Source organism: Lacerta agilis, chromosome 4 (assembly GCF_009819535.1).
Source record: "Lacerta agilis isolate rLacAgi1 chromosome 4, rLacAgi1.pri, whole genome shotgun sequence".
In the NCBI taxonomy this organism is placed as follows: Eukaryota; Metazoa; Chordata; class Lepidosauria; order Squamata; family Lacertidae; genus Lacerta; species Lacerta agilis.
The window spans coordinates 56,137,370-56,281,548 of NC_046315.1; the positions used below are offsets into that span (position 1 = coordinate 56,137,370).

Here is a 144,179-nt window from a genome sequence, read left to right on the forward strand (position 1 = left end):
AAAATTGAGCTCTGAGTGAACCCGGAAACTTGGAACCTTTTGTCAGTCTAATAATGGGTGTCTAAAAAAGCTTCTTGCAGAGATGGGGAGAAGTCTATGATCCCGTGCAGGCTACCGGAAGGGGTTTCTTTCCGGTCCGCCGCTGTCCTCGGATTGCTTCCGGTGCGGTGTCCGCCCCCAGCAATGGTGGCGGCAGTCCCAGCAGCGGCAGCGCTTGGCGGCCGAAGAGGCGCGTTGTGATCGCGACTGCTTCTCGTTGCCCGCGAGGGAGAGCGGAGCCGGGCGTGGAAAGGACGCCGAAGACCCGCTCTCGTCTCGGCCGGCCGGCTTGTTTCGGTTCCTGGCACAGCAACGATGGCGCCGGTGCAACTGGAAAGCCACCAGCTGGTCCCGGCGGGAGGAGGGCCCACCTCGGCCCCAGCTCCGCAGCCTCCGGGAACGGCGGCGGCGGCGGCCAGCGCCGGCTTCCGACTCAGCACCCTCATCGATTTCCTGTTGCATCGCACTTACGCGGAGCTCACCGTTCTGGCCGACCTGTGAGTGCTCAGGGGGCCCCACCTGCCTACCTTTCCCACCTGCCTGCCTTGCCCACTTGCCTCCCCCCGCGGGACGGTTCACTCTCCGACGGGCCCGTGTTAGGCGACCTTGGCTTATGTAACGCCCGTGACCCATTCGCCCAGGAGGTCCTCCTCCTTTGTGGCTTGTTCTACGTGATGGAGAAGAAGGGTGGTGGTTTGGGGAAGCCTGATCTTCTGGTTCAGTTAGATGAATCTTAAGATTCTCTTAGCACGCTGTGACTCTTAGGTTACCTGGCTAAGATTCATATGTACACCCCAAAATGTAAAGGGTGAATAGAGTTAAACAGTCGTTCAAAAACTTGAGAGTCATACATACAAGTGCATTTGTTAAAGAGCTGGAATTGATTCCTGGTTGAGTTTATGTTTGCTGGCAAACCTAATAAGGAGATCAAGAAGATAAGGGCTAAGTCTTAAATAAAAACTTGTGTTTGCTTGATTGGAAATACTGAATAAAAAAAATACCTTCCAGTAGCACCTTAGAGACCAACTAAGTTTGTTATTGGTATGAGCTGTCGTGTGCATGCACACTAGGGTGTAGGTGACAAGGGTGCTGTGCTCCCAGTTGGATGCTGTATTTTAGTTTGAAGGGTAGCCTCCTTTCACTGTAAGTCATCTGGATGGTACAGACCATTTTGGTCCAGTGCAAGCTGTCTGTGTGTAGACTCTTGAGGGACAGGTGCCATTGGAAGCATCCTATGTGTCTAGATTGCAGCAAGGCCTTTGCTGTCTTTGTATTAAACAGGTTTTCTTAAAAAGAAATTGTATTTATACTTTTCACAAAGTTTCTATTGAGACCTCATTACAATCTCCTGTCACACAGCTGGAACTTCTGTGACAACAAACAGGTGGTTGCTTTATTGTGGCCTTTTAAAATCACTTTCCATTGTGGCTACATCTTTGCAACAAGCTATTTATAGAACCATAGAATTGTAGAGTTGGAAGGGACCCCCAGGGTCTTCTAGTCCAAACCCCTGCAATGCTGGAATCTCAAATACTGTAAATGATTGACAAAGCAGCAGACCCTCTGTGTGGTCTCTGGAGTATTTCTTGTAAGTACCAGTAACAGCCCAGGTAATGAATAGAAGGTTGGTTGGGTGAGATTTTTAAATAATAGATAAATAGCCTTATTGAAGTTAATAGCTTTAATATATTCACATCAACTACTTACTTACCGTAGTTTCTTTCAGGAATATGCTGAATTAGGTTGTTGGCTGTGAAAGTCAGGATAAACCAATTCATTTTTTTTACATATGCATTCACATATAAATTAGACCTATAGTCATATCTGCAAACCTTTTCAAAAGTATTTGCATTTTAGTTAAGCTGCATTACTTTAAATGGGGCTAAAGGGGTTCAAAATATGTTTACTCCACCTTAACTTGTTTGTGATTCATAGCACTAGCAATATAGGGCCCTCTACAAAAATATATTTCAATCTACTTTAAGTGGGATATTGTTATCTTTTTTCTGTTAATGCTTTTGCGGAAATATAACAGACCCATTTATTTACCTTAAGGTGGTGTGAATAAATGCTCCCAGAATTAAAAAATAGTCAGTGTTGTAACTCAGCTTCTATAAGCATCACAATAACAGAGTGCTGTTCGTAATAGTAAAGACACAAGACATGGAGATCTGAAATTAAATGACTGCAAGTTCACACTTTATGATGTCAGGTCACATGTATTTGCACTGGTGTTGGAAAAAGTTTTGGGGAAATCATCATCTGTTTTCCGTTATTTGGACACATGGTAGACATTTGTTTATTATCTGTGTGAAGAAGTTTGCAGTCACATACTGTAGGTATCTGCCTAAGATTTAAATGTACACCCCAAAATGTAAAATGTAAATGAATTACATTGTTAAAGATTGTTAAAAAACTTAAGAATTGTACAAGAACTATTGTCAGAGAGCTGGAATTAACTCATGCTTCCTGTTTAATGTTTTTGTAGTATTTGTCAAAACATAATAATTTGATCTTTTTTTTTACCACTCCAACTCCCCTTCCCAACAGATTACCAAGAAAAACAGATATGGAAAGGTGAGTAATGACAATTGAGGAGGATTTGTAATGAATTTTAATGAAATTTAGGTATTGAATCACTGGGTCAAATATTTCCTTCCTTTAACTTTACCTGAGTTAAAAAAGAATAATAGAGTGTTTCAGTTTTATTAAGTGCCTAGTTTGAAATTCAAAACATTTTGGGATGGTTTACGTGTAATGGCAACCATGATTTGATGCTACAAGAATGAGCCTTGTGGTTTTATTTTCCACCCCTGCCCAGCACTCTAGCTGGATTTCCTCTGTAGTACAGATCCAAATTTGCCACCGCATTCAAATCAGAAAACTATGGTTTGTGCTTTCCTCTCGATCAGGATTACTGGATTATGAAATGTCGTATGAGACTTCACACTACTGCAGAGGAAAAGTCTATGCCAATAAAGGATTAACATTTGTGTAATGTGGGTTTTTAAAAAATACTATGTAACATTAGGGTAATTTGCACTGTAGTTTTCTGATGCCATAGAAACTTATCTAATTTAGCAGCATTATTATTTTTTGTTACTTTTAGTTAGTAAACAAAGGTAAAAACTTTGAAACTGCCAAGCTTGCCCAATACTGTATTTGCAATTGGCATCCATTAATTTTTACTGGAATTGTAGAGTTGGAAGGGACCACGAAGGTCATCTTGTCCAACCCCCTGTAATGCAGGTAAATTTTGCCCAATGTGGGGCTCAAACCCATGACCCTGAAATTAAGAATCTCATGCTCTACCGACTGAGCTATCCCAGTTTGTGAGGTGGACATGTTTCCTTATCATTGAATATCTGGAAGATCCATACAATAATAGAACCATTTGCTTGGTAGCAAATCAGATTTTCAAATAGGGAACCCATCAGTTTTATCCACTTCAGATAGAGTAAGCAATTGATAGGAGATAGACTTGTCTGAATATTGGTGGAATTGCGGCCTTATGCAGATCCTGCTTCAGAATAATTTCTGAATACTAAATGTTGGTCATGATTTGAAACTGTGGGGTTGCAAACCATGGTTAGTATTAACTGTATGTCAATGATATATCTGCAGAAAGTATTGTTAGGAAAATTAATCCACCTCTCCAGCCTCTCTTCTTATAAGATAAGAAATAGGTATTGTTGGTGTCCCACTATACACACCAGCTGAGGTGAGGGCAGAACTAACTTTGCCAAACTAAACTGTAATCACTTGTACGTCTGGCATGTTAACCATAGTTAAGTTTAGGTCAGCATTGGTCCATGAGGCTCTCTGTGCCCATATTCACTTGTATTCTTTGAGGATTTCTTCTAAAACTGAGAGATTTGTAATGCATAGATATTTTTCACACAGTTAAACCTTGTAGCAGTGTTCAGGCATTTGCCTGAAGGTGTAAAGGGTTAAACTGGGTCAGGACACAAAGTTGTCACTCCAAAATCTCCAGGCTGTCACTGCTGATACTTGTCAGTGATTGTAACTCAGCTCTGAAGAGTTTTTCCTGCTTTTTTTTTTAGTGCGGCTGCTTTAGGGAATGTTTTAATTAACTAGCGTGCTGTCCTTCATTGAAAATGAATGCTTGCAGCAGTGCTCTGGTAAAACTGACCAGCAAGCGAGTCCATAAATCTCCTGCATGTACTATTTTATTTGAGAAAATTAGTTAATTGGCCTCCAGTTGTTGTTGTTGTTGTTGTTGTTGTTTTTAAAGCTTGGCAATCTATAATCAATACAATTAGATAGATCAAACATTACAAAAGCAGTGTCAACAAAATGGAAGGCAACTGCACACAATTAAACTACTTAAAAGACAACAGAAAAGAGGGGGAAATAATTTATTTTCTAATAAAATACTGTACCAATATTGAAGTGGTCTGGGAGACCTCCTGAGAAGCTGGTTCAAGAGCTGTGAGAAAGCCTTGCTGTAAGTCCCATGCATGAATCTGATAGGCCACTGGTCTCATCCAGCAGGGCTCTTATGTTTGCAAGTTCAATCATGAGTTTGACATGCTTCTTGCAGCCAAAACCTTCTTCTTTTTTTGCATAATAAATAATGACCTGTCCTGAAACTCTACAAATCAAAGCCAGCAGAAAGCCAGCAGTTTAGATGTCATGTTTTCCACGTACAGGACATAAAACTTAGTAGGCAGATTATTAATATTTAAAACTTAAAGTGTCATGTTGTGCATTCATACTGAACAATAAGTGGGCTAAAACTAAATATATATATATATACTAGTAATGTGTAGCATCCGTATGCAACTAACTATGGGTCTAGTGCCAATAACCAGCTGCATATGATGGCTTTATTACTGGGTGTGCAATACCCAGTTGGATCGCATGCAAAACAGATAATTGCTTTGGAACTAGTTTGATAATCTATGAGAGTTCCTGCAACAAAGTTGAGCATATATACATACTTGAGATGGTCAAGTTAAAATCATTTTGGAGCTTCCTGCATTTTTATGCCTACATATAGGATCAGATCACCTCACTGCTCCTGTTTATCAGTAAAGAGAGCATTAGCATTTTGTTACTATGGGGCATAGAAATCTTTCTGTCGGGGCCTCACACTAACTGCAGCTGTACATGTATTTAAGACAGTTTAGGTTGCAGTTCTGAAGCAGGCTAAAGTGTAGTTGAGGGACGATTGGATGCAGCGTAAGTGCTTCTCTGTCAGAGAAGGAGGCCTATCAGCAGAATAGCACTTAACACTGCTGGAGGCCCCCAGTACAGCTGCAGGGAGCTCCATGAGTCTATCTGTACTACCAGCAGTAAGCAAGGGAAACAGGGCATGTTGGGGGCAGTAGAATCCTAAGTACCCTTGTTCCCCTGAACCCCTTCCCCCCCGCTAAATAAAATGGAGCCCTAGCTATGCCAGCATTGGCATAATGAGGTGCAGTGTGCTGCATTGTGAGGTGGGAGCAGGGGGAAGTATAGCCCCCCACCCCCCCAAAAAAGGAAAGGAAAGGGGGAAAACGTAGCGCACAGCATAGAAGTACAATAAATCAAATCAATCAATTAAAAACTTGGAAGCGGTAATAACTCAACCATAAAATTTCCTGTCCCCACGAGTGCTTCAACAGTCCTACTACAACTACATCATTTTTTGCCTTAGATATTGAATATTTGCATTGTGGTATCTCAGGGATAGCTAATCTCCTGTTCGGATGCCTGACATACTTCATGAAGCAATTTTTCTGTCCCCCAAGACCTCCCCAATTTTGGCAGCCAAACAAAACAAGAAAGGAGATAATAAAATAAAGTAAGAGGGGGTTGTGTGCATGTGAAAGTGTGTATAAGAGTGTGCGGGCAGCCCCTGGAGGGTTCACCAAGAGTGAATGCAGACTTTGGGCCAAAAAGAGTTATCTAATGTATCCGATTGCAATGTTAGTCTAGTATCCCATTCTGCATTTGGAATAACTATTGGCATATCATTCCCCCTTTCATGTGCTGCTTTTTTTCAAAATAATTGAGCTACAGATTTTCTAATGCAATTTGCTTCTTTACAGAAAAATAGAAATAGTGCAGTTTGCAAGTCGCACACGGCAGCTGTTTGTCCGATTGTTAGCTTTGGTAAAGTGGGCAAATAACGCTGGAAAGGTGGAAAAATGTGCGGTAAGTTTGATACTATTCATTAGCTCTCAGCTGAAATTTACAGAGGCAAGGGATGGCTTCTGTATTTCACCCAGCTGAGAAAATTGAGAAAATACGTCATTCATTCATTCAGCCTTTATTGGCATAATTTAGACAATAAAATCATAAAAGCGGGGGAGGAACCATCCATAAAGCATTGAGAGAATAGTTACTGACATTCCACATGTTCAAATATAGTGGTCATAAATTTTAAAAATATTTTTAGTAAAAATGTTACGATATTTTTTTTTTTAAGATACAGTGAATGATTGCCTCTTGGAAAACTTGCCTACAGCTGGGTGGACTAGAAACATCTGAAAAATAGCCTGTTCATGGTTTTATTCCTGATCTTTGGTATAGCATAATCTTCTGTTTTCAGAATGTATTTCTGCAGTTAGTTACAAACTAATGTAGAATAACAAATGACAGCTAAACAAAATTCTGTATCATGATGCAGATTTATATTAAATGTTGACATGTCCCCATTATTGGCAAATGTTTCAATGTGGTGCATGTAATACTAGTGGCATCATATTTGCAGAAATGGTTCCTGTCCAAGATCTTTGCTTAATCTTATGTATCTTCAATGTGTTACTGTAACAATAAAGAGAAATAAGTCATTTAAAGTGAGTATGTGCTCCTAAGTGCCGTTCGGAGCTCTGCCATGATTTCTTAGGCTTTTCTACTTTTAGATTAGCAGTTTATATATTGTGCAAAGATTTTGGCCTGGTCAGGCTTTTCTTCCTGACTGACCTCAGCTTCTGTCTATTCTACTGCCTGGATATCATACTCTGCCCCCACCCCAGCTTCTTCTCCCAACACCTTGCTCAGCTGAGCTGTCACTGGCTTTTAGTAATCAGAAAGCACTTCAGGTAGGTAAACTGGATTTTTGCCTGTAGTTAGTCTGTTTCATTTGGACGCAGGTCAGGGTGGTCTCAGTGTTACATTTCCTGTCATTCTGACTGTCTTGAACAGTGGGCTTGTTATCTTTCCCACTGTATGACACTGCTATATGTATTTCTTGGATAAATCAATCTACAGTGGTACCTCCGGTTGCGCACGGGATCTGTTCTGGAGCTCCGGTCAGATCCCGAGGAATTCGCAACTGGAGGTGCTGCTTCTACGCAAACGCGCAGCACGGTAGTGTAGAGCGCTTCTGGGCATGCGTGTTCGGCGAAACCCTAAGAAATACTTCTGGGTTTGCCACATTCACATCCTGAAGGATACGCACCAGAGGTGTGCATATCCAGAGGTACCACTGTATATGTATAAGGGTGTTCTTTAGGCCATATAACAAGAGCACCACACACATGTTGATCTATTGGGTATGTATTCTTTTTTTTCTTCTTTTTGGTCTTCTCTTCCCTTGATTTTCTTTTAGGGCACTTCCAGAGCTATAATTTTCAAATTGCCTCTTAAAAGGCATGCTCTTGTCCTCCTGGCAGCTTTAGGTCTTTAAAAGGGTCTATAATATGATAATATATTTTTGAAAAGTTTACTTTACCTTTTATTATTTATTTATTATATTTGTATACTGCCCTTCATCTGAAGATCACAGGGCAGTTCACATCACAATTTATTTCATAGATCAGCTGCAATGTTTATTCCACCAAAGGCTTTGACATTTTGAACAGGAGGCGTATAGTTGGCTTTTATGGAGGAGTTTAGATGCGGGTAAATAATTTTAAATGGATTTATGTATAACTTTATATTATATATATATATATTACAGATGATATCAAGCTTTCTTGATCAACAAGCTATCCTGTTCGTGGACACTGCTGATCGTTTAGCATCACTAGCCAGAGATGCTTTGGTCCATGCTCGTCTGCCCAGCTTTGCTATTCCATATGCTATTGATGTACTGACAACTGGGTCATATCCACGGCTGCCAACATGTATACGGGTAAATTGCTGTATAATGTAAAAACAACAAAAGGCTTCTGTTGAGATAACTGATGCCAAATACTTCTGATTGGCCTAAGACACCTTCATTGGCTGAATCATTACCAAATAAGATTATTTTACTCGCTGGTGTACAGTGGTACCCCGTGTTACGCACGCAATCCATTCCGAATTGTGCTACATAACACAGGCGTGCTTAACACGAACGCCCCCCCCCCCCAAACAAAAAACCCGGAGTTAACTTACCCATTATGAGATCCCCTCTTTTTTCTCTATCTAATCCTTTTCTGTCAGTGGCTCAATACATTTCCACTGTTGTTTGTGTTAACAACAGCAAAGGCCAAACTACCTTGTATGTTGCACTGTGAAGGCCACAAAATTTGTACCTTCAATTATAAAAGCAGATGATATTTTGTGAGACTCAACTTTTAAAAGAAAAGAGTAAAAATAATAATAATAATCCATGAAACCGTAGTAAGTCTTTTGCATGAGCCCAGGCTGTTGTGGATCTATAACATGGATGATGAGGTTTGTCCTTGCAGTTTATTCATGTTTACAAAATGGTTGTATGAATTCAGGATAACTTAAATTAGTATGTAAAAATGCACATTTGTAACTTCACAGGACAAAATAATTCCTCCTGATCCGATAACAAAAGTTGAGAAACAAACAACGCTCCATCAGTTAAACCAGATTCTTCGCCACCGACTGGTGACAACAGATCTTCCTCCACAGCTGGCAAATCTTACTGTTGGTAAGCCATTGCACTGATCCCTTCACTCTTTAGTTCATAGAATCGTAGAATCTTAGAGTTGGAAGGGACCCAAGGGTCATGTAGTCCAACCCTCTACAATGCAGGAATCTCAGCTAAAGCATCCATGACAGATGGATTACTCTCAGCTAATTAAAATGTGTAATAAAGATTTATTGATAGAGACTTAAAAGGAATGTCTGAAACTCAAAACTACCAGAAAGAGGAGTCGTTATTGCTAGAGGAAAGGGAATATTTTCCATATCTCCCCCTTCATTATTATTTTTTAAAAAACACAAACAAACCTGAGCTTCTGGAGTTTTATTTTGCTTATGCTTTGTTTTGCACTATATGTGGTTTCTGTTTCTAGCTAATGGCCGTGTGAAGTTTCGTGTTGAAGGTGAATTTGAGGCTACTTTGACAGTGATGGGAGATGATCCTGATGTCCCGTGGCGTCTTCTCAAACTGGAAATTCTGGTTGAAGACAAAGAGACTGGAGGTAATGCCCATAGACATTATGATAGATCTAATGCTTACTGACTTGGGGCACTCACCTAAACTGATGCATTCCATTAACCTCTTCTATTAAAGTAAATTGAGCTGTTTTTGACCATCCCCTCTTAAATGTTGATGGTGTCTGCTCTTCAGCATGTTACTCTGTATCCCCAGCTGCATGTTCTCAAAGGAACACTGCATCAGAAGCCACTCTCCAAGCATTAATACTTTATACTTTCCACTATTGTTTGAGGCTTTTAATAAACCTTTTAAGTAGTGTTACATCATCTTAAAGATTCATAAAAAGCCACAAAAGATTCATTTTCTTTTCTTTTAATGGAAGATGGTCGAGCTTTAGTTCACAGTATGCAGATCAGCTTCATCCATCAGTTGGTCCAGTCCCGGCTCTTTGCTGATGAGAAACCTCTGCAGGACATGTACAACTGCCTACGTATCCTTTTCAATGACTTTTTGTGAACCCATAGAACTAGCTCCCAATCTGAGATGTGAAATGCAGGGTAAGTATATGTGTAGATGGCAAGGATTGTTTGGGTAGTTGACTCAGTAGTTTGTAGATACACTTATGTGTTTGAAAAGCACCCTAGGGGGTGCCTGCAAGCCCTCGGAACTCTGAGCGTCCTCTGGTACACGCAGCTCTGGAAAAGGCATCTGCCTTCTCTTCCAGTGCGCTTCTAGCGACATACATCATAATGATATGTGCACACTAAGCTTCTGGCATAACACAGCAAGAAGCATGAGACATCGTAGAGCTAATCTATTTATTTACACACTATGTACAGACAAAAGCATAATGGCGTCTGTTCTCTCCAGCTCTGAAAGAACAAAACAGAAAAAAATAAAAGCGAAAGTACAGTGTAATAGTACCTGTAGCGGAAGACATAAGACTTGTCTTCCTTTCCCAGACTTGTCCCAGACAGGCATGTGATTTAGAACAATTTCATCTGCAGCATCGGAGGAGTGAAATTGCTGTGACATTATGAAGCTGCAGCTGTTCCTTAGGCCCTGATCTGCTACTGCTTGTTAGTCTCTTTCTCCCTCTTTCCTCGCACAGAAAGATCTGGAACACCTTCAGTTAGAGCAGGGCCACAAATGAGTTACAAAACACAATGACAGCTGCACATGTTGGTAGGATTCCTATTGCATTTCAAAGTATTCTTTAGTAAGGGATTTTTAAAAACTCCCTCCATGATAAAAAATGGCTTTGCATGATCCCCCCCAGCAGTTTTTATTAAGGAATATGATTATTTCCCCCTTCATTGGGAAGAATTGTTTGAAGTGCCTTTGGAATCATACCAATTTGTGCTGCCTGGTTTTGCTGCTTGGTGTCCTTTTCTATGTAGCAGATTTTGTGTTTTTTGGATCTAAACCCAGTCAAAACACTTTTTCTTCACCTGGGTGCTAGAATCCTCCTATCTGCCAATGTTGAGAACATTGATGGTGCCTTTTGACTTGATAGTGGGAAAGGGAAGCAAACATTAGTCTGTTTCTTTCCTTAGTCCTGGGGAACAGGGAAAGTAGGGTGGGAAGGAACAGTCACCACTATCCTTTCTCCCTGCTTGAACTTTTAGATTTTGGTTATATTCTGTACTAAATACAAGAGATTATTACTTGGTGTTCCTGGTAACCTGAGTAGCCATTGAGCTGGGGTAGGGAGGTTGGCATTGGGTGTCCTCAGTATGGTGTAATGTTCACTGTATGCTTATTAACAACATAAAAGGCTAGGCTAGGGAGAAAACTTCAACTTATGGAAACCACATGTTTCCACATGTGCCAGACACAGTTGGGAAAGCATATATATAACTGTCACATGAATAATGTGTTAATACTTTTTAGATATGTTTGGGAGGTAAAATAAGTAAGTAATTTGGAAAAGAAGGCCTAGATTGAACACCTTTATTCTAAGCATAGCATCTCATCTTAATATGTAAGTCACTTGGTGTGGATGGAACATACATATTACAGAATGATAGCATTTTGTCATTGAACCCAAGACACCATACATATAGTTCCCAAGTAATCACTATCCAGGCACTAACCAGAGCTGCTTAGCTTTAGCATGCTGGTGGCGTACAGACCTAAACACTGGGATATTATACAGTAGATCCTGTTAGATTATATACTGTATATACTTGAATATAAGCCTAGTTTTTCAGCACATTTTTTGTGCTGAAAAAGCTGCCCTCGGCTTATACTTGAGTGAGGCGGGCAGTGGGGGCGGTGAGAAAGAAGCCCTTTCTCTCCGCTCGTGCCGCCACCCGCTCTCCCCAGTCAACCATTCCTTAAGAAGCGTACAAGAACGGTGGTTCTTTACTCTCCCCAGGCAGCTTGTTCCATTCCTGAACTGCTTGCATAAATGCGAACTTGGCAAAGGAGGAACAGGAAGGAGCAGCCCAAAGGGCTGCTCGTTCCTCCTCCTCCTCCACAGCGGCAAAGGTGAACCGGCTTATACTCGGGTCAATAAGCTTTCCCAGGTTTTTGTAGGAAAATTAGGTGCCTCGGTTTATATTCGGGTCGGCTTATACTCGGGTATATACGGTATATAGAGAGAATGGGGGCTTGGAGGGAGAGAGATTCCACACAAGAAACCGTTTCCTGGTGTGACTGTCAATAATTGCTTTAAAATCTGCTTAACAAGACCAGGGTTGACTTAGCACGTATATGTTTGTGTACTAAGACCAGCAAGTCTTAGGTTTAGTGTAAGCTGAGAACTATCAAAAGTTGCTCCAATATTTTACTGCATTTACTTAACCTGAATTCTTTAGACTCCTTCTGCTTGTCACTGCAGTTGGAAGTTTTGCATTCACAGACTTTAATGCTGGTTCGAGAGCGCTGGGGTGATCTTGTGCAAGTGGAGCGATACCATGCAGGCAAATGCCTCTCTCTCTCTGTCTGGAAGTAAGTGAAAAAATTCATGAGATCTGTAAATGTTGGATTGACATATTAAATCTCAAGTAAAGCTTGGGAACGTCTATACTATACTAGCATATTTAGATGCCATATTATATTAATTGCCTTTCACTGAAGCATAGGAATTGCTGATCTTTTGGATTTAGAGGGGTTATATTAGTGTCAGCCAAATAATGCACAATTGGTTTTTGGAATATAGAAATTTATTACGATCATTTCTGGCCTTTGATAAGGCTATTGGTCCAATAATGTTTTCCACTTATCATAACATATGTTACAGCCAAAATATTTGCAGTTAAAATTAACGTCTTGTTTATATTTAGTGGTACCTTAAAACAACGTGTCTAGGCTGTTTTTGCATGCTCACTCAGTCAAGTTTTGCTTTATAGAGAAAGCCATCACAGTATTTCAAGCACTATCCATCTGAAACACATAGTCAAAACAGTAAATATTCCCAGGATGTATTCCAAATTAAAATTTAAAAATGCACAAGGATGAGACACAGATAAAACATAGCATTAACATAGTCTCAACAAAATTTAAGAGGCATGGGAAAATAATAAGGTGCCGGGTTTGTGCTGGAAGTCAAAGTTGGCATCAGCTGATCCTCCCCAAAGAACATTTTCAGGTGCATCAGAAGAAAGAAGTGGACAATGGTGATTGTCCAGATTGAGATGGCATCTTAAGTTAGGCTTTATATTGGATCCCACATGAAAAACAAAGTTCTCAAGAATTTGAAACAGCAAATTGTAGTGACTCGTAGGCTGCTATAGGTGATGGTTGTGTATCTGTGAGAGGAGTTGGATAGTGGTTCTTTAGAGACTTGATACAGGAATAGGGCGCTAAACTTCTTGGCACAACACAATTGTATGGTATTGCTTCATAGTATGAAACTGTAAATATTATTCATGTGTTTCAGTATTCTACAGAGGGTGTCTTTTGGCATCTTTATCAGCTAACACAACATTTCTATATTAAGCCAACAGGTGGTTGGAAGAAAAACAGGGACTGCATCTCTTCATAAGGTCACCATTAAGATAGATGAGAATGATGTATCAAAACCGTTGCAAATTTCCCATGAACCTCCCCTTCCAGCCTGTGATTCCAAACTAATTGAAAGGGCTATGAAGGTAAATATTGCCAGGTGAAGTTGGCATATAATTTTAATCAATCATTGTTTTTAAAGTTAATCTCTCTTAAGCAATGTATTGTGTTTGGGTTCATTTGATGTTCATAATGATATGTGATTGACAGGTGGGTGGGCCATCCATTTGCCCCCAGTGCCATTTCTGACTTGGGTCCATCCCATGGAGTCCAAACAGTTCTCCATCCCTGTGCTTAAACCTTCCTTTTACAATCTTGCCACCACCTCCTAAGTGACTGAAACCCAAAAGGTATGTTGGGTGGGAGGCATATGTTACAAATCAATTGTCTGAATCCAGGAAGGCTGACTTGAGACAAAGGCCAGAGTACCTTTCTTCATTAAAAAAAACCCCACCAACCGCAAGTTAGATGAGCTTTGGGCCATTGCTGTGAACAGTGAAGACTGTGGACTCTCTGAGGGGATCATGGAGAGGAGCAGAAGCAGGAGCAGGGGTTTGCAGGCTAATTGCCACTTGGCTGGGCTGCACATGAATCAACTTTGCACTTTCCCCCATCTCAGCCCATTTTTTTCAAAACCTGATTGCAATAAAGATTGCAGTAGTTTGGTAAGCCTGTGGGTAAAGTAAATTATAAATAGCTGATCAGTTTTGAAGAGCCTTATTACTTTGATATTTGTCATGTTGGAAACTGTGGGATGGCAGGCTAGGGCTCCAAATCGCAAAGTTCATTTCCTGTTTGGAGATTCAGAAAAGGACTCTAGTTACCTGTAATGGAAAGACATTGTCGCTTCACTAACCAGGCTGCAGAGATACTTCCTTCCTGTGGTCTTGTTGTATAGAAATCAACATGCTGGATTTAAGAAGAACTTTCTAAAGTCTAACCTTTTTTAAAGTTCTTCTTAAATCCAACATATTGATTTTAGTGAAACAAGGCCAGTATGGGAAGTTTGCCTGAGCAGCTCAAAACACATAGTTTTAAACTGTGAACCCTTTTAGAGTACTTATAAAATACAGAATAACTGCTCTAATTTTTCTTTTTATAGATAGACCACCTATCAGTAGAGAAGCTTCTGATAGACAGTGTCCATGCAAGAGCTCACCAGAAACTCCAGGAATTGAAAGCCATTCTTAAGAATTATAATGTCAATGACAATTGTATGTGATGGTATCTGAACTACATTAATTGGGGGGAGGGGATGTTGTTCTACATTTTTATTTGCCCTTTTTAAACTTCCTTCAAAACCAGAAATTCCTCTGCTAGCCTGCCTCTGGCTAACCTAACCAAAGTTGTTTAATGCACTTTGAACTGAATGCTTCCTTTGGTCCTTCATTGCCTTGAGCATCCCCTAGGAGAGTGACAAAACTTGAGGAAGAAATGAATGGCAAACATTTTCTTATTTCTGTGAGACAAATGTAATGATATGCATAACTAGTGCTTTTCTTAGGAATTGATTTTAGCGCTTTTAAACTCTACTTCCGGGGTCCCCAAACTAAGGCCCAGGGGCCGGATGCGGCCCAGTCGCCTTCTAAATCCGGCCCGCGTACGGTCCGGGAATCAGCATGTTTTTACATGAGCAGAATGTGTGCTTTTATTTAAAATGCATCTCTGGGTTATTTGTGGGGCATAGGAATTCGTTCATATTTTTTTTCAAAATATAGTCCGGCCCCCCACAAGGTCTGAGGGACAGTGGACCGGCCCCCTGCTGAAAAAGTTTGCTGACTGCTGCTCTACTTAAATGATCAGTGAAGATGGGGTTTGGAAATTTTCGTATTTCATTTGACTTGCATTTTAGCTTCTTAAACACAACTTGCTTGTGCCTGATATTGAAAAACTCTTCCTGTCTCATTGTCTGCCCTGTTCAGAAGGGTTCCTGACATTCATGAAAGGCTTTTCAGGGGGCTTGGGTGGGTATAGGTAAGAGGGGGTGAGAAAGTCTTTTTCAAGCAACTGTCTTCCATGAAGGGGAATTCCATTTCATACTTTGATATAGCAAACTCTCTCCTCCCCATCCCTCATCCAGGTCCTGAAATCTCAAAATCAGAGCTGCAGAATGCTGATTTTGGGGTTGGTGGGAGTGGGTATATGGTGCCTTATATGGAAAAAAGCAGCTGGCTTTAGTACACAGATTGATATCTTTGAAATTTGTTAATTAGTGTACATTGAAGTTAGTGAACAAGGATATTCTGTATCCAAACAAGCTGCCAAGGAAAAGGGCAAAGTTAGCAAGAACAGCATACCTTTAAACAAATTGTAATTTTTTTGTGCTCAACAAAATCTTGATTGAATAAAATAGCTTTGATTCAAAAGTACTTAATTTATTATGGGGCTGTGAAGGCTTTTCAAGTTCCGTTTTATTACTGTGAAGTCTCCATATTGCTTAATCAAGTAAAACTTTGTACCTTGATTTATGAATTCTTGATTCTTTAATTTTAGCTTTTATAGAAACGGCTCTCCCCACACTTGTCATCCCTATTCTGGAGCCATGTGGTCGATCCGAATGTCTACACATTTTTGTAGACCTTCATTCTGGAATGTTTCAACTAATGCTTTATGGGATTGGTATGTAAATAAAACTTTCAGGCGCTTCCTTCTAATACCTTCCTTAGTAGAATTCAACTCTCTATTTTTGGCCTTGACGCAAAAAATGAAAATTGAATCTTCTGGTTGGCTGGCTGGTTGGTAAGGATGCAGGAGTAGAAGGTGAATATAGATTAGCATTGTATTCAGTGAATTAACATGCAGCTTACTTGAAGCACAGTGCAGGGTGATGTGTAAAGCTGCCCAACAAAGGAAGTAGTTATGGCTAGCAGCTTAACTGAAGCTGAAAAGAGTATGGTGAATTTGTAGAATGTATTTTACAAGTGACCTGATTTCAATGAGCTGAGAAATGCATAAGCCTTTTGCTCCTTCCTTCATTGCACAGTTTGATAAGCCATTAAGTCCCTAATAAACTGTAGTTTACTGCTTCAGGTGCAAAACAAAACTGACTCGCTCTGAAGCTTTTAATCATGGTTTCCTGGTTAGGACAAAACAGGAAACTGGTTAACTAGGAATGTCTTGGCTGATAGAGGTCTGCAAAGGGACTATGTGCATTAACGAAAAAGTTATTTGTATCTTGGCTTAGTAAGGTGAGACACAACTGCCTGAATGGGGCCTGTGTGTCTGTCTGTGTGTGTGTGTGTGTGTGTGTGTGTGTGCTGAAATTGCATGTTGAACTGTCTTTTATGGCACTTCTTGCAGAGGGTGGTTTGATTTTTAAAGCACCATAAACCTATGAGTGTGCTTTTACTTACAACCCTGGATTTCATTTTTCTGGATAAATGCACAAAATGCCACATTTGAGTAGTAACTAATCCTGTTTCCCTGCAGACCAGCAAACACTGGATGACATAGAGAAGTCAGTCAATGATGACATGAAGCGCATCATTACGTGGCTCCAGCAGCTCAAGTGAGTAATATGTAACTATTCCTGTTGGTGCTGCGCCTATTCTTTGCCTCCAGAACTGTGAAAATAACACTCAATCCCAGAAACTATTTTTGAAAGCTAAACTCCTTCCCCTTCCCTTACTCAGGGTAAGATATTTATGCAGAAGGTTGTTGTCCTTCAAACTCTATGCCAGTTCCCCCTCTTTTTATTGTTCGTAGCAAAAGACATTGTTACAAACTTGCTGATCTTACAAGAAACTGGTAAACCATTCAATGTGATTACACTCTAGTTATAGTCCTCTCGACTCCACTGACTTAACTTGCCTTTACTGTGACTTTATCTCCCTTCCCGTCTCCCTTCCCCTCAAATCAGTCTGCTTTCTTGCTCTGAGTTAGTAGCTCATCATAATAAAAAAAATTATTATTATTACCCCACCCATCCAGCTGGGTTTCCCCAGCCACTCTGGGCGGCTTCCAACAAAAGATTAAAAATACATTAAAACATCAGTCATTAAAAACTTCCCATTAAAAAGTTTGGGAAATGCTCTCTTTAGGGTATGGTCAAGGGGGCAAATAAAATCACTTTGTAAGCTGTGTATCACTAAGATAACATTAACATCACCAAAGTGATAAGTAAAATGGGTAAAAAAGGTCAAATATGATTTACTGTGAAGTGATGCACACACTAGAGCAAAAGACTAACTTGTATTTGCTACCACAGAATGTGGCAATGAGCCACCAACTTGGGCTTTGAAAGAGAAATAGGCAAATTCGTAGAGGTTAAGGCTGTCAATGGTTATTAGTCATGATGGGTATATGCTTCCTCCAGGGATACCTTTGAATATCGGTCACTGGGGAACCGCAGCAGGAGAGAACAGCAGTTCTCAAGTTCTGCTTGTGGCCTTCACAGAGGCATCTGTTTAGCCATTGGTTGGGAAACAGGAAGCTGTGTTAGATAAAACTTTAGATCTGACCCAGTAAGATTGTTACAGACTTAGGAACCTAGTTGCCATTTTGGCAAAGCTGTTAAAATTTAAAATACTGCAGCAATGTGGCTTTGAAAGTGGAAGGCTCTCTAAAAATGTCCTTATTTCCTTCCAGTAACTTTATTTACAGATGCAACAGAGCAAAAGAAAACTGTTCATGCTAGAATTCCTTATTTAAAATTTTTAGGTTTGCTTGTGAACATATTAGTTAATAATTTTATTACCGACTGGTGCCCACAGATGATAAATAACTCAGTTACTATGTGGTATTTTATACCAAGGAGAGAAGCAATTGCACATTTAAGAGCAAAAACAAAAGCAGATTGCAAGCTACTTTTGGTAGGGACTAACTTATCCCTACTATATATTAGGCACCATATAAATTATCCCAAATAAGAATTGTATTTGTGTAACTTGCAAGTTCCCAAATGTGACAGTCCTATATACAAGCAAAATCTCATAAGACTTGCTAATGTTGGGTTTGTGTTGTGAATACACATGTAAAAGCCTCCATTCCTATAGTTATGAGCCAGTAAACATGGGTTTACTACCATATGTACAGTTGCCAGGCAGCTGCAACTAATCTTATTCAAATGTCAAGTGTGTGTGTGTATAAGGTACATAAACATGTCTCCTACCTTCACATCTTCCTTTTGAAGTACACATGTAAAGTATTTTAGATGTTCACCCCCCCCCCAAAATCAGAATTTGTATAGTAGCCCTGTGAGAACAATTTTTTTTAATGCAAGTCCTGTTCTGTTCTGCATGATTGCAAAGAGGTCAAAAGCAGTCTAGAAGGCAAATTAGCAATGTTACACTCTATCTAATGCAGGAGTGCCAATGTTTTTGTATGTTCTTTTTTTCCAATTAAGGTTTTGGCTTGGACAGCAGCGTTGCAAACAATCAATAAAACATTTGCCTACAGTCAGCAGCGAAACACTACAGCTAGCTAATTACGCTGTGCACCCTGTGGGAAATCTCTCCAGTCACAAACTCTTCATCAAGCTCACCCGACTTCCACAGTACTACATTGTAAGTGAATGTGGAATCTTCCTATGAACTGGGCCCTTAGAATGAAGGAAGCAAAATGTAATAGGCTAGCCGTGACTACTGCTTTGAATTTTTTACCACTTTGAATTGCAAGGAACATTGCAAACCAGCATTTGGGAGTTGTTTCATCACCACCCCTCCCACTTTGCCCCAGTGGCTGCAATTTTTTCTTTTTATTTCCTAAAAGCATTCTGTACCCAGTGGCTGCGTGAGTGGAAAGCAACTCGTGTAACTGCTCTTTCTCCTCCCCTCCTCCCCATGTACCCTCTGGGGAAAAAACCCTCCAGGGAGTCTGAATAGTGGAGGTTGTCATGTGGCGTTGAAGTGGGAGATTGATGGAATTCTGGCAAAAGGATCTTGCCCAGTGGACCTCCTGCTGGAGCAAGCTTCCTGCACTCCGTTTAAGGCGATTCTCTGCTCACTGCAGCCGCCCATAACACAGCCCTTGGATTTGGGGAAGAGAAATATAGGCTATGCAGACTGCTTTCCAGTTGCACAATCATTGGGTGCAGTTTATTTCTGACTAGGGGAAAAAGTTAGGGGGGGGAATCATGTTGAGAGGCCACTCAGTCCTCCAGAGAGTGTGATTGGAGGCTGCAGAGAGGATGAGAAGAGAGATTGGTGGCTAACCACTTATTGCACAATTATTGGGTACAATCCAATTTAGTTTAACACTGGCAATGGCAAACTTCTATATTCTAATTGGGGGACACTGTTTTTGACAGAATTACATATTGCACATATTGTTGAGTCCAGCAACATAGTAAGGAAGTACACAAATTTTAAAATGAAACTATCTTTTATAAAAATGCTTCATGCGAATTAAAAAAGGTGAAAGTGTAGAATCTATTTTTTACAACTAACAAAAATGTTCTTTGAGTAAAACTACAGGCATGTATTGATTAAAATTTGGTAGAGTTACTAGTGAGTAGGCTGCTTTGGGGCTGGATCAGGGCATGGATCAAAGAGGTGGGAAGCTAGGCAAATTTAAAAAGTTGTAATTGGTGGCAATACATAGAGGGCTTTTTTTGGTCATACGAGTGCTTGTGTATTTGAAGTAGGTTTCTTCTGTTTGTATTTATTTATGAGCAGCAAATCTCTCAGCTCCCCTCATGTCACAATTAGCTTTTGAAATGCACCTCCATTTCAAAAGCACTTCATTATGAAGTATTTGTGGTGGGTAGTTCTTAACTACTGTTTGATATGCAGAACTAGTTGTGTATAATTTACCCAAGTCATTCATTTGAAATGATGTCTGCTTCAATTCCCCACCCCATCCCCATTTGATTGGAATTTTTTTTCTAAAAGTCATTGTTGAGTCGTTTACAAACCATTCTATAAACTGTAGTTTGATCATGGCTGTGTTCATGCAAATACCCAAATTGTGTTAGCTAGAATGTTTAAACGTGTGAACTGTGTGCTCATTATGAGAGTTCAGGTTTTCCTGTTGCAAACTTTTTTTAGTGCTTTCTGCAATGACAGAGTTCTTAAATCTGTGAAAATTATCAAGCTCCCAATGTAATTTTTTAAAAAACGATTTAGGTAGTAGAGATGATTGACGTTCCCAGCAACCCCACACAACTGGAATACAAGTACTACTTTCTTTCTGTGAGCTATGCTGAAGGAGATGACAGCCCTGCCACTGCAGTTCTGCTGCAGCAATTTAAACCAAATATTGAAGAGCTGGTTTTGGACACAAAAAGTGGGAAGCAAGCAAAAGGTGGCACAAAGCGCAAGGTATGGCTTTGAGAACAGGCACAGTTTTTTAAATTGGCATTTCCAGAGAAGTACCAGTCTGTTAGGGACTGGTTAAACCACAGAGCCTAGGGCTTGCTGATCAGAAGGTTGGCAGTTCGAATCCCCGTGACGGGGTGAGCTCCCGTTGCTCGGTCCCTGCTCCTGCCAACCTAGCAGTTCGAAAGCACATCAAAGTGCAAGTAGATAAATAGGTACTGCTCCGGCGGGAAGCTAAACAGTGTTTCCGTGCACTGCTCTAGTTTGCCAGAAGCGGCTTTGTCATGCTGGCCACATGACCCGGAAGCTGTACACCGGCTCCCTCGGCCAGTAACACAAGATGAGCGCCGCAACCCCAGAGTCAGACATGACTGGACTTAATGGTCAGGGGTCCCTTTACCTTTACCTTTACCAGTCTGTTACAGCAAAAAAACAGCAGAGAGTCTAGTGACACATTAAAGGCTAACAATTTTATTAAGGCAAAATAAATAACCAGCTTTATTATGGCATAAGCTTTATGCCATTATAAAATTGTTAATCTTTAACGTGCTACATGACCAGTTGTTGTTTATTTAGCTTGTTTCCTACATAAAAAGTCTTGAAGTGGAATGCCAAAATACAATGTATTGCCATTTTCAGAAAACCTCTCAATTGCAAAACATCACCACCACACCAGATACGTTAATCTACAAAAATCATTTACCACATATGCAATCTTTCCCCTGCACAACACAAGCATCAACACTCAGATTATCCTAGCTGAAGGTAAGCAGATAATTAACTGAGGTACATCTTGGCTTCTGGCTGAGTGAATCATGGTCAAGAATAAGCCTGCGCAACTAGATTTCTTTGGTTACAAGGCAGAAATGGAAGAAATTGGGTTTGAGGAGCATTCCAGTATCCTGCCACTCTAGCCATCATTCTCCATATTTAAATAATGGTACTCAAATTACCTGAAGTATTTAATGACCTAGTCCTCTATGCTTCAGTAACTTGCATATAGTTTTAGAGAAATTTTCAGTGTTTATGTAAGTAATGCTTACTTACATCTTTGGAGGCAATTTCTAAAAGTACATTATAGGAGCATGCTGTTGTTTGGCACAGCCACCTAGGAACCTGAGTATTTAGTTTGCTTACCTGACATGGAAACATTAAATCATGAGGATAGATGCACCATCCTTTACTAGTATGTGTGTTTTCTTGAGTAGTAACTTTTAGGGCTGTAGAACTGATTCAGAAAATGAATCAATCCTTTAGCTTTTAAACTGCAAGATTTCATGGGAATAAAACTATAGTTTTGAAGTGAAAATATGTTTATAGAAGCATGTATATGTCTCAGCAAGCCCTGTCTGAGGAAAAGTAGTTGTCCAGCCTCTGTGGGCCCCTATGATAGAGGGCAGGGCTAACCAACTGACATGACCATGATGTCGTGTGAAGTATTTTCACACCATCTTAAATTCAAGCTGGTCTGCAAAGTACAAATGTTTTTTTTTACCTGCAGAGTTTCAAACTGTGAAGGCAAAGGAAGCATTTCTCTTTCTGCTTTATTTGCCCACATGATTTGAAATCTGACCACTTGACAAAGAAAGCAGAGTTTTCAGCCATTGGCAATCTGCGTTTGGCAGGGATGGGTTCCACTTGGGAATTCCTGAGTGGAACCTATCCTATTGAGGCTTGCCAGAATTTTGGAGCCAGAAATTTAAAAGACACCGAACACAAAACCCTCTTGCCAAGCATAATGGAAGGCTCCAGATAGTTCCTTTGCAGCTGCCCCACATTGTCAGAGGCATCCCTGCTATTGCTTTACATGAAAAAGGCGAGTTCGGTGCTGTGACCCGTATGCCTGTAATTAGAACTTTGAACCCAGCTTTTAATTGCACCTGGCTAAAAGAGGTTTCCTGCTATTCTCTAGTTGTCTGGTGATCCGTGTCCTACTGAACCCAAGAAACCAAAGCGGTCTGGAGAAATGTGTGCCTTCAATAAAGTTCTAGCTCACATTGTAGCAATGTGTGATACAAATATGCCATTTATAGGACTTCGTATGGAGGTAAGTAGCCAATAATTTTTGTTGTGCGAGAGACGGTCGTGTTGACAAGTCTTTTTAAACGGGGACTTTTTTATGGAAAAGAGTCTAGACCTCAGCTCAATATTAGGGAGGAACAATTAGACTTTATAGCCATTGGAGATGAAAGAGACTCTTGCTTTGACTTTCCTGTTCAGCTATGCTAACTTAGGCACAAAGCCCAGGACTTGCCAGAATGTGAAGAATTTAGTCATAGACCAGAAAGCATTGTGCTCAGCTTGGTAAAACATTTTTCTAACTGCCATAAATATCCCTTGGTGTGCTGGGTTTAATTGGTTTTAGGGATGACTTGCGTGACGAACCTTGGGACTTGCAAATAATTTATTTGTGTGATAATTTGGGGAAACCATTATGTAGAAGAAGTTGGATGCATTATGTCAGGGGTAAGGAACCTGTGGCTGTTCAGATGGTGCTGGTTTACAACTGCCATTTTTATTATTGACCATGCTGGCTACAGGTTCTCCAACACTCTGTTAAGCTGGAAAGGAGGAGGTGTAGCCATTGTTGGGAGTGCAGTTTCTAATAATCTAATGGGTGAAAGGTTTAGAAAGTAGATTGAAGCAGAGTTCCCAGCAATAATCTGCAATGAGGTAGGAGCACAGATCCATCACTTAATGCTGCAGATACATGCCAGGTACAAGGAAGTTCAACTTTCTCTTAAACCCTTGTGAAGGGCTTCTCAGCCGGTCATTGCCTCTGGTACCATCTGAATCACTACCTGTGTGATATATAGCTCATACTGTAGATGCTAAGGATCACGTAGGGCATTTAATACCCTGTATTAGGACTGAACATGTTGTGGAAGTTTCACTTGGCTGAATGGGCCAGTTGTGGTGGCAGGGGGTATGCTCTTTAGCCTGGACTTTTCTCTTGCTATGAAAATATAAAAAATGTGATTTGATTTGTTTTGTTTCAGTTATCCAATATGGAGATCCCACATCAAGGAGTCCAGGTTGAAGGAGATGGCTTCAGTCATGCTATTCGTTTATTAAAGTAAAGAGATTATGCCACACTTTCATTAATGTGTACAATATTCCATGAGTGATGGAAGGGGAGGAAAGTATTTAATATACAACATGTTGTAGAATTAAAACTCATCTTATATTATACATTTATTCATTTATAAAACGGAAAGTTTTACAACAATAGTTGTAGAGTAAAAAAAACACCCACCCATCTTCAGACTGTTTTTTAATGCATACATAGTGCAGAAAAGTGGCTTGACACTAATTTTGGCACAGTAATTTTACTTCCTGCCGCCCCTTACTCATCCTTAATTTTTCTTACCTTTATTTTATGTAGCAGCATCCTTGAGAAGTATCAAAGCCGAACAACAAAATTTCACTACTTCCTCGTTGCTATGAATTATGCAAATTTTCTTTTTTCTCCTTTTTTTAATTGATTAAAAATTGCATAAATTGCTGAAAGATGATACCTCAGTATGCTGTTACTATTTTACACTTTTCTAGTAACTACAGAGTTTCCTTGCAGGGACATGTTTTATTGTACAAGTTGTGTCCTCCAGAAAACATTGAGCAGCTTACGTTGAATTTTTTGGCTGTGAGACTAAAATAAGTACATGGTCTTACCTTATCCTTTTCAACAGAATTCCTCCATGTAAGGGTACAAGTGAAGAAACCCAGAAGGCTCTAGACCGTTCCCTTCTTGATTGCACTTTTCGATTGCAAGGTAGAAATAACCGCACATGGGTTGCTGAACTGGTGTTTGCAAATTGCCCACTTAGTAATAGCACTTCCTCCAGGGAGCAAGGTTAGTGTTCCAACTTGCACTTGTTCTGTCTTGCACTTCCCTACTTTCTGCTTATGTTTTCTGTGTGGCAATGTGATTTGACCATTTTGGACCATTTCTTTCACTTTGTAGGACCTACCCGTCATGTGTACCTGACATATGAAAGTCAATTATCTGAACCAGTTGGTGGACGAAAAGTAGTTGAGATGTTCCTCAATGACTGGAATAGCATTGCTCGCTTATATGAATGTGTGTTGGAATATTTCAGATCCTTACCAGGTACATAAATACATTCTTCTTCGTTCTTATGTTGCTGTATGAGGTCTACCGAAACAATTCATATATCTATTTTTGTATCTTTCCCCATCCACTTTCTTTCACCTTATGAAGAAATACCCAGTCATCTGAAAGTTTTCTCGGAGGTCCGAATCTACAATTATCGGAAGCTAATTCTTTGTTATGGAACTACTAAAGGAAGTTCAGTAAGTATTTTTTTTGGAGCAGGGATAAACCCGGATTTAGTTTCACTTTGCCTGATTTCTAGCTTGTCTTTATGTACCAACCCGGAATTGTGGTTTAAAATAAATGCTAGTCATTTTCTAAATAAGATGAGTTGTGAAACAGTTGCTTGCTTAAATGTTGTTGGATTATTTTCCATTAATACTCCTACTTGTTTTTTATAGATCAGCATTCAGTGGAACTCTGTGCACCAGAAATTCCACATATCATTAGGAACAGTTGGACCAAACTCAGGTTGCAGTAACTGTCATAATACGATTCTGCATCAGCTCCAAGAGATGTTCAATAAATCACCAAATGTAGTCCAACTTTTACAGGTAACTAACCCTTCTCCCCAACCTGCCCTTGGAAGAGAAATGTTTGATTTAAAATGCAAAAAGCACCAAAGGACAAATTCTATTCCCAGTTCTCAGGAGTATCATTTAGCACAAGAGGCCAATAATGACTTGTGTGTAGGGCTGCAGGGGAGAATAAGCTCATTCATTACATATTTAACCTGCTGTTAAGAGTTTGCTTCTGAATTTTAAAAAAAAATATGAGTGGGAAAGGGTGATATGAACATTTAAATACCCAATAAATAAGCCAGCAGGTTCTTACCCCTGGTAAAAACAACTTTAAAGCTGCATTTATGTTGATTGTTTCTAAAGGCTAAGTATATTTAGTTAACTATTGTGAAACTAAACAGGTTTTGTTTTTTCTTGCAGGTTTTGTATGATACTCAGGCTCCATTAAATGCTATCAATAAGCTCCCAACTGTGCCAATGCTGGGATTGACACAACGCACCAACACTGCCTACCAATGTTTTTCAATTCTGCCTCAGTCACCCACACACATCAGGCTGGCCTTTCGGAACATGTACTGCATTGACATTTACTGTCAAAGCCGTGGGGTGGTGGCAATTCGCGATGGAGCATACAGCCTTTTTGACAACAGTAAAATTGTGGAAGGCTTTTACCCTGCACCAGGACTAAAGGTTTTTTTTATCTTTATTTTACAGTGTAATTAAATAAGGCTGAGTTCCCATTAATATTTCAGAAAGTTTTGCTTAAGAGGAAGTAAGGGGCTGGCAACTGCAGCTCTTCCAAATAAATGTTATTTTTAGGACTCTAGGTTGTCCAGTGCTAAGGGGATTAAATAGCCTGCCCTACATTTTTAAAGGATATAATGACAGTGTTGGGTGTGGGATTTGGACAGTAACATCCTTCAGATCACTTTTGGGTGTTTTCACAACTGCTACTCAATACTTTTTGGCTACTGAAAGCCAAATTCAGGTAGCAAGATGGAATAGACTCCTGCCTGAGATCTTGGAGAGCTTCTGCCATTCAGAGTTCTTGCTGCTGGGCTGAATGGACCATTCTGTGACTTAATATGTCATATCCATCATTTTATGGCGTTTTAAAAAACTTGAGTTTTCTATGAGTTGCTTCAAGTGAGGTGCAGCTGATCTTATCAAAGTAACTTTCAGCTTGCTTCTGTCCTGGATGCCATTTTTTAATGGTACAGAAAAATCTTTAAAAGGAGTACTTTTAGAAGGCAGCCCTGTATCAGGAAGTTTTTAATGTTTGATGTTTTACTATGTTTTATATATGCTGTAAGTTGCCCAGAATGGCTGGGGAAACCCTGCCAGATGGACAGGGTATAAATAATACAATTATTTGTGATTTATGATGCCTTTCATGGAACAGAATTCAGCTGCTTCTACGGACACTGACTAGCTGAAATAGTTATAAAATCCTTGAATATTGCTGTTAAGATTGATCTAGATGTCTGGTAGATACAATAGGAAGACATGTTGACTCATAAATCTGAATACTCTATATCCACAGACATTCCTGAACATGTTTGTTGACAGCAATCAGGATGCACGAAGACGATCTGTCAATGAAGATGATAACCCACCATCTCCTATTGGAGGGGACATGATGGATTCGTTGATATCACAGCTTCAGCCACAGCCGCAGGTTGTATGTGTGCATGCGTAGATTGAACTCCCAGTATAAGGCTAAGCCCCTACGATTTGACAAATGTGTATGTCCACAAGATAACAACAGCAAGTGAGGTCATATCCTCCTTATTGTACTTGCATAGCAATATTTGTAGCTCTTCCTGGCCAACAGTAAGTGAAAACTAATACATAATAACATATTTTAAAATGTAGTGGTGATTTATGAAGGCCTGCCCCGGGGGGGGGGGGAGATGAGGATGGCAACTGACATCTCCCCAGGCCTTAGAAATTGCTAGAGCATATTCATGGAATGCCAGAAGTTCTAAGTATTCTGTCAGAAACCCCAGTGAACCACTGTCAAGTCAGTGTAGACAGGTACTGAACTGGATGGAGTAATGGTCTGAATTTGTGTAAGATACGTGCCTAACACATCAACGTGTGTAAGTTAGAGTGGATGTTGATGTCCAGTGTGTAAGCTGCTGGCTAGAAGCAGTAAAGTACAGACCACATAATAGACTTGGAGATATAATAGAAAGGAAAAATGGCTCTTGGAATCAATGGCTTATGTTGGTAATTTGTGGAAAGATAGTGTAAAGAAGTGAAATGCTAGTCTTGAAAATCAGCTTTAAAGTCCAATGCAAAACTTCTAAGTAATAGATATTTAAAGCATGTAGAATTCTTGGGATCTATATTTTACTATATCTAATAGAGGCCTTATTTCAACAGTCTTCAAAACAGACAGGAGCACCAGGGGCTTACCCATTGACATCACCCCCTACATCTTATCACAGTACAGTCACCCCATCACCTTCCATGATGCACACACAGTCCCCAGGTAAGATGGCTGCCTTTTATGCATTGCCAGTAGCAGTTCATGGCATTTATTGTTCCTAAGGTGTTTCATAAATGAAATGTGGTGCGTCCTGTGTTTTTATAAATGACTGTACCTTCAAATAACCTCAACAACTTACTAAGAAGAGAGTTCTCTTTAAACCTGGAGAGGAATAGTTGGGCAGTATGTAACGTAGTTGCTGTTCTGAATGTCCCCTTTAGGAACGCTGCATCCTGCAAACTCTCCGAGCGGCGCATTAAGAGCACCGTCACCAGCATCATTTGGTCCAACTCCTTCTCCTTCATCTCTTGGAATCACAATGGGACAAAATACGAACTATGCTAGCCCTCATGGTAAGCCCATGACTTGTACAGCTAGATACTGATAGAAAACGGACACTTCAGATACTGTAAAACAAACAACCCCTTTTCCTGACTGGGAAAGTGCACTGCTCCATTACCCGTTGGGATGCAGGCTCTGAAATGACAGCAACTGTTTCTTCACACACCTGAACTGTTGCTCCTACTTAATCAGGAGCCGCTGTTGCTGACAAATCACTGACTTTTTCAGCAGGTAGGAAAAATTGGAGCAAATAGTCTTGAACTCCTTCTAGTGGAATGGTTTCTAAAATCTCTTGAGTCAGCAGACATTGTTCTGCAGCCTTCTGTGGTAAGCAGAGCAAGCAAGCCCCTTATCAATGAATGGACTGAGCAATAAAGCATTCATTTTTTAAGATTCACCACTTAAACAATGTACGTAATCAAGGCATGTTTTATGTATTAGGCTTTAGATAGGCAGGGTCTAGGAAGGCTATGGATCCCGGTGTACAGACAGTACACCCAGAGAAAGCTGCCTACAATTTTCTTGCAATTTCTATAGGTCCTATAGATCCTACTTCACCGTACACAATGATGTCTCCAAGCCAGCGTGCAGGGAATTGGCCAGGGTCACCCCAGGTCTCTGGTCCCTCTCCAGGAGCACGTATGCCTGGAATGTCACCAGCGAACCCTTCTTTACATTCTCCCGTACCAGATGCTTCTCATTCCCCAAGAGCAGGAACAAGTAAGTAATACCAACAAGCGGTTGCAAAGCCAATAAAGGGGATGTTCAAACTTAGTATTCCACTACAAAATGCTGTTGACATGGTTATGGCAACCCAGTTAGTCAAAGGCAGGCAGACAGGCAGGGATAGCTTAATTGGTAGAGCATGAGACACTTAATCTCAGGGTTGTAGGTTCGAGCAAAAAAATTCTGCACTGCAGGGAGTTGGACTAGATTACCCTCGTGGTTCCTTTCAACTGTACAGTTCTGTGATTCTATGACTGAGTTATTTGTTAATACAAAATAAACAAAGTACATTAATCAAACATTATTGTGATTTGAAGCTAAGGTGACTATGCAGTCACCTTAACTCTGGAATAGTGGTCTGAGTAGTTAACCCTCTCCATTTGCACGAGGGAAATAGAGGGAATTGGACACAGCCATTAACTGTTTCTTAGTCTTGGGAATTGTTGGGAAAATCCTGGGGTGCTGAGTTTGGGAAGGTGTCATTATGCCAAGTCTTACTGGGAACTGCCTAGCATTTTAAATGTATGTAAATAGTGATGCATCCCTAGACAGGAAGAGTGAGGTGTGCTTTTTCTTATTTCTACTAGGTTCCCAAGTAATGCCAACAAATATGCCGCCACCTCGTAAACTACCTCATCGCTCTTGGGCTGCATCCATACCCACAATTCTCACTCACAGTGCCTTGAACATTCTTCTGCTGCCCTCTCCCACCCCCGGGCTTATGCCAGGGCTGGCCGGAAGCTATCTCTGCTCTCCACTTGAACGTTTCCTTGGATCAGTTATCATGAGAAGACATCTCCAAAGGATTATCCAGCAGGAGCCGGTACTTAAGGAATCAAAATGTTTAGTTCCTTACACAATCGCTTTAAATTTAGACTTCTCCTAGCTTCTATGCAATAAGAGAAGGAAGTAAATTTCTGTTGTGCAGTCACAAGGCCTTGTGCTAATGGAACTGCTATGTTGGGTTCTGCCCATTGAAATTAATGAACTTATATGAGTCACGGCCATTACTTTTAGTAGCTCTACTATGACTTTGTTGGATACAGCCTAATAGGTGTTAACCATTCTGCATTTTAAGAGGTGTGAAATGGGATGTGCTTTGTGATGTTTTAACCACATTGAGTTGGTATACTGCATTGCTGAAGGACAGTGGTTTTTTAATTTTTCTGCCCATAGGGACTACTTTCTACAAGTCTGCCAGAGAACTCTTACATGTTCACTGTGGAGTCCTGAGCAGAAAATTCTGGGGTGCACACTCAGTTTGTGTAAGTGGTGGTGGGGCTCCCATGCAATCTAAGACTGCATCCTTGAATCATTTGGAATAGTGCTCAAGTGGGCTTTCAGATAGCTTTTCCGCCATTATCAGTTTCCTCAGCAGGTAGCTCCTGGATTCCTAGCAATGCAAGTGGAAAATTGCTTATTTAACACTTAAATTTGGAAAAACATGGTCCAAACTTTGGCTAAGCCATAAACTCTATTATTTGCATACGACCATCCAGTATTTGCGTATTTGCTAGGATTAGTGAAATAGGAATTAGTATTGACATATCTCAGGGCTTGTAGGGGAAGGGTTGAATAATAACAATATAAGGACTGGTTGTTGTTGTTGTTTGGGGAAGGCAGGTGGAGATGTACCTGGCAAGCTACATGCAGCCAACCTTAAAATGCTTAGAACTTGGGTTTGTGAAAGGTTTGCTCCTGCTGCTTAGAGTATAGGCAGGAGCTTATTTCTTGCATTCTAATCAACTGTCTTGGCTTTTAAACAGCTACAGCTTATGAACTCCAATGAACCAGGTGTAATAATGTTCAAGACAGATGCCCTGAAATGTAGAGTTGCCCTCAACCCTAAAACTAACCAGACCTTGCAGCTAAAAGTAGCACCTGAAACTGCAGGGCAGTGGAAACAAGAAGAACTGCAGGTTTTGGAGAAATTCTTTGAAACCAGAGTATGTACCCCATCTTACTTTATTCGTAATTTGATGTTTGATAAGATGTTTGAAAACAACATTCATAAAATAAGTTCATAATGCATCACACATATGTGATTCATGTCCAGTGAGCTTATCATGCAGAACTTACTCATGCCAGTTTAGCACCTCCCTAAAAGCTGCCAGGCTGACATTGATGTTCCATGTGATTTTTCTCCTTTATATGTTCCTGGTCTGATGCTTGTGTTGATCATGAACTGGGCCACTTCATATTCTTACCGTTTTCACCTAACTTTCTAGCATTTATTGTAGAGAATTCCAATTTGTGAGGTTGCCATAATGGGAATTTCGCATCCTTGTGCTGTTATTTTGATTTTAGTAGGATTTGTGATATGGATTAAGAGCAGGATTGAAGAATCATTGAGCTGCCTAAAGAAATTCTAATAACACATTGCATTCACTGTAGGTTGCAGGACCACCCTTCAAATCCAATACTCTAATAGCCTTTACAAAGCTGTTAGGGGCACCTCCACACATTCTCCGGGACTGTGTACACATTATGAAACTAGAGCTGGTAAGTTGGTTTTAACGTCTTCGCAACATTCTGTATTATTTCTCATAACCCAGTCTGGATTGTTCATTGTCTTTTTCTGTGGCATGTTTTATTGAAACAGTTTCCTGATCAGGCCAGCCAGCTGAAATGGAATGTACAGTTTTGTTTGACAATTCCTCCAAGTGCTCCACCAATTGCTCCTCCAGGAACACCGGCCGTTGTGCTGAAATCCAAAATGTTGTTCTTTGTAAGTAGAGCAACTAAGTCAGTTCCATGTTTGGTGCAGTCTTTGACAGTGTCCAGTTGTAAGGAGTAGTCTAAATATGACTTCCGTCAGCCACTGTGTAAGTAGCAAATGAGATACCTAATTACAGAATATATTATCCTATTTTCATCGCCTTGAAGTCTAGGAACTGAATTGTTCTGGTTATACAGGAAAGTGAGGGGCAGATGGGGCTCATCAACCTAGGAATCTAGCCCATCAAGGAGAAGGAAAACACTATTCCTAAAGCTCTGCTGCCTTGTGGGATATCCTCAGAAGGACAGGCTAAGGAGTAAACCCTACACAAATCTGGAGTGGAGTCCATAAGACGGTTGGATGACATCCTGTATGCCTTCCTTCTGGCAACTCCTGCAGCCAAGCTGGTTCTAAACAAATTGCTCTGCTTCCCTTTGGACCACATCAGTATGCCAAGAGGAGGGGTCTTGTCATCTGGCCAGCCTAGGACCTACCTACCTACCTACCTACCTACACACACACACACACACACACACTCTACCCAGGCTTGTGCCCCAGGGTAATACTAACACAGTGGTTTGACTTCACCCCCGGAGGCGCACTCCATTATCTCTCAAGACAGATGGATGCCAACAACGATATATGAAACCAAAATATAACATTTCAACATGTTCCATTGCTTCAGTTGGGGTTAAGGATGACTAACTTAAATGCTGAAGTTGCTGCTTCTGCTATAAGAGGCCGTGACTAACACAACTCTCTGCAGTTAGTCCCATAGTCAATTTTTTTTACAAATAGGGCACTATATTTGATTTGTGCTAGTTTTTCTTTTCACATAATGCTATGTAGAAGGCACCTACTTTTTCCATAATACGTAGCTTTGAAAGTTTGCATGTGTGGAATGGATTCAAACTGGCACAGTAATAAACACCATGCTTGAACTCTCATGATGTTGCCATATCTATATCAAAGGTATATTGCAAGATTTGCTGTGATTACTTTTTGCATATTCTATTCTGTTCACAGCTTCAGCTAACACAGAAGACTACAGTTTCACAGGAAGCCATGAGCATAATAGTCCCCATCATTTATGATATGGCTTCAGGTACAACACAACAGGCAGACATCCCCAGACAGCAGAACTCTTCAGTTGCTGCTCCCTTGATGGTTAGCAATATTCTAAAGAGGTTTGCAGAACTGAATTCGCCACGACCAGGTACTGTACATGTCCAGTAGGTCAAAACTTCTGCATGCTTGAATGGACAGAGTCCAACCTTTTAAAGTTTTTAAATTTCACTTTACCACCAGTGTTGCTTTACCCCTTTTTTTGGTTTTGTTTTGTTTCCTGAAAACTGACCTCGTAAGACCTGGCTTTGGATTACTGCATGTTAGTGATAAATTGTTGAATATATACCTCTCTGTGGTGCCAGAAGGGTTGCATTATTGACACAACATGGACTTTATGACACTGACCAAGGAAGTGTAATGCACTTAATGACTTGGCTCTTACTATTGTAGTCACAGCGACACGATTTTAACTTTTGTCATGTGAGCACTGTGTATATATTTCTGTGAAAACTAGTGCTTGTTAAGTCATCTTGCACTGTAGGAATGTCTTCCCATTTCTTGTAATTTTACTGTTACAAGGTTTTACTACCTGTCTTGTTCTCAATTGTACTCCTCTGAGGAAAGCCTGGGGTCCAGGAAGATGGAACTACTTATAAATTATTCCATAAAGTATCACCTTACAGCTCTGGCTTATACTTTCTGTATCTCATGACTAACATCTCGCCTTGACTGTATCTTCTCTCTTATTTATGCTGCCTGCTTTGTTTCTGTGAGAAACTTTTGTATTCAGTTTCACTTTTCCTTTAATAAAAGTGTTAGAAACTTTTGAAAAGTGATTTTTTTTTAACAGTTTTATTCTTGGGTATGATATTTTTACCCAAGACACTAACTTCTTTAATGGAAGATTTTCTCCCCTCAAAGGATATCTTTGTTGCTTACTTATTCTTGGTTTAACAGTAAAAAAAATCATTATAATAGTTTAGGGTTGTTTTTTTTTAAAAAGTGCCAGCATATTCTTAGTGTAGTGTTATAGCGTAGGCATGAACACTGATTCTGAGACTGCACTGTGTGGATACGCATACCATTTGACTACACTGAAGCAGCTTATAGGATTGATGTGGTATGTGTGTCTGCCTCTTCAAATGCTTGCCTTTACTTTTGGCAACACTCCATCCTGAACCCCTGATCGTCACTGAGGTAACTGCGATGTTGGGAGGGGTTAGCCTTGTGTTTCTACCTGGGCAGTAAGGTTCAAGGTGAGTTATTCAACATCCATGCTGCGTGTCACTAGCAGTTGGAATATCGTGCATGCCACCCATAATTCATGCATGCTCCAAAGAGCAACTTTCAGCTACCTTGGCACTGATGATTGTGGGAGGGAAATGCAGGTATAGCTTCTATACATAACTAAACAAGCATCATCTTTACCAGTGAGGCATTTTGTCATCAGGCTTTACTACACAGGGCCATGGGGCTTTATTGAAAGGGAGGGGGGAGTTATTGGAATTGGCAGTTGCCGTTTTGTTCCATTACTCCAAAATATAATGGCATAATAATAATAAAATGTAAGCCATCTAAACTGAAGTTTAGAGACAACTTCATGGCTACTTTTCACTGCTTTGTCATTCTGAAATTGTAAGTGGAAGCACAATGCACATGTAAGTAACCTATTGTCTATTAGTGCATTCTTGTAAAATCAAATCCTCATCAAGATTCCTAATCCTTAGAAGTGTCCACAGCAGCACCAACAAACCAGCTCCAACACCAGCTGTATAGCTTAGTTTGCTGTGATTGTTTTTGCCTATCAGGAGATACTGGCTGAGCTGTTACTTTTGAACTGGACGCTTATCTTTGTCTCTGAGTCTTTATTGACAAGGAAGTTTGGTTATCAGTCAGCTTTGCACCCCTCATTTCCTCCAAGGAGCTGAGGGTAGCACATGTTGGGGGGTGTTGTATGAACTCTGCTGGGCTGAGAAAAATGCACTCGCCCAATGCTATATGAGGCAGGGTTTTGAATCCAGGTCTCCTTGGCCCAAGACCAACATTCTGCACCACTCTTGGGTTTTTTGCTGCATGGAGGGCAAGTATTTGCTACATTTGGAGACTCCTAATGGTCCAGTTGTGGTTGAGTGAACAAACTGCACCTTATGAACATGCTGATTTGTATTTTCCACCCCAGCTGGCTACACTATTTCCAATAGGTTAGAATAAAGCAAACTTGCTTAACGTTGAAGTTACTTGATTACTGTTGCACCTGGTTGTAATTACCTATTTACAAAAGTTTGAGTTGTGGTGTGCTTTGTGACAAAAATTGAAATGCATTTGATTAAGTTTATCACTTGCCATAACCCGACTTGTTTTTTCTCCAGCTAACTTGTGTTTCTTTCCCTTGTTCTAGGTGAATGTACAATCTTTGCAGCTGTTCGTGATTTAATGGCTAACCTTACACTGCCCCCTGGTGGGCGTCCATAGGCTATTTTTAAGCAAAGGGTAAAAATCAGATGAAGAGGCAAAAACATTTATCTGAAATAAGCCTTCAGTTATATAAAATGGAAGAGACATTTTCACGTGTCACATTTTAAAAAGAGCTAATACAATGGATTGGCCCACTTTCAGGGATGCACTTTCATCAGACTTTTTGTACAGCAATCTGTATGATGTTTTAAGGAGACATTTCAAAGTCGTAATAGATTTATGTATCCGCTTGCCAGTAAATAGAGTTAAAAATATTCTGTTTTATACTACAAAGATTATGAAAATGCCAAAATTTGTTTATTTAAATGTTTTTTTCTTATGTCTTGGTGTAATAGTCTTTTTTTAAAGGCAGGTCTGTCATTTTTTGAATACTGTAAAACTGTGACAAACTTTATATTGAAACTGTATTTTAATATGACTGCTTTGAATCCTTACATTTAAATCTGGGCTTGTTGTAAACATGTCCCCCCAAAAGCAATATTTAATAAACTAGATTTAAAAAAATGTTTGTGTGTTTGCTTTAAAAATGTTACATTTTTTATGTGAAAATAATTATGCCAGATTGCTTGCTTATGGGGCTGTTTCTGGGTAGTTCGTCACTGCCTTAAAAGCTCAACGTACTTGGTGCACAAAATTTAGAAGTAGGAAATTGCCATTTCCTTCTCAAGTACAGTAGTTTAATACAGTGGTGCCCCGCTAGACGAATGCCTCGCTAGATGAAAAACTCGCTAGACGAAAGGCACTCGCTAGCGGAAGGCTGCCCCACAAGACGAAAAAGTCTATGGGGCTGCCTCGCAAGACGGGGGAAAAAAATTTGTCGCGAATACCGCTACTTTGTATTGGTGCTTCGCTAGACGAAAAAATCGCTAGACGAAGAGACTCGCAGAACGAATTCTTTTCATCTAGCGAGGCACCACTGTATCTCTAAAAGTTGGATTAAGCAAGCAGTAAGTGGTATGATTTTGCAGATCTTCATACCTGATTTAAGGCAAGTTCCTGAAGCACCCTGAAACTAGTTCAGTAGGCCTTTTGACTACTAATAAAAGAGAGTGAGGGCAGCATTCTGTGCTGCACAGCAATTGACTTTGAAACTCAGGGATGTAGCAGAAGCAGTTTTTAATGGAGGGACTTACTTTCATGCGGGTGGCGCTGTGGTCTAAACCACTGAGCCTAGGGCTTGCCAATCAGAAGGTTGGCAGATCGAATCCCCATGACTGGGTGAGCTCCCGTTGCTCGGTCCCAGCTCCTGCCCATCTAGCAGTTTGAAAGCACATGAAAGTCCAAGTAGATAAATAGGTACCACTCTGGCAGGAAGGTAAACGGTGTTTCCATGCGCTGCTCTTGTTCACCAGAAGCAGCTTAGTCATGCTGGCCACATGACCTGGAAGCTGCAGACAAACGCCGGCTCCCTCGGCCTATAGAGCGAGATTAGCGCTGCAACCCCAGAGTCGTCTGCGACTGGACCTAACGGTCAGGGGTCCCTTTACCTTTACCTTTATGCATATAGAGAGGGGAAAGGGGAAAGCCCCAATAGGTGTACCCAACTAATACAGTAGCTAAGGTTGTTCTCTGAATTCTAACTATTCTTAAAAGTGTTGCATGGAAGCCGCTTGAAACAGCCTCTGGGGAAAATCTCCCTCTTGGCAGCTGTACCTTGTAGAGTAGCTTGCTACATGGAATGGCAACATTACATAGTCTTCCCCTGTTCACCAGCAGCAGCCACAGAGACACCTGATGCTGGCATGGCAATTCCACATGACAATCCCAAGTGGTAAGTTAATGTATGTTAAAGATTCCCATATGGTGCAGCTAGTAAGTGGGCGCAATTTGACAGCTTCCATATCAGTAGAATATTGATAATCGAGGACACAAAACACTAGAACATTTAAGGAAACATGGAACATTGTTTAATATCAGTAATAACTGTATTTGGAGGTTACATTATAGCCATTAATAGGCAAAATACAGGTTAGCTCCGATTTCTTTAACATAATGCCCATCACATCTTGTGGCAGTGAATTCCGTGAGTTAATTAGTACTTCCTTTTATGCGGCTGGCCAATCAATTTTGTGGGTAACTCATGGGTTATAGTTCTTCCATTGCATTTATCTAAACCAGGAATATTTTATAAACTTTTATCTTGCTGCCCTTTTGGGTTTGTCTTTTTTCCAATTGCCAATAGAAGCTTCCTCAGGAAGTTGGTAGTTTCTGGTATGTAACTCACGACTGCTGGCAAATGGTCTGACAAATACCTAAGAACATATCCTGAGAATATAGATCATATATTGAAAATATATATATAGGGTGCCATGGACTTTTTTGAGGAATCAAGAACTGTTTTAGGAATTACCACTAAATATGTAAGTAATACCACTGTTTACTTTTCTGCATTTCATTTCCCTCAAACCATATGTGCATGGTTATCCTGGTAACTTGGGATAACATTTCACGCAACTGGTGGCATGTACTGTATGTACTCCACAAAATCTTATGCCATAATAAAATGTACTAAAAAGGCTACCATCTGGAAATTATCACAAGAAGTGTACACTATGTTCTTTATGAAGCTAACATTGCTGAGAAAAGGTAGGTAGCCGTGTTGGTTTGGCGCAGTCGAAATATGTAAAAATTAAAAAAATTGTCCAGTAGCATCTTCTTGTTGTTGTTCAGTCGTTCAGTCGTGTCCGACTCTTCGTGACCCCATGGACCAGAGCACGCCAGGCACCCCTATCCTCCACTGTCTCCCGCAGTTTGGCCAAACTCATGCCAGTCGCATGCACAGGATAGCTTATACCAAGAACAAACAGAGACCAAATTGCAAACATGCGCTGGATTATGGAGAAAGCCAGAGAGTTCCAGAAAAACATCTACTTCTGCTTCATTGATTATGCAAAAGCATTTGACTGTGTCGACCACAGCAAACTATGGCAAGTTCTTAAAGAAATGGGAGTGCCGGATCACCTCATTTGCCTCCTGAGAAATCTCTATGTGGGACAAGAAGCTACAGTTAGAACTGGATATGGAACAACTGATTGGTTCAAAATTGGGAAAGGAGTACGACAAGGCTGTATATTGTCTCCCTGCTTATTTAACTTATATGCAGAATACATCATGCGAAAGGCTGGACTGGATGAATCCCCAACTGGAATTAAGATTGCCGGAAAAAATATCAACAACCTCAGATATGCTGATGATACTACCTTGATGGCAGAAAGTGAGGAAGAATTGAAGAACCTTTTAATGAGGGTGAAAGAAGAGAGCGCAAAATATGGTCTGAAGCTCAACATCAAAAAAACTAAGATCATGGCCACTGGTCCCATCACCTCCTGGCAAATAGAAGGGGAAGAAATGGAGGCAGTGAGAGATTTCAATTTATTGGGTTCCATGATCACTGCAGATGGTGACAGCAGTCACGAAATCAGAAGACGCCTGCTTCTTGGGAGAAAAGCAATGACAAACCTAGACAGCATCTTAAAAAGCAAAGACATCACCTTGCCGACAAAAGTCCGTATAGTTAAAGCTATGGTTTTCCCAGTAGTAATGTACGGAAGTGAGAGCTGGACCATAAAGAAGGCTGATCGCCGTAGAATTGATGCTTTTGAATTATGGTGCTGGAGGAGACTCTTGAGAGTCCCATGGACTGCAAGAAGATCAAACCTATCCATTCTCAAAGAAATCAGCCCTGAGTGCTCACTAGAAGGACAGATCCTGAAGTTGAGGCTCCAGTACTTTGGCCACCTCATGAGAAGAGAAGAATCCCTAGAAAAGACCCTGATGTTGGGAAAGATGGAGGGCACAAGGAGAAGGGGACGACAGAGGATGAGATGGTTGGACAGTGTTCTTGAAGCTACTAACATGAGTTTGGCCAAACTGCGAGAGGCAGTGAAGGATAGGCGTGCCTGGCGTACTCTGGTCCATGGGGTCACGAAGAGTCGGACACGACTGAACGACTGAACAACAACAACAAGGTGCCACTGGACAATTTTTTAATATATATATTTCGATTGCTGAGAAAAATCTGAGTGCCCTTGGGCAGGGAAGGGGTCAAGATTTTTCCTAGTTTTAAATAGTCAAAGTGTGGTTTAAAGGAAATCGATACCTACCTCTTGCAGGGTTGCATAGGAAAGTGCCTGCAAAGGTGAACCTATAGATGACAGGATGACCCTGGGAGGCAACGAACGCCAGAGGCAGGCCGGCTCCGCCGCCACTAGCCCGGCCCCCTGGAGGCTGGCGCGCAAGGCGGCAGAGCCGTACATGCCATGGCGCTGGCAGAACTGGCCTCTCGCCTCAACTGCGCCGAGTACAAGAACTGGGTGAAGGCCGGGCACAGCCTGCTGCTCTTGCGGGCCGCCCTGCAGCGCTTTGCCGGGGAGCAAGTGCAGGCCTTCCACCGTCAGCTCGTCGCGCGCTCCTCCGCGCGCCTCAGCCCTTCGGGCCTCCGCTGCAGCGGGCGCTGCACCCCTCGAGGCAAGCAGGTGAGGCTCCGCCCTGGGAAGCGGAGGTCGAAGGAGGGTCCTGCCCCGGTTTGCCTGGTCGCCCCGCTCCCGCCAAAAACGCACTCGAGAAGCAGACTCGCGCGCATCGTTCACCCGACCCTTTCCGAAGTGCACGTGGCGCGCCCCTGAGGTTTCTTTAAATGCCCCCCCCCCGAGGGTTTTTGCAGCCTGAGATCTGGAGGGTCGGGGGGTCGGGGGGGAACTACTTTTGCTCAATCAAAGAGGAGGGAACGATTTTGAACAGGAAAACAGATGAAGGGGTTGCGCATCCCGCTTTTCTCGGGCCGAAAGATACGCGCCGCGCTCATGGCAAGTTTCGGTCAGAACAAAGAACTCCTGCTTGTCCAGAGTGCTTTCTGCAAAACTCTTTCGAACAGTGCCCCCTTCTGCAAGACAAAATCGAAAATTCTTTCTAGTAGCACCTTAGAGACCAACTGAGTTTGTTCCTGGTATGAGCTTTCGTGTGCATGCACACTTCTTCAGAAGTGTATCTGAAGAAGTGTGCATGCACACGAAAGCTCATACCAGGAACAAACTCAGTTGGTCTCTAAGGTGCTACTAGAAAGAATTTTCGATTTTGTTTTGACTATGGCAGACCAACACGGCTACCCACCCTTCTGCAAGGCAAGAGATTCCCTGTTTATAATACTGTACACAGCATACTGCGCGTTTTCCTATCCTTTTAATGCATTATAATTTCATTCATTTATAATAAGCTCAGGGGCAGCGCAACACGGCTTCTCTCGCTTCTTTATTTTAATGTGGTTGCAGAACTTCCGTTATTTCATTGTGAAATACTGAAACATTTTCTGCTATTATACTATACAGTGAAGCAATAATTGCAGTGATGGCACCTGGCATCCTTGAGAAATTTGAAATGTTCAAGATGGTTGCCAAATTAGTTTTGACTAGAAGCAAGAAATCCCAAGAAATGCCATTTATTCTTAGATTTTCTTTAAACATTAGGGATGCTAGTCACAAACATGAAGGATGCTGAGCAATTTTTTTAGAGTGCCACTATGATGCACCTACAATCTTTAATAAAAATGCACGGTTGTTTCATGGTGCCAATTTCACTTTTGCTTTGCAGCAGAGGGGAGGTGGGCAGAGGGTTGCTTTTCTGCTCCAGATTACGTAATCTCTCACTGGATTTTCTTATTTGGGGTTTAAAATGTGTATTTGATGCCATTAGTAGTATGATGGCAGCCAAGCTTTGGAATGGTACATCAAACTAAATTCCACATCAAACTAGACACCCAGGTTTTAGCTTTTGGCGTGCCATATGTTTTGGGGCAAAATGTGCACCTTCAGTCACGATCCTAAGCATCATAGTTGATAGTGGAATATTATGTGTAGAACTGCTAATCACAGATCCCAAGTGAAATCCTTACAAGGAACAATCTTAGTGATTTTGAAGGCTTACAATGATGTTGCGTTCAGGCAAGTTAAGTGAGAATGATTTAGAGAAGTCAGTGTACAGCAGCTGATACAACATATTGCACTGATCGCACACATAGCAGTGAACTTTGTTCTGCAATCAAGGCTTCAAGGAGAAACAGTTTCACTAATGGAAACAGGCCAGGATTTTCAAAACATCGTAATGAAGAGACCCTGCCCTCTCAGAGTATTTGCACAGAATTATTTGAATCAGGACTTCTTACTTTAACTTCTATGGATGGTTAATTTCATGTTTTGAAAAACTGCTGCTGGTGTGCTTTACTTAGCACCAGATTAAGATAATGACCAGGTAGCATTATGAAGGTTGCAAAGAAAATTACATAGAAGCCAAAGGTATGGAGTCCTGCCAAGAATGAAGCCCAACTGACGCTTTATAAAGATGTAGTTGAAGACAGCGTGACTCGCTGCTTTGAAATATTTCTGGAAATGATTACGCTTGTCACCAGAAAATGATTATTTCAAAGCACTGCAACAAAAGGGAGTCTCTAATTCTGCCTGTTTTAATGTTGATTCCTGCATACTTTCACTGATCTTAGCCTGTAAATGACGTGTGTGTGGAGTACTTGTTTTCCTATATCTTTGAGACTTGAGTGGGAAGAGAATTTTGTAGGTGGGTCTTCCACTAAGAGACACACAAGTCGCCCAGATCTCAAAATATACTTGGTAGGCGGCATTTTCCAATTATTTTGCAAAGCTGCCAAACTAATTTGGCAGCCATCTCAATGATTTCAAATTGCTCAAGGTGCCAGGATGTCACCACTCAAATTATTATTTCACAAAATGTTATAGCACAAAAATTATATTTAAAAATTGGGCGGGCAGCACTTCACAGTTAAATAACTGAAGTTCCGAAACTGGACTATATAATCTTATGCAGTGCATCATGATGGCAGCTTGTTTGACAATTTGTGTAAAATTACTCAGTGATGCCAAAATGGCACCATTCGTATTTGAATTATAAAGGAAGCATCAGAAATGCTCTGGATAGATGGAAGTTTGTGGCTTTTTGCTTTGCTGCATGACTAACATGACTGGAATAATTCAATCTGCACAGCTTTTACCGTCACAGAATCTCCATGATGGGGAAGGCTTCCCATTTTTGAATTTTGGGGATTTTTCTGGCATGGGTTGAAATCACTGGAACTACATGGGAACACCCACTTTATGCAAACGCCTTGCCTCATGGAGCAGTCTCTGCATAGGTGGGCTTCATGTACCCACCCATGGAGCTGCTTGCAGGCATGACTCAGCCACAATCAGACCCGCCCCTGGCAGAACCGTCCAGATTGCGCCCCCTAGCCACAGACAAATTAGCTCTTCTTTCCGCCTCTCCTTCAACCCCACCCCCCACTTACCCATTCAATTCACCCTCTATTTAAAACCATTTCTTAGGAGGCAGTAATCAATATTTATATATGGACATATTTTTAGCCGATTTTGTGCCCCCCCCATGCCTGCGCCCCTGGCAGGGGCCCACCTCACCACACCCTAGCTATGGCCCTGGCCACAATAACAGCAGCAGAGAGTGCAGCCCAACTTCTGTGATGCTTCAGATATCTTCCCTCACAGGAAAAAAGTTACGGGATATAAAATGATTCATTGACCACTCTTGTGGTACTTTTTGGAACAGCTTGTGATACTTAGGCCTGACTCTGCAGTACGGGACTATAGTGAACAAAACATTTCTTAACAGCAAGGCTGACAATCCCAGGTTCTCATCATGTCTCAACCATGAGTAAAATTCACAGAATTGCTTCCTTGTGGGTTGGGGAAGAAGTGGAATTGCTCAGTGGTTGATTTTGGTTTTGAAAATGAGGAATTCAATGAGAATGTGTGATGTTCTGGGAAGCTGGGCAGGTTGCCCCTGTCACCTCTCTTCCCACACAACCTCAAGGACACATGAAATATCAAACATTCCCCACATCACTCTGATTACAAACAGTACTCTCCATGCACAAGGAAAGAGCAGTGGGCCTACATAGGAAAAGATTGATTTTTTAAAAAAATCAAACAAACGGACAGGGTTAATGGCTCCATTTTGTTGCTGTGCTCTGAAACAATAATTTATCTCCATACTTTCCCCAAATTGCATTATGTTCTCTGGATGAGCGTTCAGTGTATGGGGGTATTCTTAATTGTTTGTAAGTAAGAACTGCCCCTGGCTCTTCTCAGCCTAAGCAATGCTATGTAAACAGTAGAATTTCAAGGAACCTTTCACTCTGCGTTCAAAGTATGTGATTTGCCAGAGAGACAGAAAAGAGAGATAATAGTTAGAAGAAAGAAGGGCGGGGGGAGATACATGTTTTTGGCCAGAAATTGAAAAGGAAACCTTAAGAACACTGGTACACATTTTCAGTTCTGACACTCTACGGGTACTTTGGCATTATACTGCTGGGCTTCATCTCATATCTGTCAGAAATTCAATAGGTGCAACTTTCCGTGATGCTTTATCTCCATGATCAAGGGACCCCTGACCATTAGGTCCAGTCGTGTCCGACACTGGGGTTGCGGCGCTCATCTCGCTTTACTGGCCGAGGGAGCCGGCGTACAGCTTCCGGGTCATGTGGCCAGCATGACAAAGCCGCTTCTGGCGAACCAGAGCAGTGCACGGAAACGCCGTTTACCTTCCCGCTGGAGTGGTACCTATTTATCTACTTGCACTTTGACGTGCTTTCAAACTGCTAGGTGGGCAGGAGCTGGGACCGAGCAACGGGAGCTCACCCCGTCGCAGGGATTCGAACCGCCGACCTTCTGATAAGCAAGACCTAGGCTCTGTGGTTTAACCCACAGCGTCGCCCGTGTCCCAAAAGATAGTTCATAACATGGCAAATAATATTCCACCTTATTAAAATAACTTGCTTTCTACTTGTTTTGATAGAGAGGACATTATATTTGCAACAGAATGGAATCTTAAGTTATGCTCTGATTTCCTTTAAAAAGTATAGCCGGTGATGCCATTCTACCCAACCCATCTTCACATGTTAAATTTCTGCTTGACATTTGGCATTTAAAAACACTGGAGTCCTGCTTGCAAAGAGCGCTCTGAATTCTGCTGTGGTGGTGGTGGCGGCATTTTTTGTGCAGCTTCTTTTGAATTTTGAAAGGATAAAGCTCACAATCATTTCAAAGCACCGCAACAAAAGGGAGTATTTAACTTTCTATTTGCATTCTCCCCCCCATTAATTCCAGAGTATTTCCAGCTTTTCTTAGCATGCACAACATGCAGGAATCTCTCAAAGGGTCTTAGGAATTGGAAGCCCGCTAGAGAGACACTACGACTATGTAAACCCATATAGCCTCAACATCTCTGCCTCTTTCCTGCCAACAGTAAGCAGTCCCATCCCTAACTCCTTTTCATCCCTTTTTATTTACCAAATTGTAATTTGTTGACTTTGGGGACTGGACATTGTTTGATTTCTTGGACAATCCAAATTGAGTCCCCCCCCCCTTGGATAAAAAATTTGAAACCAATGATTTAAATTATGGTACTTGTATTGGTGTTCCTTTTGCTTTGTAGTTTCAGCCTGCGTGCTCCTTGTGTAAAGAATGGAAAAAAGAGATTTTGAATCATCACACGCACAAGAATGGGGAGGTCCACTGGGGAAACTGCAGGCCTTGGCTCTGGCCATCTAATGCATGGGAGTTGGCAAAGGTAATGCCTGGAAGTTCTGTTATGTAAAATGGATGTTCTGCTCCAGCTTTTGCAGTATGCATCAGGGTAGGATATAAATCAGGGATAGGGAAGCTGTGGCACTTCAGGTATTGCTGGACTACAAGTTCTTCCCATAGGCTGCAGTCAGCGTGGCGAGTGGTCAGGGGTGTTGGGAGTTGTCCAGCAATATCTGCAAGGCCCTGTGTATGATATGGCTACTTTTGAAACTGCTTCAGGAGCAAGAAGAAGTTCCTGCTGCTCTGAATTCTAGGCACCCAATTGCTACCTTCTTTTGTTACTGCCACCTTTTGTCTTCTATGAGTTTATTCAGTTCCCCCCCCCCTTCTTTATTTCTGGATTTGAACAGTCCGAGAATTCACCAAAGCAGCATTTAAGAACAAACAAACTCATAGTAGCATTTTACCATATAGAAGTTGCATCTCTCTCTCACCAGAAGTTGATTTTGACAACTGCACAGCAGGCAGATATTCAACACATGAAGCTGTGGACTGTGGTTGGCAAACAAACCTGTTGAATTTTATGTCCGTATTAGAGTTGCTGGGCCCTGTTAGAGAAAATAGTGCCTCCATTTCCTCCCATTCTCCCAAGGAAAGACAGAAAGCCCATGAAAACTGATGTGTGGTAATCATATATGTATCTGTTTCACTGTGGCTTCCCACAGTGTAGATGTGTGTTCTGGGAAACTGTGCCTCATTGTGGTTTCCATGATGTAGACATGCTGTGAAACAGACATAAGTACAATCAACATGTGATGAAAAGCATGTTGATGAGCTTTGCAAGGCAATACATGTCACCCTAAAAGTCTCATCTACAAGTTTGGTGCTTCATTATGGAAAGTGGAACTTGTTTTGGATTCAAGAGGGAGTGGCAGCCTAAGGCTGACCAACAGTAGCTGATCCGAAAAGTTCTAAATTGTGTCCTCCTGTATGGTGTGGAACATTACGGAATGACTATGCAGCAGTCCAGAGAGTGTATCCAATGGGATTGTAAAGAGAAAAAGGACAGCTACAAGATGCTAATTAAACCACTGTTTTAGTGCTTGACAAAGCTACAATTAAATAAACATGAGTTCTGATATAACTATCAGTTAGAAATAGTGTGTTACTAATAGCTTTTGAATCAGACATTAACTGCATGTGTTCTCCTTCACTGTGTAGGCTTACATGCCTCGTGGGAAAGCAGACATTTGTAGTCCAGACAAATGTGATGCATCTGCACTCTTAAATCTTTTCAACTTCTGCGATCACTTCAGTAACATCGATCAGAAGAAAGTCAGAGAGGTAATCCAACTACTGATATTGACATCTTTTCTTAGTAGGGTTCCATAAACACCCTCACCAGGTCACAGTCCGTGACTCCCTCTTCCATTTGGGCGAGAGACCTCTATCTGCCTCACAGAGCTACAATTCCCAGAGCTGTATAACAATAAATCCCTCTTCCCAAGAAATCTGGAAACTGTAGCTGTGTGAGGGGAGTAGGGGCCTCCTAACAGCTCTCAGCCCCTTAACGAACTATAGTTACAATACAATACAATACAATACAATACAATACAATACAATACAATACAATACAACACAACACAACACAACACAACACAACACAACACAACACAACACCTTTATTGGCATAAATAAGACAACCAACGTAAACCCTCTGTATATGCTAAAATTCTAAGACATACGATGTAAAATAAGGGGGGGGGAAAGGGGGAGAGATCTTCGACAACCGCTATTATTCAGGCCAGAGCGCCCCAGATTTTACTTCAAAAATCCTGGTCAGAAATTGTGCCATAACTCTGGTGACTTCAGGAGAATCATCCCTCAACAAGAACTGGACTACGAGTTGTTTATTAGAGGGGGCCCTGAGCCATAGAGAGGACATTGAAGAATCTTCACGAAAGGTATTAAAAAGAGGGCAGTCCAAAATCACGTGGTCAATAGAACCAGGTACATTCTGACCACAAAAGCAGAGTCTGTTCTGGAAAGGGGTGCCTCTAAACCTTCCAGATAACACAGCGGACAGAAAGGCATTCAAGCGCGCCAAGATAAATACTCTGCAATGTAATGGGGTAACCAGATCATAAAAATAGTTAGGCATCATTCCGTAATGGGGTTGCAGCCCCAGGTAGGCAGGGGAACACACAGGAGGCTGTAAAGGATGTAATTTTTGGAATTCGTTATCTAGCAGCCTCTGCTTGATAAGCATAAGAATGTGAGATTCCTCAGATAACAAAAGGGAATCCTCCATGAGGCCTATTTGCCTAAGTTTAAGGCTACGAACTATAGTTCCCAAGATTATTTGAGGGAAGCTATAACTGTTTAAAGTGTTATGAGACTGCTTTAAACGTATAGTGCAGATGGAGCTTAAATTGTGGACACCTACAAGTATAAAATGCAATTCAATAAAATGCTTAAGGCTGGTTATCATGTAGCAGCCTCTGAGGAGGAGACAGTCAAGGAACATAACATTGGCAAGGTGTTCGCCACACGGGGCATTTCCATTCTAGTAACAACAATATGTGGCTCTGATGTGAAAACAGACCACTCAGTCAGCAACCCCTAATGCAGGGCTGTAACTTGAGGGTTGGTCTTTGCTTACCATTGTCCATCACTGAGTTTTCAGTCTACTGGTTTTGCTTCATGTTTTCATCTCTAGGTGATTAAGTGCCGCAATGAACTAATGCATTCTTCAGATATGAAAGTCTCTTCTTCCTGGCTGAAAGAATTTGGGAATCATGTTCAGAACTTGCTAACTGAATTTCAACACATTCCAGAGGCTCAGATGGCTCGTACAAGGATAGAAAAGGTAATAGTTTCCATTCTTTCAACTTGTAGGCTGGCTGCTCTTCACCATTATTTTATTTTTTTAGCTAGGCACAATATTGAATATAGAAATGCAACAGTCTGTATCCAGATGGTTTGCGCTCTAAATCAAAGCTTTTGTGCTTGATCAAGGATATCTGAGGCTGTTTCATAATTGGTTGATTCAAGGTTTTGGGGAACATTGATACAATTTAGTTTTACTCTTGAGATTACCATATCAAAAGTTTGGGTTTTTTTTTTGGGGGGGGGAAACAAAACAAAACAATAGTACTGCATTTTATCTGCATGTTATAAAGATGGAATGGTAAAAATTCTGCAAGGCAGATAGCCTTGCATGGAGGCAACAGGTATTATGCTATGTGGCATTTTTTTTAAAAAAAACGAATAGCTGGTTAAATAATGTACAAAAGCCAGGATACAAAATCTATTTTAGGCCCACTACTGGAATAAAAAAAAAAAACCTTCGTTCAGCAGACTTTTATGCTGTATCACATAATCTGCTTCTGAAACCTCCCATAGTTTCAAAACAGTTCAGTTGTTTTAGAAAATAATTTAAGCAAAAAGAGATTATTTAAAAATAAAATTAGTAAATGTCAGGGACATTGCTGCAGAAGAATAGCCAAACTACCATTTTTAAAATTCTTTTAAAGAAGTTATTACTATGCATACCTATCTGGAAATAAGCCACATTGAACTCCACAGGGCTTACTTCTGAGTAGACATGCATAGGATTCCACTGGGAATTGTTTAAATGTGTCTTTTTGCAGTGAAGGTATAGCCTCCAAATAATGTTTTTAAATCCACAGAATGCCAGTAAGTTTCACAAACTGCAGTGGTACCTCGGTTTTCGAACGTAATCTATTCCTGAAGATGGTTCGAGTTCTGAAATGTTAGAAAATCAAAAACTCAACAGCCGACAGCTAGGCCTCAGGGTCTTGCACTCAGTGGAAGCCATGTGGAATGTTCAATTTCTGAGGCATGTTCAAAAACCGAAGCATTTATTTCCATGTTTACGGCGTTCGAAAACCGAAACGTTCGTCAACAGAGATGTTCAAAAACTGAGGTACCACTGTACTTGGCATACCTCAGTATTGTCGAATACTGTTGCTCATCTCTAAGGTCACAAACAACATTGACTGCATCCAAATAAATGTGTAACTAGTTCCATCTGTATTTCTCAAACAGCATCCTTTGCTTTTGGGGTCATTGAAGCCCTTAAGTGTAATTATATTTGTCAATAAACCCATAGCTTTTCATGTTCATTTTGTTTTTACTAAAACCCAATAGCTTCTGTCATCTGATTGGGCTGTGCATGTACCAGGGGGAGATCAGCTTGATGGATTGGAGGGTGAAATGAATCGAAGCCAAATCAGTGAAATAGAAGCAGAACTGATAAAAGAGAGACTCCATGAAATCAGTCTTCTCATGGAAGAACAAGGAATGATGTCAGAAGAGGTAACCTAATTTGAAAACATAAAAGCAGGCTTGCACTCATGCTTAAGAGTTTGATGCTGATAGGTCCATCTTTGTAATAAGAGGAGTGCATTTAGAGGGTACCTCAGAATTTATTGGAATAAACCTTTTCAGATGAATAGATTATTGCTTGCCCAAGGAAAGCTTGTTCCATACAGTTGAGCTCCCAGCATCTCTGTTGCATTTGTTTTGGATTTGGATTTGATATCCCGCTTTTCACTACCCGAAGGAGTCTCAAAGCGGCTAACATTCTCCTTTCCCTTCCTCCCCCACAACAAACACTCTGTGAGGTGAGTGGGGCTGAGAGACTTCAAAGAAGTGTGACTGGCCCAAGGTCACCCAGCAGCTGCATGTGGAGGAGTGGAGGAGTGGAGACGCGAACCCGGTTCCCCAGATTACGAGTCCACCGCTCTTAACCACTACACCACACTGGCTCATTTGTTCCCTAATAGAAAACACTGCTTGGCTATAAAATTCAGCTGCAGTGCATTTGCCAGGGTGCTTAAAACCTACCCCTAGGGCATGGACTGATAACACACAATATAGACATCTTGCCTCACACTGAGTGGCTTTGGGTCAAGTCGGTGCCTAGACCGGATGTCACGAGGGACCCCCATATAAGCTGCCTTGAGTTCTTTGATGGAGGAAAGGTGGGCTATAAAGGTCCTAAAGAGATTACTACTCAATGTTGAAATTTAGAACAGTGATCTATTTTTTTCTGTGAAGCTTTTTTCCTTCAGTTTTAGCAGATGTGTGTCTCTGCTCCGAGAAAGAAGCTACCTGCTCAGCCACCTTAGATCTACATTACCTCTGGGACAGAAATAGAATCATAGTACTGGAAGGGACCCCAAGGGTTCTCTAGTCCTACTCCCTGCAATGCAGGACTCCTGCCCACAGCTGTCCTTGGGTGGGCTTGAACCACCAACCTTTTGGTTGATAGCCAGATGCACTGACCCATTGCGCCACCTGTAACGGAAATGGGATAAGCCCTTTCACTGAGTATCCCAATTGTGCACTGAGGCGCCCAAAGAAGCTGCAACTGCAACCTCTGCCCCCCAGACAGGAGTGATTTCTGAGGGGTCCAGGGCAGGTATTTTGGAAGGCAGACAGAAAGAGCACCCAGCCTACAAGGCTCTTCCCTGACTGAGGCCAAGGTAGCCTGCTTTTTTTCTGTCAGACCCCTGATGTAGCTTGTCACAAAAATGGTCCAGACACCTGAGAGGAAGAAGTCCTTTTGACTCTGGCAGAAATGTACCCAAGACGTCAACAGCCAAATTTTATGAAGTTTATTAAGAATCAAAAAGAAAGGTAGAGGAGAAATGAAAGAGGCAGATTGTTTCTTCAAGAAAACGAGAAGAAGCAGCTTTTAGATCAAGTCTTTCCATTCCGTTATAGCTACTTACAAACAGTGAGGTGAGCCATCCAGGTGTAGAATAGCAGCCTTTCCTCTACTCCTGGACGCAACTCCTCCATATGTAGATTATGGAGGACTGGGGAAATTTAGCAAACTCAAAGGGACAGATTGAGGATAGCAGGCGGAGCTTCCATTTTATAGTTCCTTGTGTCTGCTTAGTTGTAGGTGATCCATGCTGGAGAAACACGTATCTGTTAAAAAAACACCCTCCCCTAGTATTTAAGTGAAAAAAATGAATTACGCATCTGTTTCCAACACAAACAATTCCAGCTTGTGCAAGAACGTAGGGACCTGAAAGTTGACATTTGGTGTCTCTTTATTTTGTGTTCAATGAATGTAAGCAGCAAAATGTAAATTATAGTTATAGCACGTATGTGCCCATCAACTAGGTTTTGAGGCCCTGTGGTAAAGGTCGCAAGTACTTTATGAGTCTGTGAAGGCTTTGAATCTTGCACTGATCACAGAGTTGACATTAAGTAACTCCCTCCAAATGCCAACAGAGTTACTTAAGACGCATGATCTTGCCATTCATGAAAGAACAACCTGCTCCCTGTGATCTTGCTGGTTGAAGTGGCCTCATGCTCCCTCAACAACTAATAGTTGGTTACTTCAGAATTACCCCCTGAGGTAAAGGCAGAGGAGCCCGTTGCCAGAAAAAAAGAGCAGGCAGCAGCATATAGTTAAACCTGCAACATGCTTGGGAGGCAGCTACTGAAAAGCTTTTGAAGCCCACTTCAAAATATATATATTTGAAGTGTTTCTGTCATGTATTACCTTGGGAATTTTGTGTGAGTGTGTCTGTGGAAACATAATTAATAAATGCAACTGAATGTTTAGGGAATTCAATGCTGAATATAAGGAAATTCCATCCCCCTCTTAGTTTGTGAACTGCTTAAATCCATTTGCATAGTAATTAAATAAATGGAATCAAGTAAGTTATTCATGTATTCACTGGATATATTTTTTTAATGGCGAGAACTGGAGACCACTGAGTGTCTGAACTAACGAACTCTTCTAGTATTGCGAGAGACATTGCAGTGTTCACTTTCCCCTTCTTTGTATTGTGTTGGTTGATAGTGATGAATATAGGATGGAATGTAGTGTTACAGCTGAATGGGTTTCTTGTCCTGCCCTTTACCTGCCACTTTAGTACAGTCAGCAAAGGGCTTGCTACCCACAATTGTGGCACAATTAATTTTTGTCCGATGCTGCATTTTCCTGTGCTTCACTGATATGCCTAACATCCCTCACTTCATTCATTGCTCTGCTGTCAGGTAACTCGTGGCTTTTTTTACATATTAGCTTCCTGGTTTCAGCTTTAAAGATTATTGCTTCAGAGGAAGTGGCAAGTTCTGCAGGTAAAATAGTAAAAAGGGTTTTTTTTGGGGGGGGGAACCCAAATGGAATCATTTGTATACTACTTTATAGAAATCTTTTTAAATTAGGAATTGCAGGTCTTGCAAGAAGCATTGGAAAGAGGGAGAAGCAACAGACAGACCAGAAAACAGGGTTAGTGTAGCAATTTGTGTGCATTGGGTTGGCGGTGATAAGCTGAAATTAGGATCCATCTTCTGCTATGAAACTCTCTAGGCAGTATCAAACACTTACTTGCCTGAGAAGCTTTTGGTGAGGTGGTAATAAGAACAAAATAAGATCCTGACAAAGGCTCATCTAGTCCAGCATCCTGTTCTCATTTCACATTTTTTACTCACAAGGTATTTCTCCCCCTCTTAGGATTTAAACAGAATACAAATTGTAAAGGATTTCTTTTAATTCTTTTTTTTTTTATTAGAGATTTTCTAGGTTTACAAGTGTACAGTGTCTCTCGCATTTTTCCATGTAACATTTTTACAGATCAATTTTGGTTGTTGAGACATTAGGCAGAAGAAGGGGGAGGAGGTGGGTGGGATGAGGGGGGGAAGGTGGGGTGGGGGGGCGATGTTCCTTCTTCTTTTTTTTTTTTCCTTCCTTAGTATATGTAGGATTTGGTGTCAGCATCGTTTGTGTTGGTTCTCTGTTGTTCGCTTGTGTTTCCTTGGCGGTGAGAGGTCGTAGGGTGTGCTTGTTCCTTTGTGGTTGGCTGTGGTGATCTTTGGTTTTCTGTGTGAGTGGGGTGGGTGGGCGTTTTGGATCAGTTTAGCCATATTGATTTGTATGCTGCCGGTAGGTTTTTGTCATTATCTTGTTGAGCTGTGTGTATGATGAAGGGGGACCATATGGGTGTGAAGGTATCTTCTTCCGTTTGTCCCCGTGCTAGTTTTAGGTTGCTGGTTAACTTTTCTAGTAGGGCTGTTTCCCATACTACTTGGTACCATTGGTCCATGCTTGCTCCTGACAGGTCTTTCCAGTGTCTGGTTATGATGTTTCTGGCTGCTGAGAGTAGGTGGATTATGAGTTCCTTGTGTTGTAAGTGGGCATTATTGTCTTGGAAGATGTTTAGTAAAGCCAGTTCTGGGGTGGTTTCTAGCACTTGTTTGGTTATTTTGCTTATTTCTCGCATGATTGTTGTCCAGAATGTTTGGATTTTGGGGCACTCCCACCACATATGGAAGTATGTGCCCGTGGAGGTGCATCCTCTCCAGCATTTTGGTGAGGTTCCTGGGCGTATTTGTGCTAATTTTCTCGGCGTTAGATACCACCTGTAGGTTAGTTTTAGGGTGAGTTCCCTTCTTTTTGTTGATATGGATTTAAAGGGGGGTTTAGACCACATTCTGGTCCATTGGGTGGGGTTGATTTCGTATCTTATGTCGTCCTCCCATTGTCTTTTGATTGTGTCTAGGGGGGTTGTGGGATTTTTTAGTAGTATTTTGTATATTGCGGATGCTATTCCTTTGCCGTGTCCCTCTGTCATTAGGATGAGGTTTTCAAAGGTTGTCAGGGGTCTAGTTGCTGTTGATTTCACTGTTGGGTTGTTTAAGAGGGCATGTAATTGGTGTTGTGCTAGCCATGTCATTTGGGTGTCTTCTAATTTGTCCTGTATTTCTTGTGTTGATAAGGGTTTGTTATTTACGTAAAAGTCTATTAGACGATGCAGGCCTTTGGATTGCCAGGTTTTTGTTTGGAGGTTTTGTGCTGCTTGGTGGAATAGTGGGTGATATGCCAGGGGAATTAGTGGGGATGGGGTTGGGGATAGTTTGCCTATTTCTGTTTTCCATGCTTTGAACATGGTTTGGGTGTACCTGTTAAGTGTTGTGGGGATTTTTCTTAGTTTGTTTGGGAGGAGTGGGTATGCTGTGGTGCAGATATTTTCAATTGTGTCCTTTTCTAGATGTATCCATTGTTTTGTCTCATCTTCTAGTATATATGGGATTATGTGTCGTAGTTGGTTGGCATTGTAATATGCTTCTATGTTGGGGATTCCCCATCCTCCTTCTGAGGTGGGGAGGTGTAGGTATTTGGTGCTTATTCTTGGTTTTTTGTGTGAGAAGATAAAAGAGTGTAGTTTTCTCTGCCATTTGCGGAGTTGGGTTGGGGGAATCCAGATTGGGAGGGTTTGGAACAGGTAGGTTAGTTTTGGAAGGGTGATCATTTTGATCATGGCTATTTTGTCTGAGAGAGTGGAGTTCATGTTGTTCCATCTCTTTAAGTCTTTGTTTATTTGTTGCCATAGGGGTTTGTAGTTGTGAAGGTATAGTTTGTTGAGGTTTTTGGTTATTTGCACCCCGAGATATCTGAACTTGGTGTGGCAAAGTTTTATCTTGGTGGTTTTGGTGAGTTCTCTTTGGATGTGAGGGGGGGTGTTGAAGCACATGGCTTCTGATTTTGCAAAATTTACTTGTAGGCCAGACACCGTTGCAAATGTGTTGAGTTCTCCGATTAGGGAGGGTGCTGTATTTAAGGGGTCCGGTGTCGTGACCATTAGGTCATCTGCAAAAAGTCCCAGTTTATATGTTTTGCCTTTTATTTCCACCCCTTTGATGTTTGTGGCTGCTCGGATTCGAATTGCTAGGGGTTCCAGCGCCAGGATAAATAGGAAGGGGGACAGTGGGCATCCTTGTTTTGTGCCTCTTTGGATTGTTATGGTCTTTGAGTCCATGTTGTTAATTCTGCATTTTGCTGAGGCTTGGGAGTATATTTGTTTGATGACTTGTAGGAAGTTGGGGCCAAATTTCATGCTGGTTAGTACTGCTGATAGGTATTCCCATTCTAAGCAATCAAATGCTTTGAGAATATCTAGGGACATGATTGTCAGTGGGAGTTTGGTTGCCTTGCTGTATTCAATTAGGTTTAGTAGTTTCCTGATGGGGTCTGTAATGTTGCGACCAGGGACGAAGCCAGTTTGGTCTGGGGCTATTAGTTTGGATAGGAATTTTTTGAGGCGGTTGGCCAAGATTGATGTGAATATTTTGTAGTCTTGGTTTATTAATGAGATTGGGCGGTAAGATTCTACTTTGAGGCTGTCCTTTAGTGGTTTTGGGATGGAGACTATTTTGGAGAGGGTCCAGGTTTTAGGGATGGGCCCTCCTTTTATGATGTCATTAAACAGGCGTGTCATGTAGGGAATCAGGGGTTCTCTGAATTTCTTATAGAATTCTGCTGTGAAGCCATCTGGGCCTGGGGCTTTGTGTGATTTTAAGTTTTTGAGGATTGTGTCTATTTCCTCTGGGGTGATAGGGCTGTCCATGAGTTCCCGTTCCTCGCTAGTTAGGGTAGGTATGTTCATTTCTGTTAGGAATTCTCTGATTTTCTTCTCGGGTGGGTTGCGGGAGGTGTATAGGTTGGAGTAGAATTCTGCAAATTCTGATGTTATTTCTTTGGGGGAGAATGTAGTGCTGCCATCTTTTTTAGTGATGCAGTGTATTCTTGCTTTGAGTGCTTTTTTCCTACATCTATTTGCCAATAGTCTGGAGTTTTTCCCTCCATATTCATAGAAGCACTGCTTAGAATATAAAATGTTTATCATTGTTTTGTTGATTTCTAGGGAGTCTATTTCTTTTCTTTTTTGTTCTATAAGTTGAAGGAGTTTTTTAGATCCTGTTTGTTTGTAGCGTGATGAGAGTACTGTGATGTCCTGTTCTAAATTGTTAATTTTTGAGGAGGTTTGTTTTTTAAGGAGTGCTTTCTCTTTTATGCATACTCCTCTGGTAACCGCTTTCATTGCGTCCCATAGGAGGGGGGTTTCTATGTTGTCTACATCATTTTCCTTGAAGTAGTTTTGGAGAGTTTTTGTGAGGTTCTCTCTAATTTGTTGGTTTGTAGTTAGGGTGGGACTGAAGGACCATGTTGGGGTGGTTTGTGTTTCTTCTCCTATTTTTACCGTGACTTCTACTGGGGCGTGATCTGTGATTTTAATGTTACCTATGTTCATTGATTGCACTAGGGGGATTAGGCCTTGCGTAAGTAGGATGCTGTCTAGTCTGGATATTGTGCCATGCCGTCCAGATTGGAATGTGTGACTGGTGTCTCCTGGGTTTAGCTCACCCCAGATGTCATAGAGACCCTTGTTTTTTAGCATTCTCAGTAGTTTGTAAGAGTCCCTGGTTGTTGGGGGGGATTTTTTGAGGGAGGTTGCCCCTGAAGTTGTAGGGTGTATGTTTTTCAGGGATATGCCTTTTAGATTTATGTTGAGGTCACCTCCCAAGATTGCTTCCCCTTCAGAGAAGGAGAGGAATTTGTTTAATGTGTTTTGGAGAAATTCCAGTTGTTTCAGATTTGGGGCATATATAGAGCCAATCGTCAGTTTATGTTTACCATCTAAGGTTCCTTTTATGAAGACAAATCTGCCTTTTTTGTCCTTAAGGACTGTTGTGGCTTTGAAGTTCAGGTCTCTACTTATTATCACAGCTACCCCTCGGGCTTTTCCTGAGCCATTTGCTATCCATTGTTGACTGAAGCGGGGGTCATTCAGGATTTTGCTCCCTCTGGGTGGGTTGTGTATTTCTTGTAAGAAGGTGATGTGTGGTTTCATGTTATTTATGTATGAGGTGATGCGTTTTCTTTTTATGGGGTTTCCCAACCCTCTCACATTTAGTGTAATTGCTTTTAAGTTAGCCATCTTGTTTCCCTCTTGTGTAGGGCGCTTCTTTGCCAACCCGTCTGGGTTGTCCTATGTCTCTCATTTTGTGTTGTTTATTGAACCAACAGGGTTGCGCTGACCCAGGTTGTGGTGGATAGGGGGTTGGTGGGGTTGGAGTTGGGTTTAGGTTGGAGAGTGGGGGGTAGGTTGTATAGGGTTTCCTATGTGTGGTCCCATAGGTGTTTGTTTGGGGTATTGTGGACCTTTTGGCGGTTAGCCGGTTGGTCCTGGGTCTCAGCTGGTGTGGAGGGCCGTGTTCAGGGACAGGCCGTCCCCCTTGTCTTCTGCGACAGGGGGTGTCCAGCGAGATGGTGTAGGGCGTCTTTTTGACGCCAATGTTGTAAGTGTTGTAAGTAAGGTTCAGAAGCAATGTTGTCAGTGTAAATAACAACATTGCTGGTGTGTTAGGGTAAGGGTGTGTGTGTTGGTGTGCTCTGGTGCCACCTTTGTGTTGGTTAGGTATCAAGTTGAAGCCTGATTGTGCGTTGTGTTTGGGTTGGAGGGATTGTTTTGCCTTGGTGTGGAGTGAGGGGGGTGATGATGGTGTGGGTTGTTGGGTGAGGGGGAATGTGGTTGGGGTCTGGACTGGTGTTGGGGTGGGGGTTGCTGTGGAAGTGTGGTATTGGGGGGATGTTGATGGTATTGGCAATTTTTATGGATCGAGGGGGGGGGAAGGGAGGGGGATATTCACCAGTCCTGAAGTTTGGGGTATTTTCCGGTTTTTTCATTCAGTTGTGGCTCTTGTTGTAGGGTCATTCCTCTGTGATGTGTTGGTTTGGTTGAATTTGGACTGGATTCTTGTGCTGAGTCTTCGGTGGGATGGTTCTATGCGTGCTGGTATTTGGTTGTACCTATACGCGTTGTTTTGCTGCTTCTTTCTTGTCTTTTTCTTCTGCACTGTCGTCCATTTGTCTGCTGTTATTTCGGCGTTTTGGTTTCGGTTTTCGCTTGGTGGGTCCTGTTGCCATTCCGGTGGAAGGTCGATTCCGAGGTCCTCTAGTAGTTGCTGAGCTTCGGGTATGTTGGTAGCCATGTGCTGCGTTGTCTCTGTTGTCACAATGAGGCGGAAGGGGAAGCCCCATCGGTAGTTGATCTTTGCTTGCTGGAGACGCTGGGTGCATGGGCGTAGGCTTTTCCTCCGATTTAGGGTGTCTTGGGATAAATCCTGAAAGACTGATATGTTGTTGTTTTTGTATAGGAGGCCAGTTGTGCTTCTGAGTTTGTTCCATATCTCTTCCTTCTTTTTGTAGCGAGCAAAGCACACTATGATGTCTCTTGGGGGGGTGTTGGGTTTCGGTTTAGCTCTTAGGGCTCTGTGGGCCCTCTCGAGGTCATCTGTCTCGAGTGTCAAGCCTGGGATTTTCTCTTTCAGCCAGCTTACAATTAGATCTGCTGTGCTTTTCTCCTCTGCATTTTCGGGGAAATTGCGAAAACGGAGGTTGCAGCGTCTACTTCGGTCTTCGAGGTCTGCTAGTTTGAGTTTCAGTTCTGTGTTTTCTGCTTCCAGTTTACTCAATTTCTCCGTCATGCGTGTGTTCTCTTCTTGGTGTTGTTCTATTGTTCTCTCTTGCATTTGGGACTTTTTCTCTAGAGCTTCTACTTTGGAGGTTAGGGCTTCAATTAATATCTGCATGGGAGCCATTGCATCTTTCAATTCTTTCTTCAGTTCTCTTGCTAATCTAGCCTCCATTTCTCTCAGATCCTGTCTTGTTATTGGGTGGTTGTCATCTTGGAGGGATGTTGTGGTCTGAATGTCGTTAGCCATCTCCCTGGTTGGTGCCATTTTGGTCTCCCTGATGGTTTTGGTTTGGTGTCTGCTCAGCGTCTTCTTTGAATATGGTGTGCTGCAGTTAGGGGTTGTAGTACTGGCGATTCCTGGGTGTTCTTGGGTTGTTGAGCTGATCAGGCGTTGTTGATTGGTGGCTTTTTCAGAGCGTTTGGTTTAGGCGGCCATTTATATCACTTCTTGGTTATGTTTTAAGAGCTTCTCTGGGGTTTCCGTAGTCGCCTCAGCAGTATTGTCAGAGTGGGGGGGGCAAAGGGGAAGAAGAACAGGTGGGTTAGCAGACAGACAATTCACTCTGGGGAGGGTTCAGTGGGCAGAGATGCGGGGGGGGGGGAGGATTGTGGCCACTACATGGGGGAGGTTTTGTTTTAAGGGCGTGTGGTGGGTGAGCGAGAGGGCTCCCCCCCTAAGATAGGTGGCAAGTGGGGTAAGAAGGGGGGATTTGGTTTAAAGAGGGGGAGAGAGAGGGACACAAAGGGACAGAGAGAGAGGAAGAGGTGGGGATAGAAAGCAAATGGATGGGAGTGGAAAGGTGGGGTGGAAGAACGTAAGTTGGGGGTGGGGTGTTTTTTTGTGTGTGTGTTTTTAGTTCAGTTTGAGCTTATTCCCCCTTTCCCCCCTCTCTTTCTCCTCCCCCCCAAGACTTAAAGGGGGGGGAGGGAGGGAGGGGGAAAAGGGGGGCTGAGGAATAGAGGGGGAAGGAGAGGAGAGAGAGACAAGACGCGGGGGGGGGGGAGAGCTAGTTTAAGAAGAGAGGGTGAGCAGGGACACTGAAGAAAGGGATGCGGGGGGGGGGGCTGAAGGGGCAGATGGGTAAACAGTGAGAGCAAAAATGAATGGGGAGGATGAGGGGGAAAATAAAATAAAATATAGTAGTAATAATAATAAAAAACAACAAGGACAGACAAAAAGTAGTGGTTTAAAAAGCAAACAAAAGCTAGGATGAAAACAGAAGGAGGAAGGGGAATAGGAAACCCCTCTCTCCCTTCCCCCTCCCCTCCTCTCTATATACAAAAAAGGAAAGAGGAAAAAAGAAAAAGAGGGGGGTCCTCCCTCTCTTCCTCCCCCCTCTCTCCCCCCCCTCCTCAAGGGTATTCTAAAAAAATGGGGTGGGGAGAGGGAGAGAAAGACAAGGCTAATATAGAAAAAATAATAACAAAAAAATGTAAAGATAAGAGGGGGAGAGAGGGGAAACCTCCCCAAATATATGTATTAAAAAAAAAAGAAAAAAATCCGATGCCTTCCCAGGGCACGAGGCGACGATGGCGGTGGGGGGCTGGTGCTTCTCCCACCCCAGGGGTCCCTCTTCTTTCTCCTGTTTTGGGGGCGATGAGGATAGGGAGCGTCCTCTCCCTTCTACCTCTCTCCTGGGGGGGGGGGCGGCTGCAGCTGCTGTGGAAGTGCCGGTGGGATCGGGGCGTCCCTCTTCGGCCTCCGGAGCACCGGCGCTCTGCGAGGCAGGTCCCCTGGAGCCGCTTGGCCTCTCGAGCCGCTAGGCCTCGGGGCCTAGCTGGTGCACGACGATGGGGGGCAGGTAGGGTCCTGGTGCACGGCGATGGGGACAGGAGGGGGGAAGGGCGGCAGCAGCGGGGCGTTCTTCGGCCCCCGGAGCGTCGCGCTCCGCGGGGCAAGCTGATGTGGGCCGCTAGGCCTCGGGGCCTGGAGCTCGACGGCCGCTGGTCCCCGGGGCTCCGCTCGCAACAGCGGTAGCGACGGGGCGTTCTTCGGCCCCCGGAGCGTCAGCGCTCCGCGGGGCAAGCTGGTGTTGACCGCTAGGCCTCGGGGCCTGGGGCTCGACGGCCGCTGGTCCCCGGGGCTCCGCTCGCAACAGCGGTGGCGGCGGGGCGTTCTTCGGCCCCCGGAGCGTCGGCGCTCCGCGGGGCAAGCTGGTGTTGGCCGCTAGGCCTCGGGGCCTGGGGCTCGACGGCCGCTGGTCCCCGGCGCTCCGCTCGCAGCAGCGGCAGCGGCGGGGCGTTCTTCGGCCCCCGGAGCGTCAGCGCTCCGCGGGGCAAGCTGGTGTTGGCCGCTAGGCCTCGGGGCCTGGAGCTCGACGGCCGCTGGTCCCCGGGGCTGCGCTCGCAACAGCGGCAGCGGCAGCGCGGCGTCCCCTCTCGGCCTCTGGGGCGCCGGCGCTCCGCGGGGCGGGCTGCCCCGAACCGCTCACAGGCCGCTAGGCCTCGGAGTCCTGGGCCCTGTCCGGCCGGGTATCCCCGGTCTCGCCGACCCGCCCGGTGTTCCGGCGACCTCCCCGGGCAGCCGTCGGCAGTCGCGCGTCGGCGGCAGTGACAGTGGCGATTTTGGCGATGCTGAAGCCAGCCGGGGGAGCTCCGCTGGCGCTGGTCGCCCTCAGGAGCTCCGCGGCTTCGTGGCGATCGCCATCTTGCCTCGCCGGAAGTCCTGTAAAGGATTTCTTAAACGGCAACCATGATCTTCAAAGAAGTTTGCAGGCTGAAATGCAGAACCTAGAAGACCTCGTGCAAAAATTGTACGGCCAAAAACAACCCATGAAAGAAACCCAGGAAGTGAACAATGAGGAGACAGATGAAGGCAAGTGTATATGTTTAAAATGAAATTTGTGTTTTATCTCTCTAACAAGTTGCATAGCAAAACTCGCTGACACATTGTAAGGTGTTAGGAAAGAATACCACCTTACAGAAATCAGAATATGCAGCTTTGAGATTGCTTTTATTTGGATTGCCATGAGGCAGACCTTTGCTAAATAAGGGCAGGTGCTTTTCTTAAGTATGCAATATGTGTAATGTTGTCTGCACTTTTGTTTAATTTTTAGATTGTCATATAGAAAAAAGGAAGCGTACGATATGAAGAATGTGACTCTACTGTGAAGATGTCATGCATTACCAAATGGGAAACTTGCATATTTCCACAGGAACGCTCATTTAAAGAGCAATCCTTTTTTCAAGTTATATTGGAATTTGGAGAATAAACCTGAAGGGTCAACAGTTATTTCCTTAAAAATTCCAGTTTCCTTTGAACTGTGTTATGGTTTGCTTTCAGAGGTTTCGTATTTTGCTGTCTACCCAGGACAGTTTGATTTGTTTCACCTCTCTGCAAATGTTTTGACCATACTACTTCCTCTTGACAAATGGAACTATCAATTTTGTAATCTCTCTATTTTACATTGCACCAAATGCAATCTTAATGTGTGCAGCCCCATTAGGGCATGACCCCCCCTAACTCGTTTGTTTAACACAGCCTTTTTCTCATGAAACTAAATAGTAGCTGCATTCACATGACAGTTCTTTTCCATCTCCATGATGTTTCCCTGTTAATTTCTGCATTAATGCAAGTCCAAGACTCAACATTTAAATTCTTCCAAGTTCACCATGAGCAAAATCTCGTGAGGATTCTTTGTTTTCATTAAATAAGTTATTACAGTCCAGCAACAATGATCATTTACTACTGTGTGCTCTTTCCTAAGTGTGAAGTAGGGGGGGGGATTAATACACGGAGCTCCAACTTAGGGAGCAGCTGCAGCAAGCCTGACAATTAATGTTTGTCAAATACTCTAAACCTGAAAGAAATTACTTGTAAGATAGGAAAAAGTCCAGCAAATGGGGCCTTTTCACAGCAACTGAACCTGGTAAACTTGAAAGAATTTAAATTTTGAGTCTTGGACTTGCAGTAACCAAATTCCTGGGCAGGGGATCAGTAGCTTTGCAGGAACATGAAAACCATGGTGGGTTATTTCAGAAAAGCATTCAGATAAGCTGAATGCCTCTGGTGTAACTGCTGGCTTTTCTCAAGTGTAAAGTGGCTAGTAGAGGGTCTTGCTCTGTTTAGAAATTTAGGAATACATTTGAATGGCTGATACAGGACTTGCACGAGTTAGTATGTCAAACAGGAGGGCAGGAGTGAGTACCCTCTCCTAAACTGCCTGCATATAAAGGCAGAAGAACAGTAATATGAAGAAAAAGCAGGTGCTTAAGTAACAAGCCATTAGAATAACACAAATCTTGACAAGCACAAACATTTATTCCATATAAATTGGGGGGGGGGGAATTGTCCTCTAATGCACACATGATCCTTTTAGGGGAGAGAATGTGCTTCAATACCTGTTTCATTATCTGTTAGAGGGATGGGGTTTAGAAGGCTGATGATGGACTCTCAGAAATTCATGCAAATCCAAGGTTTGGTGACTTCAACATACATAACAATGAACTGCCACACTGATACAACTGTATAACATGGCATTATTTGTTAGGATCATGTCCTATTTGATATCTCAGGTAGGACTAGGTACAAAAATGGCCTTCTCTCAGCTGTCTTAGTAAAATCATCTGCGTTTTCAAAAGGCTTCTTCTGTATACTATCACAGCTATAAACCACAAAATCTAGTGGTCTACTCAGTGCCAGTAAAAAAGAATGGAATAGTTTGATAGTGATGAACTTGCCCAGTTTATTCCAGTGAATAACTTTGTCCGATTGTGAGTCAAAAGCCTTATGTTGTCCCACACTATGAATTACTGGAGCCCAGTTAATAAACACAAGCTCCAGAATCGAACAAAAACTTGAATCAGTTGATAAAGGGCACAAGCATGCTAATGGATTTAGATACAGTATGTCTAACTGGGTCGCATTGTGCAGTTTTCATTTTATAGGACTGATCAATCTTTTAGCTTCTATCAAGTAGTTTATGCACCTGGTAACCACTATAGCAGTTTTTTTTACACTGGAGCACAAGTTAGAAGGTAAAAATTTCATAAAGAATCTTTGTATATAAAGAATAAGTACTCTAAAGTACTAAAGCAGAAAACATTTATGTTTACTGCTAGAGATGGAAAGATTGCACTAAAACTGGAAGTAAGGTATTTTTCATATATAGTTTTTGCAATTATACATATAATTGCACCTCTAAAAAGCAGCTAGTTAATATAATCTGGGAACACACACCTATCATGTTTAACCTCAATTGGACTGGAAGAAACAGGCCACTTAAGACATTACAGTGTACATGTTGAAGACTCTGACCTGCCAGAGACTGGAAGAAGCTGCCATGAAGAAACCTGTTGCAAGATGTGACCAACACAGACTTTTTGTTGCTGAAATTCTTGAACAAACCATCAATATTTTCAACAGCAGCTCTGATAGTGAACCTAGTTGGTGCCAAAAATACAACTGCAGAAGAATCATTGGGGGGAAAGGGTAAAGCCGGGCAATGAAAAAGCATTTATAAGCAAGATTGACAGCACTCAGAAGATGATCTCATCCCAAAAGGAAAAGGGCTGTATCTTCTCAGTGCCCGGCTGGCCAAGGTGCTTGAGAAAAAAACTGGTAGAGGACAAAGTTAAGAAGAAGTTGGAAGAACTTGAAGCCAGTCACCAAAAAAAGAAGGTCATTAGTAGAGCTCTGCAGCTGGAAAAGGTGAAGCAACAACAATTAAAGACACTAAGGAAGGAAGGAAGAGGCTGAACAACAAAGGAAACAAAACTGGAGGCGGGGGGAGACCGCAGTTGGGGGAAAAGAGCCAGAAGTGTAAAGGTCACCTTTGCAAGGCGCTGCAGGCTTGGGAGCAGATGGAAGAACAGAACGCAGCTGGAGCAAAAGCTTGCTCAGCAAGTTGGAGAAGCATGGAGAAGAAATCTACTAATACAAACAAGCCATACACCCATAATATACACAACTTGACACTAGTGTAGTATTTGAGGTTGTGAAACGTCCTCAACTGGAATAAATCTTCCAACAGCAAGCCATGCTACTTCAAACACAACTGTCCTATAGTGTAGAACTCTCCACCACACCCAGGTGGCAAAACATGCTCCCAAGAGAGACCACCTTGATCTCGTGTATCTGGTGTTTTTGTGCATGACAATTTTTTGTCGCTTTTAAAAATACGTTACATTCTTATTTATATTAATTATATGTTTTTTCTTATTTGTGCTAATGAATGGTGTACTCTGCTGGCACCCTTTAAAAAAAAAAAAAAGCAAGCACTGCCACCACCACCAGCAGCAGAATAGCAGCGCAGCAGCTAGGACAACATTGACCACCTTTCTGCTCGGCTTTTGCTTTGCTCTCCCCTTCCTGCTGCCACCCAGGTATTTGTTTCACAGCTGATATATGGCTCCCAGGTGTGCAATTATAAAAACACTGCTTCTTTTGAAATTTTACAAACTAAATTTTATTGCTCTTTGCTGGGGATTTCATCCTGTGTGCCCAACGTAGCACTTCACCTGGTGGTCGGACAAATTCCAGTTAGGTCCCAGATATTAATTTTGAAGATCCATTATTGGTTAAAACTGATTTTCTTCCTGGTAGGTTCGGCACTCTTAACTTTAATAGTTAGATGCCAAACAAAATGGAAATCCTCACTGCGAGAGAAACTGAGAAGCCAAGGGTTCACACCTCAGGCTCTGATACCCTGTGGGTATGAGAAAACCAAATCCACAATTAAGCAACAAATCTTGGATGTTGAGTTGCAATGCATGAAATGACCAGGTATCCAGAAATTAAAGGCAATGGGAGGGGGTTTACTCCAGCGAGGTATTTATGCAAGCTAGAAAAACCCAAATTTAGATGATCGTTTACCCTTGCCAGGCTCAATGTCCTACCATCTGCATTACTGCAGGCTGATTTGAAGGTAAACCATATTCAGAGAGAATATTCCCATGTGGTTTGAAGGAAGTTGAAGCTTTTACTCATGTCCTACAATACTGTCATTATTATAGGGACATATGTTCTATATTTATCACTCCAATCATGCAGCGAATCCCAAGCAGATCTGATGACCACTACATGAAATATCTAATAGAGGAAAGTGGCTAAATTCTGTGCTGCTGCTATAAAATTAAGGAGACAAGCTCTGAATGAATTTAATGGCCAGTGTCTTACCACACTTAATTTAAATTGGCGGTTAAGGTTTTAACCTACATATTTCAATTGTTTTATATCTATATTATTTATTGTGTTCTAGCTTACAGAGTTTAAATTTATTTATATTTGCATGTTCTCTGTTGCTGTGTATAATGTCTGCACTTCTGGTCTGTGACTGTAATAAATCAATTTAAAGTTGCTCTCCTTGAAAGGAGGACCAACCCAAAAGATCCCGGACCCTCTCCCCACTGATTTATAGCCAGTAGGTTAGCCCCCACCAGGGGCAGCCACAAAAAAATCACACCTCTCCACTCTCTCTTGCACTGGTTAACTCAGGAGGTTAAGAGGGATAAAAAGCACCAGGCCAATGGGAACTTTTTTTGGGGGGGGGTTAGGAAGAAGGGTGGCAGTCTGGAGTTTTCATATTCATCTACTAGATAGTGAATGGCAGCATTGTTTTATTGTTTGCATATTGCTTATGTTTCTACTGTTTTGTGTTGGGCTGTGTTGTTTTTGTTCCCAATATGAACATGTATAGGCTGCATTTACATATTTGCATTTGCGCTATACCAACCACTATATCAACCTCTGACACAATCAGTGCATTTAATTACAAGATCCTGCAAATTCTAATGTTTTCTGCTATAGTCACATGTATTTTCTTCCTTCTTCAAACTTCTGTACATTTTTTTAAAAATGTTCAATCTGAACAAAATTTGTAGGGTGGCTTACAAGTGTGTACACACAAAGCAGGAGCTGCAGTATAGAAGTTCCACTGTAAAACGGACTAGATTTCTAAAGACAGCAATTTAAAGTATTTACATTCACAACATATTTAATTCATAACCTACAACAGAGTCTCAAGGTAACATCCTAAATCACCAGTGCAAAGAATTTAAACAAAGCAACTTACTAGTTATGTTCAGTGCAGTCATTTCACACATTTAGTCACAACAGTACAGAGGAGCATATTTAGAACTCAATGCATATTGCACAGCCACAAAATCATTTTCACAGAGTGTCAATAGGCAATTGCTCATGATTTAACAGCAGTGTGCAGCTTCAGCTCTGCAAGCCGACTATGCCCACTGCTAAACTTTTAAATCTATCCTAAAGGAAAACAGAAGGGGATACTCCACAGAAATAGTTGCACTGTTGAAGAAAACCAAGGGAGTCCATATTGAACTGGGCCAAAGCCCTAGAAAAGCATTACTCCTTTAAAACCTGACTCTAAACCTTAATCCATCCTAATCTTCTGGTTGGTCATCCTATAAATGATGCTGTCGTAGCCTGGATCCATATTCCAGAGGTTGTAGGAGATGACTATCACAGCTATAGCAAGGACTATCATCATCCAGAAGACTATGTTGAAGATCACAGCATAGTTAAAGTTGTATTCATATCCTAAATTATATGGATTTTCATCTTTGGGCTATGAAAAGAGAAAAAAAGTATTGTTAAAAAATGAGAGAGGAGTGGTAATCCAACACCATACTACTTTTTAACTGCAATTTGAAGAAGTCTGTAGGAGGCTTCTGAGAGTCCTTGACAGTGGACCAGGGACACTTGCCTAGTGTAAAATCCCAACAAAAAAGCCTCTTCCACTTAGCAATGGACAACATAACAGCTCTGGAAGTTTATACAGTACATGGTTCACTAGTATTAGGCTTGTGGCTGTCTTTAAAATAGAAAGCATGTGAGTAATTTGGAAATACAATGGCAACATTTCAGAGTCAAAACTGGACCAAAAGTATTTCTCCTTTTTTGTCAAAGTTTAGATCACTCTTTCTCAAACTTGGATCTCCAGCTGTTGTTGGACAGCAACTCCCATCATCCCTGACTACTGGTCCTGCTAGCTAGGGATGTTGGGAGTTGTAGTCCAACAACAGTTGGAGACCCAAGTTTGACAAACACAGGTCTAGATGTAGACAGTCGGCTCATGTTTTTCACATTCTGAAGGCCACTTCAGAAAAGCAAGCAAGTCATGTCCATTTACAATAGTATAAAACCTACCATGTTCACAGTTGTGCAGTGTTATGCTATAAAAGTGATATGGTAGTCTCTTGGGCAAGTTGCTCATTCTTTATATTAGCTTAAGGCCGAGACATTTTCAAATGTCTTTAAAATGACTACAGTTTAGTTCTTAGAATTATGTACTGTACAGTAGAGATAACAGAGAACAAGGCATAGTGCAGGCAGCTTATAACTGATAGGCTGCATTCTAAGTGATTTGCTTAGAGCTCCAGTAAAATTTATGAGATTCCCAAGAAACTATTCAGGATTGAGCTATTGCATTCTCTTAGGAATCTATTAAGCATTTGTACAACCTGTGTAGACTGCAGAATGGATCGTGACTTCCTCACAAAGGGCGTGTCAAATGTCTTCACAGTCACCACCTCAACCACTGCATTCCCACCATAGAGGTTGTACATCTCGTCTGCAAACTGAAAACATGTTTTAAAGACAGAAGTCACCATCAGAGTTAGATGCACAGTTCATGAGGCAGGAGGGGTACCATTTTAATAGCCACCGAACAGTATGAAGCATAGACCTCTTAGGTTGCTTCTAGATTTAACTTAGTCACTTAAAGTAGAATGGTCTACTACCAGAAATTTATCATTAATTATATTAAACTACAAGGCCAAAGCTGCTATCCTGAAACTATTTACTGGCAAGTATCCAATAATTATTACTGGAAATATTCAGGCATTGTCTTTCGAGATGCTATACCCAGGCCAATGGATTTTTTTCAATTCACCAACTGGAGGACCAGATAGTAACTTACGCATGTGGATACATAAAAGATTCTGGCATCACTTGGATATCTGATTTTGGAACATTTCAGTGGTATTTTTCCGGTAGGCTGAATATGCTTCCAATAGGAGCATTCCTAAAGGGTTTCTCTGGATTACAGTCCTAGTTCCATTTTCAAAATTGCTCGTTTCAAAGCACTCTCTAGTGCAATGTTTTAGCATTATTTCTTGCCAGATTTCTGGAATGGCTCTTGGTATTTCTATGTTATGGTGTGGCCAGCTACTCAGAAGAGGAAGGAAAAGCTTATAATAACCCGATGTAACACCTGATGCCTACCTTTGCTAATTTGCAAGGAATCCCTTGAACAGATTGCTTTGTCAACAGTTAACCTAATTTTCCAGTACCACTTATTTCTCCTCTAGTCATTTCCAAATGCATAAGACTGACCAGGGCTACAGATTTTGATCTGGCCATCAACTGTCCATTCATCCAAGACACTTTCATTTTTAAAAATCAAATGGGTCAGCAGTGATGTACTGCAAAATGCTTTTTTCAAAGCAGAAGCACTGTGCTAGTTTGCAGATAAAAGCAGCAGGTGTTCTTTGGGCTTATGCTAGCATATTTGGTATTAAATATATAAAATAGGGTCTCTGCTCATGTTACCTTTTGTAAGGAGTCTGCAAGAATCTGAGAGGCATCCTTGAATTGTTGTGAATCTTCCCCATAACGTTTGCCAATTTCTTCCAACCCAGAGAGCTCTAGAGAATATAGATCTGGTGAATGATCTTTGGCCAGATGCTTGTGCCTGGATAGCTTTTGAAGAAGTGGAGGGTGGCGACATAAAAAAGAAGAAGAAATCCAAAGTGAAAAGTGGGTATTTTGCATTATCAATGGTTGCATGTTTATACCACCCTACTTTATTTATCTTCACAATTTATATCTCACTTAATACCATACTTTCCAAGCATGTAATGTAAAGCTAAAAAGATGCAATACATATGAAGTTAGTTAACGCTAACCATAAAATCAGAAAACATGCTTAAAATGCCTGCTGAAATATAAAGATCTTCACGAGGCACTGCATTATTTGATTGGCATGTCGCTTTTGCACACACATTAATGATGCTCAAAGCGGCTTACAACAGAAAACAGGAATGCATTTCAAAACCAAACACTGCTAAAACAATTTCATAATAAGAAAATAAAAAACACAGTATCATATATAATATACAGAAAACAACATTTCAGGACTATAAATATAACTAATTACAGTAACAAAAGTACACCTCATGGCGGCAGCAAAAATAACAAGGGAGCTTAACAGTTACAATTTTGTCCTAGAAACACTCTTCCCATGATGTTGCTCACAGCCCCTCCCCTGCATCAACTTGCAAGGCTTCTAAAGGCAAGGGGTGCAGCAGCTGGCAACACCCTTCCCAGCTGAACAGGAAAGGGGCTAAGGAAGGAGTTCCACAGCATTGGGCCAACATTACTAATGCATTGCTCCAGGTAGATGCAAGACCTGTGTTCAAACCATGCGAGGAATACTAACAGTGACTCCCCTAAAGACCTTTGTGAATGGGCAAAAAAAGAAAATACCCTGGCCCCAAGTTGTCATACGCCTTGTAAGTTAATACAAGAATCCTTGAACTTTACCAGTAGGAAATGGGCAGCTAGTGCAATCTTTTAAGGACCAGATCTATGGGCTAGCAATAGTGTATCCCCACAGACAAGGAACCCTGACCAGGATCTCTCTTCTATTCTGCTAATTTGTTGGGAAGGACTGCTTCCTCTGCAATTGCATACATTTCTTCTCAGTTTAAGAATTCCTCAGCCAGCTGAAGAGTCCATGACTGGAAAAGTTATATGGTGGCAGCTCTCACTGTGGCTGGGGCAAAACGGAAGATTATTTGCCTAAGTTCTGATAACAGGTCAACAGCTACCAACCCCATGGCAGAATTAAGTATTTGTTTAGTTGCTTACCAAGCTTGTGATATCATGCAAAACTTGCAATTCTGACAGGAAGAGCAGGTCAACCTAAGGAAACAATAATCTTAAGTTTCTTTGAACAGGATCTGAATATGTTGCATCTATGCTGAAGAGTTCTAATTCAGAAGTTACACTATTAGCAGGGATGGCAGAAGTCAGGATCACTTGCATATTTCTGCTTACTGATTATTACTATTTATTATATTTATTTAGGCACTAAATGTACAAGCGTGGCAAATTAACCTCGGCCATGCTCAGACAAGGCTCAAAAATCAGTGTGGAGCACACAGACAGAACTGCAGACTTGTGCATTAGTGCTTTGTGCCCCACCCCAAATCTGCTCCAAAGAGCTTGGGGGCCCTTCAGAACTGTGGGAGGAGATGCAGATTGATGTCAATGGAAAGGGAAGGGGATCATCTTCACCCACCTTCTGTCTTGGAAGCCTCTGCTGGATCAATGAGCCTTCTGTCACTGAAAGGATGTAATTAGGTACATCCCTATGCATTAGGTGGTAAGCAGAGGAATTAGCTATCCATTTATCATCATGCAGCTAGACACAGTACAGTTGTACCTTGGATCTCAAACGCTTTGGCTCCCGAAGAAATCGACTCATGAACAACTGAAACCCAGAACTGAGTGTTCCAGTTTTCGAATTTTCGGAAGCCAAACGTCCGGTGCGGCTTCCGGTTGGCTGAAGGTGCTTTGGTTTCTGAACATTTTGGAAGTCGAACGGACTTCCGGAATGGATTCCGTTCGACTTCCAAGATACAACTGTACATATATGTGCTTAAAGTTGCATTAAGCAAATAACAAACATATGCACCACCACCATCCCCCTGGAAAACCAGGTTGTGTTCCATAAATTTGGAAGAGTGGCATAATATAAAATGGAAAAAGTTGTGTCTAATGTCTAGCCATGCCTTACCTCATTGTTTCTGCTCAGTGAGTTGAGCGGAAGGGAAGCTAGGATGGAATTTTCCTGGAACAATCTGTTCCGAAGCTGCCGCAGCGTGACAGAAAGATCCTCGAACACAGAGTTGGCCTTTCCCACCATGTACACTCTCTGAAAGAACGACCATCGTGCATTATGAGGGTAAAACAACATTCACCTGAGAAAAGGACGTTTCTTGAACACAACTGTTTTCCCAAAATAAAAACTTTTTACACAAGGTTATACTTAGAAGCATGAGTATGGTGTTATTAATTTCAGGGGTTTTCAGAAAGAGACAGGCACTTACCTCTTCGCTAGGAGCTAGCTGTACCACGACAGGGGTTTCTTCAGAAAATAAGGTGTGGATTGTATTCGCAACACCATCCAAGCTAAAAGGAACGGCCTAGGGCAATACAGAAAGGACTAATAAACAATGTCTGGTTGCGGCATATGGAAAATTGCAAGGAGGGTAACTAACCCCAGCGGAAATATATACAGAACAAAACACTGGAAAAGCAGGGGTTTGTTAACAAGGACCCTCTCCCCTCCAAATATAGTCAGGTCTCTAGGTCTACCACTATAAGCATTTGAATCTACACATGACAGTACTTACATTCTCAACTGGGTAAGATATGCTGTTTTTAGGCAACGTTAGTTTGTCTATCCCTGTCACTGTGACTAGAACTGTAGCTCGAGGACGCCGGAAGAGATCTCCAACTGCCAGCCCTGGCCAAGAGAGATCCTGTAAAAATTCAGATTTATTTATTTTTTTAAAGGAATGTTTTAGCTTTTAAAAAATACAGCAGCAGCAACAACAAAACAAGAAACACTGAGTTAGGGTCACATGAAAAATTATTCCCAATCAATGTGGGGTGTAGGGAAGAAGGCAGTCATTAAAGCATGAAGGGTTTATGCCACTTGGGATATTTAAATATGAAAAGCCACATGTGTATTATTGAAATAATGGGTAACTAGCCACCACTATATACACCCAATATAAAGCAAAGCCTACAGAAAGGTAGATTATGCTCTTGCCCATGATTCCTAAAGAGTGCTGAGAAACAAGGGACTGCACAGGCTAGGCCTATTTCAACGATTTTCAAAAGCAATGAACAACGTGACTGAACAGAGACATAGTGAGTTGCATACTTCCTCAATAGAGAAGCCCATGGAAAGCGCTGCCACATCTGGAATTCGCTCGCCGGGTATTGGCCAACTTCCTTCACGGAAAACAATGGATTCAGGATATCTTAATACACTGAACTCATTGGCAGAAATACCTGAAAAAGGAAGGTAGGGCTGGTAAAAAAACACACCACATCCTTAAACAGCATCTCAGCTTTTTTGGAAAGCCTTTGCTTGAGTACACAAGCAGAATGAGGCAGCAGAATGGGCCACACCACTTTAGACTACAGGTGTCAGCTACTACCAGGCCCAAACAGGGGGGGGGTCATATGGGCCACTTGGCCTGGGCCTCCGATTCCAAAGGGGGCCTCGGTCAGCATATTCACAATCGCTCACCATTATTTAAATGTAAATACTTAAAATAATCCTTTTCACTATGTATTTTTAAAAAGCACTATTGTATATCTATATTTTCCATTTTGTCTTTATATGCAGATACAGTTCAAGCCTTGAAATCCCCAGGGTAAAAAAGGGGGGGGCACATTATGTACCTGGCCCGGGCCTCTGACTGGCTCTGCAAGGGCCTGGCTACTACTGTTGAATGCTTCCCCCCAGGTAAAATAAAACTGTTTGCAAATAGAAAGAACACTCACAGGGAAAATATGCCATTCCACGTCCTTGCCCAGCTGTGCTTTTATCACACAGGGAATGCTTTTTGTGTTTGAGAGGAGCACTGAAAGTGGGTTCCTTCACATGAACGTCATTCTACCATGTCATTCCAATTCCCACAACACACAGCCTTTGATTACATTAAATCCTTTTCGAAACTGCAGCTAATGTTTTTCAGTTTATTTCTCTACTAAACTATTGGACACTCCTGAAGAAAAGATTGTGAAGGTAAAGGTAAAGGGACCCCTGACCATTAGGTCCAGTCGTGTCCGACTCTGGGGTTGCGGCGCTCATCTCGTGTTACTGGCCGAGGGAGCCGACGTACAGCTTCTGGGTCATGTGGCCAGCATGACAAAGCCGCTTCTGGAGAACCAGAGCAGCGCACGGAAACGCCGTTTACCTTCCCGCCAGAGCGGTACCTATTTATCTACTTGCACTTTGATGTGCTTTCGAACTGCTAGGTGGGCAGGAGCAGGGAACGAGCAATGGGTGCTCACCTTCTAATCAGCAAGCCCTAGGCTCTGTGGTTTGACCCACAGCACGACCTGCGTCCCTTTGTGATAGTAGGAAACAGCCAATATGGTGTACTAAATAAGGTAAAGGTAAAGAACCCCTGGATGGCTCATCTCACTTTCAGGCTGAAGGAGCCGGCGTTTGTCCACTGAGCTTTCTGGGTCATGTGGTCAGCATGACTAAACCGCTTCTGGCACAATGGAACACCGTGACAGAAACCAGAGCGAACGGAAACATACTAAATATGCAGGCGTGGCTATGTACCTAATTATCATAAACAGAAGTCTTGTTCCCCAGGCTATTTCTTACAAAGGTAAGCAATAAGAGTACCCCTATATGCAGTACCCAACACAGGGGCTGCAGGGAGGCCTTGGTACAATCACTAAATGCAACTGATACACATACTCGGAGGGGGGGATGTGAGTCAAAGGAAATGCTGTCCCCACTTTCCATCACAGGATCTCTAATATCATAGCCTACATCCCTACTCAGCTGTTTCCTTTTCTGGAGAGTTACCCTGAGAAGTGAAGGGGTAATTGGTTAGCAGCTCAATCCTTACTCAAAATCTATTGCTGCAAATGCCACTTTAGGAGAGGGTGGATAGCTCAATGGTAGAGCTCATCTCTGAATGCAGATGTTTTCTTGTCCAATCCCCTGGCATCTCCAGTGAAAAAGATCTCAGGTACTGGGTCTGCAAAAGATCCAGAGTGCTTCTGCCACCAGGGGTAGACAATACTGGGCTGGATGGACCAAGTGTAAGGCTTTCTATGTTTGTCTGCATTGTGTTAGCCTCCACGTTAGCCAACTACAGGGTTAAGTTGCACCTCTCAGAAAGCAAGATTTGGCTGGAAGCTTCCAGTTGCTTATCCTAATCCTACGTGTTCCAGAGGCAGAATGAGGCTCCACAAAAGGAAGCAGAAAAACTGATGCCACACAAAAGCCTCCAACAGGTATAACGCTTCAGCTACAATATTTTTCTTCCTTTATTCTGACCACATCAACCTTGGAGTTAGGTCTAAACCACATTCAACTTTTAACGAAAATACAGGAGGTATTGACAGTAAACATGTGTCATCTTATAACACTAGCTTCCAACAACAGCACTGTATCTGTAAATATTATCTACCCATCAGGTCATTTAAATAAAGGGCAAAGGAGGAGTTCAATACTAGGTTTTTTTAAAAAAAATCCTGGCGTCTATAAATCAGAGAAAATATAATCATTCGCAGAGAACTTGCGAGATTCAGAAATACAGTATTTTCACTATGGGGCTAGACATTCCGTTATTGCACCCATAACCTAGGTTTAAGGTGCCATTTAGCTCCTAGCTTTCATATCTCAGTTTCTAACACTGCTCATGTGCTTTTACTTGAAAATCATTGCAAGCACTTTTATTTAAGAAGAAGGTGCCACTGTACTTTTAACTCCCTTGTTCCAATCATGCACACAGGATTAACACACACAACAGTTGATCTACAGTGAAAATTAGAACCTACACATTTGAGAGCTGAAACTATTTCATTTCAGCCATGGCCTGTCAAGAATGGGGGATATAAATCCTGGAGTTTTCAGACATTTAGACACATATTATCACTTTGCCTTGTATGTGCAATAGTTATACATACATACATATATATTCCAAATAAATGAAGCTAATTAGCATACATTTTGTGAGTTGTTCCTTTAAAGCAGTGGTTTTTAACCAGTGTTCTGTGGCACCCTGGGGTGCCTTGAATGATAGTCAGGGGTGCCGCTGGCAACACCGGCCTCTATCTCACTTTCCTTCCCTCTCTTCTTCTGATGCCCTTTTGTGTCTCTGCCTCCCAAAGGCTTGTACAGCTGTTTGTTGCAGCAGCCCTGGCTACAAGCTCCCCAGGCAAATGGTGTCTCTTGGGCTGGCCAGGGTGTGCTTTCCAGGCCCCTGTGGGGCAGTGTGAGGAGGCACCTCTCTTTGGGGTGGGGCAGCTCAGAGACCAGGGGCAGCAGATGCGGGCGCCCAGAGGACTCCCAAGGAAAGGGGAGAGGAGTCTGAGGGAACACTCCACAAGGGAGTGTTTAAAAAAGGGTGAGAGGCTGCCAGCTCTGCAGGCAAGGGGTGACATAACTGGGCTCCTGAGTCCCACAGGGGTGCCACAGAAAGAATGTAGTTGGTCAAGGGAGCCGATGACTCAAAAAGGTTGAAAACCTCTGCTTTAAAGCATTACACTCAACCCTATATGTAAGGTTTTGCTCAATTTGTATTTTTGTGTGAAGAAGGATTGAGGATAGAAGGTGGTAGCCCAGGGATGGGGAACCTGTGGTCCTTCAGATGTTGAACTCAGTTCCTATCAATTCCTTGTACCCAAATCTGGACCCACTGCCATTACGTGACAGCACTGGGCCCAATCCAGGCCTGATGGCTATGCCACCTCCAAAGTGGTATAGTAGTCTGCTTGTGCCCTACTTTCTGCCCTGGCTGCTGTGCATGACAGGCCTGTGAATACAGCAGTAGCCCCACTGCTCCGTAAAGCACCAGTGCTGGGTGGAGACTTAGGACTGCAGCCTAAGATATTTTCTGATGACAACAAGTGTCAAAATTTTGGATGGCTATTAATACTTTGCCAAAATCTTATATGGGCAGAATCCGGAAACATGGGCTTGCTACAGTACACTCATATCAGCACCGCCCATTACAAGATAATTACACTTGAATAGTCAATGGAAAATCATTAATTCAGATTTCCCAGCCACTTAATTTGAGACAAACCATCTAAGCAATTTACTAGGAGAAAACAGGTAAATGGCCCTGCTTTCTACTACATCATTAGGATCAATTTTAGTTCAAGCAGCAAGTACTTAAAGCAGCTACTGGCTAGCAACACATCAGCTGACCATGGAGTAGGAAGGCTTCCCTCACATGCTTTTTTAGTCTCGACGTTCCTTCCCCAGACAAGAAGGCTAGTCTAAAGTGACACTGAATTCCGACAAAACCAACAGCAGCTGGAAGCTGTGGAAGAAATAACCAGGCTGATGCTGAAAGTACAGGAATAAACTGACCAAAGATCCTTGGCTTCTCCCAACAAGACAAACAATTGAGTATCAGGTCACAAGATATCAGCCATGTCTCAAACTAGGCAAAGAAACTGGACTTCCTCAAGCTAGCCATGACTCGAACTAACAGCACAAATGCCTCTGAATATACACATACTAAAATGCCCCACATTAACACAAGCAGAACTACAAAGACTAACTGTAGTAACAACGAGAGTGTTTCTCGGTTCAATCCTTTTACATGGTTTGGTATGTTTTGTGGTATTTTATGCATTGTGATTTGCTGTTATTTTTTATTGATTATAGATTGGTAATTCTTTATTGTAGTTGATAAGTGTAAACTGTTTAATTATTATTTGCTGATGTTTAATTTGACTGTTTACTGGATTCTGATGGATTGCTGAATATTACTTGCTTTGTTTGAAATGAGTTGTCTATTTTAAAGTTACTGCAACTTTTTATATTGGATCAGATTACTATTAATGTTTGATGTTTTTATATGTGTTGGAAGCCGCTCTGAGTGGCTGGGGCAACCCAGCCAAGATGAGGATATAAACAAAATATTTATTATTATTATTATTATTATTAATAATAATAATAATAATAATAAAGGGAGCTGCCAAGGGTTTCATTCTGTCCCCATTCCTTTTTTATACAGAGACCAAACCATATACAAAACAGATGAGCATAATGACCTCCAGGCATTAAAAAAAAAATGAAAATCAGCAGACAAACTGCCAGTTTGGGTGGAGGAATTGAGTGGGGAAATATATGAAGAATCAGAAACCGGGATGGCTTCTGGAAAACAGGGACACTTGGAGGGTCTGGTATACTGGATAAGCCATAGGGAGTAAGGTTTTGATTGCACAGGTAACAGGCACAAAATATAAAAAGCTAAGGTAGCCTTGTTGGTCCATAAGAAAAATACCACTTCTGAATGTTAAGAGTGCCGGACCTGGGAGCCCAGGGTTCAAATCTCCACTAGGCCATGAAAGCTCACTAGGTGACCTTGGGCCAGTCATTGCCTCTCAGCCTAAACTACCTCACAGGGTTGTTCTGAGGACAAAAGTGTGGGGAGGGAAATCATGCACACCACCTTGAGCTCCTTGGAGAAATGGTGGGATACAAATGTAATCAATAAAAAAATAAAGGGAGGTTTGTTGGGCCTCCCACTACTAGCCAGTAAGGATGCTGCTCCCCCCCCCAAAAAATGCTTGCTTTCCTCTTTCCTCCTCATTTCCCACCTCCACCTTTTGTACAATGTCTACGAGACTGTGAGCAGGGACTGTCTTTATCTTTAACAGAACTACAGCAGGGAAAGGTGGAGCATTTTATAAGCGTTTGATGATGATGATGGTGATGATGATGATAGAAGTAGTAAAAACCCACGGCCACTACAGTTCCACGAACACGACCCAGCCCTGATTCTCCCTCTTGATAGGGAGTCTATCCTGCCACGACGACCCCCAACACGCAGGTGCCCTTATCTCTGTCGCAGAGACCACCCTTCAGATCCGGGCTGCATCGGACCCCGCCCCGGGGACCCCCTTTCTCCGAGCCTCTCCACGCCCCCCCCCCCATGCAGAGCCGCCCAGAGCCTCACCTGTCACAAGGGCTGACACCAGCCAAAGAGCCAACGGGACCCCCATCACTGCTGCTCTCTCCGCCGCGTTCCAGAGAAAAGCAGAAGAGGAAGTATGAACCAGCCGGTCTCGCAACCCGACTATGTCCCGCCTCCAACTCTAATTGACAAGGTCTCCGACCGCTCAGATGGGGGGGAGGAGTAGGCTCATAGGGAAGAAGGCGTAACCACATTCTGAGTGGCAAGGCCATGCGCCCAATAAGAACATGAGAGGAAAAAACCCACCCACCCACCCCACTGCCGTCGAATCTACTTCAGTGCACTCAACGAGCTTCAGCTTGAGCGACAGCGATATTAGCCATTCAGAGGATCTCCAGCAGCTCCGTGAAGCTATAGAGGTGTAACTTAACGGGGGGAGGTGGGAGAAACCAACTAGTGTATCCGCGAAATGATGGGCATGCGCAGGAGGGTAAGAATGCCAATAGCAGGAGGCGGGGCCAGCCCAATATAGCGACGGGAAGGTTAACCACTTAGGACCCGAAGGATTCGTCTCATCCCGTGACACTGATGCAGGAGGCTTCTCTTGCGGAATGGATGTCTTTCGGTCAGATTGACAAACCCACTGACCAATAGAAGGATCCACGGAGTTCTAATCCAATTATAGAGTTATAGATATTGAAAAGGGCGGGGTTTTTTTTGCTCAATTTGCCATAATTGCATAGTGGGTTGTTTTACTCCCCTGCCCTTCAGCAGGTGGTGTCTAGATAGACCTCGCTTCTTTTCCAAATTCCCTCTTTTACAACACGAGCCCACTCTCTTGATCTGGTTGCGCGACTCTTTGAATTCTGGCCACAGTGCAGGATTCAGCAGCTTTGTTCTGTTATCCCAGCTGGTGAAGGAATTGAACATTAATAGGAATCAATTAGTTTCTTTATAGATGAGCATGTAAAACAAAAATAAATGGCTTTCATAGTACTTCTGTGGCACATCATAATCTGCGATGCATTAATTAGTGGGATATATGCTCCTAATGTAGCAGCCTGACAACCATCCATGCGCTGTCAATTAACTGCGGAAGTTCCTGCGCATATGCTTTGTTTCGCAATTAAGCCTGAGAAATGCCAGCCCTTCGTTTGGAGGCTTCTGTGCCCAAGTTACGGATGTGCAGAACTGATACTTTTGACAGACTGCTCCAGAGCAGGAGGCTGTCAGCCTCACTAATGGCCGGTTTCCCCCCAGATATCTTCTCCTTGGTTTGTCTGCAGTTTCTGCAGGAGGGGGAATACTACCATGCTGTCCGGTGTCCAAATCTGCTTTCTGACAAGTAGCATAACTTCCAAAGCAAATAGATGGATTATTAATTTTACCGTTCAGTACCCTTGAGTTTAAAACTCTGGAGACTCACATTGTTCAGAAGGATTTCCAGTGCTTTTATTGTTCATTATGTTTTTATATTCCTGTACACTCCCCTGATACTTTGTGAGAGGGTGGTATATATGTACTTTTAGAAATGAAAAAGATGTGAGTGTGTTTATTGATATGAATATTTTATTTATTTCATTTATGTGCCACTTCATCTTTCAACATAAATCTCTAATATGTGTTCAGCTTCTTCAGTGAGGCACTTTGCATGAACTCTTGCTGTCTTGAGGTTGGCGCTAAATAACACAAATTATGTGATCAGAGAACCCTACAGTGACATCCTCTTCAAGCATACAGAGTACATTCTCTGTGCTGGACTTGCTGTTGTTTCTGTCTTCAGCGAAGACTGCAGGCATGAGTTTCGCAGACCTTGCAACTGGCCTCCACTCTCTCATGCAGTCGCACAACAGTTAACTGATATCACTTTTCCATTTTTATTTTTATTTTACAGAACCACCAGAAAACAGTGATTCATGCATTGGTCACATCAAAACTGGGCTACTGCACTGCTGTATCTGTGAAGCTGCTTTTCCAAAAGTGTTCAGAAATGTCTATGTACAGAACACAGTTGCCAGATTATAGTCTGAAGTTGGCCAGTTGGATTGGACCATGTTACACCAATTTTACAGCAGCAATGTTTGTTTCCCATTGGTTCCCAGGTCTATTGCAAAGTGTTTGTAGTGACTTGCCTTAAACAAGCCTGGTTCCCAGATCCTCAAAGACCTACCGGTATTCTTCTTCCTTATTATCCTACCCACACATTAAGATCTTCCTTGGAGGCTCTCCTCACATACTTGCTTCCTCTTCATTGTGCTTGCTGTGGGAAGCCACCCATGTCCTGCTGGTCCTGATTGTGGAGATCATGCAGGGTCTTCTTGGCTGTGGCACCAACACAACTTGGTTCCTCTTGTCTTTTAGTTGGCTTAGCAAGACACTATCGAGTCCCTGGGCTTTTGAACCGGTATATGGTAGCTGTAGTAGGGTTTGTACTTATCTGCTCCTGCTGATTTTTACTCTCTTTTGGTTATAATGGGGTTTTAAATATTAGCCCCTGGGTTTTATTGATTATTAGATGCCTTGTGGATTTCTCATGGGAAGGTGGTATATACATGTTCTGATTAAAAAGAAAAAATAATAGAGAAGAATTACAGCTCTGTTCAGGGTAAAAGTAAATTTTCAGTCAACTAAAACAGAAGCAATATAAGACAGCTCTAAAGAGCTTATGTTCTGAAAAAGGGAGGATATTGCAATAAGAAATGCAATAAAGCATGTTTTTATAGTTTCCCTAACATTGGCACAAAGCTTTAAAATGCACAGGCCCAGAGCAATAATGTGCTGGGCAGCATCAAAACATTAAGGAATAATGTTTGCATCATTAATACCTAATGATATAGCTTAGCAAACCACTAAATGAAATGATTGCCATGGAAGGCTTAGAGGACACACCAGGCAGGAATAACTTTTATTGGGTGTTTCCAGGCAGGGACTTCATGTCGCAAATGGATTGTTCAGATCCATTTTTTCTGGGTACATTATGGACACACAAACATCCATACACTCTCTTTTTTTAGTCTTACATTTGTCATAGGTATTCTGCTGTTTCACATCCATATCAGTAGGCAACCTTTGGTGCAACATTGCTATGCTGTGTTTTCCAACCCTTATCTTTCATTACTCCTCTCCCACCCTCAACACTACCTTTACCTGTTCTGGGCTTGTACACAATGACTTCTGCACCTGTGCAGAAGACATCTTTTTATGCTGTTTTGGAGTGCTGTTTCTCAGCTGAGAAAAGTATCTATTATCATTCATTTTCTAATTGGTTTATAGCAGTTATCTTGCTATTAGCTGCTTTCCTTGTGCAAGTGAACTGTGATCTGGGGGAAAGTACTGACTGCTTCCTGGGATTCCATTTTATTTTCCACGAGGGAACTGTCATTAAAACATGCTCAAGCACTTCTGCTTTACACATAGCATAACTGTTATTGTAATGGCTCCTGAGCGGTATCAGTCTTAGTAGGACTTGCATTTGTAACCAAATTTAAAAGTCCTGCTTGCCACAGAAAAAGCAGCAGTGCACTTGAAGGTTCCTAATTGTTCCTTTGCAGCTGCATTTTTACCTGTCCCACACCTGACATCCTATGGCATCAGGTGTGTGCCATAGGTGTGTGCCATCAGGTGTGTGCCAGGTGAGTGTGGGATTGGGAGAGCAGCCTAGCTGCCCAAATTAGAACCACCAATGGGTCCAATAGGACTGCTGGCTGAGAGGTTTCCTATGAATGATACACTAATTTTCTCTCTCTTCAAATATACCACAAATTGAATCTCTTCCCATTCTGTGAGGCACAGTAGATCAGAAAGACCTCTGGGGGAAAAGTTGTTTTTGTCAAGCCTTGAAAAGCCCGGCAGGCAGTCGAAATACTATTCCGTGTGATAACCATTTCTGAGTCCTTCCTACAGTAGTGAGTGTATCTCCATACCTATTCTGCTTCTCTTTCTAAGGATGCAGACAAACAACTTAAGTGGAGATGCTGAGTGTGACAATCTCTCCTCTGACTGCTGTGAGAAAGAATTATCTGCAATCTTGCTTCAGTAGCTTGATAGTTGTAAAATATAGTGGGGTGGCTGCTTCTTCAGGAAGGATAGAAGGCTGCAGAAGGAAAGTGTGATCAACCCTTAACAAAACGTTTTAAGTTTGAGATTTGCCCCCCTAAACCCAAGAAATTAATGAATGTCAGAAATTAGTTAATATTTAGGTCAGGAAGGGGAAATGCAAGCCACAGAACTATGCCAGATAAGGAGGCTTATGCAAACCAGCCTGGCCAGGCATTGGCAATGCAAAAGAACTGTCCTTCTCCACAGCTCTGAGGACTGGACAAAGACATGAGAAGTGGCAAGTTACTAAGGGGTTGGGAGTGTGAGGTGACAGGAAAATGTGCATTTGCAGAGACTCTGGTAAAAAGAAGGAGAACAAATGCCAGAACCAACATTGGCACAGTCCTATACATGCCTACTCTGAAGTAAGGTCCATTACGTCCAATGGAGCTTACAGGTAGGAATGTCAGAAATGGAACTGAAAATTGCTACATGTTCACTAAAGGTGTTTTCTGCTTTGTTTTTGACATTTCCTTTGTACTGAAATTGCGTAATTGTGTAATTAATGGTACTAGTTTTAGCTGAACGGGAAGCAAGATGAATAATGTAGGTTTTGACTGAAGCTGAACTGTAGCAGAATGGACATAATGTTGGTTGTGACAAACACAGGATGGGATGGAAATAGTTGTATCCTTACATCCTTACTTCTGTGTAAGTGAGCATAGTATAGGAATCTACATTGTTCAATTACTGTACGAATGTTAAATGCGATGCTCAGTTAATGAAGCATTTGGGTTACCATTCTGGCCTCTGACACTGGGAATTACTTAGCTTTGCATTTCTTTGCTTTTCTCCATTTGGCTTTTACTAACCTTATGTTTTAACTTTGCCACTAATGGAGTGTTTAGACCCTGGCACTGCATACATTAAGGGTCAAATTCTGTTCTGTTTGGTGTCAAAGACTAAACTCCCATTAACTTTGAAGGTGCAGGATTTGGAGAAGTCAATGGTGTTTTTGCCATAGCTATTTTGCATTCCGTTTCAGCCTTGTCATTATTGATTTCCTGCATGAGAACAGAAATGCTGAATATAGAAAAGGGGCAGCATCATTATTTCCATCTTGGGCAAAAATAGAGCACAGGAAATGAGTTATTTTAAAGCGGGCTGTGGAGGATGCCATGTTACAGTGATATGATTTGCTTTTCCACAGCCACATTAATATGATTTTATTTTTTTTACACTTCTCCCTCTGAAACTTCCTTCCCCTCTCTTAATGCACACCACAGATTCTTGTACAATTTTTTTTCTAATGCAATGTTTGACGGTTTCAGAATTGGGTCTCTGGTAATATGGCACTGAAATAGATTTTCCCAGTTCTATACTAGATGCTAAAGCCCTTGTAGCTGGCAGCCAAGTTTTGCATGGTCCTCCTGGCTCTCTGTAATCTGTGCATCACCGAGAGGACTCATTTAAGTCTTCCCACCCAACAACTTTTTAGCTGCACAGCCTTCTCTAATGTGGTGCCCTCTAGATGCTTTGGACTACAACTGCCATCAACATTTTGCCAGACCCGTTTTCATTTAGGCAGAAAGAAAGTGTGGCAATGTTTATACAAAAGCTATATGAACTTGTTCCTCTTAAATCACCTTCAAATATATTGCATTGCTTAGCAACTAGAGTGAAGCTAATCAGCATGACATTAAATATTGATATTTTACAAAAAATAAATGTAATCAGAAATTTTAAGGAGATTCTCCCACACACTTGGCCTTTACTTAGAGACTAAGTTGGTTGTGCCGATTCCTGGCCAGGGTATCTTGCAATGATGATGTGCTGGGATATACCACAGAGTTCTGCTGCTATCAATGCTGTCAAGCTCTGAGACATGGTATTCAGTGCAACCCTGCCTGTCATCGTCTCTCCAAGTTGGATTTCAACCAGTGACTTTGGCCGTTAGCAATTCCCTTATCTTCCCACACCTGCCGATGACACTTTTAAACCTTTCACCTCCTTTGGCTTCCTTGGAGACTTCGGCTGGATTGGCATCAAAGAAGTGTTTTAGTTTAAAGCATTGTACATTTAAACAGGGAAAACAAGTAGAGAAAAATGGGGCTCCACATCGCCATATGGTGGCACAATGTTATATTGCATATACAACAAATATCAATCGTTTTTTCTTTACCAGGCTAGCTGAGTGCTTCCTTTGCACACTTGGGCAGCTACAGAAGTAAGACGTGTGATAGCAGAGTAGCTGTTCACTTCTATATCTGGTTCCTTCATTCTTCTTAAACTTTAGCAGCAGTTTCTATGTTTTCTGCTTGTATAATATTATTTCAACATGACAACAAATACATCTGTGTCTGGTCTTTTTTATTATTATTACATGTGCCTTCTTTACTTTCTAAGGAATTGGTGCACGTTGCCTGATCAACATAGCCCCATTTAGGCATTTAAAGACACAAAATAGAGATAATCAATGTTCTCAGTTGTGCAGGGAGCCAACCCAGGTATGTGAAGTTTCCTGGTGTAAAGAAGCACACCCTTTAAAATTACAGAGGGCTACATAGCTAGGTATGGTGATACGGCAAAGCAATGGCTCATCCTTGTCCTCTTATATGCATATCTCCGTCACTTGTCCACTTCCCTGCTGTGACTCTCCTATGCTAACCGCCAACATGGCTTGCCATGTGGATGCTTCTGATCTCATGGAACCTTTCCATTTCCTCACCTCCTTTGTGGTCCTTGAGGTGGCTGTTGCTAGCATGGAAACGGTGCACACAATGAGGAGACTAATCCAGCAAGCTTCACCAGCTGGTGTTCTGGAGGCAATGTGATATGGGGATGAAGCAATATGTAGTCTTTATCCTTCTTCCCTGAACCACCCTAACTTCACCTTGCTTCCACTTTTTACCTTTCTTCTATATCATGCCACTGCTACTCATTTGCTAATTCTGGCCTCTTTCTCCTCAACCATCTCTTATATATCTAATGTAGACTGACACAAGCCTTGCCGAGGGGGCTTATTTTGACTTATATGCTGCTGCTGCTGTTGTTTTAAAAAAGTAATAGCGCTGTAAAAGTAATAGCACTAACTATACCTTCAGTGTTCTATTAAACAGTTAATTTTAATTGAATTAAATATAGTTATTGAAATTCTAAACCACCCTTCTTCAACTGGAGATCCCAGAATGGTTACATATATTTCCCTTATAGAAAAATAATAATAGCTTACAGTTGAATAACTGATTTAAACCTGAGGTAAAATGTTGGCATGAATTATGTTGCATTGTGCCCATAGGGATGTTCACTAGCTTCCCCAAAATGTGTCGGCTAGGTATGAATACTGTAGTTGGAGCTCTGTTTACTTGTCATAATGCACATTTGGTTCTGAGTCTGCTCACTACAGCACTGGCAGCTATCTCAGAACCACTCCATCAGCAGATTCTGCTTCCTAAACACCACTAGGAGATTAAGCTTCAAGGAGGCAAACAGTTTTGCATACGGTTCACCACAATTTGGACAAGGCTGCAGGAAGAATCAATAGAATAACCAAAGTAAGAACGGGTCCTCAGCCCAGTGTTCTGGCTATTCTGATAGAAATGATGTGTGGTTCCTACCCACCCCCCACCCCTGTTACTAAAGGAATGGAATTGGCAGCTGCCACCACAGCTACAGAAACATTATATTCAGGAACTAAGTGGTGCATATGCCATTCCAGCACCAACATTCCTGTCCAGAGTCTGCTCTTGCTGCCATCACAGTCCTGTGCAGATGGATGAACTGAGCCTGAACAGTTGTACTTCATCAGGGTAGCTTTCGTCTATGGGACTAGGTTGCCTGAATAGCAAGTTGAATTCATTGAAGGTTTTTATTATTATTATTTTGTTTTCTTAAATCAGACTACAATGTTCTGCAGAATGGGTGCATTTGTTGTTGTTGTTCAGTCGTTCAGTCGTGTCCGACTCTTCGTGACCCCATGGACCAGAGCATGCCAGGCATGCCTATCCTTCACTGCCTCCCGCAGTTTGGCCAAACTCATGTTATTAGCTTCGAGAACACGGTCCCACCATCTCATCCTCTGTCGTCCCCTTCTCCTTGTGCCCTCCATCTTTCAGAATGGGTGCATAGAATATAGTAAAAGTTGGGGGACAATTTCATCAACCTTCAAAAGGCGGTGGCGACTCAGTGACTTTGGACATAAAAGACATGATATTGTTATGAATTTGTGGGTGCCAGGCTCCCCTAAAACTCCTGGGCCCAGTAGGTGTTGAAATTTATTGAGGGCTAGGAGCATTAAAACTGGGTGTCAGACCTATGTGTAGTAAGCCAGACCCATGCGTATTAGGCTGTGTGCTAGACACTTCTAATCCCCTGGAATTAACAAGTGTTAACACTTGTTAAAAGCTAATTAAGCCAGGCTAGTCTCCTGTGGTGAGCTGCGGGATGAGCCATTAACAAAGATACTCAGTGGGAGATACTCAAATGGATGGAGTGGCTCCCTCAGTGGATGAAGCCAGAGTTTAGAGAAGGGAGTTGGAAGCAATGAGAGCCAGAAGCTTAGTTTAGAGTTAGAGTTGCTGTGATGTGAACTGGAGAGAAAGAGGCAGAGCATGATGCTCAATTTCTGTTTGGATCCAAGGCTGCTCGATGAGAGAAGCAGGACCCTCTTGGGTGATTATGCTGTGAGCCCCTCCATCATAGGCTCAGCTTGTATATATCTATAAATAAGCCATATATCATCAACACACCACAGTCTCCATTGTGGCTCGTTTTCAAAAGGAAACATGGACCCTGGGTAAGTGCCTGGAACCCTTGCAATTGTGAACCGCTAGGAGATTGGGGTGGTGTGTAGCAGTATAATGGCAAACATAGGCAGCACATTTCCTGCAAAAGACTAGCCGCCTGGAGCAAGTGCTGACATGTCAATCTGCCAGCCATGAGTCCAATTAAATACGTGCCTTTGACAAGCTCCTTGTTTTCTGTGCCCCAGAGATGGTGCAATCGGCCATTTTGCAGGTCCAGTTTAACTTCCCGTTGCTGAGCTACTCTTGAACAAAAACAAAGGACTGGCAGAAATTACCCTGAACAATTATCTTCCTTATCATCACACTTGCTAAATAAAGACTAGGGTGTGTGTATGTATGTGTGTGTATGTATATGTATATGTATATGTATATGTATATGTATATGTATATGTATATATGTGTATATATATTTTCAGTCATGCCACTGAAACCCGGGAGTTTACATTTAGCTTTTTGGAACTTTGCACTGTTTCATTTTGGATGGAAATACTGTGCCTGGTATCTGTCTCCAGAGCATCTGGCCATGTAAAATGGGAGCATCTGCGTCCTGCTTAGAAGGATCCTCTGCTGGGACAGCAGCTGGCTCTATCAAAAGCGGCGCTGTAGGGAAGCCTGCAGCATTGCTTCAGCCTTGCTCTTCCTAATGAGGATTCCTTTTCCCAGTTACATGGGCAAGATCTGGTGACTGCAGAATCAACAATGTACCCCATAGTTAAAATATAAATATAAATATAATGCACTCCAGCTCATATTGCAGTTAATGGGAAACATCAATAGGCTTAAATAAGAATTGTATTAAATCCACAATGCGCATAGAATCCTGGGTTTTAAATCAGAGTATTCAGAATAGGGACTCAGAGAGTATGAGCTCTCTCTTAGTCTCTGCTTAAATAAAAATGCATTTTTTTAAAAAAGGGGGAGAGTGTGTGTGTGTGAGACGGGAGGACAAGAAAGGGCATTTCATCGGCAAAGATTGCATCACTCTCCCTCAGAAATTATATTACTGCCCAACACATACAGCAATAATTAAAAACCTGCCAGCATTTCCATTATGTATTCTGTTTTGGTGCATTTAATATCTCAGCTGCTTGAATTTTCACTGGGCTGATTCTGGGCAAACAAATTTTCATTCTGGATGCAAATCAAACTCTGAGTCACCTTTTATTCTGAAGCACAGGTCCTGCTTTAAATGTATGGATTAACAAAAAACAAAAACAAAAAGAACATCCCTGTGAGGTAGGCAGATAAGTGGCAACCAACCAAGACTGAAAGAGACATCCAAACCCACTGAGAATTAGAGGATGTCAATTTTGGTTTTTTCTCAGTTTCTCACTTTCCCAGTCTGGTTTATTACATGATTTCCAGTTCTACCCTGAACAGAGATGTGAACCTTAGAATATCCGGTCCAAGCACACACCTCACAGGACCACATTTTCTGGCAATTAATAGTGTTTTGTAACTCTTTCATAGAAGAAGGATGGAAACAATCTGGTTTTTTAATTCATCTTTGTTTCCTACAGTTTCTGCCTCCTTTTCCCTTTCTCTCCTGTTTTTCCTTCTCCTCCGTCCTTCTTTCATAACAGGCCATCTAGACACAAAGCCCTGAAAAACAAATAGGGAAGGGGCTGCACTTACATAACACAAAAGATACAGTAAGATGCTAAGGTCACATCCACATCATATATTTAAAGTACATTTAAAGCATCTGGCTTCGCCCAAAGAATTCTAGTGGAAACTGTCATTAACCCATCACAGAACTGCCACTACCAACTCCCTCAGCAAACTACAGCTCCCAGATTCATTGGAGGAAAGCCATGTGCAAAAAGACCAGCATGCACTTGATTTCCTTTCCTCCCTCTTCAACATCTAGTTAGGGAAACATCACAAGAGGGGAGTTCTCACAGCCCCACACACCTGTTGAAAGGATGTGTGAGGGGTGTGGGGCCACATAGGCCAGCCCCACCACTGACCCAGGTAGTAGCAGACACGCTTCCCATTGCCTGCATGTTTGGTTGGAACGAATTAAGTACGTAACCAGAGCTACCACTGTATTGAAAGCAGTAGAACTAGCCAGTATGACAAACAGATTAAGAGACAAAGATGATAAGAGACTGAAAGAGGACTGGATATTATATGGAAAAATATTATAAGAAGAAAATTATCATAACAGGTTGAACAAACACTCAGCAGTATATGTTACAACATGAGACCATGTAAGGTAATGGGAATAATGTAGAAGAAGAATAAAACACAGTTTAAAAGGATAGGAGATAGGAAATCATAAAAAGTGTGGAAGGGAAGTAAAAGTAAAGACATATAGGAATTAAACAACTTGGAGGAATGTATATATGTTACCATTATTATTATATGCTCATGTTTTATATTTAGGTTATTGCCTTTATTTTTGTTTTAAGCACGAATGTAACAGAGCACGTATTGATGGCAAGATATAACAGAATAACATTATTTAAAAATATTATTAAAAATATTGAACGCAATGGCTTATAATTTTGTTAGTCACTTATTAAATAAAGAGATGATAAAATGCACGTGATATGTAGGCAACAGTCATTATGTTCCCCTTCAACTTTAAAAACATTTCCAGGGCTCTGGATTATAGATATGAAATGTAAAAACAATGTAAGGAAAGCCTCTGCATATTGCAGCATGGATGCTCATATCCTAAGCATTTTTTCCGCTGGAACAGCACATCTTAGGGCTAGAGCAGAGACTGACTTTAAGCCAAGTCCTTCTGTTAAACTGGCTTCCTCTGGTGCTCCCAGCTTGTCCTGCCAACTATACTGTACTTGACAAGATTTGTTTCCAGGTTCTATCTATGAATAATGGCTGGCAGCAAATAGTGGGGCATATGGCAAAACACAGCCATTAATAGCAGAAAACAACATTTTCAAGTAATAATTACAACGCTCTGCCTGAAACAAACTACCCGGTATCACTTGAGTTAGAAACTGCATCTGAACTGCTGCAGTTTAGGTCAGCCACTAGCTAACACTTTATGCTAGCCCAAAGTTCCTCACAAGAACAATTGTAGAAAAACTAAAAAATTTCACAAGTTTGTAAACTGTTTTCAGTTAGCAACATGAGCCAGCGCAATTGAGTGCGATTTCAAGATGCTGCCACAATTTTCATTTTTAAGTCATTCACAGCTCATGAGGTTCAGGACAGAGTGGATTAGAAATATATTGTCAGAACTACTGCTGCCACATCCAAAGTGCAAGAAGCTCACATGAAATTAGCTGCAAAATTGGGATAAAGCAAAATTTACTGTCCCATTGTCGGCATCATTCTTTATAATGGGAGTGGCCCAACTACTATGGGGTTCTGGATTTTTAGAAGTATATTACATCAGCATTCAGTGGCTGATAATTCATGGGATCAGAGCAGGTGAGGAGGGGGGATTCTACCTGCTGCAGCCCTGAGGGAAATTAGACTTCTGAATCCGGTATTTGCTTTGGGGGAAATTCCCCATTGGCACCTGTGTATATTTGAATATGCAAGAGTTGGGTAAATCTGAGCACCTGTAATAGCTTACAAAAAAAGTCAAAACACACAGGCCACACAAATCCAGCACAGTTACTAATATTTACAGTTTTTCACGGTGCCTCCGAAGTAAGTCTTACTGTGTTCAGTGAATTTTTCTTTCCAGTAAGGTTCCTTGGGGCTGCAACTTTAACTCCACTAATTTTAGTGAGTCTAAGTATTCTTAACCAAAAAGTGGACTGTGGCCATGGTATATAAACAACTGTATCAGTGGCTTCTCCAAGTACCAGTTACAGGTGGGTAGCCGTGTTGGTCTGCCATAGTCAAAACAAAATCGAGTGTGCATGCACACGAAAGCTCATACCAGGAACAAACTCAGTTGGTCTCTAAGGTGCTACTAGAAAGAATTCTCCAAGTAGTTTTTCTTACCCTGTGGTTTAGACTAACATTGAAAATATTGTCATTTGCACAGCAAAGAAGCTCAACAAAATATTTGTTCGGACTTCCATTCCCCTATTCTCAGTTATTTTAGGAATATTAACAACATGTGGTTTGGACTTAAGTTCCTAAGACCTGCATCTAATAATGCAATTAAAATGTCAGTTGTGAAGGGGAATTTTACAAATGAAGTTAAAAGCACCTTGAAGATATATTATTATTTGACCTGTTACATAAGAGGATTATATCTCTGGCTGTTGCAGATAGGGACTCTTTGCCAATACAAAAATGATTGTTTTCCAATTAGCTTGTCTTGACAGAAGGGGAAAAGGCACATACTGCAGTCCCCCTGTTACCACTGAGACTCCCTGCTTCCTGAGTTAAGCTGAAGGCCCAGTTTTTACACTCCAAGTTCATTATCTTTTTCAATAGCTAAGAAATTGCTAAGTGTTGTTAGCCCACAGTCAAAATGTGTGACTAAAAAAGCAGAGGAGGCAACAATTACGGGGATATCTTCTGAAGGTCATTTTACAAAACTGCTCTTATTTGTGGCTAGAAATAGAAAACTATGGGAGATTAAAAACAATTTATTTCAGTACTAGGGCCTAGTCTTGAAACATGTGAATCAAGGCTGGCCCTGTAATGAGACAGAGCGAGGCAGCAGCCTCAGGCAACAAATGCTGAGGTTCAGGGAGGGGACAGATCTGTGAGTGCCATATGGCTTGCCCTGACACCCCTAAGTTTGCCTGCTCCCCTCAAGTGTAGTGGAATATATTGTTCTTTCACCAGCAATATTATTATTATTATTATTATTATTATTATTATTATTATTATTATTATTTGTTCTGAAACAATATACAAACCAAAACACAACATCTTTTGAAATTTGCGCTTATCCGAATTTTGCAATGCAGTTCGCCAGTGAAGTAATATGTACAAAAATATATATACTATGGTAAAGTGTGCATATATTAGTGAAGATAATATAGAAATGTAGAAAATATAGAGATATAGATAATATAGAAAATGAATTATATTAGGGAAATGTGCAAAAATATGTATATTAGGCAAAATTACATATAAACATGTGCACCATAGAAGAAATTCATACAAAAATGCTGATGAATTTCCATGAACACTTTATATATATATATATATATATATATATATATATATATATATATATATATATATGAATGCTGAGAACTGATTTTATCATTGGAAAAACGAGACACTGAGAGAAACGGATGTGTTTGCCCATTCTCCCTCCTCCTTAGTCAGTCAGTGTCGCATACTCACTAAGCTTGCTCAGGGCTCATTGGCTTGTGCGGGGTGGTTTTCTTCTCCATTTCAATTAGTTTGATGAAGTGTAAAGAAAACTTTCACAGAGAACACTCACATCAGCAACTCTTCCAAACAAGAATTCTTATGGTTCCTTAGGGGAACAATGACAAAGCAAGCTGGTCTAAAATCACGTAACAAGTTTGTAAATATGGATTTTCTGCGCCACTCACACCAAGTCTGCATGGAGTGGTCGTGCTGCATGGTGGATGATCTGGTTGCTTTCCGTGTGTGTGTGTGTGTGTGTGTGTGTGTGCATGCGCAGGGCTTTTTTATTTTTTAAGGAATAGGATAGGCATCTGGATTGATTTGGACATCATGCAGGTTTAGTGTCAAGAAGCACTGGAGGGGGACAGTGTTCTCCAGCAACCAGATATCACACTGTCAGCATATTCCAATGGGCTTATTAGCAATTTTATTGTATTTAATTTGCAGCAAGGTAATTTAGTGTCAGGCAAAAGAGCCATCAGGATGAAAAACTGCATCAGAATTAAAAACCAATAATCAAACTTCCCGTCTCAGTGAGCCCTTGCAGTGTAATGATGACGCGCAATTAAGCAGGAGCCAGTCCTCCTGGCCATCCTACGAGAAAGAGCGCTTTATGGAATTGCATGTGTGTGGGAGCCAGTTGGTTGGCTTCTCCTCTGCTTCGAAGCCTAGGGAAATATGTAATGCTTGCCTTGTTTGTTTTCATTGTCAGTGTCTCCCCCTTCCTCCCCCATACACTTTGGTTGGAATAACACTGAAATAGTCCCTGCTCAGGGCTTTTCCGTGCTATAAAACTCTCTTCTTGCTTTCTTGCCACTGCTTTAATTTTCTTCAGTGGTTTGAGAAAGTAATTGGGGTTTTAAAAAAGTGTGGGGGGGCAGTTTCTTCTACTTTTGTTTTTATTCCAAGCCCAGGAAAAGCATCAGAAGGCCAGTGATCCTGACATGATTGGGAGGGTCTGTGCTGGAATAGGACAGCCAGGCTACCACAATGGGACTCTGAGGGGCTTGCAGGAGCCTTTTAAATCCGAAGAATACCTTGTCCTACCTGCAGCCTGTGTTGTGGCTTAAATTTGACACCTGGCATATTTTCAAGATATGAAAGTCAGGTTCTTTGTAACTTTGCATAGCACAGACTCAGGATGGGAAGAAACTTGGTCCAGTTCTCATTTAGAGGCAGATGTATCAAATTTTCGCTTTCCAAAACAAGATGAGAACTGAAACACAACCATTGTTTGAAATTCACAACTATCTGAATGTTGGGATGCGCTTGGGATGCCAACCAAACAAGGCTTGCAAAAATGCATGTATTAGGTAAACGTGTGCATCAGAATGAATGTATTCATGAAAATATACAAAAAGCACTATATTAGGATAAATTGCTTGCAAAAAGGTGTGCATCGGTCAAAACAGCATACAAAAATGTGTTTACTATTCACACTAAAACGTTAAAAAGAATTTTCATGCATTTTCATGAGGGTTTAATCCCCCCCCCCAAAAAAGAAATTGCTGCAGAAGTGTGGAGAGCTGAATTTAATATTAGAAAAATGAGAAACTCGGAGAGCAAAAATTGACAGGTGTATCCATCCCTAAAATGGGATGGTAAATGAGAAAGATGCTGGAACTCAGGTCAGATCTAGGGAGTTTTCTTTCTGACCAAGACTTGTTGCTAATTCCAGAAATCTGGGGATGGGCTGCAGTTTTGTAGGGATGAGGGAAGTGCACCCCAAACAAGTCACAAAGTCAGTCTTTCATATCTTCTTCAATAATAATAATAATAATAATAATAATAATAATAATAATTTATTTTGACCCCGCCCATCTGGCTGCGTTTCCCTTCTTCTAGAGGCTGAACCCTCTCAAATCAAGCTTGGATGTGGCTTTCTACAATAAAAGCAAAAGGCTTTGGGCATTCACAAATGCCTCTCTACAGGGGCAGAGGAAGTGGGGGGGCGCTCGGGGCGGGTCACCCCGGGTGTCACCACTGAGGGGGTGACAAAATGCCGGGTGGCACTTACCGCGGGACCTGCAGTGTGCCCGAGCCACATGTCTTTCCCGGGAGAGACGCGGTGGCTTGAGCGTACGTAGGCTCCGCGCTGCCCAAACGGTCCGCCCGCTGCCTCCCCCTCAGCTGTAGGGTGGTTTCGTGGGAGGAGGCAGTCAGGCTCCACGGAGGCCCCGCGGAGTGTCCTGTCCTGGCTTCCCCCGCTCCCACAGGGCACATGCACCACCCCAGGCCCCAAATCAGCTTGCTCCGCTGCTGCCTCTCTATGCCCCATTCAGGTTTCCAAAAAACATTATCAGAGTTCATGGACACATTTAGGTCAGACAAAAACACCCCAAGGAAGATGCAGAGAAAGACTGATGTGGCATGAGGTGTGTGTGCATAGCTAGGGAGAGTCCTGAGCATAGCTGTCAACTTTCCCCTTTTTTAAAGGGAAATTCCCTTATTCCAAATAGGATTCCTTGCAAGAAAAGGGAAAAGTTGACAGCTATGGTCCTGAGGGCCTGACAGAAATACATAAAGGGCCACAATGGGTCCCCAGACCTGAAGTTTGCCATCCCTGACCAATATGATTTCCACTCCTTCCTTGAAGTCTGTAGTTGCTTAGTCTCTGTCTTGTACTTAAAATGCACAGGAGCTGTTCATATGGTTCATTTTACCATTGAGATCCCTTGCTGCCTTTTCACTCTTGTGAGTTTATGATCAGGCTGTGGATCCTACAGCCCTTCAGATGTTGTTGGCCTGCAACTCCCATAATGCCTGACTGCTGGCTGGGTATTGGAGTACCCATCCTTGATCTCTGACAAGCCAAAGTACCCAACCTATAAGATTTGCCACTAACTTTTTTGCTTAGCCATGGAGTCCATTAGATGGTCCTCAGTCAAGCCTTCACCCTAAGCTTCCTCATGCTGGCATGGTAAGAAGAAAAGAGCTAAGAATGTTGAAGCCCTTTCAACAGTCTAAAGTGGTATAAACGCTTGATGGTAATATTTAATTCAGTGGCTTAGCCCAGAATGTGAATTCCGCCCTCCAACTTTTCTAATTTGCAAGGGAACTTTGTCTTGTAAAATTTCATATATGATATAGAACTGAAATTCTGAATACGGTTGAATTAATTGCAGCAATATTATTTGTTTATTATTCATTTCATTTGCGAACCACTTTATTCCAAAGGAGTGCCAAGGCAACTTACAAGTGAAAAACAACAGTGCATTGCAATATAAAAATTATATAAAATATTAAAACAGAAGAAAACACTAAAAGTGATTGTGCACTAATTCCTAAACAATTATTAAAAAAAAACTCCTTCCCCACAACATTCAGACGATGACCATTAAAATTAGCCAACTATAAAGCAACCATCAAGCAGAATCAGGAAAAATACAAAGTTAATAGAAAGTATAAAACCGAAAGTTAATAAAAGCATTTTTCTTTGAACAATCATATTGTAAATGAATATGTATTATACTCCCGTTTTCGCTCACTGATAACATCATTCCCTTAAAAAAAACAAACCCACTCTGAAATATTTCATTCATGGCTATTGCCATAGAATAATTTCCCTTGAAAAATGAAAATAAAAGTCCCTTCTATTTTTGCATTGCATTAACGAAATTACAGTGGAAAGCTACGTTACTCTGAAAAGCGCAAGTTAACAGACCAAGAAACAGCTTTTTAAAACTAAAAATGATCGGTGTGCACTGAAATAATGTTACCTTGTTATGGTGCAACTACATAAAAATGTCTGGGTGTAATTGGCTCCTTCAGACCTGGTGTATTATACATTCATGTCATCGAGGCATGTCTTTAGGTAGTATGTTATGACTTTAAAGACTTAATCCATTTGTCAAATGCTTGTACAAACTGTGGTGGTTAAAAGCATTTGCGTTCATTGGAACCTACCTGTTTTTCTCCATTCTTAACTCAATAATCCCCGTGGGTTCCAAGCCATGGTCTGAGGGGGCAGATGATGGAGCCACCTCTCCAAATTTAAAGTCCAAAGCCAGCACTCTGAATTGGAATGGACACCGAGAAAAATAGGCAGCCCATGTGACTATCACAGAACAGGCACAATATGACCTGAATGCCTATCTTCCACTAGCATTCTCACTACTAAATCCCGTAAAAGGTAAAGGTAAAGGGACCCCTGACCATTAGGTCCAGTCACGGACGACTCTGGGGTTGTGGCACTCATCTCACTTTATTGGCCGAGGGAGCCGGCGTACAGCTTCCAGGTCATGTGGCCAGCATGACTAAGCCGCTTCTAGCGAACCAGAGCAACGCACGGAAACGCTGTTTACCTTCCTGCCGGAGCGGTACCTACCGGTATTTATCTACTTGCACTTTGACATGCTTTCGAACTGCTAGGTGGGCAGGAGTTGTGACCGAGCAACGAGGATTCGAACTGCCAACCTTCTGATCGGCAAGCCCTAGGCTCTGTGGTTTAATTCACAGCGCCACCTGGGTCCTGTACAAATGGCTAAATGAGCACATGGCAAAGAATGAGTGTTGGGGCTGCTTTGCTATCTGACAAGCCCTACACAGATCCAGCTGACCCACATTGTCCAGCATGCCAAATTTGACCATATGACCCGGATTGTTGGTAGGCAGAATTTAAAAACACGAGCAGGGCATGGTCTCCAACAGAAAAGCTTTACAGTCGTACCTTGGTTTATGAACTTAATCCGTTCCAGAAGTCTGTTCTTAAACCAAAGTGTTCTTAAACCAAGGCATGCTTTCCCATAACAGTGGCTTACTCAATTTAGAAATGGAACACACTCAACAGGAAGCGAAACATGTTCTTATTCCAAGGCAAAGTTCACAAACCAAAAACCTACTTCCGGGTTTGTAGAGTTCTTAATCCAGGTTGTTCATAAACTAAGCTGGTCTTAAACCAAGGTACCACTGGTGAACTAGATACCATGAGCAGTACCTGCTACTTTGCACACCTCTATTCAGAGCTCTTTGAGAGGGTTGCCATATAAAATGAGCCATTCTTCACCCCAATGCTGTGGGAACCAAAGAACAGGCAGTCAACCAACCAACAGGCAGCTCCCTGCACCACCCTTTAGCCTCTAAAGTGCCCTAAGTACAAGCCAACTGGCTACAGACTAAGCCCACAGCAACTATCTTGAAATGTTCACTCTCTTCTCAGAAACAGTTGTAAACAAACACGCTTGTCCAACATTCCAGGCACTCCTCCTCCTCCGATCCTTAGGAAGACAGATTCATACAAGGAGCTGTCGTCGCAAGTTAACGAAGTGCTGATCTAGTTTAGAGTCCACAGCAGGCTGCTAAACCCAATTACAATTCGCTTTTTGTTGGGCCAAAGTGAATCGGGGCTCTGGGGAGCATTATGGGGGAGAAACATTTCCTTTGTTAATGAATCCAGCCCTTTGTTCCACTGGAATCTAGACGCTGACAACTTGGCTGCTTCCTGAGATACATCTTTGTTCCAAGCCCAGGTGCAGAAGATAAACAGTGACAGCCAGCTCTTCAAAAGATAACTCTCCACAAGAAGAGATGCTTTATTTCTTACTTGACCAGTTGTTTCTGACTGACTAGAATAGAATGTCTTGCTGATATCAAGCATGCTCCTTTGGTGCATGTATATAAAAATATTATGTCAATTATATTTACATTGCATGACATAATGAGTTGCGAACAAACCAGATTGGTGTTGGGATTAAACATAAATCTGTTACAGATTATGAAGGTGAAAATAAAGAAATAAATCCCAACAGACTTCATGGTAAAATGATGGTTGCTATCACCCCCCGCTGCATTAGAACCCTGTTATATAAATTTTGAGATTAGAGATCTGACTGTCCCTTGAATTTGTACACAGGGTCCAGTGTGGGCCTCAGGAGTTTAGTACATGTGACTTCCAGGATGGCTGAACCTTGACCAACCTCAGCTGCATTTCAAATTTAATTCTCATGTGTTGTTCTTTCTGTATTTGGCAGCAGGAACAATAAATTTGGACATGGATTTTTTTCACCTGCAGCCTGTCCTGAAAAATTCCAGAGCATTCCGGTTATTCTTTTGTTTTTTGTTTTATTTTTGCAGAGAAGAAATGTAGGTACAGTCAGTGTCACACATATAGGTGCATATTGTAGAGTTGGAGAAGGTGCAGAAAAAGGGCAACCAGAATGTTTGGAGAGCCTAAGAAAGTTCCCTTTAGGGAAAGATTACAATATTTTGGGAGCATTTTAGTGTTTAAAAAATTCAAGTAAGGGGTGGACATGGTAGCATTTAAAATTATCTACAGTGTGGCTAGAGAGCGGCATTTCTCCTGCTGCATTACAAAGGTATCTGCAAAAGTGATGTGAAGGCTGGCAATATTAACCCTGCCGTGTGGAGTCAATCAGTCAGGTCATGTATCCACAGCAGGGACGAGAGGAGGAATGACCACTGGGAGGAGCACAGAGAAGGAACACCATGGTGCACCTGTAGCAGCAAAACCGGATACCTTCCTCTTCCCCAGCTGCAATAAAAGATGTCTCTCCCCAGCCAGCCTCTGCAGCCACAGCAGTCGCTGTAACTCTCCAATGGTTTAACTTCACCCACAAAGGGACACTTTTCCATTGCCTCCCGAGACAGACAGATGCCAGCCATGTATAATAACAAGAACCCAATGAACAGTGGGAGATTCAGGGCAGACATAAGGAAGTACTTCACACAGCACATAGTTTAAGTATGGAATTGGCTTCCACAAGATATGCTTACAGTCTGTAACATACAGGGGTGCTTGTCAGGGTTGAGCCAGATGAGGAGGAGTGGTGGCAAGCCCCCCCCCCCCCCGGCGAGGCTGCACCCACGGAAGAACCTGGGGAAATGGAGGAGTTCGTACCTGGAGAAGACTGGTGGCGGCACTCCTCGGAAGAGGAAGAGTCAGATGGAGAGGGGGAAAGACCAGAACAGGAGGAGGAGGATGTCGAGCCAGAATCAGGCCCTTGTGAGGAGAGAAACAGGCAGGGCCCTTCCCCTCCTCCCTTCTCAGCTGTAGAGCGTAGAGCTGAGAGACGCAGGGAACAATTAGAGGCAGCTGCAACTCGTAAGAGACGTGGTTGCAGGCCAGCTACTTAAGAAAGGCTGGCTGCTCCCTTCACTAGCACCTGCAACTGATATGCTGAGTGCGTGGTTGCTCTTGCACGTTCTGTTCCTGACTCCTGGCTTGTTCCTGACTCCTGGCTTGTTCCTGACCCTTGGCTTGTTCCTGACTCCTGGCTTGTTCCTGACCCTTGGCTTGTTCCTGGCTCCTGGCTTTTCCCTGACTGACTTGGCTGGTTCCTGACTTGGACTGTTCTGACTTCGGCTTCTCCTGACCCCATACTGATACCTGACTTCAGCTGGCTTCTGACCCGGACTGTTCGACCTTGGCTTATCTGACTGACTGCTGCACTTCAGCACACCAACTTGTTGGCGCCGTAACAGTGCTGACTTGGGCCCCAGGTTATGGGTGCCCAATGGCGGCTGTGACGTAATGTGATGTCATGAAGTCATATTGCAGCAGAGGCACTTCCAAGGCCTCATGGGGTCTCGGACGTTATATCCAAGGCCTCACGAAACCTCCAACGCAACCTCCGGTTTCTACCACAAGTTGCATTCTGAGACCTGGCAGGGCCTTGGACGTTGCTTCTGAGACCACGCAGGGTCTCAAAAGTGATGTCCAAGGCCCTACCAGGCCTCTGAAGACAGCTTCCAGTAAAAACCAGAAGTCGTGTCAGCGGTCTTGTGAGGCCTCGAACATCGCTTCTGAGACTGCGCAGGGTCTCGGAAGTCACGTCCAACGCCTTGCGAGACCTCAAACGTGACTTCTGCTTTCTACTGGAAGTTGCGTTTGGAGACCTGGCAGGGCCTCCGACGTTGTCTGGGAGGTTGCGTCGAGGCCCTGACGCGACTTCCGGTACCCTGGCACCCAGGGCCCCCTAGACATAGCGCCTATTGTAACATAGATGACTTTAAAAGGGGATTAGACAAACTGATGGAGGATAAGGCTATTCCAACATTGACTATCCCAAGTCATGACAGATGCAGGCTACCTCCAGGATCAGAGACAGCATGCTTCTGAATACAAGTTGCTGAGGAAAGGGCTATTGTATTGAAATCCTGTTTGGTGTACTGGTTAGAATGTTGGACTAGAACCTAGGAGAGCAGAGTTCAAATCCCGCCTCAGCCAGAAACCTCACTAGGTGACCTTGGGCCCGTTGTCTCTCAAATTAACCTACTTCATAGGGTTCTTGTGATGATAAAACATAGAGGGGGAAGAATAATAGAATTCTATTATTGAAAACCAGCCAAACTGTTTTGACCAGTGACCATCGTAGGATGCAAGCTATGAATATGAGCACCTTTGGCAATGCCCACCTTACTGTACAACTGCCAAGACTCTGAAAAGCTGTCATCTACACACAGCCCAAGGCAACCTCCTAGGGAAGAATCCTTCACTGCAATCTCTTTGACTCAAAAGTACCAGAGCCTGAGGCACGTTGGAAGGTGGCAAACTTTGCAAAACTTCCGTGTGGCTGTAGTCCTTGGTGCTCTGCTTAGTGGTGAGGGTTCCCCCCCCCCACCATTCGTGTGTTTAAGAGCTCATTACTCATATGGTGTATTCTGCTTTGACTGATGCGGTTCTGTCTGGCTGCAAATTGATTCATTTCCCCCTGAGCCAACTAGGCCTATGTGGTGGCTGTCTCTGGCCTCTCTAATTAAATTACCTATTAACATGGCAGGCCCAAGACATTTCTATGCTGAAGGCGAAGGACGAGATGGCCCCTCTCCCAAAAGCCTGCTAAACTGCCCATTTTACTTTGATGCTAGCAAGAGGATAGTGCCCTCCACTGCACCTGAAGGGAGCGGTCTGACTTAGGGGGTGCAAGCCAGGGCACATGGCACACACAGGTCTCTGTCTACTCCCTGAGCCTGGTTTAGGGGGGTGGGCCCACCTAGAGGCAGGGCGCTTGACATGGCAGTGACACAGAGAGCACTGAGATGGGAGAAGAAGCAACGCTTGCTTCTTATGCGAGGCAGCTCTGCACTCTTTTCTGTTCACACAGGGAGCAGGGCTGCAGCAGCGTCTCCCTGGTTTTCCTGAACAGAGATCCTATAAAGGCTTCAGTCAGTCCTCAGAATGTGTCACCCATGCTCAGTCTCTTCATATTGTGCGGCTTGAGGAGGCACTCAAATTTTGAGAACCAGTTTCAAAACTGCTATTATCCTCGGCTCATTGGGTGAGCAAATCCTATGGGGCTCTGTCAGGACAGTAAACACAGCAGTAGCACCGGTTTTGGTAGCAAGTTTGATCCAGCTCGTTCTATATGGCCTGTGGAGATGAAACCTCTCTCTCACTGCATGCCACAGGCTTCAGTAGTACCATCCATTGTCTATGAGTAGAGTGGGTTGTCTTCAACTACCGGTAAGTCATTTGTCCATTAGCCTCAATGGACCTACTCTGAGCCTGATTTAGTTGGCTACAGCCCAGTCTGTGCAGATGTGTTCCTTACTTGACTTCAGTAATGAAGTTTACAGAACTGTGAAAACAGAAAATGAGACATTTGTGTTTGTATATGACTATGGGTTGTATCCAACTAAGTTAGACTACATTAGCCATGTCCATTTCAAGTGGTCTTATCTGAATAGGACCAGCATTGGATTCAACCCATAATTTTTATTTGATATCCTCATTCCCTGCCCCCCTCTGTTCTCAGGAAGCAGGAATGGTTTTATTTCTATGTTGACATTTATACAGCTTGAGAGTCACTCTAATTGCTGCTTTTGTCAACTGTCAAGAATGCAGCTTTGACACCAATGTAACCCTTAGACTTAAAATGAGAGTACTCTGAGGGACCTTGTATGAGAACAGGAATCTCCTGCTGGCTTCCACTCTCCTCCTGAATTTCTTATATCTGCATGCATAGGGGCAAAAGAGTGAAATGTGGGGTGTGTGCCCTGAATTAGCTAATTAATACGTGGTCTGTAGCACAATTTACAAAACAGGTTGCTTTCAATGGAAAACAATGATTTCAGATGCAGCCACAACCATAGATGATTTCTGACTCACACACTGGCGTGTTGGAGGTCCTGAGGGGACGCTTTTCATAAGCGACACTAAAAATACTTCTGAATCTGGAATACATTGTTTGCAAATATTGCTACTACTAAATAATAGTAATAGTAATAATAAATATACATTTTATAGGACTTTTAGAGTGTTCAGGGAGCTACTTCACATATATTATCTTACTGTAATCTTTATAGCAACCCTATAAAAAGAAGCCATTGCTTCTATTCCCATATTACTGGGGGAAGGGTGAGATGCGGAGAACCGTGGCTTCCCTAAGGCCACCTAGTTTGCTCATGGCAAAGGCAAGATCTTAACTGGGGGTTCCTCATTTGTAGTTCAGTCTCTTAGCAACCACGCTATGCTGCTGCACAATGTTATTAGCGAATAATAGAAAGCAGATGAATGCCATATTTAAATGCAGTGTACATTGCAGTCAACATAGGTTTGCTTTCACTTTAGAGATGCAGGAAACACAAACTCTGCTTTTAGCGTCTTTTGCACACACACAAAATGCTCTAAAAGGCGCAACATTGGAACCAGTGTTTCATACAGAACACTGGTGCTTCATTGGAAACATGCAGCTTGCAATGCCTAACTTTTCCATTAGATGTCTCTAGTCTCCTGGAGTTGGAGAAGGAAGGCAGCAACAATGACAGCTGATGGATAAGTGAATAAAGGTGGAATTGGAAAGTGTTCATTCAGCCTTCTCTCAGGACAAAGTTCCAAAACAATTGGGGTTTTTTTCCTGAATGGGACAAACTGCTCAGAAGCAAACAGTTTTAACATTAGAATGTGTTGTTTTTGAAAAAAGAAACAAATCTTTTCTACATTACATTCACAATCCATTCCGCGTTTAGGACTTGGAATTCCCATGATTTGAAATGGCATTAAATCAATGGGACTTGCTAGATCATTGCCCTATATATAGATACACGCCATCCCAATCTCTAAGCTAGGGTTGCCATATTTCAAAAAGTAAAAACCAGGGCACCCCGAAAGTGGTTGAGCTTTACTTTTAAGGAAACCACTGAAATTGTTGTTTTTACAAAAACACCCCCCAAAATGTGATTTTTCAATTGACTTGCCAGGATCCAGGACAAGGTACCACCTTTTGGAAATTCCCCGGGAAAATCCAGACGTATAGCAGTCCTTTCTAAGCAGTGCAAGATTCCAGGGGTTCCAGGCATTTACCCTGGGTCTCTGTTTCTTTTTGGACTATGAGGCACAGCAGAGACTGTGGTGTCTTTATGATCTATGGTTTCTTTACACACATATACAACCTGAGCCTACAATGCAGGGGATTACAGCATTACACTCCAAGAGATTCTTGCTTCTTCCATGGCCACAGTCTTGGATGCCAGCAAAAATCAGTCATGGCCCTCTGACAGCAGCTATTTTTCATCCAGCCCACATTATCCCCAAATTGCAATCCTAAAAACAACTCTTCTTCTTCCAGCTCTAAAACTCCACTGCAAGGGCTTTTGTCTTTCTAACAAATCTCTAAATTGACTAAATTAATGAAATTATAAATTTCTAACCCATTTCTAAATTGAAGGAAGGGCCCCTCTCATTTGCCCTCTGGATTTAGCATGTCACCTAATGATTCATCTTTAGTGGGCCATCACCAGGTTAACTTCTGGCTTGTATTTTTAACATGCTAGATCCAGTGTCTGGAACCCATAAATTAGAAAAGGGAAGCACAGGAATTTCAAAGGGGAGTCCAGGCACCCCATGAACTCATTACAGTATTTTGTTTTGTCTGCAGCTTGACAAAATATTCTTTTTTTAAAAAAAAAAAAAAGATGGCTTAAGTTGTTGAAGAAGCTAGTTACCTACTTTGCTTTGAAGTGCTGAGGCACGAGAGATTCAATCACAGCCTTCTAAGTCACAATGGTGCTTACACTACTGAAGGACTTTTCAGATGTTAAGAACAGGTGGAAACAGCGTGGATATTCTGAGAAAGAACCTCCTTAGAAAACTGTCATTCTCCTAGTCCCTCAACAGATAATCAAGGGCATCTTGTGCCCAAAGTCACATGATGAATCAGCTGCAATATTGGGATGAGACAAAAATAATAATAATCCTGCAACCTTCTTAAAACATCATGTCCTGATGGCCAGCTATTGGTATTCTATGACTCTATTTTCCTGTAGAGCAGGGACAGGGAACCACCAGCTCTGGACCAGGAGAGTGTGAAGAGTAGCAAAGAGTAGCATCTACTATTTGCAGCTGGCTTACTACAAGTAATTAAGAATGCACGTAAATGTTTCAGTGAATGAAGGTCTCTAAGGCAAAAAGACAAGGCTAGGAAAAACTGTAAAGCACTAATTGCATTAATTGCAATCAATTTGGGAGAGTTTTCTTCCTCCTCTTATGTCAATAAGCATCTGAAAGCCATGTGCCAAGAAACATGCCAGCTTTCAGGGCCAATGCCGTGGCTTTTACTGAATTTGTTTCATTGAAGTGAATGGACCAAGAGCAGCAGAAATATGCCAATATTAATCTTTCTTCTCCCTATCCTTTTAGTATTGCTGTCAGCTAGATTAACTATAACTCAAGGACAGGGAAGCTGAGGCCCTCCAGATGTTGTTGGGTGACAATTCCCATCTTCCTAACCCTATTGCCATGTTGGTTGATGGGTACTGAAGTCCAACATGCAGGTCAACTCAAAAGGTAGGGGTGTGGAACTGCATCCAGCTCTAGGCCAGACCCTTATCTCTACTATCTCTGTGGGCCAAATTTGAGAGCCGGTTAGGGCTGCCCACATGCCAATCACCTGCCATCACAATGATTTCAGGTGGCGTGGTCCTTTGAAGTCTTGACAATCAGCTGATTGTCCCTGAGGGTCCCTGCAAGAAACCCTTTGAAGCCCTGGCAATCAGTGAATTCTGTGCTGATCAGTTTCAGAAGCCTGCACAGCCCGACATAATACGTATATAGGGCACCTGGTGATTGACAAGTGACTGTGGCTTGGCCAAAATGACCTTGTGGACCAAATGGGGAGACCTGGTGGACCTAATTAGGCCCATGGGTTAGCATTTCCTCTCCCCTGCTTTATAGGATTGCAGCTGCAGGTACCTCCATGGCCTCTTATATCATATATTTGTAAAATACCCAGCATCATGATGGATAGTATGTGTGGAAGGAGGGTTTCTATATTACACTGGTGCTGGTGTGTGGGTGGGCGTATGGATACACACACACACACTGTGGAATCACTGTCAATGAGGGTCTGGTCTCTCACTACCAGAGCCAGAGAGTAGGTTTGGCTGCAGCTGCAACAATGTGCTCAAAGTTGATTGCTTGATTTCCCCCCACATCGGGCTGAATGACAATCATTGCTTTATACTGAAGGAAATAAAAGGGTTTACTGAGGGACACAACTGACAAAGAAGTGAAATCTGCTTCCTGCCCTTGGTGACTTCAGCAGTGAAGAAGAAAGGCAGCTGCTCTCTGCACTGTTATATTCTGAGTTCTGTTTCTTGGTCATACTTGTTGGGAGAGTGGAATAACGTGTTTTGAACTAGCTTATAGATAGATATGATCTTAGGGGTGCCGTGTGATCATTCATTGTTAGGCTGATTGCTCGCTAATAATCAGAGACAAACTGATTATTAAAAATAATAATAATAATCAAAGACAATCAGTTGATGGTCTCTGAAGGCAAGTTAATGAGTAGAAATCACTTTCCCTAACCCTTTGGAAAATAACATCCTTCAGCTAAGTGGGAGGAGCAGAGAAATAATTGTGGTTTTGCAGACTGAATTGGAAGGCAAGAGAGAGAACTGTGAGGTAAGCTGGCCTGGAAGTAGCGGAGGGTCCTCACTACTGCGCTCTGGGAGTGTGAAGCTAGGTCAGCAGTTTTGGACACTCCTGTAAAAATCTACCTTCGCTCTGCTCTGCTTATGTGGGGTGTGGGGGGGGGGGGGGCCGAGAGAGAACATTTATTAGCAGTATTTCATTCCCAGATAGATCTCTGTCTGAGCCATTTATATAATTTGCAGATTTTACCCTAAGTCAGCATAGCTCTCCCACCTTAAGAATCTAAGTTATTTGGGTAGGATTGGTAGGTTGTTGTGAGTGATTTTCAGTCAAACCAAATAGTGTATATCTATGCTAGGTTAAGCTGTTAGGGACTAAAGGTAAAGGGACCCCTGACCGTTAGGTCCAGTCGCGGATGACTCTGGGGTTGCGGCGCTCATCTCGCTTTATTGGCCAAGGGAGCCGGCATACAGCTTCCGGGTCATGTGGCCAGCATGACAAAGCCATTTCTGGTGAACCAGAGCAGCGCACGGAAACGCCATTTACCTTCCCACCAGAGCAGTACCTATTTATCTACTTGCACTTTGACATGGTTTCAAACTGCTAGGTTGGCAGGAGCAGGGACCAAGCAACGGGAGCTCACCCCGTCGCGGGGATTCGAACCACCAACCTTCCGATCGGCAAACCCTAGGCTCTGTGGTTTAGACCACAGCGCCACCTTCAGGGAGGGAGGGAGCCAGGAAGGGTGTCCATATCTCCTCCTCAAACCATGTAACTGAGCAGATGTCTGAAGCTGGGGCTGCAGATTCAGACTGCATGTTTGAAACTGCATTTTGTAACCAGGAATACCTTGCCTGTGTTGTGTCTGCTGTAGCATTGAACAATGCATGAGTGAAACCTCTGTAAGTAAAGCATTTAAGCTAACTTAACGTTGTACTTTATTCATTCCAAGAGAAGTAGAGGCAGAGGAGAACACTGTAAGCGCTTAAGACCTATCTTTCCCATGCTTTGCAAACACTGCATGTACCGGTATATCTGTTCGAAACTCTGCTGGGGCTCTTTTGACTAGAGAGTGAATCAAGCCCTGTGCTTTTTTGAAATCAGGCAGTCAGCCATTTTTTTTCTTTTGTAGTTTCCTGCACAAGTGGGCCTTCCTTCAGGATTAATTGGTATTCAGCAGTTATTTCCCAACAGTAACAACCTGGAGGTTCATGCTGTAGTTTTAAAGTGGGAGACAAGGCAGCTATAGCTTCAGCTCCTGTCCATTTCCCCCTCTTAGTCCATTTCTCTGTCGGATTCCTCCCTTGCCTGCTGTAACAAGCAGGAATCCAGGTGTGCTGCACAGCTGACAAAGAAGGGAGGCAACAGGACTAGATGAGAAATGGATAAGGGAAGACACAGCTCTCACTGCATGGGGAGATTTAAAGGCACACCGTGGATCTTCAGGTTGCAACCTGCCATCCCTACCCATGACTTATTTGCTAACACTGATAAGCAATTCAAGCCAAATGCTTTTTCACACACAGCCAAAAGCATTGCCCCCTCCTCCTAAGTGGTCGTGCAGAGTCTCCAGGTCCCATTTTAAACCAATGCTGTTTACTTCCTATCAGTATATACACCAGTTTAAAGGCCTCTGCTGTAAATGCCCTGTGAACTGAGCTGAGCAATCTTGTCACTAAGAACTCCACCTTTCAGGCAGGACTTGTGTGCCTTCAACAGCTGTGTGGCAAGCAGAAAACCAATCCATGGTGCTTTCCTCAATAGGTATACTCTCATACCTGGAAAAACCGCCTTGGATGAACTTCTGTTTGCCCCAGCAGCCCCAGAGCCCTGCCAAGAAAGAGGTGGCAACCTTGTTCATTTGTTCTGTCCTAAACTGATCTCCCGCTCTGGGTCACTGTAGGAAGGCCTGGTCAGCTGTCTAAAACCTTTCTAAAATAGATGTGTACTTGGATTAACACATGAACTATGCACAATGGAAGGGCTATGCAGAGAAAGATTAATTAATGTTTATCTGACTGCTGCCAAACCTCCCATTTTAAAAAAGTTAACTGAAGGGCATGAAGGAAACCCTAAGTGTAGGAAATTTGTGGCATGCACTGTGACCTTGCTCTGAACTGAAGTCACTGCCACTTCCCTCCTGGGCTGAAAAAAACACTGCTGTAGCTCTCCCCAGACTATTTACTTACTATCTGGTTTATAAGATGTGTCTTATCTAAGTTGCTCAGTGTGTATGTAGATTTCCAGAAAAATACAGTACTGCCCCTTTCACAGAGGGGCAAAAGGAAGAACATTCTCCCTAAAACAAACAACCCCACACAGCCACCCTAAAGCAGGCTTTGCAATGTGACCCGAAAGATAGCAGAATACCGTAACATCCACTAAATTTAGTATAATTATAAATAAGTTAACTGATAAAATTCTCCCGACACATCTTTCGTTTTACCAACATTGTTCTGTGAAATAAATATTTCTTATATGTTCAGCTTCTGCCTGAGTCTCCAAGTATCAAGGTTTTACCTCACACACTCAAAAAAGTTTTACCTCACACAAAAAACGTAAGATAACCCATGGTGGTTATACAGTATACAGAAGTGGGGTGCACTTGAATTAATGTCAGTGGTGAGTTCCAGTTCAATTGGTGGGAGAGGTGGGAATCTGCTTCAGACCCCAAAGATGGAAAACAAACAAATATGTATTCATGCCTAGTTAAACTTTATGCAGAAGTAAAACTATGTCTGTTAGTGTCTGAGAGAAGGGAACTCTTGTCACTGAATGAAATGTTCATAATACAGTGGACCCTGTGGATCCCGTTTTAATTCGTTCCAGGAGTCTGTGCGCATCCTGAAAAATCTGTAACCAGAGGCGCCACTCCTGCGCATGCGCACAGTGCAGCAGAGCGCTTCTGCGCGTGTGTGCAGCATGTCGTGCGCTTCTGCGCATGCGCGAACGGTGAAACCCAGAAAAATACTTCCAGGTTTGCCGCTTTCACAACCCGAAGATTATGCATCCAGAGAGGTACGTAACCCGAGGGCCCACGGTACTAGAGTCCCACGGCCATCCACTGAAGCTGAATTTCAGAAGATTCAAAACAGGAAAAGGAGACTTTTCTTCACACAGTGTATAGCTGGGGTCGCCAAACTTACATGGCCTCGGGCCAGTTCCTCCAGCGCCGATTGCACGATGGACCGGAGGGTGGGGGAACGTGCGCCCACACACTATTTCCGGCACACTTCTGGGTCGGCAGAGCACCGGAAATAGCTTGTGCATGTGCGCATGTGCCTCTGCAGACCCAGAAGTGCACTGGAAATGACGCTTGCGCATGCGCACAAGCTATTTCCGGTGCTCTGCTGACCCGAAAGTGGGTAGCTGCGCCATGCTGCGCCGGTAAGAGCAGGCAGCGGCAGCGGGCGGCGGGGGTTGCCGGAAAATTGAGTTCCTCAGGCTGCATCCGGCCCCGCGGGCCTTAGTTTGGGGAAGCCTGGTGTTTAGAATCTGCATCCACAAAATGTTGTGATGGTCACCAGTTTGGACAACTTTAAAATAAGTTTAGACATTCATGGAGGATAAAGTTGTCAATAGCTGCCAGCCAAGATGGCTACCTACTACTCTGGGAATTGCAGAGAGGATGCCTCTGGTATTCACAAGTGGGGAGAGTGCTGTTATGCTCCGGTGGGTCCTGATTTTGTTCTTCCCACAGGCATCTGATTGGCCACTGTGAGAAAAAGATGCTGCGCTAGATGAGCTTTGGTCTGACCGAACAAGGCTCCTCTTTTGTTTTTTTATTCAACTGCTGCTGCTCCAAAGTAGTGGGGACAATGAAAATAGAGAGTTCTCTAGCTCTCAGCAGAACCCTAAACCAGAGAAACCCTAGTGACTTCATCCTTCTTCTAGGGTTGCAGCCTCAGTGATAAAGTGGCCATTTCTTGCCCCTATGGGTGGGGATATTGGTGCATTTGATTGATGTCAATGTTCACCTCAAAATATTGGTCCCGCCCTTCTTCTTTTCATGCAGAGGCGAGAAACCTATTTTGGGGCTGAAAATCACATTATTTGGGTGGTAAGCTGTTGAGAGCTGCAATCCAATAGTGAGCAAAGGCCCAAAGTGGGTGAGAATGGCAAGGGCATACCTGGGGGTTGGCTAGGTCAGACCCTGCCAAAGAGCACTGGCCCAGAGTGGGTGGGAGCAAAATGATCACCTCTCCGCTCTGGCTCAGCATGGCTAGGAGCCCACCCACCCACCTGCATCTGGGCAACTAGGCAAGATGGGGAGGTACCAGTGCAGCTGTTTGCCAAGGGTGCAAGGGAGCTCAGATACGCCACTAGAGGCTGGGCAAGACACAATCACGTACACTTAGCACACACACACACACACACACACACACACGTCATGCAGTGAAGACAGACAGGCTTCTCTCTCACACATATAATCTCTCTGCCCTCCCCACTCCCTTCTCTTTGTGTGTGGTTGTGGCATGAGCGAGGAGAACTAGCAGACCAAGTGGGGTGCTTGAGCCCCTAATCCTCCCCCCTGCCCCCCCCCGCTCTTTAGCTTTCTAAAGTATGTGAGTGTAGTCTGAGTCATTCTTAAAAGTATCTCTCCCTCCATTGTTCTCTGTCAAGTGCTGGAAAGGCCAAGAACTAATTATCGAGATCATGCTCTTGAAAAAGTGTGTTGCAGACAGCGTTTAATAAATTCAGGTATCTGATGAAGTGGGCCCAGGTCCATGAAAGCTTCTGACTGCCATAATAAAACTTGTTCATCTTTTTAAGATGCACAGGATTCTTTGTTATGATATCATCATAAACTTTTAAAAAGATTAGAGGAGCATTTTAGCTCTGTCCCCTGACCTAAAATCCCCCATCCCCTGGGCCAATAAAACTAGGTCAGCCACTGTTAAATTTGGATTCATTCAAATCACATTCCTCAAGGTATGTTAAAAGCAAAAATAAAATTAAAAAAATGCTTGTCAAAAACACCTGCAAAAATGAGACACTTCATGTTATCACGCTTAAGGCAAGAGAGACAGGATTAAAGCCTGTTCTCCTCTATTCTGTATGTTAGTTTTGATAGGATCGCAAAGATCTGCTACTTTTGTCACTCAGGCTAATGCTAACAATGGAGCAAACAAGGTAAGTGTGGATTTCAGAGGCCAAAAGGGCAACTATGGGACTGAAAATCCAAAGTGCTCTGGGACGATTTAGCAGCTCAGCTCTTGCTGGCTTACTGTAAGTGCCTGTCACATTATTTGGAAACTCCCTAGATGGATGGATGGATGGATGGATGGATAGATAAACAAACAAACAAACAAACAAACAAACAAACAAATGATCTGCTAACACTTTAGAGCACGGGCAAGTGAACGTTTTCCAGCCTGAGAGCTGAATTCCCTCAGGAACAGCCTTCTGAGGGTCTGCATGCCAGGGATGGGTGGGGTCCAGGGGTGGCCCATCCCATTTCACCACCTGAGGTGAAATAAGAAAGTGTTGCCCTGCACCTCCATAAAGCACCCACCCCTCTTTTCTCATCAGGATTACTAGATACAAAAGGAAACAGGGCTCCTGCACGTTTAGTAAATCTATACACAAAGGAATGTTAGCAGACACATAGCTTTCTTCCTCTGCCAAAACGCCCACTTCTGCAAATCCCTTTCTTCCTTTGCACCTTGCCATCCTACCTTGCAAGCAAGTGAAGCTGACATAAACCAAAGATTTTTGCTGGTGCCAGGAACTTATAGTCTTCTAAACATTTTTTTGTTGTTGCTGTTAAAGGAGAAGGTCCCTATAATATCAGAGGCACCGCTGTACATGGGGGAAAGTGACAGAGATTTGCTAGTGCTTGCAATTTTTTCCTTTAAAACGTTGCTGCGAGTAAGCGCTATGAGCACAGTGAGACTTGCTTCTGAGTAAGCAGGCAAAGAGTCAGGCAGCACTGCAAGTGGGGTGAAGATGAGCATCCCCCCCCCCCCGCTTGGCTGGTCTGGCAGGGAAGGGTGCCATCTTTTTAATGACCTTGCTCCCCTACCTTTAGTAGCAGCCTGACACACTTACCGTACATTTGGGAGCTAAAGCTTCTCCTGGCAAGGAGATAAGCAACAGAAAAACTTCAGCTGCTAAAATAGCCTGTGTTGCCAGCTATGGTTAAGGGCACAGAAGTGGGACCGTTAACAAATACAAAAAGGTGGCTAGTCTAATGAGGTTTGCCTTTTATCTCCTGGGCCTTATCCAGGCTCCATTGCTATACTAAATGACACAGAAGCTGGGATGTAATGGTTGCAGGAGTTACCCACTGGTTTGGTAGTTCAGTCCCATAGTTGCCCTTTTGGCCTCTGAAATCCACACTTACCTTGTTTGCCTCTTACTGTTTGGACTGGCAAGAATCAACATGGGGATGTGCTGCGGGCAGAGTGCTGAATCAGTGCGCCCAGCACCCCAGAAAATCTCTGCTTGGCACTGGAAGCAGTCGTGGTGTGAGTGTTCCTTGCTCAACAGTCTCTGCTGTCTTTTTTTCTTTTCTTTTCTTTTTAAAGGTAACATTTGCATCCAGCATTATTGTTGGGCTAAGGATAAATCACTTTTATGTCGGTGCTAAAATGCTTTCTTTGAAACGTCATCCTTAAACAGGTTTCGTTCTCCTTCATTTGTTTGGGTTTTTTTCTGCTGCTGCTGCTGTTTGTCCCCTTTGTCCCACCAGAGATGTAACAACTTGAGCCAAGCTTAAAATAGCTTTCAAGGACACAAGCTCTGTGCTGTCCTCTTCTGAGCAGCAAATACCTTTTGCTCCACAGAATGCCTTTTATATTTTCCACCCCTCCTTCTATATGTCATAAATACCATCTTCTAAAGGCAATGAGTATTGCCGTCTATTGCCAAGGTAATTCGGACCTTAATTGGGGCTCAAGCGGGGGCTTGGTCTTAAAACTTGTTTCAACGTGATACCTGAACACTATGTCAGGAGTGGGGAACTCCAGCCCAAGAGCTGAATGCAGCCCTCCAACCCTCCATCGGCCCATTGGGACTCTCTCTGCAGGCCACACCTCCTCCCTATCCACACCCCTCACTCAGCCGCACCCTTCACTGGTCCTGCTTCACTCTCTCCTTGAGTGTTTATGCCAGGCTTGAATCCATCCTTGAACTCTGCTGGGGTGGAGGATAAAAGAAGGATGTGTGAGCATGTGAGGGAATGAGCCTACTGTGCAAAAGTAAATTTCACGTTTGTTGTTCTGCCCACTTTTGACTCTTTCCCAGGTGGCTTCCCAGAAGGGAATGCAGCTTTCCTCTACATCGTGCGAAGAACAGAGTTCCTGTGAGCACCTGCAGAGTGCCTGAAATGCTCCCCTGAGTAGTGTCCATAGTATCCTTGTAGATGACTTCCATATATTAGAGGGTATAAGATTCAGGCTGCCTTGAGGTGCGGCAGCTCTCCTTTCAGAAATGAAACACTATATTTTTGGTTAGAACATGGGAAATCTTTGATGTTTCCTACTGTGAAGATTAAAAGGAATATTACAGACTGTTTAAACATTAAATCAAAGATTGTCAAACATTGTCACCATGACCCTTCAAGATTTAAGGCTGAAATCTTATGCACACGCTTACTCTGGCTGGAGTAAGTGCCACGGAAATCGGCAGACTTACCTCTGCTGTTTTCGCTTTGTATATTATGAGTCTCCTTCAACACAATGGCATGGATCCTAGATGAGTTAAGGAGGTTTGCCATGCTGGGATGTTGTTAAATGCCTAGGCCCATAGATACACATTTGTATAAAATTGGTGTGTGTGTGTGTGTGTGTGTGTGTGTGTGTAAATTATTACTAGAATTTCAATTTCACACAAGGCAAGCCGACTGATTTTCTATCTAAATCACTCAAGCAGCATTTTCAGTTTGTTTGCTATCCCCCTACCCCACATGACCCAAGTTGGTTCAGTTAATTTACCCTCACAGAAGCAAAGTTTCTTGTCCTTCCTCTTGACTGCAGCCAATTGGACTCACAGAAAAGCCTCTTTCTTCAGGGCCACAGACCCTCATGAACAATCGGAGATTAGTGTTGGAAAGAAGGATAAACGCATTGTAAACTTCATACAGGGAAGTTGGTTGGGGGAAAACGGGACTCCACAGCGCCATCTGGTGTCATAGTAAATATAAAGCATATAAAGCGTTTTATGTATTACAAATATAGGTGTGGAGAGAAGGTTGTGGGAGGGGAGAATTGCACAAAACTGGGAACTTTTGTCCCTTCTCTAACAGCACCTTGTGCCCCAGCCCACATTGTTCTGGAGGACAACTACCCTAAGAGGGAGTTGCATTTGGGGAAAGAGACAAGAAACTTCCCTTCTGTAATCTTCCCTTAATTTAAACCTAATTTAGGATCCAATCAAATTTCTTATGTGGAAACCCAGCAACTAGCATAGAAAGCTGCCTACCAAGTCAGCTCAATATTCTGGCAGTGGCTCTTTATTAGTCCTGCTTAGAGATGCTGCTGAGGATTGAACCTAGGACCTTCTGCATGCAGAACATCATTTCTACCCCCGATCTACAGCCCTTTAAGCCAAATTTTAAAAACTTAATCTAATTCTGAAGACTGGAATGTTTTTTGGACACTTCCTTGTCATAGGGTGTGGTGCTTTGTTTCTCCCAGAGGAAAACATCAGCAGGATGTTTCCTCAGAGAGACAGAACACAGCTTTGATTCCTTGTTCCTGTGAGAAAAAGCAAAATGGCACTGGCCTTTGTGCTCAGTAATCACGGCCTTGGAGTGAAAATGAAGTGCATTCAGCCTTGGAGTGAAAATGAAGAATGCTATAGCTGCCGGTGAAGAGGGCTGGCTCTCATCTACTGCTCAATCTTACCCAAAGGCTGGATTGCTGGATATGGCAGATCAGATCCAAAGCTCATTTTGTAGCCTCAGATTTACAGGATGCTGCTATTTAATATCTGGCTTTGTTCTCTCTTTTATGTGTGACCTAAAATGCAGTTTTGCACCAATATGAAATTTGGTGATACTCCAGAATTTGAAGCTTTTAATTTTTTTTTTTAAACAAATTTTATTAGCATTTTCATAATATAACACAAACCCAACCCCCCACCTACAAATACAAAAACAAATACAAATACACATAATGTCAGGATTCTTCTTCTTATTTGTATATCTTACAAAAAAAAAATTTCTACTTCTGAATCTTGACGTTTGACTTCCCCCGCCTTTTCACCTTCGGTTTTAAATCAATATACTATTTCCTTAACAACTTTTCTCTATAAAAATTTTTTTAACTTTACTTAAAAATAACACAATTATCTTGATCTTTTTATTATAACCTAAATCTTAACCATATATTCTTATAACTAAACTTATTTCTTCTATCCTTTATCATGCTGCTTTTGACTTAAGATTTAATATCTCCTTACTTATTTAAAATACACTTATAATTAACAGACTTCACACTCCGATTTCGGATACCATGGCAGACCATTTGGATTATACATTTAATACTTCAACCCACTCCCCCTCTGTCCATTGTCTTTTTCTGTCTTTCACCAGAACCGGATCTCCAATTATCTTCTTCTGAGTGTCCACAGATCCAGGCATTCACAACAAACCTAGCATCGAGCTTCAGGGTGTTCATCACTTCCTTTCTGGGCTCCTCCGTACCTTTGTGCCATACTTCTTCTTCTTGTAGAAATCTTAATTCCATGTCCCTTGCCCCCGAGCTGCCACCTCGGAGTCTGGATATTATAAATTTTCCCGTTCCAGGGCTGCCACCCCCAGAAATCGGTTCCTTTTCCCGGAGTTGCCCAGCCATTTCGAACCATCCTTCAAGCACCCCTCCCAGCTCTTTGCCAAGGTTTGATTCCATTGTGTAAAACTTTTGAAAAGCCTCCTCTGTGGAAAGTGAGTCCTTTTTATTTATAATTCCACTCAAAACTTGCAGTTTCCGATTAAGCAGTTCCAGCTTCAAGACAGTGAGCATTTCCTCATCCTTTAAGCCAGAGTTCAATACCAGTGCACACACAAAGTCCAGCATTTTAGAAGGGAGAGTGAGTGTCAGATTTCAGTTCCTGTCTCTTCCTTCCTTTGTTTCAATTTTTTCCCACGACAGTCCAAGTCGTCGCCATTTCTCCGAAGCCGGAGTATAAAGACCAAAACTTCAAATGGAGATATTTTTTCCCCAGTTAACCCCCAAAGGGAAATCTCAGCAGTCTCAGTTTTCAAATTCCAGATACTTTCTATCGATTGTTGTAGCAGCAGTCACTTAAACGGTTAATTTCTTTCACCTCCCGAAGGGAGAGAGGCGGGCTGCCTTTCTTCTTTCCCCCAGATCGTTCCAAGAATACAAAGAGTCAATCAAATACTCACAGCCACTGGGTTCTTATCAGCTCGTTAAAGACAGGTAGAACTTAGACGCTCATCACAGGCTTTGTCGCCGCATTTACATCCCGGTTGGGGCATGTCCCCTATAGCCCGGCTCCGTCGTCCCTTCACCCCCACTCCCCCTTTACAGGGGGAGCGGGGGAAGGGTTCGGAGCCACAACGGGCACAGCTGGGGAGCCCAGGGTGCGGGACGCTCTTCCCGCACCCCAACCGGAGCCCCGCTTTGCGGTAGCAGGGCTCCTAACCCCCGGGATGGACTGGGTGCTTCGCAGCCGAAGCAGCCCACGACCACCCGCAATGGCGTCGCCGCCGGAAGTCTCTTGAAGCTTTTAATTTTGAACATTCACTACGTTCTCAGTTCTTTTCTATCTTTCCCAAAACTCACATCCTAAGCCATCAAATTCGAACAATATCCTTAATTGGGAATGTTGATAAGAGGCGATTTACAAAAATATAAATTCTAGGGTAGAATGTAAGCAAACTCAATAATTTGCTTGAAGATCATTTCCCCCAAAACCTTTTAATTCCAAGCAGATGCCTTCTTGCCACAGAATAAGCAGAATGCGAGCAAAGATTGGGTGAATATTCCTCAGCTAATGTATTGCTCCTAAGTTTTCTTCAGCCAGGAGGGAGCAATTCAAAGTCCATCCTAGCTCAGGGAAGCATGGGCTCCACATCCATAGGACCAAAGGATTGTTATACATTCACAGAGAACCTCTCAATGGGCCTTTCATCTGATGAACAACCTAAGCAACTATATATATATATATATATATATATATATATATATATATATATCACAGATATATTATTTATGGCAAAGACAGCAATGGGGTTTCAGTTATGGACACAAAGGAGCAAACTCCTAGGGGTCAGGGTCACTTTGCCCCTCCTCAATAAATTATTTGAGGGGCCACCCCCCCCCAAAGTTCTTGGGCATTGCCATTCAAATGGGTGTGTGTACCATGTCATGTGACCAATTATGTGAGGTGGGGCGAAACTCCCCCCCCCCATATTTTATTCAAGTTGGCACCCCTGTATGAACATCATGAAACTGCACAGAAAATTTCACATGCTGATTCCTATGCGGTGCATGAACACACATTCTAAGTTTCTTAGCAAAGTTTTCCCTGATCACTGCAAATGTAGGGCAAGACACAGAGTTACCAGGAAATTACTGAGCTGTTATCCTGTTTCATATGCAACTAGACAAAGTGACTGTATCTTGTGGATCACAGAGGGCTGGAATTGCAGGATTTCTTCCATGATACTTGAATGAAATTCCTACTTCCTTCTCCTTCATTCTCACCTTGGGAAAGGCGACATCTATTTTGGATCTCTCTCCATCCAAGATGCAAGAGCAAGGTTGTTGCATCTCCTCCTTAGTTATTTAGAAGTAGGATCTTTCTTATCAAGCATGTGTTCTCTGCAATAAAATAAGCTTTCTTTTTTTCCTAAATTTAGAATTTCATTGTAATCCAGGGTAAAGTGTGCTCCTTCCACAGTGATTCAGTGTTAGATTCAACTTTTGCTGATGCATGTAAACTGCAAATGTCATCAGCCTGGGGAAAAGGCATGTGCTGGGAAGAGTCCAGAGGACCAGAGAGAGAGAAATGGAAGGCTACATTTGACCCTACAATCCCCCTCCTTGCCATAAAGAATAACAATTGAGGTTATCTGTAAGCACACTTAGGCTTATACGCTCATAAATTATAATGTCAATAAATCCAAAGACTAAACATGACTATCTGATACAGAAGCATAGATTAACCACAGCCTTGGATTCCAACAGAAATCAAACATTGCTGTCAAACATTGATCTGACTCTCCAGCTAGCTGCTTTATTTCTAGGTCACATCACTGCTACTCTGCTCCAAACTCTGCCTTCATCCTTTGAACTAAACGTGAGCTGGAGAGAGTCCCCACCATAGCTGTCAACTCCCCCCCCCCCATTTTAAGGGAAATTCCCTTATTCTGAATAGGATTCCTTGCAAGAAAAAGGGAAAGTTGACAGCTATGGTCCCCACCCATTTGCCATCTCACACAGAGCCCCTTTCCTTTGTTTCCCTAAATGGCCCATCACCCAGGCGATCACCTCAATACAGGAAGCAAACCTGGCTTATATTTTAACACTTGCTGGATGCAGGGTTAGAAGGGTCTTGCATGCAGCCTAATTCCTCCCCCCTCAAAACTCACAACAGTATTATTTTGGAAGGAGAGTAGCTGTGTGAAGACAAAGTTGGTTTGTTGGTATCTGAAGAAGTGTGCATGCACACGAAAGCTCATACCAAGAACAAACTCAGTTGGTCTCTAAGGTGCTACTGGAAAGAATTTTCTATTTTGTTTTGGTTTGTTTATGTTAACCCTTCCAGCCACTGGGTGCCATTATTAGTTTGCTAGCTTTCTTGAAGTCTTGCAACTTGACCATCACACAGAATATGCAAAGAAGTGATTTGTATGAGCACACCAACACACGTTGACTCAAGTGTAAGTCTCTTTGCTTTTAGTGGGACTCCAAAATCAGAGTGTTCATAGAAATGCAGGTTTATTTATCTGACAATAATTTCCATAGGGGTAGCACTTAATCCGTATTGCAGCAAAAAAATGACCAAGACTCTTGTGGCCCCTTAAAAACTAAGGCATTTGTTATTCTGTAATCTTTTGTGGACTGAAGACTGGAGATCGGGCAATGAGGTGGGAGAAAGGAGTACTTAGATCAGGGGGTGAAATGTTGGAGGTGGCCCTGCTTTGCCATCCCAAAATGTTGGTGATCTATGTAAGAGTTTGAGAGAATAAGTCATGAAGAAGATGTGAAAGAAATATAAGATGCTGTTCACAGAGAGGCCCATTGGATGTCACTGTTATCAGTGATATGTTAGCTGGGCCAACATCCTTGGTTTCTCCAGTTTGGGCTGCAAACCCAAAATCACTAAATTAGACACAGCAACAAGCCCATGCAGAGGTGAGGACAGCTTTCCCTTGTCCCCAACCTCAGAGGGCTAAGCTGGCCAAGGGGTCCTGTCAGACAGCAGCTGCTTTTTTGTTTGTGTTTATAACTTTATTCTAACGAGACTCCCATCCCGGGCCTCAGACAAGCTCTGCATGGGCCTGCACTGCAGCATTCCCTGAACTGCAGGCCCTCTGCTATCATCATCCCTAACCATTGGTAATGCTGTCTGGGACTGCTGGGAATTACAGTACACAACATGTGGAGGGCACCACATTGGCTGCCCCATGTTTACACTAACTGGCAGTAATTCTCCAGGGGTTGTAGCCCATGCTGGTCCTACTCAGACTGACCCACTGAAGCCAATTAATATGACTGACTTGAGTTCATTAATTTCATTGGTTCTACTCTGATTTCAAGCAGGGATCCTTCCCAGTCCTACCTGCAGACATCAGCAACTGAACCTGGGACATTTTGCATGCAAAGCTTTAGTCTACAACTTCCATGGCCCTTCCCCCAAGGGTTTTTAAGGATTCCTTATACTGTACATGTATCATCTTTGAATTCAAAGATGTTGGCATTGTTCTGCTGGAATATGATAATTTGGACAGTGAAATGAAAACACAGGAAAAAACACAGAGATAGCATTTAAAAATGACCCCTGGATGTTCATTTGGAAGTGCAAATGATCCCATGAAAAACAGGAAAACCATGTATACAGAATTACACTGGAAATGGTCTCCATGTGCCAGAACTTGGTCATTGTGAAGGAATATATCTCTTGAGCCTTGGAATGCATTTCTAGGGATAAGGTTCTGCCGGCTTCCTGCTTTTTTTATAATATGCCAGAAAGAGAACCTAAGATCCATTTGTTTATTTGACAGTATGGAGTGGAACACATTTGTAGGGATGGAATCTTGATGGAACTATGCATAAGTCTGACACTGTCTGCTATCATCCAGAACTGCAAATGGCGCTGTTGCTCTCTGCATGTATGCTGGTTAACACAGTATGTCTTTGGCTCACTATTATATGCCCCTTGCAGAATTCTGAAGCAAAGTGTCTGTCTCTGTTTACTGTCAGAAGAACCATCAGTACCCTCAGCTTCCCTTCATCTTTTCCATCTGATTTTAATGGGACTAAATGCTGTATGTTGACATGAAATAAATGTTACTAAGAACTCTGGCCGCAGGTTTCAACAACAAAGATACGTTTACTCAGGAAACGCATAGAAAACACAGGAAAACCTTCTCTAAGACGCCACATTTACTCAAGAATCAAAGAGATAGAAATTATATACTTTTTACACTTCTTTCAAAAAAAAAAAACGAGCTAAGGAAGGCATCTACGCAGAAACGGGGCCCTGTCCTGGTCTCCAGTTGTCTCATCATACATCTGACTCGCATCGTAGAAGCCCTTACATCAACCTCTAAAAGACTTTCAAGAGACTTTTCAATGTGAAACCATTATCTTTATTTAAGACTGTAATTCTTAACAGGATTGATACTATATTTGAATTTACTCACGAGTAAACGTATCTTTGTTGTTGAAACTTGCGGCCAGAGTTCTTAGTAACATTTATTTCAGTGTATGTTGACATGAACCTGGAGATGAACACAGACCCTCCAAGTGTCCCCTTTTTTCAGGGATGTCCCTGGTTTAGATAAGCCGTCCCAGTTTCTGCTTTGATCCCAAAAGGTCCCACTTCTCCTTAGGCTGTCCCTGTTTTCATTGGAGAAATGCTGGAGGGTATCCAATGTTGGAAAGTTACAGGTGGGTAGCCGTGTTGGTCTGCCATAGGTAAAGGTAAAGGGACCCCTGACCATCAGGTCCAGTCGTGTCCGACTCTGGGGTTGCGGCGCTCATCTCGCTCTATAGGCCAAGGGAGCCGGCGTTTGTCCGCAGACAGCTTCCGGGTCATGTGGCCAGCATGACAAAGCCGCTTCTGGCGAACCAGAGCAGCACACGGAAACGCCGTTTACCTTCCCGCTGGAGCGGTCCCTATTTATCTACTTGCACTTTGACGTGCTTTCGAACTGCTAGGTGGGCAGGAGCTGGGACCGAGCAACGGGAGCTCACCCCGTGGCAGGGATTCGAACCGCCAACCTTCTGATCAGCAAGCCCTAGACTCTGTGGTTTAACCCACAGCGCCACCTGATCCCAAAAGGTCCCACTTCTCCTTAGGCTGTCCCTGTTTTCATTGGAGAAATGCTGGAGGGTATCCAATGTTGGAAAGTTACAGGTGGGTAGCCGTGTTGGTCTGCCATAGTCGAAACAAAATAGGAAACAAAATAGGAAATTCTTTCCAGTAGCACCTTAGAGACCAACTGAGTTTGTTCTTGGTATGAGCTTTCATGTGCATGCACACTTCTTCAGATACACTGAAACAGAAGTCACCAGATCCTTAAATATAGTGAGGGAGTGGGGAGGGGTATTTCCAATGTTGGAAAGAGTTATCTGACCCCCAAGCAGTCTGAAGGCAATCCTGTATAGGGAAGTGTTTTTTTTTCATGTTTAATGTTTATTATGTTTTTTTATATATGTTGAGAGCTGCCCAGAGTGGCTAGGGCAACCCAGTAAGATGGATGTGTGAGGTATAAGTAGTAAAATTACCATTGTGGAATGGGACGTCCCTATTTTCATTGGAGAAATGTTTGAGGGTATGTGAATAGTGACACAGACACAGACCTAGAGACTGAGATGCTGCTTTGTCCTGCTGTGCCCAGAGGGCTCGTCATCAGAACCAGGCCAGGGCATGTGTGGACGGATGAGGACAATTGTTCATTTTAAAAGCATGCTAACAGGATGCTGCATAATTTACTGTGGAGATGCAACACACTGTTTATTGATATAAGTGTTATGATAGATGGTATCTACCAGCAAGGTCTAAGAAAAACCTGACAGGTGCCAACCCTCATCTAAGGCGCAAGACAGGTAAAGATAATAAAGAGCTTGCACGACGATGGGGTTGTTGGTAGCGCACCTTCTGCTAAATTTGTACAACAGAACTGAAATACACTTGGGCAAATGTAATAAAGGAATAAGGGCATTTTCAATATGTGAGACTTAAAATTGGTTTGCTTAAATCAGTCTCGGGTGCAAATATAAAAGCTACCTAGGGTGGAATGTACCTTTTGGTTCCTCTTCTACGTTAACAGCATTTAAAGACATTTGCACAAATGGTGTCGGGGACCAGGATCAGCCTTATCATTAGGCGGAATGATATGACTGCCTCCTGTGGCAGATTTCGAGCATCATTCCAGAGCAGGCAATTGTCACTTATTATATCCCATTAAATCGTTACATTTCTACTTGAAGGGGGAGGGGAGTCATTCGTAGCGTCTGCCTTAAATCTCAAAACTTATTGGGTCAGCACTGAGAGAGGCTATTACCGGTATATACTGTTACTAATTGTATTTTTTAATTGTGATTTGTCTTTTTTTTTAAACCATGTGTTATTTGTCCTCATTTATTTCAACATCCATTCCCCACCTTTCAACAAGAAGGCTCCCCGAAGAGTGACTGACACCTTGGGGGACCTTGTGGTTGAGAGATGGGGGGAACCAACATAGAAATAAACGTACCTTATAGTGAAAATGAGACTTAGCACCCTGTGTGTGTGTGTGTGGTTTGCCAACATTGTCTAAGAGCTCTATCCTCCTAACTGCTTTGCTGGGCTTTTCATATTACAGAGAGGGATCGCTTTGCAAGAAATCACCATTTCATTAAGAAAACATACCTTGGGCTGATAATCCATTCTCAGAAGCTGGACAATCGTTTGGTCTCATTAGACCTCTTATAAGCTGAAGCCGTTAGCAATGTATTTCCAGATTACAGCATTGTAGGCAAGAAAAATTGTACCAGATATCATTTAATACCCCTGGGGAGATGACAGGAAGGAATTAATCTTCCAGTGCTAATTCACCCAGTGCTGTTGGATCAAAAATGACCATCCACGGGGGGTCTTTTATGGTGGAGCTTGCCATACTGTTCCTAATGTGCACAGTCCTTTCTTCCCATTTGGGAAATGGAGGTTTAGGATACAATCCTAAAGCAGGCAGGGAGGAACCAAAGGCATTCATCCACTTTATCCAACATACTGCCAGGCTCTTCAGTAGGGCAGAAGTGAGAGTGGAGCTCTTGCATTCCTCCGCCCTTTTCTGGTTGGTTTGTAATGTATTTTGCTTTCCTCCCATTGGGTATAATAACAGTAAGAAATGTGAGAGGATGGCTCCCTGTCTGGTCTGATCTTATCTGATCTTATTTATTTATTCCGTTTATACCCCACCTTTCTTCTAAGGAGCTCAAGGTGGCATGCACAGTTTCCCTCCTCCTCATTTTATCCTCACAATAATAACCCTGTGATGTAGGTTAGGCTGAGAGTGAGAGACTGGCCCAAGGTCACCCAAATGAGCTCTGTGGCTGAGCAGGGACTGGAATCCTGGTCTCCCAGATCCTGGTTCATGCCACTGACACCCCATCTCCTGAAAACTGTGCACAGCATGCAAAGTGAGATTTCCTCTTCATTCCCTATTGCATGGAATCAACTAGTCTTAGGCTGGGTACACATTGCTGGCTTAAAACACAGTGAGGTCCCCGTCCCCCCCCCCGGCAGCATTTAAATTATAATTTGTGCAGTGTTGTACACACACACCACTATGCTTTGGTGTGTTTCTACACCAGGCCCTGCTGTCCCTCCAAATGAGGGGGGGGATCATGTCTTCACCAGATGCAAATTGCTTGATTGATTTCGCTACCCCTCCTTCCACTCCCAATTCCTTATTGGTGAAGCTTTCGCCCCCCTGGAAATCATCTGCAGCCATGGTCCTATACATTGCCAGATACAATGGGATATATTCATCAGTAAGAGAGGAAACATCTAAATGGACACATCACAGATTCAATGTTTAAACTCCCTAGCATTTATAGCCCCTCACCCCTCCTTCCCTCTCTCACACACAGAGCTTCCCCTCGTGTCACCTTTCTTTAAAAAAAAAAGAGCCAGCAATCATTTATTATGGCAAGTGACACAATTGATGCTCTCTTGTGCAGAGATGGACAGGGTGTTGTTGGCAAGGGGGAGGAAGGGAGAGGGAAGGGGCTGCTTGTGCATTCTAGGCTTGAATTGTTCAGACTGTCTTTGTGCTGCTTGATTCTCTGCCTTTTTTTCCAGCACTCTCTGCTCCCTTTACCCTTCATGGCTCCTGCCTATAGAGAGTTCTCCCAGTATTGGCACTTTTAAAAATCGAAGTGAGTGAGAGGAGACAGATCTTCCCCTTCCTGTTTGCAGATGCTCTGGGTGGGCAGAGATCTCCCCCTTCTTGCTTTAAGGCAAATTTATTTGGGAGTAAAGATTACATTCCCAACCCGTTTGCCAGGAAATAAGTCCCATCAAAATCAATGGGATTTACTTCTGATTAAACACAGTTAGGATTGCAGCCTTAGTTCTGAGAACAGGATTAGGACAAGGCAGCAGGTGGGAAGTGGGACGTCCCTCTGTGATCCCTCCCTGCTGACATGTAGGACCACCCCCAGCAAGACAGGCAGATGTTTCAGCTATGCCCAACAGGGATCCATGATGCACTGAGTAAGCCTATGGTTCTCAAGTCAGAGTGCAGCTGGCTTGGGGGGGGGAATGCATCAGAAAAGAAGTGACACGATACCTGTGGATTCTGGGTAACACCATCAGTCCTAGCAATCTTAACTATAGAAAGCCAGTGTAACTTATGCCATTTTAAATTAGCCCTATTCCAAATCCCAGTCAGGAGTAATTTGGCTTACACCACCCTTTTTGCCAGCTAAGTTTGACTAGGTTGAGAGGTCATGTGACTGAGTTGAAAAGAGTTTGAAACAGATGTAGACCTCTCCTTGCTCTGCCCCAGCCACACCCCTGGAACACCCCTTTCACAGGACTTCTGCCAGTATAAATTGTGCTGGCTTAAATTCTGCTGTCTGAGCCACAGTGAGGAACTTATACCAGCAGGTGGCTCAGCCCAGGTTCTGGATTTATACCAGTGAGGTCCTGGCTCATGTGGGAAAGCTCAGGGTCCACTCTCATCTCAACTCTTAACCTGTTAGATCTTATTTATCTGCTAGAAAGGAGATTGAGGATCAGTTTGGCCTTGTGTACACAGTTGGCAAGGGAATTTTAGGTTGCTGATTTTGCTTTGGTTCCCAGCTACACCCTTCCCACTCCTTGCCCCTATAAATGTATAAAGAAACACGTTTTCAAAAACAAAGACACCATAAATGCCCAGTGTTCTCCTTCCAAAATATTGATCTTGCAAAAGGTATCCCTGATTTCACCATTACTCAAGGAATGGCAGGAAATGAAACAAAGGGGATGTTTACACCATCACTGAAAAGACCAATAACTCTGGCAAGGTGCTGGGGGGAAAGGATCAGAGAGGTTGCAGGAAGCTGAAATACTGAAGAAAAGGAAACATACTGGTCAGATTAAGAGTGGATTATACTGACATACTCCACAGAAGCATAATCAATCTTTGATTTAATAATTCAATACTCCTGACTGCAACCCCAAAATAAAGTGTATCAAAGCCTGAAGTATCAATATAAAGGAGCATTTCTTGATGTAATGACTTTTAACTGTAACTTCCTGTGGTTGGAACATAGAAGACAAAAGAGTTTATTCATGGTTTCATCCAACATCAAAGTCTAGAATGTTCAGAGAAAAAACTAGAATCCTCAGAACCATCTTCAATGAGACCATCAGTGGCCTCTTCAGAGAGACAGGGGGAGACCAGCTTTAGAAAGCTGAGGATGAACCAAGAGCCTACAAAAGCTTTCAAATATCCCGGGGAAACAGTGGCAGTAATTTTGTGTGGTTAAGGACACCGAAGATGCTCAAGAGATTTCAATAGAGTCAATCTCCATTAATTTATTTTTAATTATGTATGCATGCATCATGGGCAAAATCCACATTCAGTTTTATTGGCCCCAAATAGCATGTGGTCCAAGGGGAGACCATTAATCATGTTTCTTAAAGCCCTAAACAATTTAAGACCACTTTGTCATGTTATTTGGCTTTTGGGCCACACCACCATAACCACCTTGAGGGACTGGGCTTTTTCAGCAGTGAGACCTCAGTTGTGGAATTCCCTCCCCTGTTTCTTGCTTGCCTTGTGTTGAATTTGAATGGCTTTCAGATGATAGGTGAACGTGTTTTTATTCCCCCCAGCTTTTAATGGTTAAAATAATAATTCCTTTGGTTTTGCTCCTGCTTTTAGTTGTGGCTGTGTACTATCATTTTACTGTGGCTGTATTTTAATTCATAGAATCATAGAATTTGAAGGGACACCAATGCAGGAATCTCAATTAAGCATCCATGACAGATGGCCATTCAACCTCTGCTTTAAAAACTCAAATGAAGAATAGTCCACCACTTTCCAAGGTAGTCTGTTCCATTGTCAAAGAGCTTTTACCGTCAGAAAGTTCTTCCTGTTGTTTAGTTGAAATCTCTTCTTTTGTAACTTGAATCTTTTGTAACTCCGCCGGAGTAGGACTCAAACCAAGCCTGCTCCATCTTCCATGTGACAGATCTTTAGAATCAAGTTGCTGGCACCAAGTACAGGGAGTTTGCTGTGAGCAGAGAGAGTGTGTGTGGAGTGAAAGTGCACAGCAGCAGCACAGGAAGCTGCCTTCTACAGAGTCATGCCATTGGTTCCATCTAGCTCAGTAGTGTTTACACTGGCTTTCAGCATCTCTCCAGGATTTCATGCAGGGGGCATGTGGTATATAAACAAATGATTATAAATATTCCAGTATTACAATGTATGTAAGAGGGACAGTCTGTATTCCCACCTCGGAGAAATTGAAACCTTGCCCTCCAAAAGCAACTTCCACACAGAGATTGCTGTGTTGTTGTTTTTCACTGCAAAAATCAACAGCTAGATCAAAACCTAAATAGATGCAAAAAAAAAGAGGGGACCAGCAACAGCACTCTCCAGGGTTTCGGTCCAGCAGCAACTCCCAATCCCAACTGGGGAGGCCACCATAGATTGAACCTAGGAGATTCTGTGTGCAAAGCAGGCCTCGGCCTTTCCCCTAAAAAGGAAGTAAGACTCTAGTCCTCATGATTCCAAACAGTGCTAGTTGTTTTAGGTGACATTGGGGGTGTTCATACCTGTGTACAAGTTTCTTACACATGTTCAGCTGCTCATGAGAAAGTTTATATATGTTTATTTTTGTGTAGCTGTTTTCTGAAGAGAGTGGTGTTTTGCTCGTGCCTTGATTTGCCCCTGCATTCTGTCCGTGTGGCTTCTGCTATAAGCTGTCTACAGATTTTATATTGAAAGCCAGAGGAGAAAGAAAGGTGATTTCATGAGAAAGAGAAGTTGGGTTGTGCGGTGCATATAGGTTAAAATTAGGGCTGTCAACTGGCTCAATAATTTTGGTTGATTAATCACCTATCTGCCTTTTAAGCAACTGATCAATCAATTAAATTGTAATATATTTGCATATTATTAAATCCTCATTATAAGTACCTATTTTGAATTATTGAAGGTACTGTAGATAATGAACAGCCTCATAAACAAAAGCTAACACTAATTGTTAGAAAGTTAATATTCCACCCCCCCCAATCTCTATTACAAAGCCCTTCAATGCAGCCTCAAAAAATAAAGAAGAGTGCCCTTAACATTCTTATTAAAATTTGCACCACCAGATAAAACCAAATAAACTGACAGCTACAATGCAGTCCTAAACATTGTAGTCCTACTCAGGTATAAGTCCTGTTCAGATCAAATAGATTTGCAGCCTAAAGCTTGTAGTCTTAATTAAGACTAGAGCTGATGGAGAAATTTGATTCAGTTTGCAATTAAAGCTGAACATTCTTAACAATATATGAACTGAAACAAAGCCATCCTTCAAAAATTACACTTTTCTGAAATTTGAATGCATATCTCAAGCCAAGTAATATGTAAAAAAGGAGAGCATATACTAGGGTATAGCATGCATTAAAATGCACATATTAGTAAAAAATAGCATACGAAAATTCATTCTATTAGGGAAAGTTGCATCAGAAACGTACACTGTAGGAGAAATTTGCACTAAAAGCCAATGTATTTTCATGATGACTTTTATTTTTAAAATTGCACACTGGTGTGGAAATGTGGAGACCTGAAGATTGGGGAAATGAGAAATTGAGAGGAACTGAAAGTGAGAATGTAGATACTATGAGAAAGCAACATGCTTCTTGAGGAAAATAAAAACTGGTCCACACTACACATGTGACAGATTCATGAAAAGTGCTGCCATTTTTAGTACCAGCATAATTTTGGGAGTAGGATTCAGGGACTGCCAGAACCATAGATCTTGGCCAGACTGCTGGCTTTTGTTTTTTGAGAATTTGATGGCAGCAGGTCAGAATAACTGTACTGTTAACATTTCAAAAACTAATGGATTTCCTTAGATATTTAGTTTAGTTTAGTAATGAGGAGAGATAATGTTGCAATGTATTTCCATACTGTCCCAGGCCAATAATACCCGACTTTATTTTTCCTTTCCATTAGTCGTCAACCAATGACTACAGAAGATAAAATGCCACACTTGTTTCTGTAATTTAACCTTGGGTCCCTTCGCATCCTTTCCTTCTCCCCTTTAAAGACAAAACATTCATGTATAGTTCCCAAGGTTTCGTTGGCAACTACATGCTATTCTTCAGTAGGTGCTAAAGCAGAATAATTTGAAAGGAGGGAGAGAGCAGGAAGTGTGAAGACTGTAGATCTGGGATTATTCACACATGTTAAGGGGGTCAGGGCAGGGAGAGGCAGCTTCACCTTTTGGTGCAATGGAGCACATTGCAAAGCCAAAGTTTGTGCCTGGGAGAATATCTGTTCCCATCAGGGATGCTTTAGCCGAATTCAGAGGAGGAGAAATCTATCAGAGGTAGGGAAATCCCCACTCTGGGAATGTTCAGGGAGGCAGGAGAAGATATATTGTTTATTAATATCCTTCCTAACTTGCGCTAGCAAGTTCTATAACTTAGCAAAGTGTACATTCCCCTTTTAAATGCACAGCAGATAGCTGGTTGCAGGCTTGTTTAAGCCTCTCAATATTAGATTCCTGGTAAGTTCCCTTATACCCCTCTTAAAAGAATAAATGCGCCACAATCTTGTGTAAAGTATATAAAAGAAGTTTACTCACATCATCAGTTCACAGTTGGATTCCTGAAGGCAGACTTCGTTACAAAGTATATACATGTGGAACGATCTCATATGGAGATAATCCCAGGGTCCTCTGTTGGCTGAGAGCCAACAAAGCAATTCTAGCTAAGAGCTGCTGCTCCGACGACGAGGAGGTCAAAGAGAGAGTGTGTGCTGCGTGCCTTGTCCTTTTTGTTACCTGGACAGGTAAGGTCGTGCCCACCTCTAGTCACATGCAAAAGGAAGTATGCACCAGTCAGGAGGAAACAGAAAGTTTTCGACTGGCTGAACCAAACATTCCCTGCATGTCCACTCTAGGAAAACAAGGAATGTTGTACTTGACTGCTACTTATGTATCACATCCCACACCTATTGCCTGTTATTGCCTTAGAGAGCTTTGTGTTCTATGCCTTCCAGATTAGGCAACTCACAAATGTCATTCTTCCCTCAGTCACTTCAATTTCTACATGATAATAGAAGGATTCCATCCTATTGTCTTCTCTTCCCCCAGAATAAAACCCAAATGGACAGGATCCTTCAGTTTGCACGATCAACTTCCAGAATGCTTTGTGGTTTCTCATTCCCAGCACAAAATGGAAGGGGCTACTTACATTTCTTTTTGCTCTCATGACCTAGACTTACCGGTATATTTGCTGAAGTCTATAACAGATACCCAACACACTTCCTCTATGCTACCCCTATTCTTTATGCTATGCTATCTCATTAACTGATCCCACAATTTCCATGCCAAAAGGCCAGTTTGTCATAACTGTACATTTATCCAGAAATCAAAAAATATAACCTGGGAGTGATGATGAGCATGGGTAGAGAAGAGTGTATACACACCAGTGAACTTTTTCCTTACATTATTCTGCATTGCGCCAGGTGCACTGACAATACCATATAAAGTAAAATAAGTCATTATGTAAAAAGAATGTTTAGCAATGTTGGTTCATTAGAAGAAGGCTGGATAACCATTTTCATTTCCTTTTTAGTAGTCGTAATGGTGTTATATATCCTCTGGGGAAAAAATACTGAATTTTAGGCTACAATCTCCAGTGTGCTTTCTTAGAAACTTCATGTATTACATTTTCATTCTACCCTTTCTCCAAGGGACACAGAGCAATGTATTTGGGATTTCCATCCATTGCATCCTTATGATTATCCTCTGAGGTAGACAGGATGCTGAAGGATAATGACTCATACAAGGCAACTGCAGGGATTTCGTGACCAAACAAGGACATGACCTGAGATCTCTGGTCCAAATCTAGCACTCCATTCAGTACATCACACTGACTCTTAATCAAGTGGGATGTGAAGAGTCATGAAGCAAACATAGAGCTGAATCCACAGTCCTGCATATGCTTAATTCTTGAAGTGAAACAACTTAACCTTGCCTGCATCATGTTCATGGTTAGGATGGGATACTAATAACACAGACACAGACACAGACACAGACACAGACACACACACACACACACACACACACACACACACATAAGAATTCATGGGATGCGGCCGGCACTGTGGGTTAAGCCACAGAGCCTAGGGCTTGACGATCAGAAGGTCGGCAGTTCGAATCCCCGCGACGGGCTGAGCTCCCGTTGCTCAGTCTCTGCTCCTGCCCACCTAGCAGTTCGAAAGCACGTCAAAGTGCAAGTAGATAAATAGGTACTGCTCTGGCAGGAAGGTAAACGGTATTTCCATGTGCTGCTCTGGTTCGCCAGAAGTGGCTTAGTCATGCTGGCCACATGACCCGTAAGCTATACGCTGGCTCCCTTGGTCAATAAAGCGAGATGAGCACCACAACCCCAGAGTTGTCCGCGACTGGATCTAATGGTCAGGGGTCCCTTTACCTTTAAGAATTCATACTGAGAGGAATTCACCCGTTAAAGTGAATGTTGGATAAATGTGAAGGAAAAATAATGGGGAGAAACCCATTTGAAAGCCATTCCTTGAGTATACTTGTTCCAAATGTTTGTTTCCGTGAACGGTTTTCCCTCTTCCTAACTCAGCTGCATGAAATCATCATACGGTATTTATGCCATCACACTGTTGCCTTGGAAATGCATGTGATATAATATGCAACGTTTTGCCATTGAAGGATTGAATGGGAACAGCAGATGGCTAAGTAGATGAAGGGAAAACATTGTTTAAACAACAGAGATATTTTATACATAGCAAAAGTAGCAAAGGAAATTGTTACAACTCATCATAAGTCTTCGCCTGTAAAACTTTCCGTAGGCTCATAGGGCAAGGGTGAGCTGCAGAATAATACCGGTACTTCCAAGGTAGGACCTTAGCATTAAATATTAGATTTTGCCTGCAAACAATAGAAGTGTGAATTTCCCAGAGGAAAGCCTACTGTTTCTTCTCAGTATTTTAGACAGTCACAACTTGTCCATCTTAGCTGATTCAGCAGACACCTCTGCAAAACAAACAAGCAGAAAGGCTTGTTGTGTAAAATAACATAAATGCAATCCATCTGAAATCTTTCAGATACAAAAAACATTTTGATACTAGACCACTACCAAATGAAGATAAATTACGAATGTCTGGGGCATCAGACAAAACTTTGGCTTCTGTTATCGTTATCTTCTGAACTCCACATTCAACATCAGAAAGTTTCCATGTCTTCTTGAACTAGACTGCACATCTCTTTAATATTTAACACAAAACATTAAAAATAGTGAAGGCCTTAAAAGCAGCGAGAAAGGGATCCAGCCAGCAGCGATAAAGGAAATGAAATATCCTCCTATTACCTGGTGATGAGTCTTACATTCAGTGTTGAGTAGCGTGTATCATAGGAGCCAACTCCTAGGGGCCGAGGGGTTTCAAATCAAATATGTTGATGGACATTGCCATTCAAAAGGTGTGCTGTGCACCACGTCATGAGATTGATTATGTGAGGCAGAGTTTACCTGCCCTCCCCCAATATTTTATTTAAGTTGGCACCCCTGGCAGCTGTCTACTAATTGGACGATGGCCTTGAGAGACAGATGAGTAGCCTCCCGGAGACACTTAACTCCCCCTTTCATTATCGACCCTATGCTTTGGTAGTGGTCTCTATTATTCTCTGCTGCAATTACGCACCGCCTGTTTAGAGAAGAACAGAGTGGAACGGCGGACGGTCCGCCCTCCCCCATCTCATCCCATTATAAACCAGTATGGCTGTGTGTGGTAGATCTCTACATGCTTCAGCCGAATGTAGGTTGGGGGAAGCGAGCAAGCGAGGGAGAGAATACACAGAGAGAAGGAGAAGCGGCGCTCCTCCTCCTCCTATTCGAGTTTCTCGGGAAGCAAGGAAGGCGCAGAGCCAAAGCCTTCCTCTCAAGAGGACGAGCCTTCACTCTGCCTTCCAGTCCTCTGCCTCCCCCTTCCTCCTTCCCCAGTAATAAGCAGACTCTGATCTGCAGGGCTGAGCATGGGCTCCCCCCCCCCCTTTCTGTCTGGCGGCCGCGGCAGAAGCAGAAGCAGGCAGGCAGGCCGGGGCCGCCCTCGGGGTGGCTTGTTTGCGCTCAGAACCCTGCAGCTGCTTTTGCTGGAGCGCCGGGGGCGAGGCGGGGCGGGTCACGTGCTCAGCAGCCCCGGAGAAGGAGGTTTCAGCACTCGGCAGCGGCGGCAAAAGAGAACGGAGCCGCTGAAGCCCCAGAAAAGACGCTACGAGGGCGTCTCTCCCCCCCACCACCACCACCAAGTGGGGGTGACCGTGACTTACGTAGAGGCTCGTGGGCAACTAGACCGGTTTAGCAGGATGCAGAGCCTGGGCTGGGTCATCCGCAGTAAGCCTAGGCGTAGCCAAGAGGGGCAGGAAGGGGCAACTGCCACCCCTAAATCAATAAAAAAAAACAATAAAAAATACATAGCTAACTGAGGTTCTGCCAATCTGCCCCCCCCCCAAAAAAAGCCTGCCCCCGCCCATGGTTACAGCTGCATGCACGCTTACCTGGAAGTAAATGGCAAGACACGTATAGGCTTGCGCTGGAACTGGAAGGCATTCCTTCCGACTGCACCGTTGGGTGCATCTATCAGGTCAGACCTGCTTGCTTCAAGCAACAGCAAACCGCACTCATTCTGTGATCAGCTGCACCATATTCCCCTTACAGCCACCCCGAGAAACTGGAAAGAGAGGGGGAAAGCTTATCCATTTTTATGACAGCACCATGTACTTCAAGTTCACTAATTCAGAATAGCCACCACGCTCTAGCTCCGTGTTCACAATTTCAGGCTTTAGGCTTGCAAGAATGTGCCCTTCGGAAGTCGCGAAGGAGGTCGCGATTGGCAATACCAATGCAGTGGTTAGTAAAGGAGGATAAGTCAGTAAGGCTCTTGAATCCCAAGCTTGAGTGTGCCACAGTGTTTTCTCAGTTGCCACTCGGAAACATGCAAAATAAGGGATTCTGCTTAGCTTTGTTAGTCTGCAGCACCAGAAACCCAAAGGCTGGTGGGTTTTAAGATGCCCCTCGTAAATCCAAAGCGGCTTCTCTAATTCTCGCTAGTCTGTAAATCCGGAATCCTAAAAATTGTTTCCCAAGAGCATTTGCTGGTACTAGGGTAATCCCCTCTAAAACGCTCTAGTCCGCAAGGAAAAAAACGATTCAAGGCCTGTATGTCAATCACATTCTGTTCCTCCATATTGCTCGGGAGCAAAGTGTAACTGAAATAAGGAAAACTTTTTAGGTTCTACTCTTGGAATTGCGTTCTCTTTTATTCAACAGAACATGCTTTTAACGATGTTGCTTAAGAACCGAGAGTTAAGGGTTATCTTCATCTTTCAGTCCCCAACTTCCGCCAGCTCTAGTAGGGTAACTTCAAACCCCAGACGGATTTGTTCTTCCAACAGAGGTATCATTCAGGTGCCGTCTTACCCTAGGGCTGCGATTCCATGCACATTTACTTGAAATAAAGTCGCAAGTAAAGATGCATAAAATCACACCGTTCCCTGACTTTAATCTACATGCGATTAATTTAGCATCCGGATCCTTAAATATAATAGGCAGAAGTTATAATGAACTTGCTCCTCTGGTGCACCCAGGAATCTGTTTTTTGGATTTTCTGGAATTTATGAACCGGCAGAGAATGGAATGTGAGCAGGTGCAGAGTGCTTTCTTTCTTCGCCACTGAACAATAATTACAGTGATGCGCCTGACATTCTGGCTAAGAGAGCTTTGTAGAAGCAAGTCCCCGTCAGCCCGGAAAATCTGTTTTCAATGAACGTCTGAAGAAACAATATAACCATGCAGAAATGCCTTTTTCCCCGGTAGTAACCGCAACCTGCCAAACATCTGCGATTAGAAACCAGGATAAACACAAACTTGAGCTCCAGCATCTCTATTTACATAAGAGGATGCCAGGAAATTAATGTGTTTACCACTGGAGCGTAGGGTTGCGAACCTAAGCACATTGGAAGAGAGGCTCCACTGAAACTAGCCGAGATTTTCCTTTCAAGGCGAAGCTGTGGAAGAGGAAGTACCAGAGTTTTTTGACCCAGTTCGCAGCTGAGAGACTCGGTTACGGTCTGAGGACGAAGCAGCGAGCCGAACCTGCACAGCAAGAGAAGAATTTACAGCTGGAGCTGGAGGCGGCCGGGGGGGGTGGGGGGAGGGAAGCAACGTGAGTGGCAGGAGGGGGGGGGGTTTCACCGCAGCCTCCCTTCCCTTCCACCTCCATGGAAACCCGCCGCGCGATTTGCTTGCTAAAGGGACAGCTCCGTGGAGACGAGCGGGCTGCGCTTGCAAAGCGAGCGCGTAAGCGGGGCTGTCCTCCCTTGACAAGGACAGTTGGCATGTGTGACAGCTGCACAGTGGCGGGGGATTATCTCTCTGGCGCACACACCCGCCTCGGCGTGGCAGGCAGCGGGCGAGCCAAGCGCCGCGCCTCGCGGTGCAGTTCCGGGCGTGGCCGCCAGAGGCCGCCAGAGGGAGCCCGAGCGCCGCCGCCGCCTCGCACAAAGGCTCCTTTCCTCGGCTCCTCACCCGGAGGCCCCGCCCACAGTCTCGCAGCCAGGCCGGCAGGGCCCCGGCTGCTAGTGCTCCGAGGCCAGGCTCCTCAGAACCACAACGCTCTCGGGCGGCCTCTGCGAAGGCCTCAGGAGGTGAGCGCGGCGCGCTGCGGCCCAACCCGCTCCAGGGCTGTCTCGCCCGGAGCCTCCGTCAGCAGCAGGCTCGGCCTGGGCGGGAGGCAGCGCGACAGGCAAGCTTTGGGCGCCCGCGAGGCTTTCCCAGCCGGCGCTCTCCACTCGCGAGCGAGCGCCTGGGCCCTCTGGGTTTCCGGGCGAGGCCGCCATTTGCATCCCTGGCGGGTGAAGCCGAAGGGAGCCGCCTCCAGAGGGCAGCGGCGGCCACAGCCAGGCAAACAAAGGGGCGGGGCTTGGCTGCCGACGGGGCCCTCTAGGCGCAGACTCTGTTGCCTGCTCCAGGCCGAGTGGGAGACGCTTGTAGTTTCCGCCTGGCCCCTTAAGAAGAAGCCTCATGGCAGGAAGCCTTCCTCCTCCCCCTCCCAGCTGGAAAGGGCTATCTCTCGCGCTCCCTGCGACTGAGGTCCGCTTCAAGCTGAGAAGGAAGGGGTGGGCTATGGCCCCCTCCGGGAAAAACGTGGCTTTGGCGGGACCGTAGGAGCCAACTCCTAGGGGCCGAGGTCCCTTCTCTGCCCCCAATAAAATATTTGAGGGGCCCGCCCCGAAGTTGATGAACATTGCCATTCAAACGTTGCCGGACGGGGCTTACCTGTCCCCGTCCCCACCCCCCAATATTTTATTCAAGTTGGCACCCCTGGGTGAGAGGGAGGGACGTCCCTGTTGCTCGCGGGACTCGGGATGCGCCGATGTAAAAAGGCGCCCGGCCGTGTTCTTGCGACAGCCTCTTGCAGCCGCTTAAGCAAAATGCAGAAATAGATCCGATCTTTCCCGGCAGCCTGTGAGGCCTTAGTTCGAACTCCCAAGTGGCTCGGTCCTCCCTTGGCGATTTATCCATGCGTGGCTTTTCCTCTCAAGTGAGATAGTTTGATCTCTGTCCTGCGCGTTAAACAAGAGAGCCGCTCAGTTGGTATGAATTCTCTTGATCTGGTGGAATGGGCACTTGGTGAGTCTCCTGTACGTTCATTGATCTTATGAATGAATGACTCCATTCTCGCCATTAATGCGCTTAGGCATATTTCTGGGAGGGGAACTGCCAGCACGCAAGGTGCGTTATGCAAAGAGGCTTTTCTGAAGAGGCAGCTGAAGCGGGAAAACCCTGGGAGGCGTGTGTGGCCTACGAGGCGTCCTGGCTGGATAAGTGGGAAAGGCGGATCGCTGCTTGAGGCTCTCTCCTTACCGTGGATTGTTCTGAAGCATCTTGTCTTTCAGTGGGTGCAGATCAGGATACAAGATTGCTTTATCAAGGAATGCCCTTCACTCGACATATCAGCGGTGAACTGGCAAAAGTTGAGAGTCTTCCCTCTGCAAACCTGATTGGGAATGCCATGTTACTACGCAATGCTGCTTTAGAAAGAGCAAAAAAGTAGTTAAAAGCTAGAACCGTCAATCCAGCATTTCCAGGCCTTTTTACAAAACAGCTAAGCTGATTTTTTTCTCACACTGGTGGTTTCCATTAAAAAGAAAACTACCATCCGTGGGCCATCCTTTCTTTTGACAGGAATACGTAGGTGTGCAGGCATTGTATACCATTTGCAGACAGACACCCGAGGTGATAGCCTCCGACTAGACAGTATTTAAGTGACAGGCGAGAGTGCCTTGGGCATTCTTAAATGCAGCCGCGCATTAACATGCAAGAGCGCCAGGCGAGGTGTTTGCTCGCTCTCCAGTGCAGAAATGAATTCAGTCTGTGGATTCCACAGTAGGGCTCTTACTGGTTGTACTCGTGCATGGAATAGCATCTCCGCCGTTGTTTCGACATGCTGGCCTTTTTGGCAGTTCAGAAGATTTGGTTGATTTATTCTGTTGGGCTTTTCAGTAGTTCTCATGGAGCTCAGTGACCCAGAAGGAGGATTGTGGAGCTTATAGTTTGCTTTCCAGGAGCTCATCGATTTGATTAAAATTCTGGTAAGGAAACTGGAAATGCCATTGACAGTGGCCTCCATGGAAGTAGGATTGCTTCTAAACAAAATTTAAAAGGATTACTGTTAGGAATTGGAGAAAAACATCAGGAACATTTGTTTAGAAGAAAGTAGGTACCACCATTGTTTACCTTTTTCCAGGAAAGCATTGTGGTTGGCTTTTTTTGGGGGGGGGTATGAATTCAAATGATAGGAATGACTTGATCCTAGGTTCAAATGCCTTTCCCTTTCAATCACTGTCTCACTTTCCCCACAAGTGAAGTACAGTGGTACCTGAAACTGTTCTTATACTGAGGCGCACTTTCCCTAATGTGGCCTCCCGCCACTGGTGCCCTTCCACCGTTCGGATTCCGTTCTTAGACCGAGGTAAAGTTCGCAAACTGGGACACTACTTCCAGTATTGCAGAGTTTGTAAACTGAATCATTCGTAAACAGGACTGTTCTTAAACAGAGGTAGCACTGTATCTCAAAGAGTAGATTTAGGGGCAGCAAACCTTACTTGCTCTATACAGTGGTACCTCTGGTTAAGTACTTAATTCATTCTGGAGGTCCGTTCTTAACCTGGAACTGTTCTTAACCTGAAGCACCACTTTAGCTAATGGAACCTCCTGCTGCCACTGCGCCACCAGAGCACAATTTCTGTTCTTATCCTGAAGCAAAGTTCTTAACCTGAAGCGTTATTTCTGGGTTAGTGGAGTTCTTAACCTGAAGCGTATGTAACCCGAGGTACTACTGTACTTGCTCTAAACTTGGTGGTGAACCAGAACATTTAAAATACAGTAACCATGACTCATTCACGATTAACTAGCAGGTGTCCGCAAGAAGTAAACAACAAATACTTCTTTTCATGTTTAAGTAATTGTTACTTTTGGTGGAATCATAATTACCTAGAATTCTGGGTTATCCAACTTCACCTTGTAGTATTTATTTTTTAACCCTTTCAAATCACATTTTAAGTGTTGTTTTTAAAGAGGAACCATATAAGGCTATTCTCTCGCACAAACTCATTTGGGTAAAATATATTCATAATTAAGGATTAATGCAAGCATTTCCCATCTTTTTTATTATTTAAAGATATAACACTATGTAGTATTCAATTTTCTGCTGCCAAACACTAAGGGAAGTGAATGGGGAGTCCATATAAACTAGTAATCCAAAATTTCAAACTGGCCCTTAGGGATCTTTAGATTTGGCCTGTAACAAAACTTGCTGTTGTTAGCCCTTTCCTGCTTGGTATATCTGAACCACAGTGACATTAAAGATAGGAGCAAGTATCTTTTCAGCCTATGGAGCTGGTTGCGGAGATGCTTACGTAAAAATCTGGCCGAGGGCTCATGGTGCTTTTCAAAAGCCTTATTCCATGGGATCCTTTCAAAGACAAGGGAACTAGGTAGCTTGCATGCGGGATCTTCATGTAAACAGATACCGGTATTTGCTAGCTACTATATAGGGGTATGGCAAACTTTCCAGTTGAGGCAAAAGGAAAGGCAGCCCTGATCTTTAACCACATTAGGCAAATCTAAAACCCACTGATTTGGTTTTAGGATCTGAGCATACACACACTGATTATAAAGAGACTAGAGATGTAAACTGAGTAGCTCAGACTTAGAGTCTGCTTTTTCTAAGTAGTAGAAGTACTTTTTTCCAAGTACTGGAAGGCTGCAAAGCCTAACCTTCATGGGTGTAAGCCCTGCTGAATTCCATAACTTACTTCTGAGTAGTCATGTTTAAAATTGCACTGCTATAGAGGTTTACTTACTAAACCTTACTTGCAAACTGAGCCATTTTTTTCTGATGAAGAATTCTGTGCAACTGGAAAGCTTGCACACTCCTTTACCAATTGTAATCAAAGGAAATATTCCCCTCAACCTGTTTTTTACATTTATTGGTTCATTAGTTACATTTGTATAATACCTTTTCTTCCACTGAGCTCAAGATTCTCTGCATTTCGTCCTCACAACAACCCTGTGAGGTAGGTGAGGCTAAGAAATGGTGATTGGCCCAAGGTCACCCAGTGAGCTTCATGGCTGAGTGGGGATGCAAACCCTGCACTCCCAGGTCCTAGTTCGGCACCATTAGGCACAAGAAGTCTAACGGCTGTCTATGCTGAACGGTCGGGGTGCTGGACCTAGATTTTCCCATCTGTAAAATGAGGCCAAAAGAAAGAGCGCTGGCGTGGAGACAGAGTTGCTCTCGCATGGGATAGCAAACACAGTCGCGGAACATTAATAACGGCGGCCTGGGCTCTCTTTTAACAGCTGCTAACGTCAACGCTGAGCGCGAATCAAGGTGTTGAAAAGAGGCGAAGCGTTTGCCAACAACCCCCTCCCCTCCCCCCCCAAAAAAAGAAAGGAAAAAGGAGGGGATGGTTTCTCTTTTTCACGTAGGTTTCTCTCCCCCCCCCCCCCGCCTTCCACCAGGCAAGGCGGAAAGTAACATCTGCTGTTCATTGCATAACGATCTCTCGGCTTGTCGTTTCAATGCAACCTTATTTGCATGGAGGAAGAAAGGAGGATGTTTTTCGGCTCTTCTGCGAGCCCTCCCCCACCCTGCCTCCGGGCCCTGATTTGCAGCCTCCTCCGGCGGGAGAGCTCTCCCTAATTACAAGATCTTTTCCAACAGGGGGCGTGTAAACCCAGCAGCAGTTTGACTTCAATTCTGCCTTGGCGACATTTAATAGATTCTGGCAGCGTTTTCACTTACAGCCCTTCGTTAGGAGGGGGAATCGGGAATAATTACCCGGCAATAAAATATCTCTCCAGCACAAAACCTCGCCGCGCGAGGTCTTCGCCAGGAGGCTATTACTCTTGTCAATATTTTTTAGAGAAATACATTTGTATGTGATTTCCACCACCACCCCCTCCTCCAGCTCCAGCACAAACCCAACAATTATAAGATTGGCACCCTCCTCCCCGTTTTCTAAACTCCCGTTGATTTCTGCGGGATGTGCTTCCTTCCCTACGTTTGACAGCGGACGACAAACTCGACGTCGCTTCGAAAACGGATTTTAAGTGGGGTGAGGGGAAAGGGGGGGGGGGAATGGCCCTGAATGTTTTGATGCCTAGAAAACCGCTTCATACTAAAGGGAATCGGAACGTTCGAACAGTGCGATTCTGACGAGCGAGAGGTCGTTTTCAGTGTGGCTTGGGGGCTGGCGTGCAAACAATGGTGTGTATGTTTCTTTGAAACAGGCCTATAAAGCGGAGGTTTTCTCAAAGCGGGGATCCAGGTCCCATAAGAATCAAGGATCGCGAGGGGTGAATTGCATTAGGAAGTGTTGCATACCCGGTTTTCAGGTTTGGGAGAAGCTGCGACCGGGTGGTGTGTTGGTATAGAAGGAGTTGGTCAAGCTGGCCAGGTGGAAATATATTTGTAGGACTGCAGCCAAAGTAGCTACACCCAGCGCAATTTCTAGGAGTTTAAAGAAAAGCTGAAGTCGTAGAGGGGCCATTTTCCTGCTGCCATTGGAGTCTGAGTTATTGTGTGCCACTGCCACCTGATCTTTTACGTGTTTACTCGGAAGTAAGAAAGTGTGCCCATGATTTCAGGACATAAGAATCTGAGGAATTGCTCTGTCTAGTTCCACATCCTGTTCCCAGATTTCTGTGGGAATCTTGGAACAAGTAGGACTTTAGCGGGTAGCTTTGTGAACTATTTGAACTGTTGTTTTAAATTTAGAAGTTCACACCTTAATCCTAAATAGACCTAATGGAAAACAAGATTAACTGAAGTCAACAACCCTTACTTTCAAATAAAGCTCTATACTATGAGAAGAGGGTCTTAGTTGACATCAGTCGTACCCTTCGCTGTGCTCCCTAAGGTCTCCCAGATCTCGATGGCATTTGCAGAAATGCTAAGGACCTGGTATTAAAATTGAAGTGGGATAGAAGTGTCCGTAAAGCGGAGTTCAGGAAAGGAAATTTCAGCCGCTGGCTCCAGCCTGAGTCTACCCACCGGGCCGGCAGATCTCTTGTGTTTCACATTCCACACAAGACCCTAACACACACCCCCTCCTATTTCCAGTCAAACGGGTAGACTGAGCATCCTCCTCCTCTGAACTATGAATTTCAGTCAAACGCGGGTAGGACAGGAGTAAATGTGAGGCTGGGGCGACAGGGAACTTCTTTTTCAGTGTCAAGCCTGTGGAATATGGGGAGCCATAATGGCAGGTTCTTGCTTTCGGGCATGTGCAAAGCGCTCGCCAGCACCACCTTGGCACTACATGAGGAGCCTCACTATCCTAAGGTGCCTTCAGTCAGAAAGTAACTTGTAGGTCGGCTCGAGGCCTGGCACTCCTTAAGCCCCGTGGATGGGAAATGGCATGGATGCTTCTGGGGGAGGAGAGAGTTTCAACCGTTTTCCCGATCCTCGTGGGGGACGATAAGCGCCTTGGGCTCGGTTTCCTCCTCCCTCTCCTGAGGCGACGTTGCTGGCCTTTCGGTCTCGAAATGCAAAGCCGAGCACAGCGAGGCTTTCCAGGCGGCGACCACGCCCGAGTCCGCGGCCGGAGAGGAAGAACTCCGTGCGCGGCTTTCCAGGCGGCGAGCTGCCTGCCTTGAGCGCGTGTCAATTGGTCAAGCTTCCAAAAGAGGGGAACCCAGACTGCTTGGTTCGCTGGCCTGTTCGGGGACCGGCTAACGGTCTCCTCCTCCTCCCCTCTCCCCCGGACTGGGAATCTGATTACCTCACCGCCGCCCCATTGACATGCTGGTAGCGGCTCCACGCCACTGGCAGACCTTGTTCTGTCAGCAGCGGGATCTCGAAGGGCGATATGCAGATTTTGAAGCCTGACACTCTCCCGCTCCCGCTCCCCTCCCCTCTTCTCCCCACCCGCCCGCAAGTCGATCGATCAAACAAATTATATTCAATAAGAGCTGGCAGGAGGCGAAGAGCTGAAGCTGGCAGAGCAGCAGCAGCAGCAGAGGCAGACTGAACGTTTCGGAGAGAGCCTGCCAGACTCGTAAATAAGGGAGGGAGGGAGGGAGGGGCGCGCGAGAGAAGGGCTTCCCACAGAGGAACGGATTTGATCCGACGTGGTTTGGGCTCCGAAACCTTGCGGAGGGAATGGCGGGGGCATCTCTGGAGTCACAATAAGGAGAGTTGATTGTCCTCACACCCCGACCCTGCAGAGGTTCCTCCCGCTCCTTGGCTACTGGCCCTCCACGTATCTGGGGTTAGGGGGGTCGAGGGTTCCAGGCCAAAGCGTGCGATCTCTATACAGGGCAAGCTTGAAAGCTCTTCTGGCACGTCTCCTGGGGGGGGGGTTGTACTTACGCCTAATGAGGCTGTGCGCCCCCCGGACTTTTGTTGTTGTTCAGTCGTTCAGTCGTGTCCGACTCTTCGTGACCCCATGGACCAGAGTACGCCAGGCACGCCTATCCTTCACTGCCTCTCGCAGTTTGGTCAAACTCATGTTAGTAGCTTCAAGAACACTGTCCAACCATCTCATCCTCTGTCGCCCCCCGGACTATTTATCTGCAAAAGTCGACTTAGCAGTCTTGTTGGAGTGAAGAGCCGGCTCGCTCGTCCTCTTGAGGGCAGTTTGCATACACACCTGTTTGCCACTTGCTTCCTCGGCGCCGGATGTCTGCCAGCTTAACGTGTGAACTGACTGAATTAGGAAGCATTGTGTTTGGGGTAGTGTACAAGTGGCTTCTGCGACGGCTGATGTATCACAAGCCCCCACGAGATGCTGCCGTCGTCCAGTGAGGGGCATAACACTGTGAAGCAGCGCAAAAATATCAGGGTTTCCCTTAAGATACCGGCTCTTAACATACAGTACTTATTTGGGAACAAGTAACAAGTAACATTGCGGGGGCGGAAATGACCATCCACGTAAATGTGTTTGGAAGTGGGGCAATTTCCCCAAGATCATAATGCTCCCACTTGAATTAATTGCGGGTTGGACAGATGCCCAAAGATAACAATCTGTCGAAAGTGGGGTGTGGGTGTGTAAGAGAGAGAGACCCTTTGATGTGCTGCTGTATCACTTAGACGCCCGCACTACAGTGTATATATACTGTGCACGCCTCGTGCGATGAGTGACTTCACTGTAGGTTCTTCTGAGACTGGAAGAATGCGAGTCAGGATTGGAAGTTTTAATAGATAACGTAAGGCTGACAGATCTCCTCCTTGAGCTGAAATCTGCCCGGTCCCAGGGAACCGTTTCTTCACTATCCTTCTCCCAGAAAGACGATGGCAAAGGCAGAGCCTCCTGGCTTTGCTGTCCGCTGCAGAGGGAGGCTGTAGCCTTAGCCCCTCCTCCTCCTCCTCCTTGGGAACGCCCTTGATTGGCCCCCAAGGGGAGAAGGTAAGAGGCAGACAGCTGCAGTTCTAGACGACCTGTAAGGGATTTAAGCGGGCTTTTGCTGTGCCCTGGGCTCCAGTGCGCAGCTGCAAAGAAGCGAGGAGGGCAAGGTCACAGTGCTTTTCTGCGCGTGACTGTGTAAGGGAGGGTTTTGAGTTTGGCCTCTGATTTTCTGTCAGTCTCTTTGCCCAGCTCGCCTGGTACTCTACAGCTGACCAGTCATGTGCCTGCTCAATTCCTGTCCTACATAATGTAAATCGAAGTGGTCTCACACCACATGGATTGTTTCAAATGAATTAAATGATGAAAAATTAAAGGATCACCGGACTGGGAAGAGGTTGTGAGTGTTTTTCCCTCTGTAAAAATATTGCTGGTGTCCTCTGCTGTAGGGTAACACTATTTTCCAAATATTTAAGAGTAAATATAATAGTGTAGGCCTATGCATGCCTACTGCTCCTGCCAACCTAGCAGTTGGAAAGCACGTCAAAGTGCAAGTAGATAAATAGGTACCGCTCCTGCGGGAAGGTAAATGGCGTTTCCGTGCTTTGCTCTGGTTTGCCAGAAGTGGCTTAGTCATGCTGGCCACATGATCTGGAAGCTGTACACCGGCTCCCCGGCCAGTAAAGTAAAATGAGCGCCGCAACCCCAGAGTCCCTTTACCTTTATGCATGCCTACTACATGCATACAGTACTGCACTGCAGATCGCTTAGACAGCAGTCCTATACCCACATGCCTTGAGTCATCTTGGAGGAAGCCCATTTCAGTCAGCAACCATTGTAAAAGCAGTGGTATGAAGA

The 144,179-nt window shown here is 43.2% G+C and overlaps 3 protein-coding genes across 7 annotated transcripts; 2 read left to right on the forward strand and 1 right to left on the reverse strand.

Moving 5' to 3' along the window:
• Positions 1 to 335: 335 nt before the first annotated feature.
• Positions 336 to 35,561, forward strand: MED14 (mediator complex subunit 14). Of its 4 annotated transcripts, none has more exons than XM_033147158.1 (31): positions 336 to 536; positions 2,590 to 2,616; positions 6,096 to 6,201; positions 7,952 to 8,125; positions 8,749 to 8,878; positions 9,246 to 9,374; positions 9,714 to 9,821; positions 12,154 to 12,286; positions 13,278 to 13,428; positions 14,445 to 14,556; positions 15,836 to 15,961; positions 16,772 to 16,850; positions 18,687 to 18,846; positions 20,407 to 20,601; positions 22,511 to 22,645; positions 23,598 to 23,674; positions 24,288 to 24,451; positions 24,563 to 24,709; positions 24,821 to 24,912; positions 25,114 to 25,266; positions 25,654 to 25,923; positions 26,777 to 26,914; positions 27,622 to 27,730; positions 27,949 to 28,080; positions 28,607 to 28,789; positions 29,383 to 29,618; positions 30,562 to 30,741; positions 31,190 to 31,297; positions 31,398 to 31,523; positions 32,541 to 32,730; positions 34,981 to 35,561. In XM_033147158.1, exons 1-31 carry the CDS (start codon positions 355 to 357, stop codon positions 35,052 to 35,054), a joined length of 4,326 nt encoding a protein of 1,441 aa, XP_033003049.1. In that variant the 5' UTR covers positions 336 to 354; the 3' UTR covers positions 35,055 to 35,561. The 4 variants fall into 4 exon arrangements, with proteins under 4 accessions (XP_033003049.1, XP_033003050.1, XP_033003052.1 ...); XM_033147159.1 differs by having other exon boundaries at positions 355 to 536; positions 26,777 to 26,911; XM_033147161.1 differs by lacking the exon at positions 31,398 to 31,523 and having other exon boundaries at positions 355 to 536.
• Positions 35,562 to 39,266: 3,705 nt separating this feature from the next.
• Positions 39,267 to 61,192, forward strand: C4HXorf38 (chromosome 4 CXorf38 homolog). 2 transcript variants are annotated; one of them, XM_033147164.1, is made up of 8 exons: positions 39,267 to 39,532; positions 44,529 to 44,663; positions 45,842 to 45,964; positions 47,340 to 47,489; positions 48,794 to 48,961; positions 52,128 to 52,154; positions 60,601 to 60,742; positions 60,984 to 61,192. In XM_033147164.1, the coding sequence occupies exons 1-8, from the start codon at positions 39,317 to 39,319 to the stop codon at positions 61,016 to 61,018; spliced, it is 996 nt and encodes a 331-aa protein (XP_033003055.1). In that variant the 5' UTR covers positions 39,267 to 39,316; the 3' UTR covers positions 61,019 to 61,192. The 2 variants fall into 2 exon arrangements, with proteins under 2 accessions (XP_033003055.1, XP_033003056.1); XM_033147165.1 differs by lacking the exon at positions 44,529 to 44,663.
• A 4,622-nt stretch (positions 61,193 to 65,814) lies between these two features.
• Positions 65,815 to 77,789, reverse strand: ATP6AP2 (ATPase H+ transporting accessory protein 2). The gene is made up of 9 exons (XM_033147163.1): positions 77,641 to 77,789; positions 71,850 to 71,980; positions 71,314 to 71,442; positions 71,008 to 71,103; positions 70,695 to 70,832; positions 69,764 to 69,817; positions 68,444 to 68,593; positions 67,354 to 67,470; positions 65,815 to 66,458 (listed from the first exon to the last, which is right to left on the reverse strand). The coding sequence occupies exons 1-9, from the start codon at positions 77,684 to 77,686 to the stop codon at positions 66,264 to 66,266; spliced, it is 1,056 nt and encodes a 351-aa protein (XP_033003054.1). The 5' UTR covers positions 77,687 to 77,789; the 3' UTR covers positions 65,815 to 66,263.
• Between the last annotated feature and the right edge of the window lie 66,390 nt (positions 77,790 to 144,179).

Bases quoted from the DNA above. Each gene is read 5' to 3' on its own strand.
- MED14 (XM_033147158.1), top strand. From the start codon at position 355: ATGGCGCCGGTGCAACTGGAAAGCCACCAGCTGGTCCCGGCGGGAGGA. The intron at 6,202-7,951 runs GTAAGTTTGATA...TATATATTACAG, and splicing joins GAAAGGTGGAAAAATGTGCG to ATGATATCAAGCTTTCTTGA. The intron at 32,731-34,980 runs GTACTGTACATG...CCCTTGTTCTAG, and splicing joins ACTGAATTCGCCACGACCAG to GTGAATGTACAATCTTTGCA.
- C4HXorf38 (XM_033147164.1), top strand. From the start codon at position 39,317: ATGGCGCTGGCAGAACTGGCCTCTCGCCTCAACTGCGCCGAGTACAAG. The intron at 39,533-44,528 runs GTGAGGCTCCGC...TTTGCTTTGTAG, and splicing joins GCACCCCTCGAGGCAAGCAG to TTTCAGCCTGCGTGCTCCTT. The intron at 60,743-60,983 runs GCAAGTGTATAT...TTTAATTTTTAG, and splicing joins CAATGAGGAGACAGATGAAG to ATTGTCATATAGAAAAAAGG.
- ATP6AP2 (XM_033147163.1), bottom strand. From the start codon at position 77,686: ATGGGGGTCCCGTTGGCTCTTTGGCTGGTGTCAGCCCTTGTGACAG. The intron at 71,981-77,640 runs GTGAGGCTCTGG...TTCCTTTTTCAG, and splicing joins GGTGTCAGCCCTTGTGACAG to GTATTTCTGCCAATGAGTTC. The intron at 67,471-68,443 runs GTAACATGAGCA...ACATGTTTTCAG, and splicing joins TTGCAGACTCCTTACAAAAG to TTTGCAGACGAGATGTACAA.